Below are 144,179 nucleotides of genomic sequence, written 5' to 3' on the forward strand. Positions count from 1 at the left end.
ATGCAAGCTAGAACATTCAAACACTCAGATCACTACAACCAGGCTATTAGATTAAGGAAGCTAAAGGTGAAAATCAATCCTAAATCACGTTAAGAAAACTTTCTCTGCTTGAGGCAGGCATGAACAAACTATGTATTTTACATTTCCAAAAATTACAAGTCTAACAACTGCTGCTTGCTACTGCTCAGCAATGGATTAGAAACTCCAAAATTCAGAAGGGTTTGTTCCCTGCTCACAGAGCTCTGTATTTCTCCTAAGGACATCACAAGGCTGGATATGCAGGGGCATGAGACCAACAAGTGTGGATTAATGGTATCATCGTAAAGCCACAGATTCTGGTGAAACTCTCACGCTCTGCCCAGGCTGTCCTATGTCACTTATTCCTTAGTCATCACAACTGAGTCAGTTACCCTGCTTTAATTTCATTATATATACATGAAGTGCTCAAAGGAAGTAAGGCAGTGGTGCTAATATTGTCAAGGCAATTAGAACAATGTAGTCAGCAAATGCATTTACTAGAGGGACAATCACACTCCATATTTTTGGTATCTAACTTAAAAGATTGAATTAGCAGCCTAGTCTTCATATAGGCTACATATAGGACATTCAGGGATGCTCCCAAAGGATATTACAGAATCACAGAATGGGTAAGGTTGGAAGAGACCTCTGGAGATCTTCTAGTCCAACCCCCTGCTCAAGCAGGGTCACCTAGAGCATGTTAGACAGGGTTGCATCCAGGCGGGTTTTGCATATCCTTCCTCCTTATTGTGGAGACTCCACAACCTCTCTGGGCAACCTGTTCCAGTACTCTGTCACTCTCACAGTCAAGAAATTTCTCCTCATATTCAGGAGGAACTTCCTGTGTTTCGGTTCATGCCTGCTGCCTCTTGTCCGGTCGCACAGCTCTACTGAAAAGAGTTTGGCCCCATCCCCTTGACCCCCTCCCTTCAGATATTCTTCTAAGATTCAGCTCATACTGCAGAGAGCTCAGACTGCTCACTTGGGCATCTCTTTAAATTCAGAATCCACCTCCATGTTTACTGCTCACAAACCATTGACTGGAAACACTTTATAGGCAAATACGCAAAATGAGGAACAGGAATCAGGAGGCAGATCTAATCTAGTATTTTGATCTAGCAATCTGAAAGTAAAATGCTCTTTATACCACTACTAAATCTTCATGTCAGAGTTTCCCAAAAAAGTTCCTAAATGAATATTCTGAACCCCCTAAAAATATTGTTTACTCACTCCTGTAAATTTAATGATGCAAATCCTCAACAAGTGCAAATTGACATAAGCTTCACAGGAGCTCAAAATTATAAACTGATTCACACCAGTTAAAGAATATAACCATTCTTGAACTTTACTAGTGAAAATATATTTCATTTGAAATTTAAATCTGCCTACTTTGGAGAAAACTCCTAGGATTATGTTCTTATAAAGAAGCTACTTCTTTTAGCACTGTCACAGCAAATCACCACTGTAGTCTTTAGTTTTTATCTGTACATTCTGAAAGGCATTCATCATATGTATCTCAGAATGAATCACTCTCTTCATAAAATGCAACAAAGTTATTCAAACAGAAAAAACATTAACCCTAAACCATGGAATGAAACAAGAAAAATAGAAATCTTAAGTTTCTTATTATAAAGGTTCAGCAATTTGTTTATGTCTCACATTAATCATTTGAGCTACTTTGGGGAAAAAAGTCCCCTAAATCAAGTCCTATTCGGGTGTTGGAAAGAATGCTGTCAATACTTAGAGGAAGCAGCAAGCAAGGATTCCTGGGTTCTCGCCTTCACTGAAATGGTGAAATATAGTTACACAATTTATTCAGGCCTCAATTTCCTTAGGTAAAATAGGTACTTTACAGTGTATCATGAGGCTTCATTAATCATATGCTATAGAAAATAGAGCTAATAAGGACCTAAGGGAATCACAAAGGGATTTCCTTATTTAGAGGAAAAAATGGTCATATTAAACTCTGATTCTGGGAGAAAATATGCAAGAAAAATGTGGTTTGCTTTCAATATAATATAGAGCAAGGAGGAAAGCATATTTTTAATTCTCTTTGTTTATTTACCAAAAAAAAAAATCTTTTTTTGATCCCATGTGGCAAATTATAGTACAGGAACCAAGGTGCAAATGTATTTTGTCACCCATTTAACTGGTCAGTAGAGTATCATTTATGCTCTCCAAAATGCTGCAGTGCTTATAGAGAGTGGACAGCTTTGAAATTTGTCAGTCATCAGTTTTCTCTTATCTCTTCATCAGTGACCTGAGAAACACAATGAACTCTCACTGGAAGAATTACAAAAATCCACTCCTTTCACCAAAGGCACCTTAAAGATAATACATACATGCACACACACTCACACACACACATGAGGGGAAAAGAGATATTAAATGTTAAGGTACTGATACTTACTATGTAAGATTTAATTAAATCGTGCTACAAAGTGAGTGCAAACAACTGGAGAAAAGAGTTGTAATTCTAAGTTAGATTGCAAAGGAGAGAATGTTTATGAGAAGAAATGATCGAATGAAGCAATAAAGAGAAAATTCAGGCAATAACTAGAGGCTGTGTAGCTGGACACATTTAAAGCAAAAATAAAGTCATTCTCAATATGAACATAAAAGTGGGAGTGGAGGGTGTGAGAGTCCATTGCAGCAAATTTCCAATATAAATTGTGTAATAAAAACAAAGCATCTGGATTTTACAGTGCAAACATCAAACTGTAAAGGTCTGACTAGGGCTATCCTGGATCTGAACACCAGCTTGCTCTTTCAAGAGCCCTCTGCCTATGTGATACTTATAAAGTACAATGAACATTACTTAAAGATACATGATCACAAATGAGGAATAACTCAGATAAATATAGCCCTAAATAAGTCATCTCAGGTTTTATACAAATGGCCCAACAAATATTAGGGCACATTTCCAAAAGTTGCAGTTCATTGTTGGTGGACACTAGGGTCAAATGAAAAAGTCACTACTTCCAGTAATTCTAACTCTAACTGCCCCAGCCAGGTTACCTTTACATCTGTTTGAAAAATTGTTGCTAATTTTGGAGCTTTTGTTGGTTTGGTGCATCAAGCTTTCTGAACCCTTTGTGTGAGTATTTACTTATTGAAAAGGCAGCACAGGAATTCTGATCAGAGACATAAATCACACAGTAAGCTTCTATTCCAGTAGTAAATAGCTGAAACTTTTTAAAGACAGTTTCCAAGTGATAGGATTGCAGATACGAATTTGACTTCTGCTTCCACACAATATTTGTGAGAAACAAGGAACTAATAGAAAAATACCTCCTGCTAAAATTGGAGTATTAATGGAATATGAATTCTCAGATGGTAGGAACAAATGAAAGAGTCACAGCAAACAGCAGAAAGATTTGCCTCCTTCCTGCTCAGTCAACATGGGAGCTTCTCAGAATTCCCACCACTCATTCCATCTTCCTTGACCTTCTCTGTCACTAGCTTTCTCCTTAAGCATTTTCTTGCTTTATTTTGTCTCCTTAAGACATGGTAACATACACACTTCCATTTTTCCTCCTCCTTTCATTTAGAAAAAATGTTATGTTAATTTCAGGGAGGATCCTGCCTCACACTAAAACACCCAAGAAGCTCAAATCACCTCAAAATTTTATTATTGAGGAATCTGCTATTGTCTATAAGCCTCTTTGCTGTCACACAATAGTTCCTGACTAGAAATATAATTAAGACAGAAAATTCTTACTACAGAATGAGCATGCAGCAAAACTAATCATTCTTTGGAAAAATGAGGCTAAGGGATGTGGTAAACTATCTATAGCCTGAATAGTTAAATCTAGGTCAAAGGTATAACTATATCTTAGCCACAACTTGCAATTCTAATTCAAGAATTAATAGGCATAATTCTACTGCCTATGCTATCCAGGAGGTAAGGTTAGGTGGCCACAATAGTCTCTTCCAGATTTAAAATGTAAAAGTTCCTGATCAAGCTCCCCATCATATTAGACAAATAGCCTATGACAAATAAAACTAGCATTCTGTGTAACAATACCTTCTTCTGCTCTTTGTTACAATGTCTTCTGCTTTTAACATGTTACACCATCATATTCTTTTGAATTGCAGCCTGTTGCATGCTGTATGTGGCATCATGATTCTGATCTACAGCCCACCAAGGTGAGTGTAAACCACTCAGGAAATCATGTGTCTACAACTTTACTGATACCATGGGAACCAGTACTTCAACTTTCTTATATATAGTCTTTATAAGAACCTTCTGAAGTCTATACATTGTTGTTTGTGCGTATGTGTATATACATATGTATATATATTCTAAATAAATTTCTACATCTGTGCTTTCCTACGCCAATGTTAAGATTGTCTAGCTGTCCATGAAGTGTATCAAATAGCAAGAGAATTGCCCCTCCACCCTTCCCTGACGAACCTTAAATTACACATATGCATTCAAATGGCAGAATGAACAGAAGGGAGCAGGTCCATCTCCACTGCTATGGTGGTGAACCAAATATCAGAAATTCATCTTCTACTAAATGCTTCTCCTTCCTCCAGTAGCCATAATTCTTTGAGCATTTTGGTGATTGGATATTCAGCCTCTTACATACACTGGCACTGGAACAGCAGAGGAGATGTTGTGTCACAGGGGCATGGACTAATAGTTCAGAGGGACAGCAGAACAAGCAAAGCTGATTTCTTCAGCTTCACTACCAGTTTCATTACCAAATTCAGCCTATCACGCAAAAAAAAAAAAAAAAAAAAAAAGAAAAAAGAAAAAAGAAGAGAGAGAGAGAGAGAGAGAGAGAGAGAGAGAGAGAGAAGAGAGAGAAAGAAAGGAAGAGGTGGCCATGGCATATCCCTTAGTGGGCTGCCAAAATGGGAGGGCATCATGGTGCTCTCGATCAAAATTCCTACAGACTAGCTGAAGGGCCACTGCAGAGATCCTTGCAGATGGATTGTTTTCAAGGCTGCTTCTGCTGCAGGAGGACAAGAGCATCTAGGTGAAGGATGCTGAAGCATTCATGAAGGAATATTGTAGATAAGGATAAGACGAATATGCCTATGAATCCATTTGTTACATGTTTATTTCCAGTTTAGCACCTGGCTGTCTGAACTTTATTATCAATTTTTCTGTTATTAAGTCTATCCAGTTTTATGATGGGATTAGGTACACAGAATTAAGCTGACCTTAAAGATACCAATGGCAAACAAAGCAGTATATACAAAGAGGTGTAAGGAATCAGCACCATGAACCACACAATGTATGTTTGATTATTGTGCTATTAAACTAAACTACTAAACTATTAAACTATAAACTTTCATGCTCTCTGAAACCTACACTGCCAGGCCTCAATGACTTCCTTTTGTATGAGAAAATTCCCAATCCTGTCTAGTAAAAGTCAAGTAATATAGCCATCTGGTTTGTTGATCTTATTGTCAGGGGATCCTGATCTTAAGGATTCCAGAGAACTAGATCCATGTTACGATTCTTCATGCACCAAAAGCAAGCAGTATGTTTTTTGCCCTGCTGGACTATTGTAACAGGATTTTTGAGTGTTACATTATCGACATATCATAAACTACTCAGTGCTACCTAGGGCAGAAATGTATTGGAGAGAGAGATGATCTTTGCTGCTAGAAATTTCTACTTTGAGGCATATTTGATTATTCTAGAGTTAATCATGAAAAAGGGGGTGAATCAGAAATACTTCCTTACATCTTTTTTTTTCCTCCCATCAGCAGTCAATTCAGGATCATCGGGTGCTCAGATAAGCAGAAACCACATCAAGAAAAGCCAAGTTAAAAAAAAAATGTGTAAAATTTTCACTGTAGCTGTCAGCCTGCAGCTATTATAAATGAGCAATTTATAAGTGTGTAATTTACAGATTGTGTATGGAAGCGCATTTAATGCTGATGTAAAGACAGCTTGGATGTGTAATGAGGTTTTTATAGCATATTGTGCTAAGTTTAATGCAAGCTTGTAGGTATCACTTCCTCAGCAATCACTAAGTGTAGGTTGAGGATGTTTTCTTTCTTTTTATTGTAAGTCTGAAAAATGTGCATTTAAATAGGGCCTTACGTAAATTTACATAATTATTTCAAATCTGTCAATGTCTATTCTTCGGACATGATCATTGTGTAATGCATGGAGACTACATTAGTTATGAGAGTTTTTTTAAGCTGTCACAATGCTACCAAGATGAGAAAAGTAATCCTGTGGTTAATGCACGGCTGGATTCTTCAGGAAAATGATGAGAGCCATTCTAGGGAGAAAGGTCTGCTTACCATAAAATATATTTTCAGTACTTTTCTTCCTTTTTTAAAAAAAACACATTTGTATGAAAACAGGGTCCTCAGCTAAAGGAGACCTTTCTTTCTGCTTTTGCTATTCCTTTTCCCCTTCCTCTCTCGTTCTCTTCCTCCCCCGCCTCAGTATTTTAAAATTCTCTTCTAAAATTCTGACTAGGGTCCAAATCCTGTCAACACTTACACACATTTTTAATCTTTCAGACAGACCCATTGATTTCAGTAAGGCAACTCTGTAGTACAGTACAGCACATGCATAAGTAGTTGCAAGACTAGGGCCTAGATGATCATTTCCAGATGACTGTGTGCTGTAAATAAAGTGGTAGAACCAGCACTCCTGGAAGAATGAAATTTTAGGGAACTGAATTCAGCCCAAGGTTGTTTCGCTCTACATATTCTTTGCCTGGAAGACCTAGAGTGGTAGACAACCTTTGCCAGTGGGTCACAGAAAAAAGGTATGGCATGCTCATAAAGTCTCAGAGGGACGAGAGTCTGAGAGGGATGAGACTAGCAGTCTCACCTGCTGCCTCTAAAGGAATTTCTTCCTCAGGATGTTGCTAACCAAAATGGCAGAGAGATGACGACTTATGTTTCTGTGATATGAACTGTAACTCCTGTCCCTGCATCCAGAGACCAAATTTTGCTACGATGTGCTTCTTGGCCTTGAAGACCAGGGTAGCTGCTGGAGCAAAACCAGCATTTTTTTAGATTTGTGGGGGTTTTTTAGATTTGTGTTATTCTCTGGTACGGTGAGGATGAGAGAACACACTAGAAAAGATGACAAGGTACATTACAGAATGTAAATCTATTTTCTCTTCATTCAGAAGTGATTTTTGCTGATGGTTCTGTAGGAAACCAGATGAGCTTCCTATTTGCTCTGAATGAGCAAATGAGGAGAGATAGCTGGATGTTGTGACATGAGTTTGACCAAAATTCTATAAATAGAATGGCTGACAGGAATATGCAGTCCCATGTGCCCATGCATTTTACCTTTATAGCTGAAGGTCCTAGTATACTAGCAGCAGACGTCTATCTGGTGCGGTCACAGTTAGTAGTGTTTCCCAGGTTACCAAAGCAAACAGAAATTTATGGAAAAACAAAGGAAGAGAGATCAGGCTTACTTCACTGGCAGGAAAAGATGAAATATGAAGAAGAGATAGTTGTGATCCTCAGAGTGTTAGTTCTCATTTGGGATTTTATCACCAGAAGAGGTAGTCCTTTTTGCCCTTAGAACAAATATACAAAAACTTCTGAGTCAGATTTTGTATAGAGTCCTGGAGAGAATCACATGAAACTTTGTATTTTTATTTCAGTGCAGTGCATATGAAGCTCCAGTTCACCTCCTGAGTTCTTGTTTATCATTCAGTGTTAAAGAAAACTGAAAACCTTAGAGTAAAATTTAACATAAACCTCCGACGTTCATATATTTCAAGGTTTGGGTGGTGTTTTTTACATACAATTTCCAGCTACATTCATAAGTCAGGCCATCCTTACCTCACTAAACTTTTCCAAAAGTTCTCTAAATATCAGTGAGTCTTTAAATAAAGAAGCACCTATGGTTCAAGTTTTCCATGAAATATGCAACCAGGTGAATTGTCTTTGTGTTACTTGGGCATTTGCTAGGAATCCGTCATGCATCTCTTCCTGCAGGCACACGCCTTCCTAATTCCATTGCGGTTTGCACCATTCCAGGTAAGTTCAGTATTAATTGTAGTTTATCTTACAAAAAATTAGACATTGTTGTCTTGTTTCATGTCTCGGTTCATAACTGGCAGGTAACATACAGTCTGCTGTCATACACAGTTGCTGACCTTTGGAAACAGAATGTGCAAAAACAAGAGGAACCTGACAAATAAAGAAACGCACAAGTATGAAAAAGAATAGAATTTGATTGGATACTAAAACTAAGTAAACATGACAAGTAATTTATCAAAAGCATAAATATAGGCAATGCCCACATTTCTTTTTCTTCTAGAATGATATATTTTACCGGAGGGATATTTTAGATTTTTCACTTTGTGCCAAGGTAAGTTTAATACCTCTCTAATCTACAACATATGGGTCTTATGACATTACACATTATTTGCATCACCAATAAAACAGCTCATTAATCAAACATGCCACTATAACCTCCAGCAGTATAAACTGCAAAATGTGCTTTTTAAATATTTTTAAGTGGAATTATTTTCTTGAAATACTCCCTTTTGGTACAATAACCATCTGTTAATTTTAACACTGGTCAAGCATACCAATTATATTATCATAAGTCTAGGTTATATCAAACTCTTCATTGAAAGAAAGAAAACTCAGTGCATATATTTCTTTACAAATTCTCTGATATGTTTTTATTTATTGTTTCATTAGAGTAACTGTGCAAGTTCAGAATAGGTTGTAGTGAAGTAACCAATATTTATTCTCTATGTAATCACACACTACTTTAATAAGGCTAGGTCAGTTTTTAGCAGGGTCTCTTAGAAATGTAAATCAAATTTGTATATAAATAGATCATTTTCTCTATAAAATCTCATACATTATAATGAAATATATATGGGAAATAGGAAAATATATGCACTGCCTAGAGCTCTTAGTTCAGCTTTCAGCTCATAACATCTAGAGGATTGGAAAACAGGCACAAAATACTTCAGATACAGAATTTATCAGCATTTTAGCACAAAGAAAATTGATATTTAAATAAGCATTTTGCATACATTTGCATTAATCTGTCTGGCAAATGTCAATGCCTAAAAGAACATGTGTTTTGTTCATCTCCATTCAGAAAATAAAACCTATCTCTTTGTCTACCAGATTTTATCTCCACTACTCAAAGAGGGCCTAAATCAAATATCACTTAAGCACAGTATTGGCTTTGAGTGCATTTTTAAGTCCTATTTGAGTACATTTTTTAAGTCCTATTTAAAACAAGGTGAAAGTGAAGGTATGAATAAGCATTTTCTAACTGCTTCCAGTCTGCCAAATCAAGGATATAGTTATCTTCATGACAGCTCTCAGTTATCAGTCATAAAGGAAAGTTATCAGTTTAAAAGAACATGGTTAAGAAGTATGGGAGGAAAGGGTTAAGAGTAAGTCTGTGGATAGCCATTACCATTGAAGATTCTGTTCCAGATTTTCATTTTCATAGATCACACAGTCTCTCTGTTTTAGTCGCTTTTCCGTAGAAGGACAGCAATACCTTTCCACATAGGGTGATGTGAGCCTTAAACTTTCACGAGGCACTTTCAGAACCTACAGTGAAAGGAACTACAAAAACTACTAAATGTTACTGCTATTTACTAGAAATCACCTCCCATTAAACTCCCTCATACACTCCATTAAAAATATTATTTTGAAAACAAAATCTGTCCTCAGTAAGCAAGGCCAAACTATTTTCAGCTGAAATGAGAACTGACCTTAACTCTCCTTCACTACTCAAAGGGACTTCTACAATTCCAGGAAAAGTTCAAGAAATTATTTTTGTAAATTTAAGATGAGCCACATGTAACCAAACTGAGGACTTATTCTGAAAATGCTTACATATATGCTCAGATTTAGGAGCAGTCCAATGAAGCTGCTTGCATATACACATTTAGGTAGGCACATAGGCGTTTGCAGACTCAGAGTCTAAGAAATTCCTTTTTTCCCCGCTTTTCTGAACCATTGCTCCAAACCTACTAGTAACAGCAAACTCCAACTGTCTTTAAAGTAAACAACTCATTCCCAGTACTGTTCTTAATTATGTTCCTACTGAAAAATACTTCAAAACTCCCTATATAATTTCTCCATTTAATTTCATAAATATTCAACAAAAATATATTTTGCCAAACATCAGAAGAGGTATCCTGGGTCAGCCAAGAGAAGATATAAAAGTCTTAAAAGGTATAAAATTTACACTAAGTGTCTGCCTAATGTAAATTTTCATTAGATGTCATGCTATCCAATTATTGTGAAATTATAAAAATATAACCAAAGAGGGCTATATGTTTTTTACCTCAGGGTTGTGATGGCATACACAAACTGTTGGAGTAATATTATCACCAGAAATCCTTGATAGAAAGTAGTCTTTTTTAATACAGTTTAGTGCAGTCGACTATCCGTATTTTATAAATATAATGCAGAGTATCATATAAGAGTCACTATATCATATAACTGCTCATGCAAACCAGTACAATACCTGTAATGGCCATTCATGAATTTGGAATGTTTTGCTATTTCCTCCCCTTCTCAAGTATCCAGGATTGTGCACATTTCTTTTCAAATGCTGTATTTAGCTGTACAGATCTTTTTCTCCACTGCTGTCGATCAAGTTACCATTGGGGTGAAAGTTCATTACTGGTCACTCTGCATAGCAGGAAAGCAGAAACTGCAGACAACACTTGCCATCAGCAAGAGGTAGAGTTGAGCTGCCTTCTTGAAAAATGCTTCTTAAAACCTAAATAAGGCAAAAGAGAACAAGCAGAGGAACCAGTCTGTGATAGCCTGGATTTAGAGAGAAAGTGTGGAGGCCAGCAATCTCAACATTTACCAATTCTATGATTCTATGATTTTAATGATGTTTCTTAATAACAATAAACATATAATAAAATCCCCATTGTACAGAAAAAAGCTTAAATATTTCCCACAAAAGCTGATGGTGCTTTCTGATAAAATTAGATGCATTTTTCCCATTAGAAAATGCCAGTCCATCAACAAATTCCAGAAATATATCAGTTTTCATGAACTTCAAAAAAAACACATGGAAGGTTATAGTGAGTCAAGGCAAGGTAAAGGCTGCCAGCAACTCTATTTTCTCATTGCAAAAATGAATTATGTCATTTCTGTTTTTTCCAAAATAAATATATTTCTTTAAATTTCTTTTTTTTTCCTGGTCCCCTATAGTCAGGGGTGCATATTCAGTAAGAGCTTGATTCCCCTGACCTTCAAGTGGCTGCTTCATGGCAAGGGCCAGCAAGCCAAGCTTCTGTGAGGGGTAAGAGAAAAAGCATGATTTTAATCATCTGAACTATACAGTTCAGCCTAAAGAATGTTTTGCAATAGGGACCTGTCTTGTTCTTTTTTGAGCAATTTCTGATTCTCTGTTGATGTGACTTCCTGTGCTCTGACTGCTACAGATCTCAGCAGGTGATACTTGGGCTTTGCTGAAAGGCCTCTGGGGTCTACTGATGTTGCTTCAAAGGCGCATGAATTATGTGGTGGTACATGGCTGGTTCAGATCTTTATCTGTTAGGGTTCCCAACGGCTACTTCCAGTGCACCTCTGAACCTTGTCTATTGTTCAAAGTATCCAAATGAGAAGTTTAGTTTTGAGTGCCAGCTTAAGATTCAGTCATTTAAGTCTATTCAGTCATTCTATCCTGCCTCTTCATTTTCTGCTTTCTAGCCCTCTTTTTTTTAAAATCACTTCAGTGGTGATACTGTCTAAGTGCACTTTGACATAGTTAGTAACAGTCTGTCCATAGTCTCTCCCTGTTTGGACTGAGGACACCTGTGGTTTTTCCCAAGACTCAGTCAGTGAAATATCTTAAATTCAGATATTACGTTAGATGAGAGAGAAAAAGAATCTCTAGACAGATCTCTTTCTCAATTTGTTGCACCACAACCTATTGCTTTCTTCACATCATCCTAGTATTTCTCAGGTTTAAGAAATATACCTTTTTTTTCCTTTTTCCCTATCATCTGTTATGTTTTCAGAGCTGCTTTTAAAAACTTCTCATGCACAGCAGCAAACTTCTCATGCGTAGTGTTGCAAATTACAAGCAGATAATAAAAACAAACAAACAAACAAGCCCTACTATCAACTGTACTGCCATCTTGCCAAGGTTTCCAGGCCCACGTGTGGAATTATTTCCCCATAATTTCACAAAACTGTAAAAAAGATATCTATAATTGGCTTTGTGAAACTATATTTGATCTACCCTTCTCACATTAAGATCAATCATATCTAAGCCAGCCTTCACCTTTTCCTTAGCTTCCTTAAATTCCAATTATATCTATTTCATGTCACTTGAAAAACATGCTGATAAGAAAGTGCTTATTCACTTGTTAGGCTTTTTCCCCTCCTCTTTGTCTCTCTTATTCTTAAAGAAAACTCACAGCTCTTAGCCCTAACGGCAAGGATATGAATTGAGTTCTAGTAAGTCTTAGTCAGCTGCAGTAAATTAAGTTCTTCTATCACACTGTGGATGCCTGGTTAAAGAGAGTTGAAAAAGCAGTTAAGAAACTGTACTTTCTTGAAGACAAAAGAAAGTTAGTGCCCTGGAAAACATACTGCTTGGCTGAAAAACTTCATTTTTTTGATGGTGGTAATTTTGGGGAAGAATAGAAGGGGAGTTTAGTAATATATTCCATGGATTCCCTTCAGCCTCCGAGATATTATTGCTCTTTGCCCACTGCCTTTTCCCTGTACTCTGCTGTGATAAGCTGTCCTGAAACCAAGCAATCTCTTCTCTCCGCTTCATCAAAATTCCCTTCTGCTTTTGACATCATGCTGTTTAACATTAGTTCTTTGATTTTGGCCTTTACTATTTGTCTTCATCATATATTTTTAATTTGTTCAAAATGTTTGTTCTATAAGAGGGGTGGATCCCACTTATATAAAAGATACATCTGCTCTTTCTCCTACCCATTCTGCCACTCTCATTGCCCTTCCATCTAGTGGCAATAGCTGTTAGGGAAGCTTTCTGATGGAAGAGAAACCCATTACGTACGGTCTGAAGATACACTGTTATGTACATTTGCTAAATGAAGTAGCTTCACAGCATGCAAAGCTGCTCGTGAATCTCAGGCCAGCTCTACTGTCCAGTGTAAAGAGAGCATTTCTTCCTCAGCACTTGGCATTTCAGAGAAAAAGAAAAGTAAGATTTTTTTTTTTTCTGCTGACATACTCTCTCCGTGCAACTGCCTCAACCCAAAACCCTGCTTAACTCAGGTTTCTTCTTAGCTAATACTGGAAAAGAGGTAAAAATGGCAGACTTACGAGAGGCAAATCTGATACAGCCCTAGAAAGCAAGCAAGGGAGCTAATCACTAAAAAGAAAGAGAGAAAGAAAGAAGAAAAGCCTAAGAAACTTCATTGCCGTCACTAGACAATACAAGTTTGGTGAGCAGCTGGCTGTAGCTCTGCTCTGTGCCAAAACACACACATTTTTCTCCTTGTTTGTTAGCTCTGCCTGTATTTTCAGTGCCAATTCAGGACCCATTAAGGCCATATATTTTCACAACGATGATTTTACAATCAAATATACAATGCATGAATTCATGGTGGCCAAACACAAATGCACTCTCAAAATGCTAACGCTTGGGGAAATAGTCCAGAGGGGATTTTTTTTCTGTAATATTTATTATAGCAATACCATAGATTCTGTTAGCAAAGCCACTGCTGTGTCAGCATGTTCTGGAAAAAATAATAAAAGCAACTATAAATAAAATACATAAATTTAATTAAAGATTAAATCTTTAGGCAGAAACCTTTCCTTAAAAAGAGACTATAAATATTTTTGTTGTTTTATCTTTGTGATGTATCTTAGTTTTTTCCTCCAATTTATGTTATTAATCCTTCTGCATAATTACAATCACAGCAATTATTCAAAAGATAAAGGACGAGTTTACAAAAATCACTGGATACAATGCTATTCATCTAGTAAGTAGTCCAATCTTTGTTATAATAACTCTACAAAAAAAATTACAGTGGTAGTCAGATCAAAAAAAATGAATTTCTCCTATATTTTTGGTTGTTGCTTTGCAAGAGAGATTTTTCCATTTTTTTTGAAATTAAGATTATTTGTCATTCTTGACATATAAAAAGGGAAAAAAAATAATAAACAAGAGAAAAACATTTCAACATACATTATTGTTTTAATATAACTGGTTATAATTTTGAAATGTTCCTCATTTCTCTGGGCTGCCTGAACTGTAGCCTTGTTTACGCATCAATTCATGTTCTGAGACTATTCCTTTCTTGCCTTTGGGTTCCCATGAAAGGCCTGTATTTATGCTTATGTCAGAAAGGTGTTAATATATATGATCAAATCTACAGGTTGTCCCTACAGATATCCTTAGATTCCCATGTAGAGCTTTCGAATACATGCCTGACAACTTCTAGGATATTGTTTCCCAAATTTAAAAGAAGCTTACTTTTTAAAAGACAGCTTGCACTATAAGCAGCTGGACAGAAGGATTTTGGGGTTGTCTGAACTGCAGATTTTAGGAATCCTAGCTGACTAAATATTAGGTGTCTTGCCTAAGGCAGGTGGCATGTGTGTTGCCCTCCAGAGATCGCTCTCTTTTTAAGCATTGAAGGCTGCAGAGAATACAGAGGCCTATGAGGAAGGTAGGTGCTAACTCTTCAGTGCTTTGAAGAGCCATTTTCTGCAGCGCTGAAACAAAGAGAGTGACACCACTGAATAAGGGACAGGACTAGTAGAAAATGATGCCTCAGTCAGGCTTGGTGGGGCTTTGAGAGGGCGAGGAGTTAGGAGCTGAGAGAGTAACCTTAATGTTCAGTCAGAAAAAGGAGAAAAGAAAAGGAGTGGTCTATATTTAGACCCCAGTGTCAAAAGAGCAGGCAAGAGCAGCCTGGGAAGTAGTACATTACATATATTTGTGTCATGAGCCCAATGATAGATGGTGACATTACCATAGGCAATCCAATGTCACATGAGCTCTCCACCACTCTGGAGCCCGAGATTACCAGCTGAACAGTAGAAGGCATTCAGTGGTCTGATTTCAAGGCCTGATATCCATGCAGAACTTCATGAATCGCTTAGCATTCTCAAAGAAGCATTTACAAATGTCCCAGAAATTCAGGAAAGCATGGACCAGTTGAGGCTAGTCAGTAGGCAGGCACCAACAGCAGCAAGTAAGCTGCTTCGTTGCTTGTCTTGAGGTAGATGATGAAGATAATGTAAAAGTGCTGTGAAGTTCTCTTGTTACCTATTTCTCTCCACTTGTACTGATGGCCAATGCCCAGGACAACTGTGTTTCAGAGACTGGCACTTGCAATAAAGCCTTGTTGCTATGTCTGAGTCTGTGATTCAAACATGCCAGAGTGAGTCAAGAGACTCGGGTGAAAATAAGAGTTTGATTGACAACAAGGGCAAGAATTTTACTTATGAGAAGCAGGAGCCATCTTGTACCGAGGCCTGGGCAAGAGTTAGTGAGTATATACAGGTGGGAAGATGACAAAAGAAATCATATGGGAAAAATCTCACATGTGTGAAAGACAGGCCATTGATGTGTAGGGCCCTTTTAAAACTTAACAGATAGAAACAACAAATATGTAAGACAAATGCACTGACAGGCACCTGTTTGCACAGAATAGCCTAAAATGCCTTAAAAAGGAGATGAATCCCAGCTCTGAAACTTGGTGGTCTGTATCCCAATCTTATTACTGTGAATAAAGACCAGTTAGCTCCTGAAAGGCCTATCTGGTTAAGAGTTTTGTGGTTTGTATAGCAGAAATAAACGTAGGACCTTGATGTAAGAGAGAGCTTATCATTTTATTAATGGGGTTATAAAACAATAAAATCAGTAATGTGTTAATATGTTAGTTTGACGCATATACAGACAAGGTAATAAATATGTTGAAGTATCTAATGTCCTTAAAAGATAATAGTACAATCATATTTTTGACACCATACATTTTAGGACACAAGGTCAAGTTTTTATGTTAACTCATGATGCAAATATTGAAGTAAAATTTACCACCTGACAGATAAAATAAGGTATTCTAAACTTATTATGCACCGCATGACCTTATATAGCTCAGAAGTGAGTAATGGCTGTGGGTGGCCTTAGGAGCTAATACCACATGTTTGCAGGAGAGGGGAGGAGCTGAGAGCAGTTTACTCAATATAAATCTTCCAATATATATGATTCCCCTAGCTCCTGCTCAGTTAGAGAGACTTTACATATGATAAGAAATTGGAAAGTTCAAATACTTACTTGATTTTCTCAACAGAGTGGGAAACTTTCATCTTGTTTCTTTCTCTTGTCCATATATGGAATATTTCCTATAATGACTTTAGTAAGTTTAATAACTTTCATTTGAGTGTTTTGAGAGGCAAATCTAGTAAAGGCATATAGGTATTTAATGAATGTGTTTCTAATTTGTTTGGTTGTTTTCCACCTAGCATTCAGTTGATTCTGTTCTCATTTGGTCAAGTATCATTAATGTTAAGACAAGGTTCACCTTACGGCAAGAAATGTGAGACCAGGAACCACGACAAGAAGGTACCCTGCAGTGTACATCTGCATGCTAGTCACTGCTCTACAGCCTTAGCATTAGCTGCATCTGAGTTTCTCTGAAATTAGTTAGCTCTGGTATTGGCAGCAGTTTACCAGCAGTAGCACAGAGCTCAGGACTAGCAAACAGCCTGCTCATTTGCCTGGCAGGGAAGTTATTCAGGTAAAAGCCAGCCTGCTTCCAGCTTGCTGTGCTGGAACTAGTTAGCTAAATCTAATCACTGCAGCTGCACTATACCAAAGTTATTAGGCAATGTGCATTAGGCACAAGCGTTAGGCTTGTACTTTTAGAAGAAGGTCCTGTGATCTTTTAAGAAATACCCAGTTTGTCTTCATTCTGTGAAGAAATTCAGCTGGAAAAAAAAATCTTTTGCTCTTAGCCTGCTGTTTTAGGGAGGTGTTGGGGGAATATCTCATGTCAAAGGTGGCAGCAGAAAAAGCCACAGAAGATAGCCTTTACTCAGTCTGTTAAACCCTCCTTTCAGAGCATTCTCCCACACTACACTCTCCTCTCCCCAGCCCTGGCAATTCTTTGTGCTATTCCCCATGACTGCCTCTGAAAACACATTCCCCTTCCTACAGTGATCAGCCCTCCATGCAGAATCACGCAGCAGGGAGCATTAAACAAGTCACAAACGTGGGCAGGTCTTTCTGACTGTCGCCTAGAGGAAGTAGCATTAGTTTTACCAATAGTTAGTTGAGTATATTTACTGTCACTTTAATGTACAAAAACACTGTCTTTCCCAAGAACAGTGTCTAGAGCAGTGACCCGTCTCGCACTTTGCCAGACAAAAGCTTGACCTATCACTCTTCTTCCTATGCTACTCAGAGCCGTAAATACTTTCTTTGTCTCTCTCAACAGAACAACAACACATCCTTTCCTCTGGCCACACTTCATGGAGAAACAGCACGTGTCATCACATCTGGTACAGCACCTGAGCTAGTAAGCGTGGTGTGAAAGTATCATTCACATACGATACTGGGGACAAACTGACACCACACTGCTGCATACTGTCCACCTGGAGAACTGTCTGAGCACTTGCAGCAATAGGACCTGAGGTGCTATAGGGACTGTTAGTATCATACACCTAAAGAGGTTAGCTACTCCACAGCTGGGCTGCCCCTGAACCAGAGATTTAAGAACTATAGGCCTTACATACCTAAATTCCTTCCAGTAACTGTATAAGATGCCTAGACCTGGGCTATAAAACAGAAAACTCCCTTAGCTCTTTTAGATAACTTCATAACTAGTGCAGTGGGTTTTTTAGTTTGTATTCTGAGATAGCTAAAAGTCAGATGTTGCACTATTCACCATAGATCATAGAAGAATACGGCAAGATAGGATCTCAAAAGATTAACTATTCTCCTACCCTCAGAAGGATCTAGTATACTTGCAGCATTACTGACAGATGTTTACCTAATCAATTCAAGAAAGCCCCCAAGGATGTGAGTGTCACATTTTTAGGCACTCTATCTCAGGGCTTCAGTATTCTTACCATTAATCTTTCTTCTTACATAATATCTAACCTGGATTGTTCTTGGTGCAGTTCAGTTCTTGTCCCACTTATACAGAAAAAATGGCTTTTCTTCATTAGCTAAACCAAGAAAATATCATATGAGCTTGTGAAAAGCAGCTTTTACTTTGTTAATTGGATCTTTGAAAAAAAAAAAAAGAATACTTTTGGCAGCATGTACCTAGGTTTTTAAGTTCTCTGAAATCTTTATAAAGAAATGTGTTTTCAATCCTTTCACCACCACCCCCAGAAAAATCCCAAACCTATGATCTGTTCTGCAGAAGCTGAACAGTGTACAGTCTCCACATGCGCAAGTATTTGCCTACTCCTCTCCAGCCCTTATATGTTAGCAAAGCACAGACTGAAATGTTTTTCATATTTACAGTCATAGCCTTAAAAAAAAAAAAAAAAAAAAAAAAAGCCATCGTTCCTTTTATAGTAACAAAACAGAAATGCAAGTGCTTCACATTCTTGTTTCTAGTCTAATGAGCACCTGAAAAATGTACATGTCGGTGACTGGGGGAAGGAGCAAATACCTAGTCGAAACAAGGACAGTATTTCTAAATTGTATGTTGATAATCATATACTGCAAAAGAATCAGTTTTCTATTACATGCAAGGACATATTAAAGGAATTCAGTTTTCACAATGTCCATTAGAGTTACAGAACATCACCTTTACTGCTCTACTATGATCAAATGGTATGGATCAAAGAAGCATTATTTTATCAGACATGAGACAGATTACATTCAATGCAATTAAATATTCACCTTTCCCTTCACCCTCACCATTAATATAACTCTCTGCCTTGCTTAAATGGCAAAGCTATAAATGTGCAATGATAGACTAATCAAGAAAAGGCTGCATCTATCAAAGAAATAGCAGAGATCGATAGCACAGAAGAGGAGCTTCCTGGGAATTCTACAGTGGGTGCAGGAAACAGGTATCTGCAAGTATTACAATATACTCATGTCTGTTCTGTGACAAATTGTTTCATCACTGCTGAAGTGTTCATTTTATTGCTTTGCCTCCTATTGCTAAAACACAAACATTTCCCAGGAGACTTTGTACGTGTTCCACTTATATCATTTGGTTTTGTATCTAGTTGAAAGTATGGTTCCCACTGACTTTTCTTTTCCTCCTGAAGTCATTTAAGTTTTCCAAAATGAGTAATACAATATCTCTTCTGCGAGTCTTTAACCTGAAAGTCATTGGCAGTAATCAAATTCACTGGGGTACCTTGGCTATTAATTGCTTAGGTAGGAAAAAGTACAACACGATAGAGCTCAGAAAGAAAGCCAAGTAGTTGTCACTTGTATCATTCCTAAAACAAAAAAGACAGCTTGAAGACTGAAGCAATGGGAAGCTGTTAAAGGATTGACTTTGCACTTCTTGTGCAGTCAAAGTGAGCAGTATTAGTGAGAGTAACTGGGCTGGATTAGTTTTTAATATTTTTGAATGAATAATAATAAAGAATACTCTCTATTTTGTCTCTCCACATTTGGAAAAGCCTCACAAATTTTGCAGGCAGGTGAGCTGGTAAAACTTAATCTCTGATTGGAGGTTTTAATTTTTAAAGGATTTAGCTCAATCTTGAATTTTTAAGATTTACCTTAACTGAAAATTTTAAAGAAATATTGTTTTCATCCAAAATATAGAACTTTTTCATTTAAAGCAATACCAGAACAAGAGGGTTGGACATTTCTAGAGCTTACTTTTTTGGGCTAGGACAGTAAATTCATGGAAACATGACTTCCTTAAGAGCAGTTGCCGTAGAGCTAATTGACATTTTCCAAAAATAAAACACTTGCTGTTAGCAATATTCCAGATGTTCAAAAAGCACACAACCAACCCTAGAATTCTGCTCCCCACTCCAAAAGAAACCCACAAATGAAATAGTGTGGGGAAAAATAATACTTTAATATGACTAACTGAAAACAAGAGAAGAGATTAGAACTAAAACTGAAGGTTAGCCTGTTGAGCAGGAATTAGGTTGGCTGTTAAATGCACAAGGCAGGCATTGCTTGTGTTTTTTAATTTTATACCATTACGCCGCTATTCAAAGGCTGTTCTTTTAAAACATTCATGTAATGCTTCCAGGTACATAAGAACAGTTTTGAAAAGGCTCCTTACCGCTGAACTACAGTAACAGTGAGAAAATCTAAGTGAAATTCTTTAAAAAAATGACAACCACAAGAGAGTAGTAAATATGCTTATACCTAAATGACTGCCATTAATTTTAATGAGATTTTCTCATGTGGAGCATTTACAGGATTCAGTCCAAGAGCTAAAGTGCAGCACACACCACTACTAGTAATAATATTAAATTTGCTCTCTAATGTTGTTGTACTGTAAAGTAATTACATATGCATTTGATGTGGAAGTGATAGCTCTGGAGCTTACTTCATTACTCTATCCAAAGTTTATCCAAGTCTAGCTGGCCCACTGGGCAAGTGCTTCCAGGATTTTGGAGACTTTTGATTCCTCTGTGTGAATGATCCATTTACAGTTTGGTGATCTTGGGTGAGCCTGAAAGTTTTACTTCCAGATCACTCCAGTCACATTCTTTGTCATCCTCTGATTCTTTTTCCTACAAACCAATATAATTTCATACAGCTTCAAACAAATTGCTAGAGGAAAAGGAATGATGAAAGAGAAATACTAAGTTGTTCTAAGAAAAAGTTGGAAGAGTAATGGATTGTTCCATTGATACTTTGAAATACAGTAAACCACTAAAAGTAAGATATTAGCTCTCTGCTGTTGTCTTCTGACCCTTCAGGTAAAATAGTACCTAACTGAAAACCAGACAAAGATCCAGGTCTCCTTGTGTCTGGGACAAAATGGCTTCAAGGCTCTATTTCGGCAAAAAGATAGTGTGTTAACACCCAGGCCTGAATACACACTTAAAGGGCAAAGCCAGAACTAAATCCTATTGTCAGAAGTGGTCTGAGTGGTTAAGGACCTTGTCCTTAACCTAAAGGCCCAGAAGCATGATTTTGAATTTATCCAGGCTTTCTGATGAGTAACATTTCTGACTCTTCCATGCACTCTCTCTTTGTCTCAGCAGTGTGACCAAAGGAGCATTTTATGAGAAGTTGCAAGCTATAGAAGAACTCTTGACAGAGTGACAAAACAGATCAAGAAACAGGTAGCTAGTGAGTTAAATAGGAAGTGGATGGTGCAAATTTTGGCAGATTGAGGAACACAGTTCTATTAATGCCTATCTTTCTTTTTCTATTAGAGACAGAGTGAGCTGGTGTAAATGACCACTTCCAAAAACTTAGCTTTACAGTCAAGACTTTACAGAAGGTTATGCTGGATATTAGAAATAGAAAAAATATATTCCTGTATGTTTAATGAATATTGGGTTTTAATATCATTTGACCTGTGATGTCTGTTCACTATCATGAAGGATTAAAGAGGTAGTTATCTTTTTCACTGCAGTGTCTTCAAATGTTTGAGCAGACTGAATTCACCTCTTCACTTGGTTGTACTTTCATAGCCTTTCCCATCCACTTGTCAGCACTCTAAAAGGTCCCTAGCAGATGGGCCAATGAGAACACAATCAAATTGTCTGGAGGGGGGATTAAAAACAAAAGAAATGAACCAAATAAAAGACCCTTCCATCATGCAATTGTGATTTAAATTTGTATTTATCCAAATATTTCCTTTGGTAAGGCTTTTTACAGTCCCCTGTGCAAGCAGCAATCAGCTGTTAACAGGAGATAAATTAAAGAATGGAAAATTGTAACACACATCCCACCTGTATATTGGTTTTAACATGAACATCAATCATTTTCTAAGGTAATTAGTATTGTGTTGGCCTTCAGGGACCAAGTGAACGAAAAGGGTAAGATTTAATGATCTATACAACATACATAAACACATGCACATCCACACACATGCATGCACCCACAGCAAAGAGTTCTTTCACTTCTAACAAGCTTACTGAAAAAACTCCCAGTGAATGTCACAACTCTCTTGAGACAGATTTAAAAATAAAGAGCCATATACTGATCACATTTATACAGAGGCAAACCCAGAATAACACTACTAATGTCCACACCATTTCTCAGAGTTCAGAGAAGTAAATGAAATCTGAATCGGGCTGAAAGTCCTTGCCAAGTTCTCAGGCAACAATACTTTCTTGATTAAGCAACAGCCTATGAAGAACAAGGAGCTATTGTCCAAGCAGCTGGCAGCAGACTGATTAATAATAACACTAGTGGACATCTGAGACATGCTAAAAGTTATTGAATTCATTACGCTAAATCCTGTTGCAACCTGCAATCACCAGGAGTCTTGCCACTGATCACTATTTTGGCCAGCCTGTCATTATTTCCCATATATAATAGGCAATAAAGCAACAGCACTGAAAAAACATTGAAAACCAAATTTGACAGTACCTTAGGATATATGCAAGTTGTGAAACCATTTCACTCTAAAAGCTGAGGACAAACAGCAACTCTACTAAATATCAGAGTGAAAAAGACTCATGTCACATACCCAGTGTTCATCAGATACTCTTAATCCCAATAAGCTATTAGCTAATATAATAATACAGTCATGACCGATGGGTTGTGTCTTTAGAAACTCTTTTTTTTCTCTGTTTTCAACACACAAAGCCAGATGAACAACTCTATGATCCTGCAGTTACATTAGCAAGTTTTAATATCCTTTACAAATCTATGCACAAGGGCAAAATAAAGTAACTTTTACTATTGCAGGGGCATTACTTAGTGGCATGTAAAGGACTAAGAGGCTGTAAACTAAAAATGTCTAAAAAGGCCTACAGTTTTAATTTCTATCGTTTCCCCTTTTGCTTTTCTTTTTGATATCATTCTAACTGAAGTCACAGATGATTCCAGACACCATAACAGAAACAGAAGACAGGATCCCACCATCCATCTGCTCTCCAAACCACATCTCATCTCCCTGGACAAGTATCAGCTGCATTATCTCTGCTCAGAGCACGTGTACAACTTTTATGTTGTACCAGAAAGAGGACAGACTATACATGCAGTGCTGTTTAGAAAATTAGACACTGTTATATCTTACCTTACTACAGATCCTAATCACAAGTGAACATAGGGAGAACATAAAAATACCTTTAAATGTCTTCTTTGTTGTGAATTACAAGAGGATTTCACATTCATGCTCTGAGCTGCTCTCTCCCATCTCAGCAGTGTTCAGCTGTAATGTTTCCCAGAAAGTGGTACAAATTATGCATAATTAGCTCAATTGCAGAGTTGGAAAAACTAAGGTACACAGAGAGGAAGTGATTTGCTGGCTGTCATTCAGTTGCAAGTCTGAGGTTAGACACAGGGCAGCTAAAGCCATCATGCTTATTATTGCTATGGCATTGTCACTCAGCATGTGCCCCGTGCTAATTCAGAAAATGAAAGATTAACCTGGCCATTGAGTAACTTGCATACAGCATACCCAGCACACACAGCTGCGGAGGAAAACAGGCTGTGTTTAAGACAATAAGCCTGGAGGCAAAATCCAGAGAAGAGGAATTTCTTGCTGTACTGACAGTGCTGTAGCCTGAAAACAATGAAAACTTATCCTTCAGCTATTGCTCTAGGATGATACAGACTGGACATCAGAAACCAAGAAAGAGAGACTTTCAACTGTTGTCCCCTAAATGCTCTATTCATGGAAAGGTATCATGGAAAGGAAACAGCTTGCCCAATTCATAAAGCAAAGAGTTGGTACTGTAGCCTGAACGGATCCTGCAGCTCCATAATAAATTCAGACACTTGTAGGGTTACCAGAGCTTGGTCTCAATGACCCAGCTTAGGTGCAGGAAATGGCAACCCCATTCTCCTGGCAGCCTGTCTAGACTAACAGACAGGCTAACAAACCTATGAATAAAACTCTGCTGAAGTAATTAAATTGTATCCAATACCAAAACACATTGCTTAGGGATAGCTCGGTTATCTCCATGCTGCTGACACTAGAAGAAAAATAAACAGTAGAAAGAAAATGAGTTTGGAGGGGAGTGACAAAAACTATCCCATTTGCTTGAAGCATACATAAAAGCAGCTCTGGAAACAAGCTTCTTGCAGGCTAGTAGTCCTTACATTGATTTCTTTAGTGTTCAGTGTGGGAATAAGCAAATAGAATAGAGGGAGACAAGGACACAGGGCTTGGGAGGTGTGTGTTGGGTGAGCAAGGAGCATAGGAACCAGAGAGAGACAGGAGGAGAAAAGGAAAAGATGGTCTGACTAGGACCCCAGGCATGCATCAGCATCAGCTGACTGACCATATCAAGACAAGAAGCTGGTATAGAGGCATGAAACTGCACAAGGAGCTGGAAGCCTGGGACTGAGAAAGGCCACCAAAGAGGCTAGCCAGAGGAGAGAGAGCAACTGGATGAAGAGGTAGAAAAAGAGGGAAAGGGTAAGCAAGAGCCTAGATATAAAAACAGAGGAGAGAGAATGAGAGTTATGATCACATATATTGCTGTTTTTCTGATATTTCCTCACATGGCAGCCAACAGCTTTGTAACTTATGCTTCCTTTTAACCCCCTTGGAGGTCTAGCAAGAAAGAAATTCTGCACAAATGAGGTCAGCCTTCCTCTTCTTCCAAGGCTCAGTGTGTTACTAATTTATTCTTTCCCCTGTGTTCTGGATGACCCAGAAGAAATTAGACCTATTAAAGAACAGAGAACAGTGTCCAGCCTTTGCTGTTTGGCTCAATCAGCTTGCCAAGATATTGATGATAAACACAGAGATTCTAAAGACATCACACACACAAGTATATTTATTCATAAGTATTATTTTTCACTTAAAAGTCAGGCACAGGTGATAAGTAGTCTGGTGGAGGATTTTTGTTTGTATTCTTCTCTTTCACTTTTATGTTCCTGTTCATGAAGAAATCTTTGGAAAACAACAATTTATTCAGAGCCTGTCACACAGCTGACAGTCTGCTGCTGCTATCAGGAGATACATCTTATTTCTGTCAAGCTAGTTTGACAGACACTTGTAAGGTTTCTCTTCTTTATGTCTCAGCTCCAGGAGACATCCTCACAGAAACAGAGCATTCTATTTATTCCACTCGTGGATAACAGATTATTATTATTTGTTTCTTATCCCAAACCATCAATACTCAGTAGCCTGTCCTGAGCTGCAACATGTACAATTCTTTCTCCTGTTTGCTAGATGAGCTTTGTCTTGTTATTAACTTCATTTTCCTTCAGATAAAGCTGACTGGTGAGGCTCTTTGGGACATTGCTGTCAAAATGATTTTTCAATAGAAAACACAGTTTCTACAAAATTGAAATTTTCTGCTGGTAAATAGAATGACATTTCCCAGCACTCAGCCTGCCTTGAGGGTCAGGGTACCTCATGGGATATGTTGCTCCACAAATGCATATCCCTCTCCTAGCCCAAGGACTAGCCATCACCGTGTGGTGCCCTGTGATAGGAGATATATGATGGAAATGGCAAGAAGCCATATAGAAAAAGAACCCAAAAAGGACCAAGAGTATGCAGATTGTATTTCCACAGGACTCTGCTGCATCCTCTGAATGGGCAGCTTGAGATGAAGTGTTCTTAAAAATGGTATTCTAGCACTTTTCTTACAGATGTTTTTGGAAGGATTCAGAGGAAGCTGTGACCTGATTTCAAGCAATTTGACCATATTTACACAGTGGCAATATTGTGCCACTGAGCCCTGATACAGCCAAGGTACGATAGTTCAGACTGTGCACCATACCAGCACGATCATATGGTTTAAATCAATGTGACTTTATGCCTCTCCCACATATCCTTTGTGAAGAAAAAACATTCACTAGTTATATTTTTTAACCTGTTTCCTTATTAAGCCAAATTCTGAAAGACAAATTTTTCTGCAAGGCAGAAATTATAACTTTTCATGTCTGACTTAAGTCAAAATGGTATGATGGGCTTGATGGTCTCAGCCTCTACGACCCTGTAAGATCCTGCCCTATCTTCTTTCTCTGCACTTCAGAGAGTCAATGCTCTTTTATAATTACGTCATTCATGTCATTCATTTCCCCAGGTTTAACAGTACCCAAGCCGTGCACATTCAGTCCACGCACACTGAGAGGCAGACAACAGCCCATCTACAAAGCCCAGCCAAGTCCCATGAGAATGGCTCAGTGAGCATGTTACATTGTCCACAGCAGAGAAATAATCAGAGGAGATCATCTTATTTATTCCTTTCTCCTTATTTAGACTGTGAGCCTTTCAGACCGGGGAGCTATTCTGTTCATGTTGTATAAGTACGAAGCGTATTCAAGTCACTTTCTCTGTGCATTACACCAGTCTATTCCTCCTCTAAGCCTTCATCCCTAGAGGAGGTCCTGTCAAGCTCAGGGACAAAACACTGCATCAAGGAAGTTTGGACAACTGCTTCTCTTTTCTTTTCCTGGGCTGCCACTGTATCAAACTCACAGGCACATTTTAAATAAATGATCAAAAAAAATTGCAGTTTCATTTCAAAAGGACTAAAAAAAGAGATTAAGTGGCCTCAGGACTTTGTGCTTTGGTATCACATGGAAGCTTAGCTGATGGGATTCTTGAGGGTATCTTCTAAGCCTGAGACACCAGAATATTCTCCTGACACATTTTGAGGAAAGTAAAAGAGAAGAAAAACATGTCTGGAACTGTGTGGCAGAATTATAGATCAAAACAGCTCCCTCTGTGTTAAAGTGTCCTCATCTTGATTCTTCTCATGGCATGGCTACACTCCCAGCCAGTCACATGTAATTTCTTTTTTTTAGAAAGTCTATGGCACAGGCAACACAATCATAGCTTCACCAAAGGCATATTTCTTGAGGAGGCCAACTGACAGTACAGCTGTCCCTATGTTCTACCTCTCTACACACACTTGCACTCCCAGCAGATCACAACATGCTGTGAATGCATGCACTATTGTGCCCAGCTTAGGCAAATCTTAACAACTAACCTGATTACCTGAAGCCATAGAGTTAACACTAAGTAAAAAGTTATCCAAATCCACAATAACTCGATTGTAATTGTTGCTGAATCTACATTTCCCAAATTGGAGGACTTGCAGGGATGGAAAATATTAGAAAGGTCTGGATTTAACATTGTGGTGCATCCCATTGCTCCCTAGGAGATTTTCAACTGGAGTTGTCACAAATATCAGTTAAATGCTTTAGCACACTAGTTTATTATTGACATGATGCCTTGGTTACAATATTCCCTCAGATAGCCATTTTCATTAGTAGAACCATTCTGACATTCTTTGATGTAACTCCCAAACACAGTTATCTTTTAATTCAGTAATTTACTAAGCAACATACCTCTTCTATGAAAGATGGGAAGGAAGACAAAGAAAATCCATCTCTCCTGCTTCAATCACAGAATCACAGAATCGGTAAGCTTGGAAGGGACCTCTGGAGATCATATAGTCCAACCCCTCTGCTCAAGCAGGGTCACCTAGAGCATGTTAGACAGGATTGCATCCAGGCGGGCTTTGAGTATCTCCAGAGAAGGAGACTCCATAACCTCTCTGGGCAACCTGTTCCAGTGCTCTGTCACTCTCACAGTGAAGAAATTCCTCTTCATAATCAGGTGGAACTTCCTGTGGTTCAATTTTTGCCCATTTCCTCTGGTTCTGTTGCATGGTACTACTGAAAAGAGTTTAGCCCCATCCTCTTGACACCCTCCCTTCAGGTACTTAAACACATCGATAAGATCCCCTCCCAGTCTTCTCTTCTCCAGGCTAAACAGGCCCAGCTCTCCCAGCCTTCTTGCATGAGACACATGCTCCAGCCCTCTGATCATCTTCGTAGCCCTACGCTGGACTCTCTCCAGTAGCTCCATGTCTCTCTTATACTGGGGAGCCCAGAACTGGACACAGTACTCCAGATGAGGCCTCAGCAGGGCTGAGTAGAGGGGCAGGATCACCTCCCTCGACCTGCTGGCAACACTCTTCCTAATGCACCCCAGGACAACATTGGCCTCCTTGGCCACAAGGGCACATTACTGGCTCATAGTCAACTTGTTGTCCACCAGCATTCCGAGGTCCTTCTCTGCAGACTTGCTTTCCAACAGGTCAGCCTCCAGCCTGTACTGGTGCCTAGTTATTTCTCCCTAGGTGCAGCACCCTGCACTTGCCCTTGTTGAACTTCAGGAGGTTCCTCTCTGCCCAGCTCTCCAGCATGTCCACATCTCTCTGAATGGCAGCACAGCCCTCAGGTGTGTCAGCCACTCCTCCCACCTTGGTATCATCCACAAACTTGCTGAGGAGGCACTCCGTCCCCTCATCCACGTCACTGATGAAGAAGCTGGACAAGACTAGCCTCAGTACTGAGCCCTGGGGAACTCCACTAGCCACAGGTCTCCAAATGGAGACTGCACCACTGATGACAACCCTCTGAGCTCTGCCTTTCAGCCAGTTCTCAAGCCACCTCACTGTCCACTCATCTAACCCACACTTCCTGAGCTTCTCTAGGAGGATGTTGTGGGAGACAGTGTCCAAAGCCTTGCTGAAGTCAAGGTACACAACATCCACTGCTCTCCCCTCATCCACCCAGCCAGCCACGCCATCCTAGAAGGCTATCAGGTTGGTTAAGCATGATTTCCCCTTGGTGAATCCATGCTGGCTACTCCTGATCACCTTCTTTTCCTCCATATGCTTGGAGATGACATCCAGAATGAGCTGTTCCATCACCTTTCCAGGGATGGAGGTGAGGCTGAGCGGCCTATAGTTGCCTGGGTCCTCCTTCTCGCCCTTCTTTGAAGACAGGAGTGACACTGGCTTTCTTCCAGTCCTCAGGCACCTCTCCAGTTCTCCAGGACCTTTCAAAGATGACAGGGAGTAGCCCAGCAACAACATCCACTGGCTCCCTCAGTCATTTCATGTTATCCATGGATATACACCTTGCTTGGAAATTTTCTGCATAGTATAGGAGGTGGACTTGTCTCCACAAACTGTGGGCTGGTAGGACTCCCCCAGGCTTACTGGTTTTATTAGTAGCATGAGCTTTGTGTAACCCTGAGAAGATGCCTTCTAGCTTCACTCATTTTCTTGCATTGTCACATCCTCTGCATGGAACAGGGCAGCACTCCAAATAGAGGTGAATTTTTCAGAAGCTGAACTGATTCAAATCCTTATTTTCCTTTCTGCAGTCCAATTCCTACAGTTTTTTAAATACAAACAGATGGAAGAGACATAACAAGATGTCTGTACCTTCTAAATAAGAAAAGAAATAGACCTTTGTGTTTATAAAGGAAACGGATCATGTCAAGAAGGCCACACCACTGTGTTGTAATTCACTGTATGACAGAGGTTCAGATCCCCTCACAAGTTCTTTGCACACCCACAGCATCTTCTGATCACTCCTAATTCCTTGTGTTTTACTCACTGAGAGGGCCCATGTCAGTGAAGAGCAATCATTCCTGATAACACTTGGAAAGTCTAAGTTTACCGCTCATCTTCACCCATATGAAATGCACCGTCCTTGAAGGTGAAGGGCTTTTGCTTACAACAAACTGGCCATTACAATTGGCAATAGAATTAGGTCCTAAATCTGGAATTCAGCCAATCAACACACATATTAGCTGTCTAGGAATATCCAAAGGGGCAGAAGCAAAAAAATTGCCATTTTGGAATTGTAATGAAAACTATCATGCACATGGAGATCAGATTTACTGGAGAAAAGGGAAAGAGAGAGATAGAGGGACCTTATACATATAATGCAGCTATCACGTTCATATCACAGCTGCAGCTGGCATTTGAACACATGCATAAACACTTCCTTGTACTAAACAAGGCAAAACAATGAGATGTTCATTTAAGTCTCTGAATGCCTAGTAGAAGGTTTCTTCCAGGATCTGCAATGTGTTGTAAATGGAGGTTTACACCAAATATCACTAGGAGCTTCCAGATATCCTCGCTGTCACATAATGATAACAGTGAACTGCATTAAACTACAAGTATTTGTCAGACTGGTTCTCAGAGCACGAGTTTATCCCACCATGAAATAAGGAAGAAAGAAGTGAAGCAGTTGGTGTAAGAGTGTAAGAGTTGTCTGTGCAGCATAAGCTAGAAGTAAAAAGCAGAGAGAAATATTTCCATCTCCTTCAGAACTTGACACATATAATGGAGTGTTTTGATGCAGCTCTGTATGTGCAGCTGTGTTCAATAGAGTGCAGTTCAATCATCAAGGTGGGAACTGCTACAGTTCCTCTCTCAACTTGAGTGGCTGGCATGTGAAGATCTTAAATGTCAGAGGAAAACCAGAAGTCATTGAAAATGAGCAAAAATTTCATAACTTGAATTACACCTTACCCAGTAAAGCTTTGTATGAATTAGGTGTTTCTGATTTAAAAAATTTCCCCAAAGCAATCTAACAATCATCACCTAAAATGTAACTAACCACATCCCCTAGGTCTTGACAGAGTTGGATAACATGGTAGTATAAACACAGACATGTGAGGAACTGGGTGGACAGTAGGACTCCTACCAGAATTATTACTACCACGGTAGAGACATAAGCATTAACCCTTAACAGAAATGGTTTGTGTAGACAGAGTTCAGCATCCAATTCAAACTAAGTCCACTGATGTGATCATAGAAGTCAGCTCTATAGATTTACATTTTAACAACACCCACAATATTTTCTGACCTACCATGCTTGGTGCATCTGTATAAGGTTTGGACTCATTGTTTCAGGCACTTTCAGCTTTGGAAGTTCAGAAAATGGTGACTAAACTTGGCTGGCAGTAATGTATGATCAAAGCAAGTCCACAAACACAGACAAAACTATTCCATGTACTATTCAGGATAGACACTGCTAATCCAAGAGGCCTTCTACTGCTGCTGCTAACAGAGGTGGGTTTTTTTTGTTTTTGTTTTTTTTTTAAAAAAACATGACGTTGAAATAGCTTATCAAAAGAGTGCATCTCCATTACTTGGTTATGTTAAATCAAGATTGCCTATATTAAAGAGGAGGGGGGAAAAAAGCATAGTTTAACTGCAAGTATCAGTCTTAAAATAGAAATTAAAGGCTAACTTGATGGCCTGCTGTAGGTCAGACTAAAGAATAATAATGGTCTCTTATGGCCTTAAAAATCTATTAATTTCTAATATAAAATGAATTTAAATCAAATTCCATCTTGTCTCTTTTATGATGCTGCATTAAGATGAATTATCAGGATCTGTTATGCAAAATCTTTCAACAAAATCTTACAGAATAATTCTTGAAGAGGATGATATGTCCCTAGATAGGCCTAGAAATGCCCACAGTTTTTAAAATTTTATTCACCTTATAAAATATTTCTCTCTCCCAACTTAAGCCTCAATATTCATAACTCAGTACTCTTAATATTAAACTATATACATCAAAGAGTAAATGAAAAAATAAGCTGCTAGGTGAAATTTCCCAGACCACAGCTCCTACCAGATGTTTGTAGCTTACTGGCCTATGTATATTACTTGTTCTTACTTGATGATATCATAAGCAGAGAAGTGGCACTTCCTTGAGCCTGAAGCCATGCAAATCTCACACACTGTCTGTGGATTTGCTAAATGAAACAAGATTTCCCAAACCTCTTGTGTATGCTAGCATGCTTCTTAAGTTAATACACTGGGTTACATCCTGTTACAGGACAGAATAAGCCCAAAGAGTTTGCATGAATAAACAGTTTGCACAGGACACTGGAAATTTCTATTAGTGTCTTGCCCTCTTCCCCACCCATCTCTGTCTATGCACAGTTGCATCATATTTCAGTTTTTTGCACTACCCATCCTGTCATCGGTTTTCCCTGCTATCTGTAACTCTGTTTGCTCCTCTGTTCAGGACAGCCAACCCATGTTGAAATAGGAAACCAATAAATTCTAAGTTCCTCTCAGACCTTCAAACCCACAGTCCTTAGATGAATTCTAAATTGTTTGACTGGTGAATGAACAAAATCCTTTATTGCATGCACAGTCCTTCTGGAAACAATGCTTCATCTAATCAGCTTTTTAGCAACTTCTGTAGTAGCCCCAATGACAGCTATAATGAGAGGCACTGTGTAGTGAAAGAGTATTAACAGTATTTCACATTTATATTTTCTGCTGCACCAGAGAATTTTTTAATCTAATTTCAGTTCTCATTACATAAGGTCTGATCAAAAGTAGCAAGCCTAAAAAGAAAGTGATCTCATTTAATTGTAGTGCTTGGTTACACTTCATTTTTAAAGGTTGCTTTCACTTTATTTTATATAACTGGTGCTTTTTATGACAAATAGTAAGAGAGGTTCATTTAAAATCATACTCAGCAACTTGGTATGCCTCACTACCAGAAAGTACAAACAGTGAAGGAATTATGGGCTTCATTTATCTTTCGCTTTCTATTAGCAGCATGTAACGTTAAGAAACTCACTTATTTTGAGTGTTATTGGCTCAGCTTCCTGTGGAGTTGGCATATGCTACATTGCAGTGACTGATCATTGTGCACCACTGCAGTGCTATGACAAGAGGATGAATAGTGGATGAAGAAGCATCTCTGGGAAAGGAAGGCCAAAATATGTCCAGTTTAAGACTAATTACAACAGGGGTAACCAATAAAGTCTTGTGAAATATGGAACAAAAGTGTAACAACAAACAGTCTGTTGCAAATCATACAGAATTGTTTTTAAAAATATATATATAAACCTCACAACATCCTTATAAAGAAAATAAAATAATCTTCATTTTACGAACAATTTAATACATAGTAAGCATCTCAAAGTAACTCATCTAAGCTCACTTAGCAAGTCAATAGCAGAGTCAGGAGTACAATGCTGTAATTCTTCTACACCTGGTGCTCATGTCACTGGGACACTGGCCTAAGACAATATGAAGGCTACAACAGCAGATAGGGGTTATGCCATCCCATTACTTCTGCTCGCAAGCAGGGTTTAGAGCAGCCTGCTGTGTGTATTACATTGCAAGAGTTGGTTCACCGTCACCCCCTGCTCCACAGCTAATACAGAGGTCATGGCCACTTATTTTCTCCCTTCTCATTCTCCTGCAGTTATGGTAGTTATCTATCTTTGGATGATTAAATATGCTATACCTTTGAAAAGGCAGAAAATCTGTATCTTCTTTTGCACTGGGAGGACATTGTGCAGTGAAGCAATGAAGGCAGGGTTTTTTTGCATACTCCTTTATGAACACAACCATTCTACAAGTTACACAGCCGAACAAAGTCATTCAGCATTCCTATCTCATAAGGCAGAGTCATGTGAAAAGAGGAGTTAGTAAAAGAAGTTGATTTACTGGTGGAAGGGGAGAAAACAGGCAACGGATTAAAAACCTGCATCCAACTCTTCATGAGAAATGAGATGTAAAAATGAGTCACAATGGTAACTAAGCAGATGGATTTTTATCTTCATAGAAACATAATTATTTCCTCAGGTGAATGGCTTTACTAGTTGATCAACACTGGCACGTTGACTTCAATAGTAGCCATTATTGAGTACTCTTAAAAAAAAAAAAAAAAAAAAAAAAAAACATACAATATACATGGCCATTAAGAAATTCTCATTGGCATTGGAAGATAATTCATATTTTTGAGTTAGGGGAAGGCACGTGGTCTTGAAATTTTGCTTTGAAAACATGACCCTCAAGCCACAGCTAATTTGAAGCTCATGTTCTAGTGAAAGCCATGAGCAGGCTCAGAATTGGATGCAAACAGGAGATGTGGATGGGAAAAAAGCCTCAACCTAAGCAGAACAGACTCTGAGAAAATCACTAGGAATATTGATCCAAAAGTAGGAATCTGAAGGAAGAAATTTATCCATTTATCCCATGTACCCACATACAGCAGTGGAATCTTCCAGAAGGACTGTCTGAAAGAAAGACACTTGTCAGCTTCACTTTTTCCTCTTGCCACCATACATGAGAGAAATATAAATTCAGGCTGTGGGCAAGGCAGGCCAGGAAACTGAACACGTTTTGATAAAAAATACAGTATCAGAACTGGGGAACTCTTCTCAAAAGCTCATCTCAGCACCTCACTCTCAGAAACAGACTGATCCAGCTAGACACATCTCTAAGATTTTTCAAGAGTTGGGATGTGGACTCAAATACTGTTGCATGGTTCATTTTGTTGCCTAAGTAGAGCAAGGAGTAATTCCAGTCATTTTCTGTTTCTTCACATTGCAGAACAATTCAGTAACAATTTATTTTCACCAATTTTACTCTCTTAATGATGTTTACCCTGTGACTGCATCCCTGGGCCAAACCCATCACTTCTCACCTTTATTAAAGGTGGAGTGCCACAGAGGTAATGTTTCATCGTGACATCTTGTGTAATTTAACTATTTTCTTCTGTTTGTGTACACAGAAAGAGTCAGGTTTTGAAGCTGTTAAATTGGATTTTAAATACTTTGACAGACATTACATTTTAAATGGGATTAACCTCTCCTTTCAGCCTCCAAAGTCTGAACAAATTATTAAATATATCCTACAATGATGTAGACAACAAACTGTTAGAATTCACCAGGTGAAAACTACAGTGCCATAGCCTTAAGCAACGCGCAGCTACACAGGGAAGAGAGAAGAAAAATGGCATGTATAATTATGAGTCATTTTAATACACTCAGCCAGGAACAGAATTACTATGCACCATTAAGAAGATGCAGAGGCATGTGGCAGTAAGATCTGGTGCACCAGATAACATATAGGGAAGAAAGAGCAGAACCCCCCGAGGGAAGAAATCATCCACCTCTCCCTTAAGCTTGTGTCAGACTCCTGGACAGTCCGCTGGGAAATTTATCTTTCCTACTCATCGATTTTTTCTCTCTTGAGATAGCAGAAAGAAACTCTGCAGAGGCAGCTTATATTTAAGATTGATCAGAAAACAATATTTCTTTTCCATCAAACAGTCAAGGTTTTGAAAGGAGTTTTCATTGCATGGGAGAAACTGTGCATTTTCAACTATTTTGGATGGGGCTTTTTGGGGGGAGGTGGGAAGAATGAGTTCTTCCCCAGAACATCTAACAGTTTGAGGGCCAAGTCGCTGCATGGATTTGTGAGAACTCCAGATTTTAGGTCAACGTCCTAAACACCGAGCTATTGGCTGTACTGACAAGCCAGTGGCTTGCTCTTCCAGTGGGGTCTGACCCAAATTCCACTTCATGAATTTCCCTGTAAAGAATTTAGTCAAAAATAGTGTATTTCTACAAAAGTTTTCAATTTTAAAACTGAGTTATCGAACCAAAAATATTTTATTGAAAGTGTTCTGCTCAGTCTTCCCATGGCCCCCAAATCTCTTCACTCTCAACAGCCACAAGATAAACCTGCAGGTCTCGTCCCTCCCTCACTAGCATCCATGTCTCCGTCATGGCTGTTTCTGGATTAATCAGGACAAGGCAAGGGAAAAGTATTTCTTTGAAATGGGTTGAAATCTCTTCATAAATAAACAAATAAGCAGAGCAAACCTTAAGACATGCGAATCGAGACCGGCACAGGGCTGCAGCTGGTACCAGCCCCGGCCAGCGCTCACCCCTCCGCCCCCACGGGCGCTGCTGCGGCCTGATGCGGCTGCCATGGCCGCCCCCCCCCCAACACACACACACACACACACACACACACACGCGCGCGCGCCTCTCACCCCACCGGCAGGGCTCCATGTTTATCACCATTTTGAAAACGCAAAACCAGCAGGCGGAAAAGCCAGCACGTCCGAAATAGTCACACAACACGAGGCGAGGCCTACCGTCTCCTCGCCAGCTTCGCGAGCGGCTGGACGTCCTCGGTACCAGCAGGGCACCGGGCGGTCTCGGCAGTGAGGCCGCCGGCACCACGGGGCCTCACCGCTGGCCGCCGCGGAAGACCTCGAGGTTTCTGAGCCTGTGGACGTGACTGCTGCCTCCACCATGAGCATGGGCACTCGGGGATGGGTTTCTTATCCATTTCTAGTGCCCTTGCCACACAGAGATTAAAATAACTTATTACTGGTGCAAGCCAATGCAGTTACTCCACAAGCTCAAAGCCATGGTAATTAAAACACACCTATCATCTACAGTGACACAGTTACAGCGGTTTTATATAAAACAGGCAATATCAAGTATTAACTGCTCAATAAAGGTAGAGTAAAATGAAAACAATTATTTCTGTTTCAGGAACTTCTCATCAGAAATTCATCTGGTGATGCTCACGTGCCCATTGGCAAGCAACCACCTGATCGGAGTTTGATTGATATGAACGTCTGAAAAAGACAAATTCTTGACTTCAAGATTCATTTAATTGCAAACCTGAATTTTGTTTCATGTTCAAGCTTTGCAGTAGTGTCTGCTGTGAAGAATGCAGCATTAACTTTTAAAATACTAGGCTTTGAAAATATCTAACAGTTGAGATAGACAGGGATGAAAGCAGATTTCATTCTGATGAAAGAAGTTCAGGTCATCTAATTGGAAAAATGAAATAATATAATGTAGATGACCAGCTATCCAATGTTAAAATTCAGTTCCAGTACAAGAATAAAAACTCTCACTAAACAATCACAAGTTGTCCATAAGTAGAATTTGTTTACACAAAAGATTTGTTTAACAAATTCCAAGTAGGCAAATTTATTTAAAACAGTCAGTCCCCTAGAAAAAAAATTGCAACTGGAAAAAGGTCTTAATTTGCAGATTAGATTGTTCATTATGAATTGTTTCTGCAGATGAAATTCCCATTTTGAATAACCAATTTGATTCTTTCTCACTCTCTCATGTTCTCTTTTGTTCTCTAAAGTTTTCTTCCTTTCCATACAGGAAAATATATAAAGTCAAGACTGTTTATTACCTGACATGTACCAATTTGAAAATAAAACAAAAGAATGTATTTTTAAAACAATAAATTTCCAGTATGTTTACCCCTCGCATAAACAAACAGAGCTGGAGTTTGCAAGAAATATTAAAGTTAATTTAAATTGCAAATCTGACCTTATTAAAATGGCTTTTCAGAGAGCTATAAACAAACAGTATGTGAGCTGGTAATGTAGCCAAAACAACAGAACACATTCTCAACTAGCACTATAATTAAAGTAAAAAAATATTGTTTTCACAGTTGTGAAAATCTCAGAAGGGGAGGAGGAGCAGGGGAAAATGTTTTAAGGAATTATCAAGTTTAGGGGCAAAAGTAGTCCATTTGGATGGCCCCTTTAAGAATTCTTGGGACAACTACTCTTTCTAAGTCAAAATAAATTCAGATGAACAGCTTGAAAATGTTATTACGCACTTTCTAATTTAATGTGCTTTGAATACTTTTCTCTTACAGCTACTACATTGCCTCTTAATGTCTGAAGCACAACCATTAAGATTTACTGCCTTTTCTGTGAGAATAAAAATGGAACAATTAAGACTGTGCTTGTATCTGCAATGGATGTGGAGAGCTAATAAATTTCAGAATTAAAAGCAAAACAGATAAGCTGGCTTCTTGGTTTATGGAAAATCCATACCTGAAGGTCTGCATGCAGACCAATATACCTTAAGCCAGCGTATTGTTAGCAAGCAAATTATTTCCTTTTGCTTAGAAAAATAATACAGGCTGCAGCAGACCAGGCAAATTAGCTGGAGCAGAGATGAAACTCAATGGAATACTTTTCCCCCTGAGCCTTATGCAATTATGGCTCTTTGGTACAGCACACAAGAGTCTCAGTGACTGCAAGGCAGTTTCAGCTCTGTGTTTTAAAGGAACTTCAATCAAATAAAAATACAGACAATTCCAGACATAGGCACAAATACAAATACACCTGCGTTCAGAGAATACCTACAACTGTATTGATGAGAGTTCATTCCCATTTGGATTCAGTGCATCCAAAAGGAAAACGGCAAAGAACTGTTCTACTAGCAGAAAAGGAAGAAACTGAATATCAGAACAGACAGTGACCCTTTAATGCTAATTTAGGCAGAGATTCCAGAAAGTAGAGATTCCTTTTATTTAAATATCTAACATGGGGGCAGATGATATTTTCTAATACCGCATGGGATTGCCAAATGCTTTCCTGCTTAAGTGGGGCACACACTAGTGAACGGCGGTATATAGAGACAGGACCCAGCTTCTGATATGCTCACCTGAGCAGGTTCAGGGAGGGAAAAAGCTGCACTCTGAAAAGTGTCACAAACTTTGGCCTGTCCCTGCTGAGGCTTTCTTTTGAGAAGATAGTCTGCCTTGGTGTTAGAAAACCTCCGTAATCTCTCCAATAAGCAGAGACACATTTCTTCAATCTCTAGAGCTGTGCCTAGAAAGCACCACCTAGCCTCAGATACAAGCACCTTCAGTCCTCCTCGCTGTAGCAAATGCCGCATGGCAGTTTCTCGCAGCATAGTCTCTTCTGTTGGTGTGGTGCCCCTTGCACATAAGTAAGGCACCAATGGCCAGCCCTGGGCTTCCGAGTCTGTTTGTGAATATTGAGAGAAGGAACTCTCATTAGATTTCTCACCCTTTCATTGCCTCTACTGAAAATATCTGTATTCTCTTGTTTTGCAACAGTTTAATGCTTTCCACTTCAACAAGAACTAAATGCAGATGCAAATTAGGAAGAGATAAATGGAAAAAGATAAACATACTAGCACAAAATCTTGAAAAGCGGTCAGGCCTGGCATGGATTCTGGATTAGGTTCATGGCAGGTCTATTGGTACAGAAACGAATCCCCAAAATTACTTTCTCTGATGTGCTGCAGGAGTCTAAACAACAGTAACCAAAGTTGTTTGTGTGAATCATTCTTTTTACTGGTTACTTATCTTGGCTGAACACATCTGGGCCTTCTGGGAAGGCAAAAGTTCTAGAAGCTATAGGGTTATAAAGACATTTTATATAACTAAGGACATTTCTTCTCCTAGCATCTTTATAGACTTATCACGCTATCATCCACATGCAAAATCTAGATGTATATGCTTATATGCATGTTGACTGTGTATTTTCTTTCAGTAGTACCTATATACAAAACTTTAATCTTTTTGACGTAAGACTGGAGCCTGACCTCTTATCTTGCAGATCCAGCTGAATTTTGAGCTGCAGGGCACAGAACTGGAGCAAATACTGGCCTGCTGTTCCTCTGACCTGCTTTTCAGGCCCCTTCATCTAGTCTCTCTTCCACCTTGCTCATAACAGCACTACAAACTGCTAGCCTAAAAACTACTATCTCTTCAGCTGCACTGAGTTTTTGGTTACTTCTGGCATAAAAACTACAGGGATCATCTGTATAATTAGATCAAACAAAGTTACTGAGTACTAACAGTGAATTCAATAATTTGAGCGCCTACCACATTACAAAGGAACTAAAACTCCTGTCTAGCTCCTTCTGCTATAATGTCTGGCCGATATTCAGCCCCATCTGGAAAAGAGCCTTCAGTTCCTGCTGGCATCTGGACAAGAACAGCCCCCTTTTTAGATCAAGCATAGAGCAAAGGAAATGATAATTTAGAACAGACCCCCTCCTTCCTCAGCCTTTTGGCAAAGAAAAGGAGAGAGCAGCAGACATACACCCTGCTGCCAGACATGCAGGAACATGAGCCCTGTGGGGTAGATCTAGGGAACAAGATCAAGAGGAAACATAATGGGAGTCAAAGCCACAGCCAAGTGAGCACTATCTGCATCTGTATCATTATTGTGAGAGAAATGCAGCATAAGAGAGTACGCTCTGTACTATGGCAGATGGAATGATTATTATGGAAGCCTCTGCATTTTGGAGGATGACATTACTAAGAAGAGAAGCCATGTTACATCTTTGGCCCACTCTCCATCATACATTTTTTTGCCATGTGTATTTCAAGATGGCTGTGAAGTAGCACAAGCAAGAGAATTAAATAGACACCCAAGATTAATTCTGCCTTTTTAAACTGATTACTGGAGAAAAAAAAGATTCAAAGCTCAGACTTCAGACATGGCACATATTACTACATTAATTAACACTTACTATTCACTCTCTCACACCAAGGCTCTTAGGGACGGCACTGATACCAGAATTATCCAGACAGCATTGATTACAAGTCCTAGAAACCGCATGAAGTAGAGAAGTACCTTATTGTCAGTAATATTCACCTTCTTTATTTATGACAAATTGTATAACTGATTGAGTCTGAGGGGAAAGATCATCTTATTATCTGCAAACATCTGAATTCTGGCTGAGCTTCCTGATGAAGTTGATCTCCTTCTAGGCTTGGCGTTTTGCACAAGGGAAAAACTGAAGATAACACATTCCTGGGCCAGTAAATTTTATTGACTATTTCCACCTGTCAGTATGAAAAACAGTCACAAAGCAACAAAAGATTTTCTTTTCATGGTTGTCTCGCAGCTTAAAAATTACTGTTCCTTCCAAGCATGATATCCAACATATTAAAAACTAGGCTAAAGCTTCCTTCAGCCAGAGATAATGTTTATATTACTAATTGTCAGGGCAGATAGATGAACTTTTTTCTGACTCATTACAGATCGTGGAAAGTGGATACACACTTCATGGTTTAGATCATGTGAATTAACCTTAATGATGGGTTTCAATGAGGTCATGAAGGAGGAAAGAGCTTCCGGTGCTGCACATTATATGAAGATGGTGAAGTCAGGCACTCCATGGGAAGAGACTCCTGAACTGTGATTTCATCTGTAGGCTTAGCTAGGCTCTTTCCTATATCAGTCTCTTATCTAGTTCCCAGATCGAAGGTCCTTCCCAAGCCTGCCCCGGCTTTCCTGTGAGGTTCTTTGTCCAGGCTATAGTGCAGGATATTCCTGGAGTGCTTGCACCAGATTTTTGCTCCACCTCCATTTAAAGCAGAGAGCTGCCCCCACAGCACTGGAGAGTCACACAGAGCTCACAAGCAAAATCATGATTTATCTCTAACTGCAGCGCATTTTACAAGGACAGCAAATGGTGACTAATTATTCACATGAGAGAAATGCAAAGCAATGGAGCATGATCAGAGAGATGGGATCTTTGGACATTCTAGGGTTTCTGGGTTTTTTTGGAACAGGAAAAGCTACACCCTTGACAGAAGGCCTTCCCATATCAAATACCAAGTCCAGACCCCTAAATCAAGAGCAAAAGTGGAGATTTTTTAACAAAAATGTTAGAAGACATTTTCATTAACATAGAAAAACAATCCTCCTTCAACTCCTTCAAGCCTATTCTCAGAAATATTTGGTTTGAAGAAGTTATGACCAGGACAGTGATTTTTTGGCTGAGTAAAATTTAGTAAAAATAAAACTGAGCGAATACAGAGTTTCATAATTGTACTGCTGCAGTGGTCTGAAAAGAACTCTCTCAACCCCTCTTTCCAAGCTTTGTTTGTATTTGCAGAGATCAAGAGGATTCAGGGAAATGCTTTTTCCTTCCCACTGCTTCACTTTTCTCTTTAAAGTGAATTACATTCTTTATTCCTATGAAGTTGCTAATCATCTACCACGGCACTGGATTATTATTCTCCCACCTTCTTCATAATGCTCTTACACCAGTTCTAACTAAATTGTTTGAGACAAGAAGTGAAAGGAAAGCCCAAAATTATCCATTCAAAATAAATTCTGAAAATATATTGCCTTGTTGCATGGCACACTTCACAAAGGACACTGAAAACCAATTTCAAGTACAGGCCAAAAAAAAAAAAAATCTATAGCACAGGAGTAAAATGCAAAGATCCATTATCCTACCAGGAGATTATATACAAGACATGGCAAAAATGACCTGAAAAAATAAGTTCACAAGCAGCCACATATGAAACATACTGACCATTTCTCTGTTACTGAATTAGATAATGGTCAGACCAGTCACACATAAAGGGGGCAGCACAAGTTTTAGATCCATTTGTTTCACATCTCAGGATTTGTTTGAATTCATTAGTTATTATCTAGCAAACAGAAGGCAATAGTTAAAGGCTAAAGAATAATATTCATCTAATCCATAACTCATTCAAGTGAAAATATCAGGAGGGAAAAAAATGTACCTTAGCTATGAAAAGTAGTATCTTCCCTTCCCCCCCACCAGAAGTGAATAATACATATGTGCTGTATAGCAAGCAACATGTCACACAGGTTGTTATGGAAACATACTGTCATTTTCATTTGGGTAGAATACGGAAGGGACCATTTATAAAAAGCAACAACAATCATATCCTCCATACATCTCAAGAGCTGAATCAACGGGGAATGTGTGTGAGCCTCCCCTGTCACACACACAAACAAGCCTTTGACACTAGAGAAAGGATCCTCACTTGTAAAAGGGAAAACAGAAGCACAGACTGGTAGAGAGACTTACTGTTACCTGATTTCCCCAAATAACAGGGAGCAAGAAGTTCTTATGCACTGCCACTATTGAAGGAAAATGTAAAAGTTCAAAGATGGTTTGGGGTAAGAGAAGAGCTAGAGGAGTGATGGAGATTAACTCAGAAAGTACTAAATACACAGCAAATAGAGTTACAGCTTGATTAAAAAAGCAATAGCTCAGGTTCTGAAATAAACTCAAGCTGCCAAATGCTCATTTTGTAAAGAAAAACTGATTCAGTTAGTAGCCTCGGGTGACTGGATAGTTCAGAGAGGAGTAAGACACCAGGACAGAATGACCTGGAGGGCTAATGAGGAATGGGCCTGCAGAGTCAGCTGAGGTCTTGGTGATGAACAAGAAGGCAAGTAGGATATGATATTTCTCTTCATTAGTAAAGGTTATTACTAAGCACTTTTTTAATAGCGTGAGGGTTAACAAGTAAAGATTTTACATTTCTGGGTAGAGAACCAGGCAGAAAAGCTTCCTTTGGTAGAACCAGCAGGACTTTTAGGCAGCAAGAGCTAAACTTCTGACAAGCCCATCAGGCAAATATTTGAAAGAGTAATGATGAAATAAATGTGGGCATTTTATAGCCTCAATTAATGAGCAGACTTCAGCACCTACAGCTCTAAAGTAATTGAAGGGCAGAGCATTACCTAATCTATTTCTCCACAGCTTAGGTGTTTCATCCTCAAGGCTCAGTTCAAGCTCCTTCACTCACTTATTCCACCAGTGATTTGCCAGTGGTGTCTCCTCCTCTGATAGGGTGGTGAATTCTGCCTTCTGTAAAGAGCAAGGCTATTAATTAGAACAACTCCATATTCCTGGGATTTGCTTCTGCTCTTCATTCTGATGAGCAAACACCAGGTGTCGTTGCTTTTTTCTCTCTCTTCTTTGGTGATATTAAACAACTACACTGCTTTAGAAGACCTATCAAAAGTAAAAAATTGTTTTCATGCAGGTTTTGCAATAGTCCTTTTTATATGCAAATAGATAAGTAAGTAGACTAGGTAAGTTAGAAAAATAGAGGACTAGATGATCTCCAGAGGTCCCTTCCAACCTTACCAATTCTATGATTCTATGAAAGATCAAGACATCAATCTGATGCAATATAATTGCTACAGTTTGACATGGTCTGACTGAGGCACTGCTCACCCCCATAGCTCTCCCTCAAGTCTGCTCAAGTTGAGGATGCACAATCTCTCTTTCTGATAAATTCCAGAAGTAGCTCACAGATCAAATTTGACATAATTTTCCAAATCACATTAGCATCACACAGCACAATAGCACCTGCTGGTTGCTTAGTTCATGTGTAAGTGAAGTCAGTAATGCTGTTCAGAAAGTTTCCTGGTAGTCAGACCCCTGAAAATGACAACTCTTCACTAGCAAACCAATTCTTACCTCTATAGTTGGGATTGTGTGAGCCATTCTCATCACTTCTGTAGCTCTCCAAGAAAGTCTCCAGCCAGATCAGGAAAACTATCCTGCCATTCCCAGCATTGATAGAGCTGGAAAAGAAACAGAGAGGAAACTCTTTTTTTCTCAGTAAAAACCATACAGGTTGTCTTTGCCCTTGACAAAGACATTACAAAAAAAAAAAAAAAAAAAAAAAAAAAAAAAAAAAAAAAAAAAAAAAAAAAGAAGAAGAAGAAAAGAGAGAGAGAGAGAGAAGAAATCTAATTTTATTTCTTGTGCAGGTCACCCTTACAGTCCTGGCTAAGTGATATACACAGTGATGTCAGTGACCCTCTTACAAGATGATTATCTGCTGAGCTGCTTCAAACAAGTTGTGCCTATGTATAACTAGATCCACAGGCATGTTTACAACTCTAAGCTCACTGCAAAGGCCTAATGGCTTTAGATGAAGGAAGAAAGAAATACATTATTTCTGGGATTTATGTCTACAGGAGGGGAATGGTATAAGAAATTGTATGGTAAACAGGATAGAAGTAAAATACTAATCCTCTTTTATTTCTTTTCTCTATTACAGGTATAGAAGGTCCTCCAGGCAGCAGAAGTGCTTACTTGGGCTAGGCAAGCAATGAGGCTAAATGCTGTTCATGTACCCAGGCAGGGAGCCAGGGCAGTTATACAAGCAACTTGAGGCACTGACTAATAGAGCTACTATTCTGGGCTCGAAAGACATAGTCCTCTTCTGCAGAAACTTCATTTGCTCCTACGGCAGCAGCTGCATCAGCAATGGGATAACAGGGCTGCAGAAGGGGACATTTTTTTCCCTCTCCTCTCTGAGTCACCTGGACTGCCATGAAGAGCGAGTGAGATATTGTTTCATCCTGGAGCAGATGGGTTGTTTCTATAGTTAAGAATGGAGCATCACAAAGCACAAAATAGTGCATATAATCCCAGCACCCTTTACAAAACAATGCCCGTGCACTACACCCATTCCTGAAAAACAGCTACACCACATTGGGACAGTGCTGCAGAGGCAGATGGCATAACATTTTCTAAGAGTAAACAAGAACTGCACTGGCCAGTGCAGACAAGTGGAGTGCAGTGCATATTATTAGAGGCTAGACAAGCTTTGGGGGGCTCACAGTCTTAGTCTTGCAAAGCATGACACTGGCAGATTAAGTTCTATAAATAATCAGGTTTTGACTCATACCACCTCCAAAAGACAGCTCTTCAGGAGCCACTGTGTACCCCCAAATCATTTTGTAGCTTTGGCTCATGTTTGGGCCAGTGAGAGGAGTGACAGTGCACTGCAATAGCCAGCACAGCAGCCTACAATATCCTGGGTTTCTCTCAAAAGTTTCCTGTCCAAGTTCTGGCCAGCATGCAGCTGGCACAGGTTATGCAGTTGGATAAGATGAGGGTGGCAGAGCTTTAAGGCTCTGGGCATGTGCTGAGATAACCATTGATTTGGTTCCATCCTCAGCTGAATCCATCTGCATTCTCATGATGAACAGTAACTGCACTGTTCCATACAGGAAAAGTCTTACTATTATTGACTAGGGAAAATTACTTTCTGGTGAGCACTTACATCATTATTTGGGCAGGATTTTTGGATTAATCTAGAGGCCCAGAGAATCCAGCCACCTTCACTGAGCAAAGCACGCTGCCTTAAAAAATTTTTCACAGAAAAGATAAGACAAAGAACAGAGAGAGGAATTAAAATCACATTTGGAAAACTGAGACAAAAAAGATTTACCAGCTGGACTACTTTTCCACACAGAAATAGGACTTCCACACAGGAAATCCATGATCTAGTCCAACTAGATCAGGCCTTGAGACCTGTAAGTCTTATAGCTAAAACACAAGATGCTTCTTCCTTTCTAAACCCACTCCAGATAAAAGTTTTTAGCTTGAATTTGAGCCTTTCATTTCATTTTACTTTCAGTGCTAAAAGTAATACTGATTATCACAAGAGGATGAGAATATTTTTTGCTTCTCTGAGGTACCATGACAGTTAATTAATATTGGTATAAGTTTGTAAGGAGCTACAGAAATGGAAGGCACTATAGAAGTTCAAAGCAATATTATTATATGGCTCAGAAAATGATACAATATGCTGACAAAAATTATGCAGTATAGAGCTTAATAAACTTACAGCCAGTATAATAAAAGTTCCGTCAGCAGTAAACTCATTTCCTAGTTGATGGCAGACCTGTGTTGCCAAAAATTATCACCACTTTGCATATTCTGTAGCACTCCACCTTCATCTTCAGTAAAATGATACCCAAAAGATACCGACAGCCCTTTCATTTACTAGTAATGAAAAATATAAATAATCAACCTTAAGTTCTTGGGTTTAGTGCTAAACTGACACAGAAAAAAAAGTAATGACTTTATGCATACTCAGGGGGGAGCACACATTGCTGTGAATGTGCTTGCATGCACGTGAGTAAGCCACCAAGCTGTGTACTTACCTGTATCTAAAATCTTATTAGGTAACCTTTATTCCTCTTTGTGGTTCTCCTCCTTGCTGTCCCAGATGTTACTTATAACATTATGCCTTGTTACAGAATCATCTGGACAATCTGCTCTTATGTGCCTATCTAGCTGGTAGAGCAACCATTAAAATTCCAGAAATCTTAAAAATAGTACAGAATGACAATAAAGAATTAGTAGATATTTGTTCACTTCTAGCATAATATCAACCTTCCTTGTTACTTTAGCAAGTAATCATGAGTGATGTATTTGCACACACAAGTAATTATGGAAAACATGCTGCCACAATTACCAAGGTCTGGATCTGTCCATGGGACCATTTTGAAAAGCTTTTGATTTACTTCTTGCTAGACATAAATGATTTAGTTGTCTATTATCTGATTAAAAATAACATCTTGTCCACTCAGTTGTCAATACATGTTCTAAAAGCAGAACAGAGTTAGGGAATAATTTGTAAATAACACACAGAGTAAAAACTGTTCACATAAATAGATCAATGGACAAATTCATAGAGAAAAGAGGACCTATTGACAGACTGCTTAAAAGCAATTAAATTCATTAAATAAGTATTACCAATTTACAGCTTTAACCACCAAACTACTGCAGATGCTGGATTTCAAAAGACATGCCTCAGTAGCGTAGTACAACATATCTGAAGCATTTGCATGCCCATGAATCACCAGTTTGAATCCAGGTATCAACACAACTTTTCAGCCCTTTATGGTAGTTAGACTACATTTCAGAGTGTCTATTGAAGGCAGATAGGACTTAGAAAGAAATCTCGCCTGCCTGGATATTAACAATTGCATAGTAGCTTTTCAGTAAAAGAGTTAGTCAACAGTGTCCGTGGCAAAACTTCTTGAACTCTGCACTAGGATGCTGTGCATGACTCATCTCTCTCTCTCTCTCTCTGTTCATTGCAAAGCAACGGGCAGTGGATGCTTGTTTTGCCCACACCACATATTTCTGTTTCTACACAGTCCCTTCCTTTGTGATGTTTTGTTCTGAAAGTTTAGTGCAGACAAGCAGTCTACAGGTTCTCCTTCTCTTTCCTTTTGATTAGATGTTTTCATCCTTGAAAGGAAAAGGTATTTATTACGAAGCACAACAGTCTGCAAAGCTGTGATGCTTCAAAGCAAAAGGGACTATGCACCTGGTATTTATAGAAAACACAATAGCTAATATCACTAACTCAGAGAAAGTATTCGTCTTTCCTCAATGAACTAAAAGGCAATGAGCCAAATTCAGCTGAACTCTGAAATACAGCCCACAGCCAATATGAAGGACATATAGAAGTTACAGGAGTCTGGGGAGGTCAGGGAGAGAGAGAAGCCCCTGAGACATATCTGAGACTGGGGTAGTCATCTATTTTCTACAAATAATATTTATTTCAAAGACTAGTGAGCCTGTATGTCTTCAGAGAGATCACAGTAGGGCCTGGCAATAGAAGGCATGTTGCATTCATGGGTGGAACATCTGGATTTAAGACAAAGAGAGCTGCTGTCTGCACCATTTCATTCAAGCAGAGTGCAGTGGATGGTGCTGACCCTTAACTAGTTGAGGTAGAGTGACACAGCAGGCCTGGTCAAACACTGTTGGGAGGGAATGAAATTTATTACAAGATATAGGAACTGAAGCCATAGCCAATGCTATAAACATAAATATTTACCTGAATCCTACCAAAGGTTACTGATGCTTAAGCATCATCTTGATGAGATTCTTTTATTTGCATGTTTTAAAGGCGCACTCACAATTTGGAACTGATTTAGAAGAAAAATTATTCTGTGAAATACACAAAAAGTGTAAGATCAGACCGTTTCCTTCTTTGCACTAAACATTTGCTTATAGATCCTTAATAACAACAACACAGCTGAGCAAGTCATTCTTCAAAAGAAATGGCCAAGACAGTATCTTCTTTAACACTGATATCTCAGGAGAAATCCAGATCTATTTTACTATGAGAAATACTGAAATTCTTTTGATTTATTTACAGTGCTTTTTTCTGTGTTAATGTCTTCTAAGGATATGATGACCAACTGCCACAAGGCCTTCTCAGGAATGTACCATAGACCTAATAAAAACATAAATAATTTGACATTTCTTTGACATTTTTGACTTCCTAGAGGCTATGTTATATGAAAGACAAGCCTCTAGAATTTTAAACAGGCTTGCCTTGCATAGTGGAAAGGCAAAAGACAGGAGCACTTTGTGTTGCCATAGTCAGAGATCCAAAGAGAATACAAGAAGCTGAAAACAGGAAGACAGCACATAGGCATTGAGCATGCTTGGAAGTTAGAGATAATATAGGCATCAATTTAATCTCAAGATGTAAATCAGTTTGGAATGCCGAAAACTCATCAGTTAAATCTAATTTGTTACAGTGAGCTACAAACTTTAATTAACATTCATAGAATATAAAGGATTCTAGAAGTTAGGGCTGAGCACACTTTAAGAGGCTATCTCATGATGCTGGGCCTTTGTTTAGATTTCCTCCTTGTCCACTACAGTGGAATATGGATCCAGCTAGAATAATTCCACACAGAGCTTGGAAAAAAAGACACGCTAACAGATCTATCTCTTTTCCTTTATGAAAATATTTGTAACCAGACTGGATAAACATAAAACAAATTTTGCCATTATTCAGGTATTTTATCTTTCTACAATAGGTTTCAGATGTAGTTTATAAAGATATTCCATATGAATGAGAAAGGAAGTACCAAGGAGAATTTCATGAAACAAAAATATTGTAACAGAACGATTGAGGTTGGAAGGCAACTCTGGAGATTATCTAGTCCAACCCCCCTGCTCAAGCATGTTGCACAGGATTGTGTCCAGGTGGGTTTTGAATATCTCCAGAGAAGGAGACTCCACAACTTCTCTTCGAAATCTGTTCCAGTGCTCTGTATAACTCTCACTGTAAAGAAGTTCTTCCTTTTATTCAGGTGGAACTTCCTGTGGTTTCGTTTGTGCCTGCTGCTTCTTGTCCTGTCGCACAGGACAACTGAAAAGAGTCCAGCCCCATCGGCTTGACTCTCCCCCTTAAGCTGTTTGTAGACATTGATAAGATCCCCTCCCAGTCTACTCTTCTCCAGGCTAAACAGGCCCAGCTCTCCCAGCCTTCCTGCATGAGACACATGCTCCAGCCCTCTGATCATCTTCGTAGCCCTATGCTGGACTCTCTCCAGTAGCTCCATGTCTCTCTTGTACTTGAGAGCCCAGGAGCTGGACACAGTACTCCAGATGAAGCCTCAGCAGGGCTGAGTAGAGGGGCAGGATCACCTCCCTCGACCTGCTGGCAACACTCTTCCTAATGCACCCCAGGACAACATTGGCCTTGGCCACAAGGGCACATTACTGGCTCATAGTCAACTTGTCATCAACCAGGATTCCGAGGTCCTTCTCTGCAGACTTGCTTTCCAACAGGTCAGCCTCCAGCCTGTACTGGTGCCTAGTTATTTCTCCCTAGGTGCAGCACCCTGCACTTGCCCTTGTTGAACCTCAGGAGGTTCCTCTCTGCCCAGCTCTCCAGCATGTCCACATCTCTCTGAATGGCAGCACAGCCCTCAGGTGTGTCAGCCACTCCTCCCACCTTGGTATCATCCACAAACTTGCTGAGGAGGCACTCCGTCCCCTCATCCACGTCACTGATAAAGAAGCTGGACAAGACTAGCCTCAGTACTGAGCCCTGGGGAACTCCACTAGCCACAGGTCTCCAAATGGAGACTGCACCACTGATGACAACCCTCTGAGCTCTGCCTTTCAGCCAGTTCTCAAGCCACCTCACTGTCCACTCATCTAACCCACACTTCCTGAGCTTCTCTAGGAGGATGTTGTGGGAGACAGTGTCCAAAGCCTTGCTGAAGTCAAGGTACACAACATCCACTGCTCTCCCCTCATCCACCCACACCATCCTAGAAGGCTATCAGGTTGGTTAAGCATGATTTCCCCTTGGTGAATCCATGCTGGCTACTCCTGATCACCTTCTTTTCCTCCATATGCTTGGAGATGACATCCAGAATGAGCTGTTCCATCACCTTTCCAGGGATGGAGGTGAGGCTGAGCGGCCTATAGTTGCCTGGGTCCTCCTTGTCGCCCTTCTTTGAAGACAGGAGTGACACTGGCTTTCTTCCAGTCCTCAGGCACCTCTCCAGTTCTCCAGGACCTTTCAAAGATGACAGGGAGTAGCCCAGCAACAACATCCACTGGCTCCCTCAGTCATTTGCAAGACTGTAACTGTAAATAGTTCGTATGTCTGTGTGTACATAGCATGAAAAAAGCAGAATGTAAAAACAATGGAATTGCTCAAACTCCAGTTTAGCTATCATGTTTGCAGAGATTGATTTCTTGTTTTTAAATGGGGTCTTCTCTATTCTGGAGCCATCTTAAATGTCATCAAATTCACAAGCTAAATTATTAAGTTGCAAGCTAAGAACATATATATGTTTTTACAATGGCTTAGCTAAAATAGAATAACATACCTCATAGCAATTGTAAACCACCATAAGATGAGTTTTAATACAGAGAGAACCCCTGTGTACCCAAAAAGAGCAAATAACCTCAAAGTTAGGGAAAACAGGACAGTCAGTTACATTTCCAGGACTAAATCAGAGAGAACAACGATCTGAATCTTTTTCTTCCAAATACAGAACCACCAACCTGGCTGTCGGGCTATGTGTTGTTCTGAATTCTCAAAGCGCTTTCATTTGTCTGAAAAATCCTGATCTGCTGTAGAATGATAATATATCTTTTCAAATCTGTATTAGGAAGGGCTGTCTAGATCTACTAAGAGCTGTGAAATATGCATAGGAATTTCATCAAGCTTGAAGTCATTTCTTTTGGTGGTTTTGGTTGAATCTAAGAGAGGGAGACATACCAGAGGCATCAAACTGATATAAAAAAGGACCACAGTGAAAGACTCTTCTTCTGAAGCTGTTATGGCCCTCAAGCAACAAATTCAGGTAAGAGATTAGACTTGTTATCTCACTTCTGCACATTTCTTTGTGAACATAATGGAGCTAGCATTGCCTCTCAATCTAAACTCCCCTAGAGGTAAAATCCTGACCTCTATGTAATCTATGAAGGCTCAGGAACAGAGGTCAGTGAAGCTATAATTTCACTGCAAATGACAAATATCTTCTCATAACCATGAACAAAAAAGGTCTCTCTTCTGTAGTCACAGGAGACATCACTGTGTTGGTCTCCTCTCCCACTCCAACCACAGGCGCAGACAGTAGATATCCTGTGTTATGGTCAAGACAATGCTGCAACAATGAGGTGGCTTTGTCGTTGCCCATTGATACTTCTAAAAAAAGCAGAGAAAGAACTAATTTTGAAGACGTGCATGAGCATGTCACATTGCTAGCTCTTTGATATGGCAGCAGGTACCTCTTAAACATCATATTTTATTTGTGAGAGGCTGATTCTTTGGCTTCCTCAGGCCCCATGTTTTCAGAGAGCTGACTGTCCAGGGAGGAGCTAAGAAGAAATCAAAACTATGTTGTCATTGTTCTCCTCGAATGGAATTTTGCCCCAGAATTTTCCAAAGTTAACTTTTTTCCCCTACCAAATAATTTTCCCTTCCTCACAGGGTAGAAATTCCATTTCTAGAAAATAGCTATAAAAGGATGAGTAAGTGAAACACAAAAGAGACTTTTTCATTCCTTAGGACCACCCAAACAAAATAAAACATTTAGACATGCTTTTCACAACAGAGGAATACCTCTGATATCTTGGCCACAATTCTGTGCTTCTAATAGAAGCAAGTCACTGTGTCCAGAGCTAAACTTGAGCCATTTTAGGTTGCATAGCTTCTTTTATTTCTCAGTTGTATCGCCAAGCTTTAGCATTCTAGTTCTCCAGGGTAAATTCCATTGCTCGATGCTGAATTCATACAATGCTATCATTTCCAGGGGAAAAATCATTTTAAAAGACAAGAGCTATATTTCTTGTATTTTCTGTATTTTCTGTCTGAGTAATAATTGTATTTTTGCATTTGTGGTAGCATTTTTATCAATGGATTCCAAAGGTACAAAAATAGGGTAATGTGACTGACACCATTTTACAGACAAGGAATCTCAGGTACAAAAGAAACTCACATCGGTGGCAGAAAACTCTACAAATCTTGACTCCAGTACAGGAGTCTAGACTGGAAAACTCTTCAGTAATTCACAAACATTTCATTTTCAGTTATATGAGAGCTTCTTTTCCCCAGTATTTAAAAGCTACTAGTGGGCGGACAATATTTCTGTGTTGAGCCTATGACTGCAGGATTATCTACAGAAAATGGAGAGCTAAAAGAACCAGCAGATTAAGGTGGTGGCATTCTGTCTTCTCAGTCTGAAGGTGAAATCCTACCTCCTAAACTTCCTCAGTCATCTGAGTAGCCTTCTCGCCTTTGTGACAAGTGAGTTATAGGGACAAACTGCACAAATGAAGCCGTTAACCAGAAACTTGTCCTGATCTGATCTGCAGTGCTGACTGCCCATAACTCCAGTCAAAGGTGGCACAAGCTCCATATCTTCATTACCTCTAGAAGCTAGGTCCATTCCCTCATTTAAATCATCTTATAACTTAATGGAGGCTTGCTCCTTGGCCAGCTATTCTCAGATTGCCTACCTCATTCTCTGTTTTTTAAAGACTGGTATGAGCCTGCTATTTGATGTAGCATTTTCCATATTAAAGCTCTCAAGAGAAGACTGCGCTCTGCTGAGTGTTATGTATGGCTCTCTGAGGCATCAGATTATAGCTCAGTTCTGTTACTACTGCTCCTTGTTATTAACTTTACAGCTCTGTGTTATGTATTGTGCCATGTAACAGCCCAAGCACCCACCAGTAGCAGAGCACTGGGGCCAAACAAGTGTTTTGTCATTAAGAACAGGGAAGCCAGAAACATAAATGCTTGCCAGCAACCACAGATTTACAATAGCAGCTCATCTAGGCTCTTCCTTCTCTCTCAGGAGCTACAAGTTCTTTCTTAAGTAAATTCACTCACTAAATAATCCACAAAGAGCATTTCAAAATGACTCAAAACATTACTAACACACTGCCAAGCTGCATCCTTGTGCTGACTACACAGAACAGTCATCAGGAACAACATCCTGGTGTTATCTTGCTTGCTGAGACAGGGCCATATAAGTCACCTGCTCCAGAGATACTTGTAAATAACTACTATCTTCTGCAGGCCGTAAGATATCTTAAGATCTCTCCTGCACTTTCCTGTATTCTTCACTTACCCAAGTGCTTTCTTTGGCAAGCAATTTGCCTTCAAATTAGTGTAAGAAAAAAGGAAAACCTATCAAGGTTTAATTTTCATATTTCAGTCCCTTACAGCCCCATGAAAATAGCTCTTTCTCACTTTTGCACTGGAAACTGAAATTATACCAAGGAAAGTCAAATGAAAACCTGAAATGTTTCTGAAAATCACATTCTGTCAAAACAAACTGTAAGAAAAATAGCCATAACCCAGACAGTACACAGTATCTAAGGAACTGTAAAGCTAGACAATAACACTCAGTGGAATTTCACCAAGAAAATACATAAAAAATAGACAGACAATATTAAGGTTATAAACCAATAAGCCAAATTTCTGTAGTTCTTCAAAAAAGACTATCACTTTCATTAGACAGAGGGGCATGACACTCCCATGGAAAACATTATCTTCCTCCTCCACAGAAACTCCTATGAAATTCTAGTCATAAGAGCCACTTAAGACAAATAAGCACCGAGTTTCCTGCCTTATCCTTTCTCACCACCACACAAATGATGTATCCACTCTTTAGAAAAAGAAAACCCAGTGGATGCCTTACATAAGAACATGATTATGGAAGAACAGTCCCCACTTCAGTTTCACAGATCCTCTGGGTATTGCTGTAATCTCCAACAAAAATCGGAAATGTTTCTCACTTTGCCTTCCAGGGAACGAGGCAAAAAATTAATGTTTCCATGTCAGAACCTTATATCTGTGTTTTGAATTCCTCAGAATGCTTCTGCTTCCCAGTCCCTACATGTGCATCTCTGGATATGTCCTTTCTGGGGCAATGCAAAGGGTGCGGAAAGACTGTGAATCTGTAACTAAGGATCCCCTTGAAAGAGGGACTACTGAAGAGATTGAGTTGGCATGGCCCACTCTCACACCCACTGCTGAGCTGTCTGACATTGGTGGCCTGTGAGGGACAGGGAAGGACATCACCTCAGGAAGCGTGGAGCTTAATTCAGAATGAAAGTAAATAGATGGCTATTAACCTAGGGCACATAAAGCTTTTGAAATCTGGCATGAGGGCGTGAATTGCTTTCCTGGTGATCAGAGAGGATGCTCATTTACCTCTCCCTGTATTTCTCATTATGCTGTTCTGAGACACTTGATAATGTCAGACCCAGCCTCCCTTTCAGATTCCACACTGTTGACCCCTTTGATTTTACCTGAAGCTTCTCACCACCCCAAACTCAGCCAGCTCCAGTTTCCGTCACGCTCTCTTTGTATTCTCCCTTCACACATGCTTGCAAGGCTTCTGCCTTTCCTTGTCTCTGGACCTCTTTGAACAGAGAAATACCTTGTTCAAGGATAAACTGAGCAGTTTCTCTACCAGTGCAAACACACTTCCTTTTTCTCTCACAGTGGCTCTGTCCCTTGTAGCTTTCCCAAATTATTGATCTGCTATTTTAAAATTGAACTAGGAGATAGGAGCCCCAGCTGTACACTGTAAAAAGCTCTTGTGTGTTGTTCACGTTCGTTGTTACCCCCTCTAGGGTTTAGTTCTGTAGTCACCTCTGTGTACATATACAGCTAGGGTCTCAGCACTGTAAATAAGGCTGTGTGCAGCTATAGGTGTGTACATGTGCCTGGGGATACCTTCCAGTATCAGAGCTGTGTCATGTAAAAGGCTTTTAGGATATGGATTGTAGCAGCTCAGGTATGGGTTAAGTGCAAACTTACTGTGTACCAAAAATAATCATTGTAGAATCTTTCTTAACTTGGACACACAAGTTAAAGGTTGCTGAGACTCACACAAAAGCTATGCTACAGGCAACAATAGGACATTTTGGGTGTTTTCTTGTTTTAATGACTTTGATCCAGATGAACCACTACAGGTAATAGATGCTTTACAAAGCATTTGGTTTTTATAGCTTAATCTGCTTAGAGCAGATGCAAAATTATTAAAAGGTGAATTAGTATTCCTTGTAAGGAAAGTCATGGGTTTTGTGCACAGAAGGCTGTTCGGAGTCTCAGCCTTCTCTCTCTTCTCAAATAAAGCTCCCTTCGTTCCTTATTTTCATGGCACAGGGCGGCTGGCCTCAGACCTAGCAAGACGAACTGTTTCTTAGTAATACTTACATTGCCCTCTAGTGACTCTGGCATAAAACACAAGTTCCTCTTCCTTTGCGAACTTGTCACAAAAGATAAAAAGTCCTAAGGTTCATGTCAAGCCTCTATTTTTCATTTGGAAACCAATCTTTGTGATACCACTATAGATTTTTCTGAGTACAGATCAGACTTGCTGTAATGAGGTTTTTTTTGTAGCCCGAAGTATGAGCTAGCCCTCTCAACTGCCTAAGCTGAGTGGTGTTTTCAAATATTGTGTCAGTCACACTCAATGAACTGAAATAGCATTTCTGTTTATCTGGTTTTGGTTAGGCCTGAGACACTTTTCACAGAGGATTAGGTCTCAAGGGGGAAAGGAGAAGTTACAGTTAGGCAATAATGTGAACAGTGTTCATTAACTTCAGGAACATGACTTTGAGAAAAGGAGACCACAGATATGAACAGGTGGACTGGGTCTTCAGTTTTCCTGACAAATCATTCTGTACATTGCTCTTTTGCTAGGTGAGAATCACATCTGTTCTCTCTGTGAAATGAGGGGAAAGAGTCTGAAGATGAGCAATTTTGAGGGTGTATTACAGATTCAGGTTTTTTATAGAGGTTTTAACACCATCCCTCCTACCTTGTTAAATCATGATAGGTTGGAAAAGGCCTTGCTATAGAAAGGCTTTGCTATAGAAATGCGTAGGAGATTGATGTAAAGCCTTACAGTGTATTCCTGGAGTTGTATCAGTCCGTTTATACCTATCTCCTCCAGTCTACCTGGTTCCACAAGAAGAACACTGCCCTGGAGCACAGCATGCTTACCTTCCTTCTCTGGAAGATATCCTTGAGGGCAGTGGCAGCTGCTGGTGATGTGCAGATGTTTCAGCTGAGATTCTATCACTTTTGCCCATTTCTTCTGTTGTGGGACTGTTGGACACAGGAACTACAGGACACCAATATACAGATGGTGCATGGAAGTCAGGGAGTACCCTTTTAAATACTCCAAAAAGTCTATGAAGAGATCCATATCCATAGCATGATTGCCATTAAAAGTAGAGAATGATCAGAGTCCTAAACACTGTAGATCCCTGCCATGAAGAAGTAACAAGGCACCATCTTCAGTGAGGGATTCAAACGGAAATTATGTCACTACTCCATGTGACCTCACTATCACTAACATGAAGCAGACAACAGCTTGCTCTCAGAGATAGGTTTGCCCTGTTATTTCCCTGTTTACACTTCTGACAGGAGGAGATGCTGCTCTTATAATCCAGGGCTTTTCCCTGGTAATATATTTAGTCTTTATAGGAAAGAAATTAAGCAGTATCTGTCTTTCAGTTCTATCAAGCAAGAGTGCTTCGTGCCACTACATCCCTGTATTGTAGTGGCACATAGTTCCACATGAGGAAATTGTGGCATGGAGAAAATGCAGAATATCACATTAGGAATAAATTGTCATAGAGTAACATCTAAGACTTGCTGTTTAAATCTTCAGATTCCCCATATTAATACTGGATTGTATAAGCACATAAAACAGAGTTTTCTATCCTCTAAGTGACATGCTCGAAATTTCTATCCCATACTCATTTAAAGCTCTAATAAGATTGGCGAATTTAAACATTAAAACAATTCACTACTATCTAGGAATGCATAATTATTGAAAAACAAAACAGTAGATATTGAAAAGTAAATACAGCTTCACAGACAAAATACAGGATATTTTGCTCTTAAAACACTACCTCCAACTAAATAGAGAATCCCCAAATCCTCAGAAACATAGGGCATAGAACACACAGTATACTGCAGTAGAGGGCACTGTTAATATTTACCTGTTAGCTCCTTGCAGGATTAAAGAACTAGGATGTGGTCCATAATCTTTTGAAGTAAGTAGACACAACAACAGAAACACATTCCAGTTAGACAATGGAAGACTAAGGCTTCACAGGACAGGAAAATCATCATTATCACTTTTATGATCAGCATATTACTTTACTTTCAGAAGCCAGCAACATTTTCAAAGAAGCTGCCTTTTGAAATGACATAGTGTGGATGAGTACCCCCAAGCAGAAGTCTTCTAAAGGATCTGCAGATGCTGTATACTCATGAGGGAGGCTGGTAAGCACAGAATTGCTGTAATCAGGCTTTGATGTGATAAAAGCAAGCCAGCACCTTTTCTGCATCAGGTTGCCTGGAGATAGAGGGGGGGGAAGAGGAGAGAAAAATAAAGAAAGGGAAATACAAGCATTTTGGTGGAAAAAAGGAGGAAGAATAACCAGAAATATGGCCCAAAAGGAAAATTACTATTAACACTATTAATGCTGATTGTATTTAAAAAGTGCTCAAGAACCAGGCTGACTTCTAGGAGGCTGAGTTTCATGCAGAAGGGAAAGACAGAAAGACAGCCAGAAAGACAGACCGAAGAAAAGCATCCACCATTCCCATTTCTCCATGTAAGAAGGAGAAAAGACAGATAAGCAACTTAAATAAATCCTTAATATCAGCAGACAGGACACTATTCTTGCTGCCACTCTATATGGTATGGAGTGAGGGGAGGGAAAGGAGGGAAATACAGATAAGGTTTCTGATGTTTTGATAGTTAGAACACCAAAATAACGTTTATTTGCCTACAGGGTCCTGCTAGCCCATCCTTGCAGTACCTAGTTTACATACATTCTTTTTATCACAAAAATCAGGTTACAGTGAAAACCTGTTCTGTACACTATGTGGGAAAATGCGATGAAGTAGAAAGTACAAAAAAAAAAAAAAAAACACACACACCCATAGGTCTAACACAGAGCCCAAAAGATTGAAATGTTCAAAAGACAATGATTATTGCATTTTTCCTGACTCAGTTAAATGGGTGACAGACCACTCAGAAGGTGCAAGTGGGGAAAGAGAAAGGAACCAAGAGATGTAACAAATACAGCTACATTTATAGGGGAAATTCTTGTTGTCAACATCTACTAGAACTATCAATAAAAGGAAATGATTTAAATCTAGCAACGCCACTTCAAACAAGTATCTGCCATGCATTCAGTAGTACCCTACTATCGATTCCTATTGGCTTGGGAAGTTGGATTTCACAGCTGACATGATATCCCTGTGAAAGCAGTCATCACTTGTCAAGGCATTTTGTCTTTTGAAGTAGTCAGTCGGATGCTTCATGAAGGGCTCAAGCCACATCAACAGGTAAAATATTAGTTAGCACTCTGGATATAGGACACAAATTTTGAAGTATTATCACTTATTGTGAATTGGGGAAAAAAAATTGAAATACCACCCTCCAACTGTTAAATAGATGAGAAAAAGAAAGCAATGATTGTTTTAAATCAATAGCAGAACAGGCACCTACAAAGGAGAAGTGGAAGCTCTCCCATCATTTTGCCTCAGCTCTCAACTAAGAAAAGGCCAGAAAAGGTACAACAGGGAATAATTTTCATTTGACAAGGAGATAGGCTGAATGCATCAACAAGATCTTCCCACCTCCTCCCCCTGCTCAGTTGAGTGAATCCCATATAATGCTTGCAAAAAGCATTTTAGGATAAACTATCAACTGAAAGACAAGCAAAAAATCAAGTTAAACCCTTAAGCAGCAATCTCAGACTGAATAGGAAATAGGCAGCTTATGCCAGAGACATTGTTCATCCCAAAGCAGCTTTATAGATCTCTGTGCTGAGACATTAGTGTGCACCTCAGCTCAGCACAAAACTTGTCTGATCTCTTGCCAGTGAGCACTACCATTTATTGCTCCCACTACAACAGCAATCACGTTAGAATTGAATATGGACATCCTTAATAGGATTTGCTGTTTGTCATTGCTGCATGCTCTTAAAAATGACTTAAATAACTCTGTACAATCAAGCTATGAGGCTACAGAGCCTCTCCTGTGAGATCTCAGAATGGCTGATGTACATTAAGCCTCCCAAAACCCCCAGAAAAAGGCTAGTGGCAGAAAGAACTTTTTTCCTTTTGTTACTGCTTTACTTGCGCAGAACATACCTTCTGCACACAGAAGTGATACCAATGCACACATTACGGGCCTGCCTTCTAGCTGCATAACCTGGTGCTGTGGTTTTTAATCTTTTCTGACCATAGATCAAGTGCTCTTACTACCAAAAAACAGCATGAGGATTTATGTTCTTGGAAAAAGACTGTTTTATAAGTAGCTAAACTATTGCCTTTTTTTTTAAGCAATAATTAAGTCTTAATTTTTCTATAGGCATTTCAATTAAAATATTGTTAATGAAAAAACAGCAAGGAAGATGACTGTACTTCCTGGCAGGAATTTGACAGAGGAATTCAAGTTGAACCTAGAATTTGCTTTGCTTTGCTTTTCCCCATATTCTTTGGGGACACAAGAGGGTAGAGTTTGGTTTTCCTTAAAGGTCCTTTTGGTGATGATAGTTTCTGTCTTAGACTATCAAGGGCTCCCAGACCAAAGCTGAGCAGTATCAGTCTAGTGCATTGGGTTGCATTTTCTCTTGCAAACCCTTGAGTTTGTACTACACTGATCCATCCTCTACTACAGTCCTGCATCTTGAGGGGCATCCATGAACACATTAAAACAGGAATAACTATGTTCCTGCTACAAGTAAAGTTTTTAACTCTGCACAGGCACACTTAATGCCAATGGAAAATGCATTTTCTAAGAAGTCATCACTTACTACACTTTACTAAACATTTTTAGGGTACTTTTGTCCCACTTTCCAGATATATGTCTAGATTTTAAGCTTTGTTTTGGAGTCTACAGTAGTAGATGCAAAGTCATTTGGGGCCTGCCGATAAAACTGATCTCTGGAATCTGTATCTGTCTCTAACCTTATCCACTTATAACTCCTCTGAGGAAAAAATTCTGTCAGTGTTGCATTATTCACTGTGAAAACCACAGAGAAGTATCTTGGCACATAATGAAGGCTTGGCAACATATATTTGCCTTTGCTCAATTATTTCTAGGGTTTAAAAAGTTCTGTGAATAAGACCTTTATTGTTTCACTGACAACTAAGCATAGGCTCATTAATAAATGGAAGGAACACTTAGTGCCACGAAGAACATGCCGATACTAATTTTTCATGCGTTATCAATATGGGCAGGATAACTACAAAAGCTTTCCGTACACAAAAGCCATATAAAATGTACCTAAGATAGCTTTGTTAAGGAATGAGATAAGCATTTGTATTTTATTCCTCTATTTCAGCAAGCTCTGACATTAATTGCAACATATTTCTTCAAGTGCCCACGTATAATGTGCTCAAAACCTTCAAACAGCTACCTGATGGTTCTGTTGCAAACAAATCTAGCAAGTATTTTAATATTAGATTTTAGAACTTTTTATTTTGCCCAAAACATGTGTTAGACTTTTATGAATTCAGTAGTTATGAAGGGGATAGCCTTTAGATGGAAGATTAATAGCCATTGTTTAACTACAGAACAAGTAGAGAAGCAAAGAGAACTTTTGAAAAACACATCCATGCACATATTCCTCAATCCATACCTGGAGACCACCTAAAAATGAGAGTGAGGATAATTAAGTCTCCAAGTCCAAGTTCCTCTTTGACTGCTCTGCTGAAATTGTCAGCTTCAGCAGTAGTTTTGCACTATGCACAACACTCCAGAAAATGGACCCCTGACAAAAATTTCTGTCAGGTCAGTGAAAAATGATCACACGAAAATGTAATCATCCAGTTTTCTAAACATTTGATTCAATAGGGAAAGAGCAAGAGGAGAAAGACGGTAAGAAGCAGTTCAAAAAAAAAAAAAAAAAAAAAAAAAAAAAGGTAGATTCACAGAAAAGTAACGCACATTGCATTACGATTTACCTCAGTTAGAACAAACCAACTAGAAAGGACCCAAATATGCCTGTCCTCTAATAAGTCAATCAAACTGAAGTTTTATCTTATTGTCTTAACCAGTTTTTCCATCATCTATCAATTTGCAGTTTATTTTTAAGAGAGACACTGTTAACTGAGTAGATTGCAAGCTAAAATAGGTTGCACTCATTTATTACAGCAGTTCTCTTAGAAAGAAAAGGAGTTTTGAAAGAGTGCAATTGTAAAAGCTTACATATAGCCAAATGCCTGGGGGAGAGGATAAATAAGCAGGAGAAGGGACACAAAACAATGCTCAGGACAACTGACAAAAATATTTAAATATCAGATTTTATTTCATAATAAACTTTTGGTTCTCCCCCTGCTCCAAACTAAATCCTGAACTAGAAATTTACACTGAATAGAGGGAAGCTGCAAAAAAGAACAATCATACGTAGCTTATTAAAAGCAGTAATCTCCTATAATTTTAAAGCAAAGAGGTCCCAGTGTTTTGCATGAATTTTGAGGGGAAAAAAATAAAAAAAAAATCTTCATAATGGCTAAATACAAAGGTGGGACGGCAGAAAAAAGGCAACAGAATTGATTTTGACGTAATGTTTGTATAACTGAAGTGACAGTCTGTGATAAAATCCTGCTGCAGCACAGACTGCACACTTGTACTGATGGTAGTAAATACCCTAAAACATTGTCTTTAATAGCCAAGTAATTCATGCCTACGAGCTTGACTAGCTCAATGGAATTTCTCTTCCCCTTTTAAAGTTGAACCTTAATTAACGGCAGCATAGAGAGGAAATTTCAAGATAGATGCAAAATAAGATTCAACATAAAGAAGCCTCATCTAAATTTTAAAAATATATCCCAACAGCACTAATTGTTTCCATACCCACAGATAAAGATCTTCAGCTAATTTTTGCACGACCTTAGTAATCAGCAGTTTTGCATTACTGGCCTTTAAAAACAGTTTAATTTCGTTAACTAAGTACAAAGGACGCAAAAAGCAGCAAAGTATACATTCAGTTCTAAAAGAATTTAAAAAAAAAAATCAACAGCAGAAGCACTAACATATATGTTTTGAGGTATTTGTTAGTGAGAACTGCTTGGCTATTTGAAGTGTCAGAAAAACTCTTTCAATCTGGTTAACCTAATGTTAAGCATATTTACCAGGAATCACAACGGAAAAAAACTGTCAACTTTCTTACCAGAGAATACCAAGACCCATTTACAGAATAATTCTGCACAAACAAGGGTGTTTTTTTTTAATTATTATTACTATTTGTCCATATGGAATGATTAGTATTTATAATTAACAACATAAAATCACCCCTCAATGAAATGACTTGACAGCTTGTTATTGCCAGGCATATTACAACCTGCAAAGAGTGAAGAATTACAGACATACAAAGATGAACAACATTATATCATCATTAAATTGCTTACTCTGTTCAGAACAGTTTAATCCTCCAACTTCATAAATTAAGATTTGAAAAAAATAAAAATCAACACTTCAGTGATAAAATACATTGCATTTAGTACACAATGTAACAACAGTACAGTTAGTTGAACTAGTGCATTCAAAGGAGCTGTCCAGCTCTTTACCTTTTGAGTAACTATACCATTGTTAATCCCTTATACAAACAGAGCTTACAGCCCACAAAAGCTACCGGTCTTCCAGAAGTCTCCTACTGCACAAATTCACCCCACCTAAAAAACAGTTTATTCTGGAGAACCTTTTCTCCTATACTCATATTACTTTAACATGAGCACCTAAAATTTGATTCCTTCACATCTGGAGTTCCCATCTAGATGTCCTCTCTGAAGCTAAACTAGTAATCAACAGACCTGTATCCATACTTCAACTATCAGGATGAAACTGAAGTAAAAATTTGGCTTTCATTTCTCATTCAGTTAAATAGGTAGCTGCTTAAGTATTTGGAAGTTTTTAATAAGAGTTTTAAAATTTAGTGTTTTAGACTATTGTTCAAGGTTGCCTCCATGTATGAAGCTTTATGTAACAATTTGTAACCAGTAAATAGTGGTAGCAGTACAATTGTTACTGGTGAGGGGAAAAAAGTCATTCTCTTTATCTGTTAGAGATGAAATTTTCAGATCTTTTCTCCAAAAGCTAGTTTGGAAAATAATTTTTATAATAATTTTCCAGTAATAATTCTGATTATATTAAATCTATCCTCGATGATCCCTTCAGAGACTTGAGCTAATGCTTACTGGAATCAGCCTTCAAAATAATGAGAATCAGAACAATACTCAATATAATGAAAGTATACTGAAAATCTATTTCTCAAGATAAGGTATTCCCTGCTACTGATAGCTGCATACATAGTCTGGAACTACTTGCTGGTCAGTTAAACAGGAGTTGAATGTGAAAAGTTAGTGGATGCAGAAGGCAGGTTTTGTCATGGCAAAAACCTCCACCTCATTCAAACTGACCAACAGAAGAACAACAAAATTCAGAGTCAACTGAATTTGGTAAAGGGGTGATGAATATCCCTTTTAGGACCTCATTATATTTTCAAGGTATTTTTTCTTAAAAAAAAAACACTTGGTAAAATAACTTGGAAAAACAATGAAGTGAGCCATAGCAAAATAGAATCCCTCCCTCCCCCTTCCCCTAGGATTTGAAATTCCCTCTGAGCTTTACCTGAATAGGCTTAGGAAAAGTTTGAATATAAATAGGTTGCAAGTTCTTAAGGACAAAGACTTTTTTTAAAATCTTGTTGTCCTAGGTATAAAAGGAAACAATATTCATAGCCCCTCCACACTGTGTTAATACAATCAACCAAATTATATGATTACATGCAGTTGTGCTTCAACTATTTTTCACTCTAAGCCTCAGCTCCATCATAGGTGAAAGATGGTCACCAGAGCTTTTAGGAATAAAAGGCTAGTTTTATATTTATGTTAGATCACATGTGAAAGTGTTCTGCTTGTCAGCATCCATGAGTTGATGACACAAATGGTTTATCCTTTACATTGTGCAAAGAAAAACACAAGGAGTAAACTGCAAGTTAAAAGTTTAACTCATTTCAAACTCTTCATTGAAGAAGAGGTAGCTTAAAATTAAGGCACATCCTGCATTGCCTTATCAGCCATAAAATACACTTCCATTCCACTGAAAATATAATCTACTATAAGGCTGGCAATGAGATTTGGAAGAAGTAATCAAGTGCACTTGAAGTACCATATTGCCTAGTCTCCGACTATAGTAGAAAAACAGACAAAACCCTAGGTACATTGTGTAAAGGCAATTTGAGAACCACAGCCTACAACTATATGGGGCCACTGGCTCATTAGGCTTATCAGCATTTAATTCTGTAAGAGTGAAAGGAACGGACACAATCATGTAAAGTGTTAAAACTACAGCTTTAAAGTGCTTCTAAAGCTATCTTAAAAGTGAGCCAGGAAGTTAAGATCTTGGTATTTGAATAGATTTAAATCTATTAGTTTGTCTCCACCATTACCTTAAACTAAGATTTTCCCCTAACATTTGAAGGGTAAAAATCCCATAACAACTAGAGGATAAAGTTACAGTCAGGTTGCTACCTACTCAAGTAAACCTCTAACAAATAGTAAGGACAGATTTCGTATTCTCTGCCAACAGGTCAATCTCAATATAGTATTAAATTGTCCTCAAAGTTTGAACTGGCTCTGACCCAAAGTAATAAGAGAACAGGGTTCTCCAACACAAAAGCCACCTCAGCTGGCTTCAACATGAAAGTTGTCAAACTGCGCAAACTCGAAGGAGTGTGTTCCAATAGCAGCCCAGCCATTACTTGGTTCAGTGATGGTGACATTCTCCCAGAGTGGATAACCATTTAATAGCCCCGAAGCAGAAGTGCCCTGTTTAAAGAAAGGAAAGTAAGTTAGCTTGCTAAATTCAGGGACTAAATATGTTGGCATTGAGCCATCTCACATGGGAGACAAGATGATTAAATTCAGAAAGATGTTAAATGAACTTTCAATTATACTTCATATATTTTCCATGCAAAGATGCCTCTAAATATCCAGTGCCTATCAGCTCTGTGAAATAGAACTAATGCATTTACAGTGAATATATAAAAGGCTTATTTTCACCTAATTTAACAGCTTTGTAAATTCATTGAAGAATCTAAGGTAAATTGGATTTTCCTTTTGCATCTGTGTCAAGCTTCCTCAAACAGGCCAGTTGTCTTCAAGAGAGCAGCAAAGCTAGAGTCTTTTCTGGCGTATGATACATCTGGCATTTATTCTGCAGATTTAGGCAAAAGTCAAAGGACAAGAGATGCATTTTAGTTACTAACCTGAGAGGCGGAAGAGGGGACAGCAGAACTTCCAAACATAACATTGCCATTAATATTAAAAACAGTTTCAGTAAAGGCTACTTAATTTATCTTGCTAGTGTTTTCCACTAAACAGTAGTGGAAAAAAAATTACTCCAATTTACCTGCATTTCTTTATCTGAAAGACAATTATGAACATAAAAGCAAAGAATGTATTTCAAGAAACAATTATTTCCTCCTGTCAGTGTGAAAACTCTTCAGAGGGCTCTGCATTTCTGTCCTTGCATCAGAGACGTGCTTAGCACAAAACACTTCAATAGCACATAGAAGTCTGTAGCATAATCATTTAAAAACAATCACCATGGCTTTGTGTTTTGAACAATTTACATTCACTTTCAGCACCTCATTCAGACTGGCAAGCATCTCAGCCCATTTTACAGATAGTAATCAGAGTCATACATATAAGTGGGGGGGTGGGGGGTGGAGAACAAACTATAGTACTTATATTCTGGTGTACGCCCAAATAGGAATGTCTCTTTGTCTCCCAATGGGAGAGTACAAAACGTAAAAGTAAGCTTCTGAACACTCGCTTAACATTTTAGCATGGGAGAGAGACTTGGTGAATAGTTTTAAAGAGAGTTTGCTTCAGTCCTAGAACTCCTCAACTAGGATTCAAGCTCTCCTATACTTCAGCCCACATGCAGTTGCAAAAGTTACATTCCACAAGGGGATCCTACAGAGATACTTGAAGCCATTTCTGGTTTAGTTACATGCATCAATTCCCCAGTCAGCTAACTGCATGAGTGTACTAAAAGAGTTTGGGACCACTGCATTTACCAATTAACTAGGACAAACAGAAAAAAAAAAAAAAAAGGACAGGTTCCTCATCAGTTATGGCTCATTTCCACAATAGTATGTTTTGAGCTTTGTACAGGAAAGAAGAATGGCAGCTCCTCTCAGTTCTTCAGTCCTTAAGTTTACAAGGCTTTAGCATGCAAAAAAGAATGGATGGGAGTGACATTCCTAGAACTGGCTACTGCAATAGTTCCCTAACAGTCTTCAGAATGGAAAAAAAATCAAGTCACAATCTTTTCATAAGGCTAAGCAAGAGATTCAAAACTATCATGCATATTCGCAGCTTTCAACTCAACTCTGTAGTTTTTTTCTACACTCTCTCCAGTTTCTCAAGATCTCTATGATAAATTACAGCCAGCAAAGCTTTGTAAGATATTCTAATATTAGTTTTAAATAACAAATAGAAATATCTGTGATTTAGATAGAATCATAGAATCAGTAAGGTTGGAAGGGACCTCTGGAGATCATCTAGTCCAACCTCCCTGCTCAGCAGGGTCACCCAGAGCATGTTAGACAGGGTTGCATCCAGGTGGGCTTTCAATATCTCCTGACAAGGAGACTCCACAACCTCTCTGAGCAACCTGTTCCAGTGCTCTGTCACTCTCTCAGTGAAGAAATTCCCCCTCCCGATCAGGCAGAACTTTCTGTGCTTCAATTGCAAACAGATAGTCAACAGTATGCCAGAGTTTTATCTAATTTGTCCAGGACAGGAAGCGTCACAACTGGTCCTTTATGTTTTTGCCTGTGTCTCCTTACCTGGATGTTGAGAGTAAGTGTGTGCCATGCATTGGCCCGGACACCAGAGAGTCCTTTCATTAGTATTTCTTCTCCAGCTGCAAAACATGCTCAGGTTAGCAAAGCGTTACTTCACACCTTTGCTATAAGGCTGATAGCTTAATACCAAGCCAGTAAGAGGAAACTAAGACATGATTTTCAAAGGTGTTCAGAACCAACAGCTTATGGATTTCAACTGCCGCATGAAGGGCTTAACACACAAACCTAAACCCTGCACAATCAATGTCATTCTCCTGTTTTTTTCAGGACTGTTTTACCACTGAAATCTGTAAGGGTCAAAAAGCTTCTGGGGTCTAAAATAAGGATTCCCTATATTAGGAATATAGGTCCATAAAGTTTGACAGTAGCTATTGCTCTGCTTGTTCCACAAGTCTCCTTGCTTATGTATTAGTTCCATTTAAAATAAGTTTTGCTTTCTGGAGTTTGAGATGCCACATCAACATATTGCTTAGTTCTAGTCAAAATTTAACCTAAGCAAAAACAAACAAACAAAAACACATTAAAAAAGTGTGACTGACACCTGGATGGAAGACATGAAAAAAATTAAGTACAACAAGTAGCATCTTCAATTATTCAATAGTGGGCCTGAATATTAAATTAACTTGCCGCTAGAACTATCTTCTAGAAAAATACAAAGATTGCTGAAAAGTTGTGGAGAAAAAAATTATCATACTGCAAAACCAGCATCCTAGTCTGAAATAATGAGCTGGTTAATCAAACTCCCCTCATTTCAACTAGGAAAATTACTCTTGACAGCCTGAGAAACTAATTGGGTGATGTTGCCATGTCCTATTAAAAATAAATACTAGAGTCCATCCTTAATGTAAGTATAGTTTTATAAAGTTGAAACTTAAATTGTTGTGGAGTTAGATTATTGTGAATTTTCCTAGGGTCCAAGAGTATGTTAAGAAGAGATAATGTGAAGCCTTTTCTATGCCATCTATTCACTGTAAAGAAAGAAGGAAGGGGATGGGGGTGGGGAGAGAGAAATAAGGAACAATAGTTATCAAGTAGAAGAGAAGAATACTTTTAAAGTCCAGTAGTGTAGTGTGAAATTGGTTGTTAAATTGCATTTAAGTCATTAAATTGCATTTAAGTTATCAGGAATCACTGAAAATTATAATTTATACACATGAAGCAACAGGAAATATGTTTTTAGCAGTTTTTTCAAAGTTAAAAAAAACCAAGAAAAAAATTTATAGCCATTGCTCAAGTATATTAAAACATCAGTCTTTCATATGTCTGTCAAGTGCTGTACAGGTGAACATAGGAGTTCTAGCATTACAAGTAGAACATGCTCTGACTCCACTGAGCTAGACTGACAGAGTATAATGAATAACTTGTAGAAACAGTAAGCCACTCATCATCTGAAATAAATGCATGGATATTGATTTACATTGCTAAATGAGACGGGCCACTGCTTTTAAAGACAGATTTTCTTTTTAGGTGCAGTGTAAGAATCAAACATTTCTCAAATTACCACCACTGTATCAGAATATTTACAAAAAGCAAAATAAATTATCTGAACTACTGTTAAATAGGTTTTGTCAACACCAAAAAGATCCAGAAAGCTGCAACTGATTAGTGTACCAGCCAGTTGCCTTCAAATGTGCCATGTGCATACAGAATATGACCCTCATTAAAGGGCAACAGGTTGAATTCACAGTGATGGCAGTTGAACTATGAAATCTGCATTTTTTTAAAAAAATCTTCAGGTTTCTAGAAGGCTTTCAAGGCAAAAAATCCATATGTTAGCATGCATTTTAGCAAACAGTTGCTCACCGAGGTCACCAGTGACTCTGTAAGTGCCATCTGCAAATACCCAGAAGAAAACTCCTTTGGTACTTCGAACATATATCCCACCATTGTCAACTCTTCCTGCAACAAACACGCCTCCATCAGGTGATTTTTCTATGTAGATGTCACAAGTGACGGTAAAGTTTTCCCTGTAAGCAAAGTGTAGGTGTTTTAATAAACAAAGAATGGATTTTGAGCAGGTAGTAGGTAGAATACTCTTTTCTATACAGTATACCAACCTTCTTGAGGAAAGGTTTAGCCACCCTAATTGTTACCAACAGCTTGAGACGTACAGATCCATTCTCAGTTATTACTATACCTGGAAATCCACAGATATATCTTCTAAAGAATTCTCCAACTCAGAGATCAACAAAAACATAAGCACCTTGGCAGCAAGTTAGTCTGTTACACAAAGGTTTGGACCTCCACAAAAAAAAAAAAACATTCAGGTCTGCAAAATGAGTTAGAAACTACTTCTTTAGACAACTAAATTAAATCCAAGATTTTAGGCCACAGCTGCTAAAATCTGATTTTCATTTCTCTAGGGTTTTTAATACAGGTCAAATCTTAAGCAATTCAGATCCTTCGCCCAAATAAATTATTGAACAGTATTAAACAAATTGACAAGTAGTTAAACTAAGTTAAAGTCATTTGATTTTACTGTGCAACAGCAATACATGAGCACAACTGTAAAGCACCAAGTTGTGCACAAAATGATAACTGAAGAGGAAGATAAAAAAAAATATATCACCAAGCAAAGGGATCTCAGAACAATCAAATGGCATCTAGAAAATTTGCATCGTTTTTCTTTTCCTTGAAGTACAGATCCCTTACAATAAAAAAGTATTCATTTATCTTATTAATGTACAAACTAAAGGAAAAAAAAAATCCCAAGTCTGAAGTGACTTGCAATAAAATGGTGTTAACACAGATACAATCTATCTACAGATTCAGGTCAACCATGAGAGCAAAACATTAACAAATGCAGGAGAAAAAGTGCAGAGCTTTCACAACACAAGACTAAAATCCAAACCAAAGAGAATTAAATAATCCTGAACTTAAGTCATGGTAAATTGCTATTAATGACTTAAGTCACAATCCTCACCCTATAAATAAATCCAGTGAAAGATTAGTTCAACAGTGCAATAGAACACAATAAAACTGGAAAATATCAACCCAGATCAAGAAGAGCCTTAACCTGGGATGAAGCAAACATATCAAAGGGTATAGAATTGAAGATTGCAGTTAGGAAAAGTTACAGGTGTATAACATCTATATAGGAGTACATAGATGTAACTGAAACAACCAGCTGAAGATTCAAAAAAAGCTTTGTTATGAGCACAGGATGAAAGCTCAGAAGGAAAGGAAAATGAAATAATAGGAACTCTGGGGCATTTCAGTGCAAGAGTCTAAGAACATAGACTACAAAGAGTTTTAGGGATCATTGAATGTGATCTACTCACAAAGGGGAAGTTGATTAAGGAAGAATATAAGACTGACTAACAGAACTGTAGAAGAAAACATCAGCTAACTGAAAAACAACTTCCAACTAGAAGATGGTGGCATACGTCCAGGCTTCAGGGCAAAATGATCATTTGGTCAGGCCTGAAAATAGATAGGTGAAGCTTGCTCTGAAGAAATGTTTGGGGGATTAATGATCTAGTCAGAATGAAAAAAAAATGGACAGAATGGTTATGTGAGAGTATCAAAAGAATTTAGGCTAGACTTTTACAAATCAAAGAAATAAAGCCTTAAAGTTTACCATTATTTACTACTATTAAACCTAAATATTTAACAGGCTCTTTACCATTTTAATACTAGTAAAATTATGCTGGAATGTGCTATTTGATCCCAAATTACCACCATCAGAGCTCCAAGAAAGAATTAGTCATTACACCTGACCAGTAAAGCTCAGTTACATTTACACAGAAATAAAACTGTTCTCTGTAGTAGGTTAATCAAATCCACACAGTTCCAGGGATTGCTCAGAAGATGGCAGTCTACAACAAATATAACTGAATTAACTCCTACATTATTTCATTGATACAAGATTGATCAAATCACTAACAAATCAAGCTTTACATGGACAAGCAAGATCAATTTAAAGTAATTTAAACTGAAGCAATCTTTTGTCCCATTTAAAAAAACACACTAAAACTCAGTGCACACTTCAAATCATGATTCTACTCCAGTTACTACTTTGACTTGGTCTTTCTAATAAGCCGCCCTGTATACACCATTCTCAGACAGCTTGAACAAATAATGTCCAGCAGGATATGAGAAAAAAATTTCCAATAGGAAAACACTGCAGCACAGGAAAAGGTTACCAAGAGACATGGTAGAATCTCCATCTTTAGAGGTGTTGAAGGTTCATCTAGACAAAGACACAGTTGATATGATCCAATTGCACTGGCAACAGCCCTCTCTCAAGTTGGGCTTGATGACTGAAGGAGACTTCCAGAGGTCATCACTTACGTGTCTACAGATGGTTTGAATGCATAAACCATCTGTTCAAGAGAGATGAGGCTGGCGACAGATGAACCAACTATAACCCAGACGAGTAAGGAAGACATCTTCCTAGATATCACCAAAAAATAGTGTTTACATACCACTTAAAATTTCCTATGATACTGATGGTTTGGTCTGCATCAGAAGACCAAGTGATGGGTCGCTGAACCACCACCTGACGGAGGGTGAACACATGATCTCCTGGATCAGAAGTGTTTATGAAGTACTCAAATACCCCTGTCTGATCTGCAAAATTTGGAGCTTCACTGAAAGGTGGATTACCTGTTTAGAGAACAAAATACATATTAACATCAAAACAATATTTTTCTTTAGGCTACTTTTGCTTTCAAAGAGTTCCTCTGAAGATATTCTCCACACCCCTGACTCTGTCAAAGCACAGACTCCAAAACTGATCTAAGCTTGGGGATTGGAAGGTTTTGTTGGGTTTGGGATTTTTCTTTTTGTTTTGTTTAAGCAGGTCCCAGTTTTTACATCAAAAAAAAAAATCTTCCCTTTCTTACTTCCAAAAAAATACAGTTATGAGCTGTATCATTTATATCAAGAATTTTAAAACTGCTGGTGGCCACCCAGTTAAAACACAGTATTAAATACGCCTTCTTGCAAGTGAAGTATGCAGGCGTAAGCAGTCAGAGAAGCAGGTATAAATAAGCAAAAATAAAATACATAGGCAGATTACTTTACATCTCATAAGCACACATAGATGACTCAAATACAACAATTGTTACAGTCTTTCTATCTGGTGACTATATCTGTGTGTAAATTAAGTAAATTAAGTTTCTAGACCAGAAAATTCAGACTTACGAATATCAAAATCATCTTTGTAATTAGAAGGAAAAGGCTGAGATGGTGGAGGGTCTGGACAAATACATTTTTGCCCTGTCTTGAGCGTGGTTAAAGTGTAGACTTCATCCACATTTAGATCTAAAGAAAAACTTCCCTTCCAGACCTGGAATTAAAGAAAGCCCAAGTTAGAGGGAGGAAAAAAAAAAAAAAAAAAAAAAAAAAAAAAAAAAAGCACAAACAAACCCAAACACTACTAAATAACAACATATCCAAGTTTGAGTTAGGAGAGATCCTTTTAAGTCCTAATTTAAGGTAAAAATCCTATCTTCTTGCCTCAGTGTTTAATTCTTTCAAGCTATATTCAAAACTATTCCCCCAGCCTCTTTTTCCACATAAGCTTGCATACGGCCAGTAAAGTTATAATCAAATAGGGCAAATGAGACAAGCTTTAATTATGCAGTTAAAGCGTGAAAGACTAGGAGTTCTTGCAAAAGAAGAGGAAATACTTGAAATTACAGACAGACTTCTAGGAATACTCATTTATGGGCAGGGTTTAAGTAAAGTCACATGCAAGACAGAACATTCCTTGCTTTTAAAAAGGGCCATTTTATCAAAGTCATTAGTGAATAATTTGAAAAAGTGCATTTTCATCAAGTTTGAGAGGAAATCTGTATTCTCACTACTTTGGGGTGGCACAGATATAATTTCAGAGGTTCTTTACTCCAGAATATTTTTTTCTAAATGCATCCAGAGAACATGCAGGTCCCAAAAGGTTTGGGAAAGAACATATGCAGAGAGGCTAGAAGGCTGGAAGGTTAATCAGGCCTCCAGGCCAGAAAAATACTATGATTATGATCTTGCAAATCCTCCTGTAGCATGAACTCCAATGCTAATTCAGACTAAAACTAACACCTAGCAGGTGAGTGTAAATAAGGTTAAACTTGACAAATAATACTTGGGTCTATCATACATTTTATTATATTGCTAATGCACAGGCTGAGAATACAATAAGGTGGGGCAGGAAATGAGAAAAGATCATACTAACACATTTGAACCAAATAATTACTCTCAAACCACATACCTGTTAAAAAGCAGTGATGCATCAGCACTGCACAATTAACATCACCAGCATTTATGGATAGCATGAATACACACAGAACACCATGAAGTTTCCCTCTGAAGGCACACTCAGATAGGCCCAATACAAGTCACTTTTGATTATTCTGCTATAAGGAATACTACTTTTTACTCTGTAATCCTATATTCTAAATTAAAGAAAAAATAACTCTTCTACTATCAATTCTTAAAAGCAAAATTACCATAGAGTATTAAAATGGATGGTTTACCTTTATAGGATGGACTTGCTGGAAAAAAGTAGAGTGTGCAGATTCAAAACCAAGCCTAGAATGCCACACTTGAAGGGTCTTCACCATATACTGCAATAAAACATTTAAAAAGTATTAAGTCCTTTAATATTTGCCTTTAGAAATATCCATCCCTTAAGGGTGTCTACCTTTTGATAGATCTACTGATCTCACGAGAAGCCACCACTCCATTTCAGCCAGCCATTACATACAGATTAACTTTTTGCAGATGATGTATAAGTCTTTGTCCCAACATGCAATAATACCGCTTATGAAGATGGAACACAATGCAATCAAACACCTTTACTTTTTCTATTAATCAATGACAGCATCCCCTTGATGCAAACCCTCAGCCTACTAGCAACCAGGCTGAGACAGTCTCATGCTAATTTTGCTTTAATGAGACAACAAATTTAGTTCTAGGTTCTTTGATGTTCATTTTTGAACAGCCTATGTTGCCTATAGATCTCCAAATTCCTGTGATACCACAGCATATCAACTACACTGGTTACTGATTTTAATCATACACAATCCCTGATATTTTTTTAATTATCCAGAAGAACGGTGAACAAGGTCATCTAAAGTTTGATTTGGATAAACCGTTTGATCCTTCTCCCAAACTTATCACTCAGATACTTTTCCCAAGCAAACCATTTTATCACTTCAGTGTGCTGTTCAAAATATCTCCTCCTAATGAAGGAAAACTTATGTCACTAGAAATCAGACTCCAAATATTTAAACACTTTCAGCTTCTGAGCAGCAATTACCCAAAACAGCTACTAACAAAACATACTCAAGTATATGCTATCAGAGCATTGTTCACAATTCAGAGAGCAATTCAGTTTAGTGAGACAACGAAACCCAGGAAATTCTCAGAATCTCTCTCTGAGGAATGGAACAATATAACTTATTATGTACAAACAATTGCAGCTACTCCCCTGGAAAGGAGCTGATGGCAACTAGTAAAGTCATGGCCATGCTAGCCTGTCAAACTACGTTAGCATGTCAGAACAACCAGCCTTGAAATAAATCCCAAAGGAAAAACAAATCCACATGCATCTCTATTCTAGGGAATATTTTTCCTCTGCACACAGATGATTAAAGTGTAAAATAATACTTCTAAAAATTCAGTTATAATATTACGTCTCATGGTAAAAGCAAAAGTAGAATGCTTTAAACTTGCCAGAAATATAACAGCCTATAGATAGTCACTCACTTTATGCTAGTGATCAGATATATTCAATATCTACTTACAAAAGACCCTGTGAGGTAGAAAGTTGCTCTCTGAGGTGACACATTGAAATGAGGCAGTGGAGGCCTGATACACTGAGAGTGATTACGACTCTGGAAGAAAAAACAAAGTAACAGAATAAATATACATTTCATTTCTGGAATTCATCAGATACTAATGCTGACAAATATATATGTATATATATATATGTATATATGTATATCATACAGCATAAATGTAAGTAAAAAAAAAAGCAAGATAGGATCAGTTTTCAACCGTCTATTTCACTGCTATCTTAATGAGAGTTACCATTCCACTAATTTAATAATTTTATTTGGGATGTTGTTTAAAACAGAATATGATTTAATTCCCTACTGAAAAGTCATGAAAGTAGGGCTAATTTGTGGTAAAAAGATGACATATACAGTGACCACCAGGAACATTTTGATAGCTGCCTATTCAAAGTTTAGATTGAAAAAAAGGACATCTAGTGGTCTCACTAACAAAACTACGAATATCATAGAACATAGTCACATGTATTGAACCATGTAAATCCAAGAAGTTATTCATAACAAAACCTTCCTTTATCTTTTCTAGTTTGTTGGAGTTGCTGAAGCACATTACCATAGTTTCAATGATAATCGTAAGGTTTCCCAGGCCATCGGTCAGAGCTACAAAGCTGCCACCTCCTTCTAAGTGTCCATCCACTTGTAAGTACGACCAGCCTGGTTGAGTAAATTGGGTTGTGTGTGCTGAAATAAAAAAAATAAATAAAAATAAAAATAAAAATAAAACAGAATGGTTGAGGTTGGAAGGGACCTCTGGAGATCATCTAGTTCCCCCCCAACCGCCACTCAACTAGGGTCACCTAGAGCATGTTAGGCAGGGTTGCATCTAGGCAGGTTTTGAATATCTCCAGAGAAGGAGACTCCACAACCTCTCTGGGCAACCTGTTCCAGTGCTCTGTTACCCTCACAGTGAAGAAATTCCTCCTCATATTCAGGCAGAACTGCCTGCGTTACCCAAGTGTTGATTAAAAGACAACTACCATTTATAGTCTAAACTAAAGTTCTCTCTCACACACGCACGCCAACTTTTAACTTTGGGAAGAAAGTAATGAAATTTCCAAAACAAATTCCACCTGTACAAGAAGAAGGATTACAGAATTATATTTAGGCAGAATTAAAAATATCAGCTCAGTGGCAGACAAGGCAGTTAAAAAATGTTAGCGAGTACTTAGATGTGAACAAAAAAGTTATTATGCTATTGTATAAATCAAATACATAGCTGCAATATGAGTATTTATCAGTTTGTCTCTCATGCACACTCCTCCATTTTTACAAAGAAAACAGTTGAGCTACAGGAAGTATAGAAGGGCATCTACATGAGGAATAATTAAATGGGGTAGAGTTTTCAGCATGTTAAGAGGTAGTAGCAAACAGGGATATCACATAGATCAAGAAATTCTGAGCAACATGGAAGCACGAACTCTTCAGTCTCTCTACTGAAAAGTATGGCTTTTTTTTTTTTCCCTTCTCCTGTCTTAATATATATGTTTTTACATAGGCATGTAACTAACATACAAATAAAATTTATGACATTTGCCTTGATTCTTCTTGATAGCATTGCTTATGCCACTTGCCCTACTGAACTGTGGCATAGAGAAAGTTTACAGAAGGACTACAAAATTACCACTGAAGGCAAATGATCATAGATACTGTGTAGAACTATTCCTCTTCCCTCAGGTACTAGAAAATGCTGGCTTATACAGGCAGCCTCAGAAGAACACAGAAGTGCTTTGTTCTAGTTTCCTCAAATGGAGGAATACCAAATGTCTAACTTAGCGAAGGGAAAAAAAAAAAGAAAAAACATAATCAGGCAAAGCACGCTAACCTTTGGTGGCATTTCAGATCAAAATGCTTTAATAGTGACAGCTATAAAAAGGCAGCAGTGAGTTCATTTGTGCACACATCCCAAGGTCAAATATTTAGATTTCTCCTGCTACTGACCTTCCTCCTTTCCATTAAAGCGAGCAATATTTTTCATAAAACAGTTGCATAGAGCTACTTTAGTTTGGTACAAAAATTAATGCACATTAAAAAGCATTAAATAAAGGGCTTAGATGATACAGTTATGCTCTGTTTTAGGTCACTTAAGCAATATATATTTGCAAACTTTTTACCTGTAATCCAGATAGGTGCTTCTACTCTGTAGTGGCCACTCCATGGTTCTTGGGCTGTCATCAGTCCACATCGACCAAAGGGCAACTCTTCATAATAACTAGCCACTAAATTCCATGCAATGGTTCTGTAAGAAAAATAGGGTTTTTTGCTTCATTCATGTGGGTAGTATTAGATTAATTTGGTACAAAGATTTACATCTCTTCTCGCTTCTCCACCTCTTTCTTTCACCAAGGATTTCAAATTAAAAAATTTCTATAAGTTCCAGAAAGCAAAAACTGCAGTAAAACTATTTTCTCTAGCATAGATTGAAAAGTAGTTTAGGGCAAAAATCTTTCCCATTACAGGACAAAACCACAGGAGGGGAAAACGAAGCAAGATAAACTTGCAGCATTGGGAACTGCTTACAAAACTGATATTCTCTCTGTGCGTCACTGTAGCAAGCTACTAACATTAGGACATTAAAGGAAATTTGCACTGAGGGTTACATTTTCTTCATCAGATCTTTTTTTTTTTTTTTTTGAAACAGTAAAAAGTATAATCCTTCCTTTACACACATACATTAAGAAGAGCTAACAACTTCAGCTGGCCAGCTTCTAGCAATTGCTATCATTTTACAAAACTGCCAGTACAGTAACAAGTTAATTATTTTGGGTGTTTTGATTTGGTCTTTGAAAAAAAATGGTAGTTAGGACTTGAAACGAGATCTGTGCATCGATAAATTTGCAAATACAGCTTAACAAAGTAGTTAATAAAGCTGCTATATTATTCTCCTGTTGTGAACTGATGAATACAAAGGTCCATTTTCTAAAGTCATTGCCATAGGCATATCACATTTTACATGGATTTCAGAAAGGATCCAGAAACTTCCCCCCCCCCCCCCAAAAAAAAAAAAAAAAAAAAAAAAACACACATAGCTCTGAGATATAAACTTGACAAATTGCTCACATTAAAATTCATTAAAGGTCCAGCCTCACAGGGAAGGAATGAAGGGAACTCAGACTCAGGAGAAGTGAATTTAGCAGAAAGATAAGCCTTCTTTTATCAGCCAAAGCACGTTTTCAGTATAGACGCTAAAATAACTTCATTGGATATCTGGATTTGAAACTATTCTACAATAATTTATAAATTACATAGGTCTGGCTGTTGAACTATTTAATGGGGTTTATTTAATGGGGTTCATATAATTACAAAAGGCTTGTAAAAATGAAACAAAAAAGGAAGACTTTAAACAAGACATTTAAGCATACGAGAGCCAAAAGAAATATATGACTGGTTAGGAATTTAACTAGGAAATATTTATGTTAGAAAGTGTCAGCATTCAAAAGGAGAGACAGGACTCATAGACACCAGTTGATTTCAGTAAATATCATTTTACTGGTATCTATATGTTGTGCTCTGTTTCAAGCATTTCAGAGAATGATATTTCTCTTCATAGTTCCAAAATGAAATTACGTATAGTATAAAACTTTGAAATTATTTTGCTTATATCCTGATGCTTACATTTTCTTTAATCAGACTTTTTAAAATTAGCAGTTGTTTCACTAGAATACAATAGAAAACATACTTCATTTCCAAAATGGCAAGTTATGTAATTTCCCAATAAATAGAACAGCTTTCTTAAAGATTTCAATTTGGCAAGAAAATGTTCAAGAGAAAAAAAAAATCACCAAAAAATTATAGTAGAGTTCAGACTGGATCCTCAGAAGTTGTGTGGGGAAAAAAAAAAGTAGATGACATTCTTATCTACTACTTTTAACTGAAAACAATAAATTGACAAAGACTAAGAATCACATACATAGATTACCTTTAAAGTTATTTTACTCCAGTGTTTTTCATATTTTAGTTTTCTTCTTACAAGTGTTTTCTTTTTAATAAATATCATCAGATTCTTAAAGACAACTGCACTCAGTTGCATAAGCCAATGGAAACCTGGGGAACAGTAACTCAAGAACACACTAAAACTTGCGGGATTTCTTTCTCCAAAGAGCAAAGGCCACTGGGCTTGATACCTTACTACATTTCCAATCAGACTGATGGGTGAGACAGCTTCACTTTATCTTTTCTCTTACCATAGCAGATGTATGCATGGTATATTACTTTAGATAACTCCTGCGAAAAAAGATGTGAAAGCAAGCAACAGCACACAACACTTACGAGGTCATGTTTCCATTCACGTAGTTTTGGTTCAGGATCCGAGCCCAACAGCCTGCACCTATTTCATCATTGAAAGTACTATAATCTTCTGAAGACCACAGTTTCTTCTGAGTTAATATGGCATTTGGCACTGTTTTTGTTCCAGGATAGTGAGCCCTGTTCAATATTTTTTGAAAGAAAGAGCACTTATCACAAAAGAAAAAAAATCAAAGCCTAAAGTGCAAACAGCAAACTGACTCCCCTCCTCCAATCCAAAAATGAAAAATAAACTATTGCTGTGAAATAATAGCAATGGAATCAAAGAAATTAGTAACAGAGAGATCTATAATGTGTAACTTCTCATTTGTACCAGTACAAGATTATTCCTCCTAATGCATGCCAGTGCACAAGTAAACCTAGCTTTAAATACACCATGCAGGTCCCACGGCTTTCTAAGGCAAAGCTTCATCCTGAAATTTAGCTCAAATACTTTCATAACTTTGTGTCAAAGAAAATCATGCTATACTTTTCACTAAACAAATCTGAAAATAATTATAAATCAACAGAAAGATATAGTATGAGGTATTCTTCTAAAACTTTAACTGCATGAATGCCCTAGGCATCATCTAAACTTGTACACCTTTTTAATAAACTGATTTTTCAAACAAGGCAAGCTAGTTGGACTAAATAAAAGTTTAAAAGGAGTAATAAACCAAAAATAAGTGAGAAAGAAATAAAGGCTCATTTTCTTTGCAAGACTTAAGTGGGATCAGTAGTCTTCATTTGAAGAATCTGCATTCTCATACCAGCTACAGCACCAATGCACTGTGCCAAACTAGCTTGAATAAAATAAAATCTCTCAAATAATTTGCAGAGAACAGGGTCATGATTTTCCCGTCAGATAACACACCTGAGGAACACACTGTTAAGGCGAAATACATACAATAAAATCAAAACCATCAGCACAGGAAATGAAAGCATAAAAGTTTCTTTTACTATTAGCCTGAAATTTGACAAGTTTATGAATTTGTGAGCCAAGGACACAAGGAATACCAGTTTTTCTAGGTTAAAGGTTCGTTTTGACCCTCAAATTGGACCTTGAGCCATCTTCCAGTTTTGTAGCCCTTCACACATAACTTTACTAGTGATAGCTAACAGATTTTAGAGAATTAAAGTACATTCCTTCTTTCTGCTGTTCATATTATTGTATATTTTGCCTTCTGTTTAGAAATGCAAGTACTACCTCAGTATCAAGTAAAGTCTTTGGTAATAGCATGAAAAGTGTAGTCTACAAAGACAAAGCAGAGAAGGAATAGATCTGTACTGCTACACTCCGTATCCCAGGGAGCTCTTTTTAACTATCAAGAATCAGCATCCCTGCTAAATACAAATTATGTTTAAAAAATATTTTTATATACACACACATATATAAATAAAACAACAACAGCAATAATAATAGTAATAATAAGGGGGGAATATTTATAAAAAGTGTAGAGAGCTCAGGTCTCCTACACAAAGATGAATGTTTCCCTTGTTTGTATAAAACAGATCAGAAAAATAATTCAACATCAAAGATACTAAAGCTCTGAGTGCTTTAGAATTGGGAAAAAATAGGGGTGATAGAAAGGATTAAAGTTGCAATAACAAAGAGGTTCTAGAGGCAGATAGACTCTTTCAGTATATCTTCATTTGCAGCTTTGTTCCACTTAAAAGCCCACAGACTTAACACATTCTCCTTTTGTCCCATTGGTTTGCAACCAAAAAAACCAGCTTCACCTCCAATTAAGAAATGGATAATTTCTCTCTTAGATGCAATTTAAGATATTGTTAATTAATGTGATTTACATCATACTTGCTTTTCACTCAGACACCTCTTTCAACCAGGGTTTTATTTTCATTAATAACTAAATTAGTCCTAAAAAAGTAGCGCATGTATAATGAGTTCAGAACTCTTAATCCATATGAAAACTAACTTTTTAAAAGCACAATGAATATTTTAAGAAAGTTCTAATATCAGTGTAGATTTTATGCTTCAAAAACACCTACTTAAATGCACTAAATAAACACTTGCTATCAGATTAAGGTGTACAGCTTTAAACGGAATATGCCTTTGGTTTATTGAATTCAACGTAATTCATATTTAAGGAAAACATTAGATCATACTACAGTCCTCTTACAGACTTCACATGCTACTCCACAGCCTCAACAATTAGCCAATGAGGTAAGCAACAGAGGAAAGGATATTAGTTGTGTCAGGAAAACAGTAAGTTCTGCTCCTTCAACAGGGAAAGAAACTTTAAGCTAGATCTGCAACAGAGTAAAGTCAAGAGAACTCTAAAACTGTACGACGTGACAATAGCTACATAGAAGTCACTGTCATCAAGTCACTCTCAGGAAATAAATGGTCCACTATCACTTGGAGGGGCTTGAGTATCCCAATTAATGTTTTGGGGGGAGGGGAGCAGGGGGTAATCTTAAACACCTATGCTTCTTGCTTGCTGCCTGGGAAGATGAACTGGAAAAGAAAGTTTATACATCATCCTTAGAGAAGTGATATTTTAACAGCAGTAGTGGGATTTTGGATTCTCTTCTCAAAAGAGCAGCGAACCACACATGCTATAACTGAAGACTATTTCCAAGAGGGAGGAAAGTGATACGTATCACAAAAATTAAAAAAAGTTACTTTTCTCTACCAAGTGCCAGTGTAATGAGAAGAATGGTATGAACACGATTACAACAAACATGATGTATAACTATAAACCTCAGGTTTAGTGCCAGAGAATTTACCAACAGCTATTAACATGAATGTTTGGGTTTTTAAGATCGCTGTCATTTACAAAAAAAAAAAAAAAAAAAAAAAAAAAAAAAAAAGTATTTTTCATTGATCTCTCCTTGTTTTAGTCTCTCTGGCACTTTGGCCCTGGAGTCAGCAGACGGACTGCATGGGGAAGAGAGACATTTTGAATGTTGTATTCTAATAAATACACATTAAAGCCATTTTTTGTTTTCCACTTTAACAGGTCTTAGCGTATTTCATCACCAGAGCTCCAGTTACAGTACTAACAAAATATTTATAAGATATTAACAATTATCAGATTGGTTTTTTTTGTACAGCTCCACAGCCTCCTACAGTTTCCATGTTAAAAAAGAATTCTACAGTTCTCTCTGTAGTGCAAAAGTTTTGTAATTGATAGTTACACTAGATAAAATTAACGTTACTTTGCTACTATATCTAACTTTTCTGCTTTTGAATTGTGAATGCTGCTTGGCACGATTACCTTCGGCGTCCCAGTTAGGATAAGCTAGTTAAAATAAATCCTTTGTACAATTTCTCTTTTGATGATAGCAATGGATCAAAGGGGAAAGGGGGAAAAATCAGAACAGAAAAAGCAGGGTTTTCACTATTTTTCCCTCATGCACCATGACAAGGTTACAGAAATAAAGATTAGCATATAGAATACCATCATGGCAATGAAGCTTCATGGAAGAGCACAACATACAAAAAACTCAAAGCCTAGTTCTCAACATTTCTCAAAAATTGAATTTTTCAAATGACATGACCATCTTTCCTATGTATCATTCTTTATAGGCACACAGACATAGTAGGAACTTGCAAAAGTTTGAAATCACACTGCTACAGGCAGCACAATGCCATCAAACAACCATTTCACAGTATCATCTTTTTCTTGGGTTGTTCACTCAGACATAATTTAGCTCTGACAAATTTCTCCAGAAGTTCTGGTTTTCTGTGACACTTGCATTCAGCTAATTTTTTCTTTAGAACAGATCAAGTTAAGAATGTTGATGCTTCTATCACAAAGCCTGAGGTGTCACCTAATGGCATTCTGCATTTTATTAGGTGAAAATTAAAGTTGTTGCTATTACTCCTAATGTCACTATCACTCTCTAAGCACTTCCTATTTTCTTTCAATTAGCAACAGGAAGAAGAAAAAAAGACTTTTGTTTTTTTGTTTCTTCAAATAGCTAGAGTAAGAGTAATTTGGTCTCTATCTGTATAACAGGCAAAACTGAACTAACTGGTTTACCCTGTGTTACAAGTAAGCAGTACATCTAAAGTAAAAAGTAACTATGGAATTTGAAAGCCCATCCCTGGAAAATAATGTTTTTAAGAGCTACACTATCATTTAAATGTATTCAGAATAAGAGCAATACTTGTTTATACTTCATTGTATTTCATTTCACAGGCAAAATTGTTGAAGCCACAATAGCTCTGAAAAGCTTTTTGCAAATACTTTATAAAGGGCTTTGGTGACCAGGGTCATTCTCATGTGCATAAATATCTATTAATATTTTTACAGCATCTTTCCAGAGCACTCATTTCCAGCCATTGCAATGTCTTGCCAATGAAGCCTAGATGCAAACAGCGCAAAAGAGAACAAAAATAGACAAAAAAAAAAAAAAGCACCAGCTTTAATTTCCCATCCATCCTCTGATGAGAGGCTTCAGAGATCACAAGGAAATCAAGTCCAAATCTGATTTTATGTACAGTCATGTAAAATCTTGGCTAAATCATTTCCACAGTTAATATATATATATATATCTATCATGAGCTATCATGAGAGATGAGCACGACTGAATGTCCAGATGCCAGCTGTCTATCCACTACTGAGTGTCTCAAGTCCCTGTTAAGGCCGAATCACAGTACGTACTTTAGAACTTGCACTTCATGCACAGAGTTATGTAACTATAGCTCAGTGAGATGGCATGAACCAGTCCAGCTTCAGGAACCTACAGATCGCACACTTGTGGCTGCCAAGAATTAGAAAGGAAGCATGCTCACTGCCATGGGATCATGACAACAGCTCCCCAGTTTGCAGACATCACGGTCAATGCAAATTCTAATCGCTTTCATCTGTTGAACTACGTATGATCCGAGTCTCCACTTGCAAGAAAGTATTAGGATACTTTGTCTTCAGAACATTTTCCAGGGACAAAACGGCAGGCGGGAGTTGTTTTGGTTTTATGTTTTTGGGGGGTGGAATGGGTTGCGCATCTTATATGTGAGGTCCTTGAAGTTAAAAAATGGATTTTGGGAGGGGAAAACTTTGTTTATATACCTACTATGGGTCAGATATGTAAAAATAAATAGGAAAAGACAACTCAGGTTGAAGCAGAAACTGTAACATTTGAAAAATCTGATTGTGTCAGGGAAGTTTAAAGATCCTAATAATTTAGAGCCATTGTGAAAAAAAATTAATCGGTAAGTCTTATTCACATTTCTATTCAGCAGACAAATCAATGTTCAACCTCAAATTTAGTCTACTACTTTGCAAATTACTATTATATGATGAAACCGAGAAATAGAAAAACAAGTCAGCTTGTTACATACTACCATCCAAGCACATCTCTCCCATCACAACAAAAATAGGAACTAAGAATTGACATTAATTTAGCTTAAAAAGTCATAGTCTCGATTCATTTCTGGATCATGCAATTTGTTATTACAGATCGATGGAAGTTAGTAACACAAGGCTGTACATAAAGCTGTAAAGTTAAAGCACATTTTGCATACCAAATAAGAACCAAAGCAACCCTGAAAATAAACGAGGGTGTCCAAAAAATTTTAAGTTCATCAAAAGTGCAACCACAGCCAACAGGATTCTTCCTCATAATGGGGAACATGTGATTAAAGGGTCCAACTTGCCACTAGGACAAAAATCTATGTGATTTAACATGGGTTAGTTAGAAAGACTATAGCATGAGACTTGCAGATAAAATACGGAGAGGTAAAGTTTTGGCTTTTCTATTTGTAAATAAGCAAATAGAAACAAACTGAGAACAAACCACCAAGAAAGAAAAAAAAAAAGGAGAACCCCATACCCAATCACATCGACCACTCCGTGGAGCTCAGAGTCAAGCAGCAAGACAAAGGAAATGGGTTCCCACAGTCTATCGCTGGCTATGATCCTCACCTGCTGCAGACCATGCTTATCCAATGTGTATCTTAACAGCTTTAAAAGAAGAGAGGAAAGAACAAAGACGAGAGAAATAAAGTTTTTCAAAATTTTTCAAATATTTATTATTGGGGAAGGCAGTATCTGCTCCAACACTAACTGAACATATTTTGGCTCCCCCCCTCCCACACACCCCGTCCCTCAACTCTAGCAAAAACTGTTACACCAAACAAAATATAACAAACAGACTGCCAAGCCCAAAGGCCCTTCCAGAAAGGACAAGTTATTCATTTACCATGGCAAATCCCAAAGCACATAGCAGAAGGAAAAATGAAAAATATTTGCTTCTTGTTTTCCTGCATACACAAAACTACAGATAAGGTTAAATAAAGGCAAAGCATATCCCATATCATGCAAGACAGTCTATTTGTAGATCAGCCATTTTAGATGTTACAAAGCTGAGAGTTAAGCTACAAGCAAGGACAACTAAATATTAACTGTGTAGTCTTTGTAAAAAAGAAACAAACATTAAGAATATGAGATGATTTCACCTATTCCCCCAACTAATTGATTATGTCAGTTTAACAATGAAGCAATACAAACGAGACCAGTTCCTCCTAAATGCAATCAAAGGAAAAAAGGAAAATTCAGACACATATATTCACATCTTATTACTCAACTACATTTTTATTCCAAATTTCAAAATTGCAATTAGTGTACATTTCCCAAGAGACACTTGGAGGTCTTGAGAATCACTGAGACAAATCTAGTGTCACAGAGGAGTGAGCCTAAAGGAGGCAGTTTCTTGAAATCCAGAAGCCCACACAGAACAGAAGAGCAAACTCCTAAACAGTTCGCTGTACTTCTGTACTCATAATTCAGATAACTTCAAATGCCCAAATGCCTTCAAATATTCTGTATATTTCTATAATATATAATCTTCTCCAACAGGGAACGCTAACTACAGAAAACAGTACTTTAAGATCTTTTTCACAGATTAGAATCTGAACTAGTTTGTGTTGTTGGGCAGATGTAGTCTGAAATGTCAATGTTTCCTTCCTATAGCCTTAGCAGCTTCATCTGAACACAACTTTAATACAACATTTGCACTGTATTTTCCTGTTCATTTTACATTAGAATAAGGCAGTATTTGGTTCACAAATTTAACATACAGACCAAGGCTAAAGTATTTAGTGTCGGAGGAGGTTTCTGATAACTAGAAAATGAGCAATTGTCATGCAATGTCTTCAAGGAGAGAGAATCTGTGACACTGTAGGCCAGTCAACTTTCCCAGGGACTAAGGTTAGATTATAGAGCTAATTTTCCTAGAAACCATTTCCAAGCACATGAAGGATGACAGAATAACTTGGAACAATCGCATGGATTTACCAAGGGCAAATCATGCCTGATGAACCTTACTGCTTTCTATGACAAGAAACGGACAGGTCAGCTACTTTATAGATGGATGCCAAAGTGATCATTTCAATTATCTAGATAATTGCTGAATAAAACAATATAAACTTAATCTCAAGATTCCATTAAAGATAAAAACTGCAAAAAATGTCACCAAGAGCGTTCAACTTGCAAGAAGATTACAGAAGAGTCAATGTACAAACAAGAATTTCAAAGAACAAGAATTTCTTTCAGACTATTTAGATAAATGGGTCAAAGTCGCAGATTTAGCAGGCAACTAGATAAAGATACCTAAGAGACACAGAGATGCAGTGTACTTTTTAGAAAGCTGCTAAACTTGAGCAACGAAGGACATATGCACAGCCACTATTATCTTTTTCTAGGTCAACATGAACTCAGTGTTGCAACTGGTGCCTTAAAGTCAGCACTGGCTAAAATGTGTTGTTTTCATTTTGCTGTCTGTGTGTGCTAACCCAAATTTCTTAACAGATAGCAAAGCTACTGCACAGGAAATATTCTTCTCACTATAGACTTTCATGACTGGAGAAGGGGAAGCAACACCCACACATGCACTTCATTATTGACACTGCAGTCACGAGGCCTGCAGCTTAACTAGACTACATCTGGTATCTCCACAGGTCCCTATAATAAATGAATGCAAGGAAGAAAAAATAAAAGATCTGCTAGAGTTACTCAAGGATCCTGGATGATAATAGCTATCCCCTTCAGGAAAACTGTAAAGAAAAATGTTAGCTGATATTTATAGCATTCAAGTCTTTTTTTTTTTTTTTTAATAAACCCATCCACTCCCTTTTAATGCTATTCAGGTAACAACATTTGTTACTGACTGCTGCTGTGAGGCAGTACGGAAGAACACATTCAACATTCCACATGTTAAAGCAGTCCAATAAACAGACTTGTTAAGAACTTGCATAGTGTTACTTGACACTGAAGAAACAAATTTACTAGAACTCCCACCTTTTTCAAGAACAAATGAAACCCCAAAAAATTAAACTTAGAATCTGACAAGTGGAAAAAAACCTCTAAGTTCATTTCTAAAAATAACCGCCAACATCTTGCAAAGATAAGTATTATATACCCATAATGGCCTTTCTCAAGATAAATAACGAATGCCTGATAAATACTTCTTTATCACATTAGTCAAATCCCAAAAGACATTTAAAACCTATTATAACTAAAATAAGGATTTTGATTTGAAGATTTGAAGACTGCCAACTAAATATACAGCAACCTTCTCATTTTTATTAGCAATAATCTGCTGCAGGCATTGGGAATTAAAATACACACACACACACCCCTTATACAAGACAATGTTAAAGTAGGCAGGACTGAGCTTATCACTTTTAAGCAAATCTCAGAACAAGAATGCTCCTCAGTGCGTATATACATTCACTACTTTCATTCTGCAAGTTCGTTAGTATGGAAAGCATAACTAAAACAGTTCCTGCAAATTGCTGAGGTACAAGTCTTGCCTACCCTAGGCAAGTTATAAATACAACGATGTATAAACAAAAAAGTTTCTTATGAAATTAATTACTGCATATTGGCATTATATTTAATATTTTTCGGGCAATCACTTTCAGGTAATTACATTTATAACCTCAATGCACAAGAAAGCTGTTTCTTTATAAGTCCTCTTAACTGACTCACAATGACTTTTGCACCATGCACTCATTTTAACAATTACAAGCATAAAACACACCCTTACATCTAAATGAGGATAAATGGCACACCCAGGGTCACAAATATATTCTTATCACAGTAAGATTAAGCAAACAGATGTATGAACAACAGCAAAAATAACAAAAGTGAAAAAATGTATACATGTATAGTTCATTTCCATTGTGAATATGCAATAGTTACTTTTAAAAATGCTTTCATAGTTTTGCGAAAGCAGAGGTAAGCAAGAAAGCAAGAGCAGCAAAATGAGTATCAAGCCAGCTGACAAAAGAAAGGTAGTAAGAAAGTGTATTATGGAACAAAAGCACAAACAATCATCTTGTCATTTGCCAGAACTGCAACTCTTAGCCACTGAAACTGAGAAGCAAGCTGCACTGCTTAAACACCAAATTTGGATGCACATTTTTACTTCTATTTCACAGTCTCTGTGTGTGCTTTTAACGCTATCAGTTATCAGATACAAGCAATAAATGGAAACTCCTAGCTTTACAACATGACCACAAACAAAGGATAAGTAACAGGGAACTCTGCAAGTGTGGAAAGTCCCAGGTGAAAGTCCAAGTTCATCTGAAACTAAAACTGATTTCTGATCAAGAATTCGGTTCTAAGGGTTTTCAGAGCTTTAAGATGCACATAGGGATCTGCTAAAAGTCTCCTATAATTTGCTAGTATTAAGAAAGGAACTGGCTTTTAGGGTTCTTAACTGAAGACTTGAAAGAAATGATGGAAGACTGCTAAGATCACCTTGTACATGCACTGAACTGAAAGAAGAGAGGAAAATAGGAGAGAGTCGGTCACCACTGTAACATGATGATCACAAAACTGAATTGGTAGAAAATATGAAATAAGAATATAGGGCTTCTAAAAACGGATATGAGGACTTGTTTACAAAAATGAAGCAAGAAGACGTGGGTCACATTCCTCCCCTCTTCTCCCACACTTACCCGACTACCTGAACAGCATCATTAAGATAGGGATCAACTATCATCTCCTTTGAAATGTTCCAGTCTCCATCCGCAGCGATGATGCCAATGTTCCTTAGACCCAGTCTGTCCAAAGACTGTCGAAGTACCTTAGCAACAGACAATACCACTTAAACTACAGCCATCGTCAATGAGGTAACATAAAAATACAAGATCGAAAACAATTTAAGAACTGTAGGAGGAGTCACTGGGAGCATTTGTCTTCAGAGCAAAATGGATAAGAAAAATTCCCATTTTTCAAGGAAAGCCATAACAACAACTAATAGAGTTATTAACCTAAGTATTATTTTTAACATGGCAGGGTTATCTACAACACTTAGATAATCCAAGTGATTAGGCAGCTTTTTCTTTAGTGTAGTGGTTATTTCTGACACCACATATTTATACACAAACATTGCATTCAGTCACTCTCAACATACTGACTCCATCCTTCGGAAATAAGTAATGGATTTATCTCAAAGTCAATCACATTAAGTTAACCTAATAATGATACTAACTGGAGTGTGGAGGTAGACATACCTTCACAAGTGATCAGAAGTGAAAATTAACTCTGGTCCCCTCAAAAGCATATGAGAAAACAGTCCTCCAACAATGTGAAGGAGAATAGGGAGTATATCTATTTTGACATGTACTCAAACAGAAACACAAAGCAAAGTCCAAGCATTGGTTGCCATAAGCACCAAGATCCAAAGAACATGAAGCAAAAAAAGTAACAATGAAATTCTGTATAACTGCTTGCAGTCTTTGATTGATGATAAAAGTTTACTAGAAGAAAAATTCATAATGGTAAAAACATTTACAGTAAGATTCCGGTAATTCCAAGCTTCCTAGCATGAAGCTGCTTGTAAGGTAATAATAAAGGTAATAATAAAATAAAAAATTTCAGAAGCTGTTGATAAATTTTGAGAAAAGAGGTTTCTCCACCCCCAGTAATAGATATAAGCAACTATATGATCTCATATTTCCTGGGAGTCCTAGTGGACAAGTTGATCATGAGCCAGCAATGTGCCCTTGTGGCCAGGAAGGCCAATGGTGTCCTGGGGTGCATTAGGAAGAGTGTTGCCAGCAGGTCCAGGGAAGTGATCCTGCCCCTCTACTCAGCCCTGGGGAGGCCTCATCTCGAGTCCTGTGTCCAGTTCTGGGCTCCTCAGTACAAGAGAGACATGGAGCTACTGGAGAGAGTCCAGCATAGGGCTACGAAGATGATCAGAGGGCTGGAACATCTCCCCTGTGAGGAACAGCTGCGAGAGCTGGGCACATCTAGCCTGAAGAGCAAACTGAGAGGGGATCTTACCAATGTCTACAACCACCTTAAGGGTGTTAAGAGTCAAGGGGATGGGGCCGGACTGTTTTCAGTGCCATGCAACAGGACAAGAGACAATGGGCACAAACCGAACCACAGGAACTTCTGCCTGAATATGAGGAAGAGACTTCTTTACTGTGAGAGTGACAGAGCAATGGAACAGGTTGCCCAGAGAGGTTGTGGAGTCTCCTTCTTTGGAAATATTCAAACCCTGCCTGGATGCAATCCTGTGCAACATGTTCCGGGTGACCCTGCTTGAACAAGGGGGTTGGACTAGATGATCTCCAGAGTTGCCTTCCAACCTCAACCATTCTGTGATTAAGTACATTTTTTTCATAACTGTAGAAGCCACAGTGATGCTAGATGGATATTGCAAATCTGTATCAATTTAACCTTTACACTACCCCCAAACTCCCTCTCTCAAACCTAGCACACATTAAAGAACAAATACATTACAGATGTTTTAACTATTCTGATTTTCTCTTATTTAACTTTCAGTGTATTAAGTCTAAGTTCTTTAGTTATCAGAAGAGATCAGAGGCAAACATATTTAACATTTTAGAACTCCAGTTTATTTTGCCATCATAAAACATTGCAAAGAGATAGATCTCAATGTCTAGTCCCAAAATTTATCATATATCTTTTCTTAAATTTAAGTGCTGATTTCCTGTTTCTAGCCCCAAATGATAAGATACTAGATTTTAAATACCTGACTGACAGACAGAACTTTGGCAGTTCATTGATAGCCTTCAAAGGAAGGGAAAAAATAATCTATACATGAGTTTGATTTGATTGAGAAAAGAGATCAGAGAAAATGCACAGATGGACAAGCCACACTTATGAAAAGAAAGTTTTTTAGACGCAAAGTTAACTAACTAAATCCCTACAGAGCCAATGTTTTTGAAACTATTTCCCACACTATTTTCATAGCTAAAGCCCAGACTGAATACTGTACTTTACAGTGTACCACAAGTAGGAAAACTGTTAGACAAGTGACAGTGATCAATCCACTGGGAAAAAAAAAAAAAAAAAAAAAAAAGAATGATTTCTATGGTAAGATTCAAAAAGTATTGTCACAGATATGATATATACCATTCTTCTTAAAGACTTCATGACAGAAAGTACAACCCTTAAATTTGCATAATCTCCCAAGCAAGGAAGAATTTGACAAGTTACAACAATAGCCTGAGGTTATTTATTCATAAGTAATTTTGACCTAATACAACAGAAATGCTCCAATAGATGTAGCTCACCTCTATGTAAACTACGCAAAAGCTCTGCTTCAGGTCTGCTGAAATGGTTGAGGATTCTGTTAGTTCACTAAGGGAAAATAGCACTATAGTGCTCAGGAGGAGGGTAAACTGCAGTAGGTTATATAAACTGTGCAGCATACAGAATACACCAGGTAATCACGAAGGATTCCTTAACCAGTCAAGACCTCAGCAGAACCTTGTACTAGTTTTTGAGCAGCATATTTCTAGAATGATTTGGATTCTTTGCAACTGTTCCACATAAGAGATAAAAGTTAATAAAATATGACCTACAAAGAAAGGATGTCAAGATCAGTACTGTTTAAGAATAGTGGATTGAGAGAAGATATGACAACAACATTCAAACACCTGAGTGATCATAGAAAGGAGGAGATAGTTAGTTCTCTGAAGCACCCAGGATCAGGAAAAAAATAAATATCCAGAGCCCATATAGCAAGACTAGGTTAGACATCAGAAAAACTACCTAACTTTAGAGACAGTTCAGCAGAACAAACTTTAACTAGAAGTTGTAGAACTTCTGTGTAAAAAAAATAAGTATCAAGGACACAGAGCTGAAGACACTCAATGCACTCTGTAACCACGTATGCAGAAGGATTCTCATGCCTCCCTGCCCCATATTCATGTTTATATAAAAATATTCCTTGAATTTTAGGGTTAGTTTAAGATGATAGTATTGAAAAATATAACTGGGAGACTAAAATCTGAAAGAGGAATATATAAGCAACAAAATCATCATTTCTTTTACATTTTTTTCTACTTAATAAGAAACATTACTAGAACCTCAGTGGATGAAGTAACCAAACTAGCTGTTCTTAAAAGTAAAAGTTTAGTAAGATAACCAAGAACTCCAGCTAATCTATATCATTTATTCATCAGACATTACAAGCAATAACAGTATATACTTAAATAAGCCTTTTCTAAGATAGCTGATTACAAATAGAGCTATCATGCTTCGAAACTAGATGCCATGCCACACTGCAGAGAGCAAGAGAAACATACATTAAATACAAAGCCATATACTAGCCATATGTCCAAAAGCATTTATTGGGGAGAAGGGTGACACTCTTCAGAGAATACTTTGACGATTTTAGGATCAATTTTTAAACTAAAATTTTAGCTTTAAAAGCTAAAAGCTTAGTCCCAATTCAGCAGTATTTGAAAAGCTAACCAGTAGAATGTTACGTCTCCACAAACTGTTCTCCACATTCATTGACCCCACATCAGGTGGGTGCCAAGGTAAAGAGATGAGAAGGCCTCCAAGTGGCATTCTATGGGACTGAGCTGCAAAGTAGAGTATTTCTATTTCTAAAAAGATGCACAGAAAGCCAAAAAAAAAATTTCTTAAGAGGTCAATTAGTGATACAGTGAACTCTCTCTCTTCAACAACTCCTTTTACAAAGTGTTCAAGTTTCATAGGCTTTCCAAGCAATATAACATGTAATCAGTGAAAAAATAAAACTCACAGCTCAAAAACAAAAGTATATACTTATCTTCCATTTTACTTGCATTCTTACTCCAGGCAGAAACAAGTGCTTCCAGTTGTTTTTTAGGTATGTTATAAAGGCAAAAACAAGTAACAAGGGATTTGTACTTGAAGTCCCCCCCACAATTCCTCTTCTGCCTGTCATCATAACTTACCTACAATTAGGATTACCCCTTAGGAAACTATTAGTATCCTCAGTGATTTCTCCATTAACCTATAGCCTGATCAATGAACTTTTTTAAAAAAAAAAAAAAAAAAAAAAAAAAAAAAAAAAAAAAGTAGGATGTAGGAACCCTGAAACCCACATTGCCTGAGCTGAAAGAAAAAAAAAACAAAAAGAAGTCACACAAGAGAACTTACGGGTTTTGAGGTTTTTTTAATAATGAAATAGCACTGAGAATACTCTTGTTAGCTTAAAAAGAAGTTAGGCAATAGTTAGTGGAAAATGCACACTGAAATGGCATATTTTAAGATTTTAGGCATACCCATTGAACTAGTTTGACAGAGATTAAGTAAATTCACCAGCAAAATCTCAACATCTACACATACAGTTTTATTACTGGATATGTCCAAAGAAACAGACCTTGACACAGGTGCCAAGATTCCTTGTTATCTCACACTTAAATATATTTGTATTTTATTATGATAGATTTTGTAAGTCACTCAAGAGCTTTAGCACTGAACTTCTGTTGACCAAGTCCAAAAGAAACTAATGGTTTAATAGGCTAAGGAAGTGAGAGTCTAGAAAATAACTTCTATTAAAGTCACTGTAAAATGAAGTGCAGTTAATAGAACTTGATCAAAGAACAGATGAGCCTTAGAAACTAATTTACTATATTGGGAGTGGACCTAGTAAATTAGTTTAATATACATGGCCAATAACATTTCTTAACAAAAAACTCCCACAAAAATGGAGACAAGGTTTCTCTTGGTACCAAGTACACTGCCAATATTAAGTTTTCTGCCACTGGTTCCTGACCTCCCTCAAAGTGCTGCACAAACAATAGGAAGCAGTTCTACAGGTATTCATCTACCTACTAGGAATAAAAAAAAATAAATAAAAATAAAAATAAAAATAAAAGAATCCTTAGAAGACAGCATTCTCAGTTTTCACAAGTGGGCAGAATTTTATACATGCAAGCCTCACGAAAGATACTTAAATTTTTTGGTCTTATTGGAGGGTCATGTTTAAATGTTATACATCATTTCCTGTACTGTTCTACTAAAATTAATTATAGAACAAAATAAGCATGAAAGTTGCCAAGTGATGTAGCTAACATCATTCACTGTACACAACAAATGTTTTTCTGATAGAAATTAATCGACTAACTATAAGTAGACAGGATGCAGTTCCTGCAGAGTTCTACAAAAAAGATTCAGTAGTCATTCCATGTGTTTAATTTAACTTTGATTTGCTTTGAGAAGAGGTAATGTTTTTGCATCTTAACCTCCAAGCAGCAGGAAAGGAACTGAACATACTTAAGATTCCATTTCAATATCCTTATCCAGAACACAAATGAGCCAGGCCGGAGGGGGAGAAGAGGGTGGCAGGGAGAGATGGCAGGAGGAAGAGGGGGACAGTCAGGGGGACAAGCAGAGAGTGAGGGGTTAGCAGTATCTCAAAATTCAATATACAAAATACTGTGCTCTTTAAGTCTTTTAGAACAGCAGGTATGTTGATTTGTTGATTTCTGCAGAGTTAAAGCACATGACGCATTGAAAAGGTAATCAAACAATGTAAGAACCTTGAGTTTTACAGCAATAAGGTAAGGGTATTTTATCGAGTGGAACTTTAAGCAGTTCTAGATCTTAAGCTTACTTCATAACAGGCTCTAAGTCAAAGACAAATTTGAATGAACTTAGTGGCATCAACAGGAGTTTTCATTAGATAGGAAGGCTCCATACCTACTTAGCATACACTGGCAGTTTAACAAAAAAGGTCTCAGACACACATGCAACGTAAAGATCTGATCCTGTTAGCACTACACAGATGTAACTATTCCAAAGAAGTTCAGTAAGCAAAGTACTTGGAGTAATCTATTAAGATGCCTACTCCAGGCAAATTCAGATATGTTAATTGTTTATATATGGTAACAACAACAAGCTTCAGAAATACATTTATTTTACAGAGATATGGAAAAAAAATACATACCTTGATATATTTGCTACTAAATGCTCTTTCATTCCATATCTATAAAGCAAAAGTAAAAACCTATTTAGAAAAACAGAATGTGTACATACACAATGAAAAATTTTATCCTCAAGATTATACAATCACTGATGAATCCCACTTTTTCAGCGTGCTAGAGGAGAATGCTCCAGTCAATTCTTATTAGCTCTTCAGGGAAAAAATTCTACATGAAAGTACAAAGCAGCTGCTTGTTTAACTGACTCTCAGGTCCACTGTCTGCCTTTTTGCTTGAAAGAACTGTAATGCTGTGAGAGCTCTACAGTAACAGCAGTGCTGTACACTGTAGTGTAGCAACTGTTAGCGACCACTAGGAAACACATCATGGCCCAAGAAGCTGTCCTACAGAATGGGCCCTGTTGCCATGAACTGATAAAGGAGAGCTAGAATGAGGTACGTGTTGAATGATTTCCTACTGTTTCAGCAGATCATTCAATAGCACTGTTTTAGGTTTTTTTCTAACCCACATAGGGCCATATTCTTATTCAAACATAATGGAGAGTTTCTGGATAACATAAGTAAACAGACACACAAAATAGTTTCCAATATCTGGTGCCCTAGATTATTCATCTTTTACAAAGTGACAGAGTGACTGCTTAAGGTAAACATATATCAAAATTGAGGAGCTGCAGTGCTGATTTTCTGCTTACCAAATATCCTGGCCAGTAACTGTAAAGTCAGAAACCTCTTTCCTTTTTCCTCTGACCCACAGTATGAGCATAATGGCTCATGTTCACCAGCAAACGCAGAAATCACTGCCCTGTAGATGTACAGCTCCAGACCCTTGGACAGTTTCTTACAAGGGGGAGATGTCGACATCTGATGTTGAGCCCACTGAACAACGCAGTGCCTCTCAAATACACCTAGAGTTCAGTGTTTCTCGTTGGCTAGTTCTAGGCAATTTCTCTCAATGTGCATCTTCTGTCTAAAGAAAACCACACTTTTTCTGAACTCCACTAATTTATGTTAGAGGCCTGTTTCTTCGTAGGATGAAAGCACCAAAAGGATATTTCTACATCTTTCCACAAGTGCTAATATGATTGGCTCAGTTCTGAAAAAAGTTATGTATTGGAAGGCTTAGTTCACCATATAACTGATGATATATATTTTATAGCACATACTGCAAGTCAAAACAGCAGTAAAGGCTACAGTATAGAATCAAAATACTGTTGAAAATGTTTTGACAGCTTGAGCCTTCGCAGGCTTCACCGTTTTTCTGTATTTCACGTTACACCCACACACAAGGAAAAAAAAATCATATAATATGCACTGTTAGCACATCGCCCTTGAAAATGGAACTTCGCCTTTCTTAGAAGTATAGAATTAAAAAGGCCAAACTCTGTGTCAAGTAACAACATAGAAGCCAGACATTTTTAAATAATTAGTGTGCAGAACTTTCCATACCTTTTACTGTAAGAGCATAGAAACAAGAAAATTTGAAAGAGCACCCCTACCCCCAAATTAATTGTATTTCAGGAGCATCACTGTGTTATTCAGAATGCAAGACTGACACAGATCAAATACATCTGCAATATCCAGGGAAAAACATTCCAGAAGAGAGAGACATCAGATATACCCTCCTGCATTAGAGTATATGGGTTTACTTGAGGGACAGGAACCATAGCTTCACTCTGGATGTTCACCTTTCCTGTCCTTTACACAATTCTCTTACATCTAAACAATCAATAGCCTGAAGTCAGTGATTCAGTAAGCACAGAACTTATTTTAGAGGAATCTTATCCACACAGATTTTCTTAATTTGAGAAAAGAAAAATTTGAATCTCTGTCAAATAATCAACTCAAAAAATGTTTTTCCAGATTCTCTCTCCCTCTCACCTCCAGGTTAGGGCAGTTCTCTCAGACATTCCCTCACTACTTGCATACACTGCACTGTAACATCATACAGTAGTTACATTTTATTGCAATTCATACCCCTTATCTGCTATAAATAATGCAGTTAAAAATGGAATAAGATGTATGGGGTTGCCCTTCAGCAAAACATTGGCCATATTTTACACCAAGAAATCATTAGCTGATCTTTAGAATTCTCAAGTTTTCAGGCAATTTTATTCTAGATTTGGGAAGGCAGCAATCTTGCAATTTTACACTGTTTCCACGTTAACAGTTAGTACTGTAGAAACATTTTAAACTAAAAACACACACACAAAAATAAACAACCCTGCAATTACATAATTTCTTTCCCTCCTTTTCTCTCCCCTCATTCCCACCCCACCATAATCCAGAGAGAGACACAAGACCAAGAACTTGGGAACAAAGATTAAAAGAAAGAAAAAAAAAAAAAAAAACCACACAGGCAATTTTGCACCACTGACCCCAATATAATCAATGTCCAAATCGTGATACTGTTTAGCTCCTAATATCCAGGAAACAATATAGTAAACTGTGACATCTGGGTAATCATAAGGCCAATTCTCACCCTTCCCTATCCATGCAGGAAATGTCCAAGGTAATCCTGAAAAGACAGAAGAAGCAAATTAATAAGGTAACTAAGGAGATGTTCTATATTACTCAGTAAACTTAAATAACTAGTTGGCTTGTTCTGCCAGAAAAAAAAAAAAAAAAAAAAAAAAAAAAAAAAAAAAGGCAAGGCAGATACATACACACTTCAAGGTCACATACTTACAGGGAATACAATAAAACATATCTTACTTAACCAGAGAACATACTGTAATATCAACTACCATTTTTTTAAAAAAAAACTAAACCCATTACTACTAGAGAACAATTCACTACGTACAATCTTTCTGTTGCACAATATTACCTCTAACAGGTCTAACATTCTGAAGGTTTTAGGGTAACAGTTTACAAGTTTCAAACAAGAGATCAATGCTGAACACCAAACATTGTTAATGTTCTGCATATGACTTTCAAAAGAAGTGACGATCTGATCAAGACAGAGGGAAAAAGATTTGGATCACAAAAAAGCATTTCTGAGTCTCAGCAGTTTACTGGATATTGCACTGAATAAGAAAAATTAATCAATCTGTATTTTAATCTTATGCTATTTCAGCTGATTCTCTGTAAGACACTATAGGTTAATTCAAAGACAAACTCTCCTTCCTTTGTCGGGAGTTTTGTTTGGAGAAAGAAAGAGGTTATTAATAGTCATAATCTCAAATGGTAAGCTCACTGCTTGCCACAGTACTTGTCTAAAAGAACCCAACTGGCAAATGCTGCATCAAGTCATGCCTTGTAGCTGGATAAAGCAGACCCTGATACCTAGAAAGGATGGGATTAGATAATCCAGAAGCCAGAGCACAATAGCCAGTACGAATGAAACCTTCGTCTTTAGTTATTTGTACATACTTCTAGTATCTTCCTATGTTTTTGCTCATCTCATCTGTTCAGAGAAAAAAAGCATGATTGCTCTTTATCTGAGAAGAGCTCTTTTCAAACATTGCTGACTCTGAACTGTTAAGCAATAATAGACTAAAACGAACAACACATGATTTAAATAACCGTTGAAACTCAAATAGCACGTATGGTTATAGAGAAAGGAAGTCTTGTTTGGGGATAGAGAGAGATGGCTATGCTTGCAAAAGTAGCAAATTGGCATATGTGGATGAATCACATGATCAAAGAATGTCACAAGGAAAAAGCACACACACTGACAACCTTCCAAACTCCTGAAAATATGCTCTTAAGAGTTTTAAAATAACTAGGATAATATTTCACTACTTAGACATACACATTTGTTATAAACTTTCACTTGGACACCCTGTAGTAAAAGCATAACAGATCATCAAGTTAACAATATGGAAACCAGAAGACAGTTGCAAGGCACATTTATTTCCTGTCTAGTTGCTAAATGACACAAGGAAAATTAGTATTAAAGTAGATTAAGATAAAAATAGATTAATTTAGACAGAAGGGCACAATCAAATGACGCAGTACTTTTTTTTTTAATTATATTACATACGAAGGCACTCTGCCCTATAGATTGCTGAAGCAAGGCTTTCTATCACTTGCTCATTAAGATTATAGTAGGTTCTGCAACCACTATTAACACATACAAAAGGGAAGCAGTTGTGTATTACATTAAGGCATTATCAATAGCATAGAACACTTAAAATTCATGGTAAACTTCATTGTCTTAAAAGTTAAGGCACAAAGGCAAGTATCTTAAAATGTCAGGTCCATCAGCTAATTTTAGAATTTGTCAGGGAAGACTGAAGATTTTAGCATATAGAAAAGCTCAGCATTTCACTTGTCACAAGTAGTTCAAAGGAAACAAAGTACACATAAGAAAAAAAAATGCTCAAATCACCAATGAGAAGTGCTGACATTTGTGTCTCAGATTCATTAGAATTGATATCTATCATGACTGGTGAGAAAGATTTCACTTCCTTTTTCAGAAGGTACATACATTCCATCTGACATCTCACTGTAAATCAACTGAGTTATATTCAGGCTCACTATTGAAACACTTTCCGCAGTTAGAGGAAAAAAAAAAAAATCTCCCCTTCTTTCACATGAAATACATTTTGAAAAATAGTTCAGGTAAAATCATGTTCCTGATTTCAGGAAGGGGAGGGGAGAGTTATAAATCCTTTCCTATAAATTTACAGGAAAGATAACTGTCAATCACACATGCATCAAATTCACTTATACGTTTTTATTTTTCTGTCCCTCCCCACTTCCAAAACTTCTTCTTTTTTTAAACTTTATTTACAATCAGAAATTCAACTTTTGTGACAGATCATTTACATTCATTGTTTTATTTGGATGATAAAACTCTAAGCATTAATGTCACTTAATGCAAGTAAACAACTAGAGTCTTGCAGGATATTACGCTACTCTAACAGAATAGAACACAATATCTTTAAATGAAACATGAAAACAAGCTGACTAAATACTGTAGATGCTACTTTTTCTACTGCAACATAGAAAAAACCTGTCCATTAACAGTAATATGACAATTAAGAGTCAGGTATGTAACTGATTAAATAAACTAAAAAATAGAAAGCTATTCAAAGCAATTTACCCATCAGTTTAATTTGGGGGTTCCTCTTTTTGGCCTCTTTCATCAGCCACCACTCATAGCCCCGGAAGTAGTTCTCATCATTTTCATAGTGCATGTGGGAGGGCTCAGTGCCATCTAGAAAGCAAAAAGGCAGGCAGCTCACAATTAGCTTCTGTGTCATAAGCTACTACACATTAGTGTTTTCTGTGTTGCTCACTGTTATAGCATGCAAGCACATAACTCTAGTATGGTTCACACATTCTTTGGTATGTAATTGAAAGCAAAATGAGTAGAGGGAACAGACAAGACTTGCTATCCTTCATTCTTGAAGATTTAGATGAAGTACAGCACAAATTTAATATCTTTTTAATTATGCCCTCTTTTTGCATCAGACTATCTATTGCACATTTCTATTCCTAATTATGACAATGTTGAATATATATTCATGCTTATCTTCATCTGAAGAACCACTATGAAAGCTGCAGCATTAGGATCAGAAGGAAGAAAAAAAAAAGTCATAGTAAGTATAAGCAGCAGATTATATCTAAACTAGAAAGAAACAGATGAAAATAGTTTAGTTTGTTCCGTCTGGGGGAGGCAAGCCTGAAGGAGAAAAGACAGAACTTTCTTCAAATTTTCTCATGATAAGAAAGTATACTTTTATAGCTAATGACCTAGTTTATCATTTCTGTGGTGTTCTGTGACTGCAGGAAGTTTTTAGATTTGAAGGCTGTGCAATGAGTTCATTCAGGAAGAGGTAAATAAACTAGAAAGGTACATTAAGTGTTGTGTGACTTATGTATAGTGACTTCCTATGCAACTGCAGCAATTACTCACACTAAACTATGTGCCTAATTATTACAGAGATCAACCCTAACCAGAATTTGCACTTTTATGAAGACTGCTGAAACAGCACATGTCATTACAGAAAATACGATTTTTTTTTTTTATCTTACCAATGCTTGATTATTTGGAATCTCTATTTGTCAAAGACATCAAACCACCACTAAGTTCCAAATCTAGACTGCTAATCACAAAAATTCTGAGATAAGAATAACAGCTGGAGTTAAGAATAGTAAGACAGATGCTTCTTGTTCGCCTTACAAAAGCTGGAAAAATTACAACAAATATATAACATTTCCCTTTGCCAGCAGCAAGGGAGTTTGACAACAAGGTCTGTGCATGTGTAAATAAGATTTTGTTTTCCCCTGGCCAGAATTTGTTGACTGAACACTAAGTTCTTAAACAGTACAATACTTTTCATTATGTAAATTTTCTTAAATAAATCAAAAAATGAAAAACAACATGTAACCAGACAAACACAGACAGTACAAAAATAAAATGCCCTAAAAAAAGATGCCGTATTTTCTATTTATTAACCAAGTCTGCTTTAAGTTGATTCTCTACCAAAGAGATTTTGGAGGGAGAGAAAGGGAGGAAGCATAAACAGTAGTCTAGTTACTGCTTCTCAGCTTTCCATCACAAGTAGACAAGCCATTACTAAACACGTATCACTCACAGCTTCCCCTATATGTAAATATAGCAAATTAGGTAAATTAAAGCAATGCATTTGCGTTCTAAAGTGGAGCCAGCAAAAATAAGTAGTGCATACTGTCAGTCAACACCACAATGTAGTGGCTCATCAAATCAAAGAAATGTGATTGCCTCTGATCAGCTGGTTTTACCTTTATGTTTTTAAGGCATGAACTACCTTACCCTATGCAAGTATTACAGTTTGTATTGCAAAACTACTGGTGCTTGAGAAATGCTCAGCAGTTATGAATGCTGTTAGAGCTTCCCTGATCTTAGGAAATCTGAGGGAATAGCTCATTTTGGTCTAGAGTGCAACCTGTTAACCATATTATAGAAAGAATATTCTCCTGAGTGTTAATGTAAATTTCTTTTCTATAAATAGTCAACATTATTATTGACATTTTTGTACAGCTCCAAAAATGCTACAGAGCATATCTCTACGCTTCCACTAAAGTGAAACATGCAGGACCAGGAGGTTAAAGTAAAGGCGCTGCTTACTGCATCACTGAAATGAGAAATTAAACTTCCCTCCCACAGAATCCATACCTGTTGATTGTCCATCACCTCCAATCTCTACTTTCAGGATATGTAAAGCAGCACCAAAATTTGGCTGAGGAAAAAAAGCCACACAACTACAATAAGTGTAGGATACTGAGGATGCCATGAATTCAACATTGTTACTTTTTAACATATTCATAATGGTACAACTACAGTATATGAAATTCCTCTCCCAAAGGAAATTGAGCAAAAGTGAATAAAACAATTTGTATTTAGTCAATTTTTCTGGCTAATGTACAGTCAATTGCACTTGCCCCACCTGTGTAGACTTTAGCTTGATTAAGCTAAAGAAAACATTATATGGTCTAATTTAAGATCTCTTCAAAGTGATCATGTCCCCAGAACGTTCTTCTGGCCATCAGTGGTTTAAGAGTTGCTCAAGATGTAATTTACAGCTAATCATTATGTCCTCCTATATCAGCCTCCTCCATGGAATTATCCAATTCCAGGTATAATTTCACCATCAAAAAAAAAAAAAAAAAAAAAAAAAAAAGATTTATGATGCAAAAACTCACTTTGTAAAATCAAAATAAATATTATTAATATACCTGCTGCATAGATGATTCTTTGGTTGGCCTACAGAGTTTTGGTATTTTTTAAATAAGAAACAAGTATTCCCTATTTGCTATCTCTCTTCATGCATTTTTTGATTTTATATTTCTAATATGTTCCCTCTTCCATCTCCATCAGGAAAGCTGAAGATTAAAAAAATCAAGAAGGAGAATGAGACAAGGCTTCCTCCCAGGTATCTCATCATAGTTTAAGATGTTTGGGTGAAAGAATATGTCTAAAAACTCCCATGATTTCTCAGCTAGATCTTATTTGACCAAATGCCTGCTGATTCCTTCAGAAAACCCAGATTTGTAACATATGACTTCAGTCTCCTAAAAAACATTTATTGTTCCCCAGTCATATGTAACATCTTACACCATCCTTTACAACCAACTCTTTAAACTGCACAATAAATTACTTCCCTCCAGCCTCTGGATTACAGCTACTTAGTAATTACAGATTCCCTCTGGATTACAGCTATTTAAAAACAACATGACATCCTCTTTCAGAGGATTAATTCATAGTGTCAAAAGCAAGACAAGTTATTACTGTCCAGTGCAATAATCTTACCCTATATTAAGTTGGGCAACTTTGCAAGTAAAGGAGCTTACAAACCAACAGAGTTCATGCAAAACCCTGCACTTATGCTTGGTATCAATTTGGAAAAGATACCCTATTGAAATGAGGCCAACATGCAGTAGTTTTCACATTATACAAGTCTCTCTGTACTCGAGAAAAAAAAAAGAAAAAAAAAAGAAAAAAAAAAGGATTGTCTCAAAGACCCACTTCACACAACTGTTATGACCTGCAAAACCCCACATTTTAACCACAGAAAGAATTCAATCCTAGCTGATAAACCCCAGATGGATAATCAACATATGTTGAAAGCAGGAATAAGAGGAATCTTAGTATTAATTTGAAGAAGAATGCTTGATTATCCAAAACAACAGCAAAATCATTAACGTTCTGATAAAAATTACTTCTGCACAATTAAGTTTTACCATAACTCTCATCAGATATTTAACGTTGGCAGCTGTCAAATTCTGAAAGAAGGCTCCTCTCTTTGCCTTCAGAGTTAACATACTAGGCCACCAACTACTCTTGCTGCTCTTATACAGCAGTTCACATAGCAGGATCAAAACTCTGCAAAGAGTTAGGAAGCTTGTTCTTCTGCAAGAGGAATAAAAGAAAGGTTGAAATATTTACCCTACAAGAATGTATGCATGTTAATGCAACAATGTAAGAAATTGTGACTGAAAAGATGTAACATGTATGAGACTTACCTTTCATAACTAAGTGACCTTTACAAAATGAAAAAGTGAATTACTGACCAGACTAGGGTTTGCAGTAATAGATCTATCTACTAAACATTCCACTTCTCAGCTAAAAAGCCACTCTACAACTTGCAGTCACTAACGCAGCTTATTTCTTTTGCTAGTTTTTCCATAATGTTCAAGTGTCAAGTCAAAATTGACATTAAGTCTATGCTTTCCAAAATAGAGTTTGTCTCATTTCATTCTCTAGAATATTCTAAATGAGTATACTAAAGGAGTTCCAACAGTAAACAATAAGAAATCCTGTATGAAACTAGAGACTATTGTAGCAGTAAAACAAACATTACCTTGAACAGATAATCTAAAATTTGAGAGCGATAAGGTTCTTGGTAATTCACCAGGAGTCTAGATGTGGCCTAAAATGAAAAGGAGAAAACATGAAAATACAAACACTTAACTTCAAAAACCTACGTTGTAAGTAAATTACAGGTTGTCAGTCTAGGCAATCTCACATAGCCAGTAAACCTACAGAAAAAAATCCCAGCATCAGGAATTCTGCTAAAACTCTGCTCCAGTTTCTCAATTTTACATTTCTGCCTTCGTAGATTGTAAATGGCTTGTACTCCAATTACCCTCAATTTGCTTCAAAGAAAAGAGTCCAGAGAAACATAGAAATGAAGGAAAGAATGAGATCTCACAGACTTATGGCAAGCAAAAGCAATTCCCTCCCAGCATGATTACTCCCACTTTACTTGAAGCTCTCTGCCCACCAGAGAGGCACACCAGCAGGAGGATGAGGAAAGCAACTCAACACACCTCCAAGACAGGGCAAGAACTCCGTGGCGCTGGTGACTCTTACTGCTGGAGGGCAGAAGAGTCTAGAACAGGGCTGTTACCTCTTCCAGCATTTTAGAAGTGAGACAGACAAATGGTTAGGAGGAACCTAAAACCCACCCCGGCTTAGCTCTTTCACAGCCACACCAAGGCTGCACCTCGCCCTCAGCAGCCAAAGCAGCAGAGAAGAAACTGCCACCACAGAGCCAGACTCGGTGCGCACAAAGCAGGGCCTTGTCCCAGCTCCCCTGGCAGCCAGACCATGCCCCACTCAGAGCCCCCCCTCTCGCCTCCCCCCGACCCCCGTCAGGGGCTCCCCTCGGCTGCCGCGCCGAGCGAGCTGGCTGCGCCCCACCCCCGCAGAAGCCGCCCGTGCCCGGCGGCGCCGCTCACCCCGCCGCCGCTGACAGCTCCGATCCCGTCAAACCGCCTGCCCAGCCCGCGGGCGTCGTCCAGCACGTAATCGGCCGAGAAGCGCGGGGCGGCAGCGACCGCGGGGGGCCCCGGGCCCCAGCTGGAGCCGAGCAGGAGCCAGCCCCACAGCAGAGCCGCGGGGCACTGAGAGAGACCCGCGCAAGCCATCCGCTCCGCTCCGCACCACCCCAGCCCTGCAGCGAGCCGCCACTACTCTCCTCCGTGGGTCACGTCACCGCCCAGCACGGCCGTCACCTGGGCGGGGCGGGGCGCGAGAGCCCTGCGCCGCCATTTTTCCAAAGGGAAAGGCGAATTGAAACCCGGCCTCGGGTTGAAGTTGGAGGCTGCCATTTTGAGAAAGGGCAAGGGAAGCGCGCTGCCATGCTGGAATTGGGCAGTGGATAGAGAGTGAAGCCATTCAGAATCCATCTTAGGTTTGGGTTAAGGGGGGCGGCGGTGCTTCCAGACGTGCGGTGCGGCCGCTTTTTTTTTTTTTTTTTTTTTTTTTTAACACGTTAGGGCTGGATGGGATTTGTCTGTGAACAGGCAGCAAAGTTGCATTTAGCGCAGAATAAGCGGTCTGCTTGTAAAACCCAGATTATTTCCTTTCTTCAGGGCCTTCTGGCAAGGCACATATGCTTTCCCAGGAGCAGAATGCTGTTTTCCAGTAAACCCCTCGTTTCCACACCACTACCAGCTCCCACACACCCACCACATCTGACTGTTTTTGTCTGCCAGTCAGCTCTTAGCCCCTGTTGGCTCTGCCTCCAAATCCCCCATGTCATAGGCAACACTGGGAACTTCCTAGGAGAAAACTTAACATGCTGCCGGAAAGACCTTTGGTCTTTGCACAGGAGCAGGCAGTGTTGCAGGGAGCAGTTGGGAGGCATGCCCAGTTGAGGGCAATCCCAGGGCCTTCCCTGGAAATACCAGTTAGCCCAGTTAACGCTTGGGTCCACAGCTGCGTCAGCAGGATCCCACAGAGGGATCCTGGAATGGGATTTGGGCTTGCACCACTAATGAGGTGGAAAAACCATTTCTGTTTTACAACATTCATGCCATGTGCTGCCGTGCGACTGGATAAAAATACATTAACAGGTTCCCCTGAGGACAACCAGGGTTTTCACCTAGCATACAGCTCAAGAAAGCCACTCTGCTCAGAAGAAATCTGGAGATTGGTGATCAGGACGATTACCCTATAAAAATCTCAGAAGCAGAACTTCCAACCATTGGCCTCATCACTTTACAGAAGCAGATGCTGATGTGCTTAAGGAGAAATGAGACATGAGGATATGCAGTGCCTGACATCACGCAGCCCGTGTTTCAGAGTTACAGAAAAGCCCAGGTTTTGCATATTTCTTTCCGTAAAGAATGTTGTTAACCCAACCGCTGCCTCTCTTGACCATGTCATTAAGGAATCTAAGTGTCTCAGCAATGACATTTCCTGACCGATGTTTCCTGTTTATTTCCTTTTTAAAAACAATTACAAACACTCATAAAACAATTTGCATTTTACAGCAATATCAGGGAATAACTAATGAATGTGCTCAGACCCAAACAAGCTACACGATGTCATTAGTACACGTAGAAGGACAGAGTGGCTTCCTCAAGGCTGCACTGAGTCAGTGGCAAAGAGAGAATTATGCTTATGGCTGCTAATCCATGTTTGTTCCACCGGACTCTACAGCTTTGCACACACTTGGAATTTATGCACAGGAAATACTGCCATGATGACAGATAAACTAGTTAATTTTGATGATTTCTTAAATTAACAGATCAACATATTCCCAATAGAAAGCTTCAGCTGTGGAATTCATGCTCTTATTCACTCATAGGTGTTTGAGAGTCAGCTTTCAAAACTCATATTTCCATCCTAAGATGTGCCAAATAGCACCCTCCCCCCCAGTTGGTGCAGAATAACACTCTTAGAATCTGTTTCTGTGGAGGAAAAAGGTTATCATGGGACTATGAGAACTTTTATTCTGGGTTGGAAATCTCAGCCTTGCTTTTTATCTGCAAATTGCGTATGTTTCTGTAACGTGATCTGGATCTTTGTAAACCCAAATATTACCAATAAAAATACTAAGAACTTAAACTGTTCATCACTTCTTCTGTAGATAAGATAGTTTTCCATTGTTAATGCTTTTCTATTTCAATTGTTCTTTCTCTTGCTACTCTAATCTCACACAAAACTAAAACGCTGTTGCTCTGAGAGGAATGATTTGAGATACTGGGTGTATCTAGATCTCCCCTAAAATATGCTGCTTTTATCAGAAATAAAATTATTCCATAATTATGCAGTCAAGAGTTCTTTTTTTGCACATAGCTTTACTTCCAGGAATGTAAAAAGTGCAATCTGTCCCCTGTAGCATTTTTTGATCCTTCAGACCCGTCATCAATGGTTACAGAGTAGAACTATGGAAATGTGTCAACTAGATTGCTCTATTTCTAATAAGGATAAAAATTACTTCTTCCTCACTGCAGTGTAGGAACCCCGAACAGAAAAGCAGAACTAGCCCACTAGACATTGTTCTTGGTAGATACTACGTCAGGAAAAAGCAGATGGGAAGTGATAAAAAGGGTCTTTGTTTAAGAATTTTTCTGTTAGTGAAAATACATATTTGACTGAAATTTATTTTAGAAATTGATCTAACCTGTCTCCCATCCAAGTTGCTAAAAACCTCTCTTTCACCAGGCTAGTGGGGGTTATGATACCTGTTTAGAAATGACCTCAAATGTAGAGTGATTTGATGATTTTAGGTCATAGACTGACCCAAGTTTCTATTAGTAGAAAAACTATGGCTGAAAAGGTCATGCTGTGGCTGGAAAGAAAAAGAATCAAATCTGTGCGTCTGATGATTAAATATTAAAGAGCCTTGTGTTATTCTCAGAGAAATCTGTTTATTCAATTTAAAGGCTTTTAAATTTGCCCATCTGTTTCATTTCTCCTTAGCATCTGAATCATCAAATAGGCCAGTGTTTGCGTTACCCAATACATATATATATGAAGTGAAATTGTGCCCAGTTTCTTAGAAGCAGAAGTGAATCATTCCAAACACACACAGAATTTATGAGAAAATCAGACCACATACTAAATTATTCTGATCACCGAGAGAAAAGAGAATCTATGCTGATGTAAGAATTGTTCACTGGTCTAATTGAATAGAATTATCTGTTAAAAGAATTACTCCTGTGAAAGTATCATCTAGGCCTAGATTCAGTTTATATAAGAATATATAAGCATGAAAACTGTTGAAGTGCATAAAATTCTGTTATCCTTAATTAACTAAAACTATTCACAAGCTTGCTCCTAACTAGCAGAAAAAGACACTAAAAATAATTAATTCTTTTTGGATAAACTCCACTCCTAAAGTCATTATGATGTATTTTTAATGAATTCCTGAGTGGATTCTTATTTGATTCTGGGGTGGATTTGTTGTGATACGCAACTTGTAAATCGTTCAGTTGAAAGCAAATATAAATAAAGAAGTATTTTCTTTCTGTGGAGCTGTTTTTCTGTAGGCTGCATTAAGTCCTAGGTAAGAGGTTTGCAGTATACTCTATTCCTATAATTAGGCATTGTTTTCAGAACAGCTTTTATAGACTTACCAAAAATAGTCCTAGAAGCTTGGTGCCATCATTTATTCACTTATGTTGCCCTTTTTCTCATGGGTAAGCCAAGATTGAAAAGATATAAAAGGCAAAAAAAAAAAAAAAAAAAAAAAAAACTTAAAAGACATGAAAGCTGTTGCCTCATTGGTGTATCCAAGTGCAGTTTCCTGTTGCTTTATTTGATGAAGCAGTTTCTCTTCTCAGAACCAGACACGGGGTACATTGCTGATGGTATCACAGTGAAACCGCTACGCTGGAGCACATGGCCACCTAGGTAAGTGTACAAGTCAGCAGATACACATCTTACGTTCTGATACAGGTTACAAGCTGGCTCTCCCTTAATGTGATGCTGACATCATACAACAAAACTGAGGGACATGAAGAGCACTGGAAGAGCTTGCTTTGAGAAAGGGAATATTTCCCCTATCCCCAGCACAAGCGAAATATGAGGCAAAACCATGAATAACTTAAAGACTTGCCAGCTTGATTTATTGCTCTAATGGTATTGCCATGATGAAGGTATCTATTGCTCAGAAGGAGAGGCAGAGAAGGAGGGAGAAGAAAAATATTTGGGGGTGAGTTTTTCTGAACTGTACAATCCTTACTACAAAATTTTCTCAGCATAAGCCTCAGAGGATTCAGCAGCTCTTCTGTTAATATTCTTTAATATTTGTATTGTGTTAACAAGGTACTCAGCACTATCTATACCAAAATAAACTTAACATAAAAATTAGCTGCACTAAAAATAGCATCTTTTAGAATTCCAAAAGTATTTGGTATAGCTTTTTTTCTGTATGCATAAAATAATACTCACCTATGTGGTATACATCCTAAAAAACATGTTTTTTTTTCCTATTTGTGTTTAAGTCAGTTCACGTTAACAGATTTTTTATGCTCTATACGATAATCCATTATGTGTGATTGATTTAGACTTGCTTCTGCCTCTTGACTATCAGAGAGAACTGTGGGTGAAAGTTAGCATTGCTTGAGGGAAAATGCTGTTCATTTTAAGCAAAAAATGGGACATAGCCCATCTTACTGAAAGATATATTTCAACTTTCCCAAACTATGAAGGCTTTCAGAATTAAGTTTTGAGATCTACACATTAAAGAAAAGATCCAGCTATGGTAGGTACTTGTACTTGTGGAAATAAGCTTGGTTCCATAACTTAGTGTAAGAACATAAATCAATCCACTGTTGAAATTGGTTTAAGAGAAAACAGAAATCAAGAAAACCATCTGTCCTTCAATCTTGTGGCTGTTCTACAATTGCACCATTATAGTAGCTACTAGTTCACAGAACTTTTTTTTCCCCCTGAATCTTATCTACAAAGCAAAGTGCTTGCAGAAGTTTACCACATTATAATGAATATTGCTTACAGCAACTCACCCCTCGTAAAAATTTGAATTTGAAATAAAGGACATATAGTGACATTTATTAGTAGCATATGTTTTGAAGATTATTAAACTGGTCATTACTGGCTAACACGAGGCTTCTCTTAATTAACAACTAAATCTTTCTGTTAATAACACAAAATCTTTGGAGTCTTATCTATCTTTCCTGATTACCTAGGCTATAGAATTCTTTTATCTAAAAAGATAAAAGAGGACTCTTCCATTCTTCTCTTAGAAAGTCAAGTATGGATAAGATTATGGAATACTCATTTTGTGTTTGTGTTTATGAAAGGATAATTTTATGCCAGTTGGGTTACTTGCAAAATGTCGTAAGTGGAGAGACTATATTAAGTTCTCTTTGAATCTAATGTAGATACTGAAAGAATGCATTAATGCAGGCATTATCTGTAGTGAATATTTTTCTCCAAAAACATTCACAGGGTTTGTTTATGGGCTTGTTTGCATACATTCCTTGAAGCATAATGTTTGCTAGTCCATTTCTCTAATTGTTTTCTCCGACTGCTAGTTGTATTTTATTTTTCTACAGTTCTCATACAGTAAATTTTCTGTAGCAAAATAACAAAGGGACTGGCACAATGCTAATCATTGCATAGTCTGACTAGCAGAAAGAATTAACTGAAAAAAGTGAACTGAAAAAAAAAAATCCTGAATATTTTTGCATTGGAAAATGCATCTGATTCAAAAACAAATCTACAAGGTAAGGTTGAAGGCCGCTGAGTTACAGTGAGTTTGAAATATGAACATTGAGCCAGTTGATTCTATCTTGAAACATAAATTCCTTGAAAGGTTTTTAGAGAAATTTTAACGACCAATGGGGAAAAATAACAAATGTTGTTTTAGACAGGGTATCTATAAAACAATAACATCGTCCTGGGCAAAATTAGATAGGTACACTCAATAGCTGAGAGAAAACCTATAAATGTTTCACATCATTCAGGTAAGACAAATCATTTTGCATAACATAGTCCAAATTATCAGAAAAAAAAGCTAAGCAAGAAGTAGCAGCTTGGTAGAGACAGCTTTCCTTGCAATATGGTCCCAAACAATTGCAATGAAATAGGTTGCTATCAGGAGCAAAACAGCTCTTTCTGCTTTTACGTTTCTGTGCAATAAGCTGCAACATCCTATGATATACTACATTTGTTGTGTCTTTGGCACATGTCAGTATAGGTCATCAGTACATGCCAGAATGACACACTTGTTACTGTTCTCATTGAAAGCATGTCCTCATATAAATAGAATCGGTGTGTCATGAGAGCCAGGACATGGATTCCCCGGCGAATTTAGACTGCCTCCCAGGCCAATCATTTTCCTTTGTTCATAGAAATTATTGATGATGCTATTGAAAAAAAAGAAAACCATGGGGTACAGTGATTTGTGAACCCGAAAGAGAGAAGCAATTGCTGAGGTGTGGAATTCCACCTCGTCCCAGCTCTCTTCTTGAATCCCAGTTTTAGTGCCCCAAACTGCCATTATCCATTATACAGTGATATCTTAAAATGTTAGTTCTTTGAGGCAGATTTCAGAAGAGCAAAACAAGATATCAGCCCAAAGAACATGAAGTCTAGTTCAGACAAATGCAATATACAGATTTGGGCTCAGTGAGATCAGTAGAGGAAAACCTGTAGAAATAGCGTGTTAAAAGAGAAAGCTGGAATAAAAGAAGGTGGTGGGTATGAACAAATCAGCTTCTTGATCAGCTAAGAAAGAGCTGATAAAGCTAACTATGGGAGGAGCTGTGTTGTGTTATGTGGAGACAAGTCGGGAGCCTGTAAGCATAATGAGGCTGTAATATAACAAGTCAGTTAACAATAGAGAAAGAGTTTGTGAGAGAGGAAGAAGGAATTCCAATTTCTCAATCATGTGACTAGTATAAACACTGGCCTATGCGCTCCCTGCATTACAGACCTGCTTCTTAAATGGCACAGTTCCCTGTTAGACACGAATAGACCCGTCATAGAAAAAAGGATGCTAAAATGTCTTTGGATAAGAGGTACATATTTTACCTTTCACTCTTCTGGTCTGTCTGCATGGGCTTGAATCACCTGTGGTCAGAAGTGGGCCAGCAAAACCCTGAAATCCAATTTCTAAAGCTGTATTTTTAATTTGATCCTCTTCTGTTTGAATGTGATACCTATCTGTACTGACAAGCCTACAGTGTCCTATTTACCATGTGGTTTTAATATACCACACCAAAAAGCAGGTATCTGATACTTGTTTTAAATACAGACACTCTGGGTTTTTCTAATTAGTCATCATCTACGTAAATGAGTAAAACTGCTCATTGGACCAAATTGACAAGTCCTTCCCAAGAATTTTCATTTTCTTCCAAGCCTGTGAGCAAATTTAGCTCTACCTGTGAAAAGTTAGTCAACATGGTCAGATAAAGCAGTGGCTAGTAACATGCTTTCCAGCTATTTCTGCCATTGCTCCTTTTTCTTTCTGAACAGTAGTGAAAGTTCCATTACATAAAAAAAATCTGTGCAATAACCTCTCAACACAGGCAATAAACCTTCTCAGGTTTCTCTGACAAACCTACAAACCTCCACACATACACATCAAACCCATAAAGGGCAGGATGAGTTTGCCGACCACATAGGAAAACCCCTGCACCCTAACTTATCTTCAGTTAGAGATGTTCGCCACGTGGAAACAATTCTGGACAGTGCTATCCTGAAACCTACTCATTCTGCAGCATGTTCACCTCCTCTGCTGACCGTCTAGGCACAAACCACAGATGAGTCACAGGCACATCCAGGGAAGAAATCTCTGAAGCAGTTAGTATATTTGGCTGTAGAATGGAACCACAGTAGATACTCACCATTCTAACAGTTCAACCTTTAAGGAAGAGAACTGCTGAATATCAGAGCTGAGATATAATCTGTGAGTACAAGTGTTCTCACAGGTAAGGCTTTATGCCCTTTCCTACTTAGTCAGCTCCTAAGTGCTTTTCAAACCCGTGAACACAATTTCTCCAGTCCCACGGCTTTGCTCAGGGCTGTCATTTTACTTGTATTTTCACATTGAAGCTGTTGGTACCTACAGCTCTGATAGTGCCTAAGATATGCTTAATTGATGATGGTTTTACATTCAGGGTGCTGATGCTAGTTTTACAAACTCACGCGAGGCGACTGCAATTCTTAGAGGAAAGAAGAAAAAATGAAATGCTGTACTAATAGAGAATCTGCATCTCACATGAGTCTAAGTGACACCCGAATAGAGTGCATGGATAAACCCAGTAGCCTGCCAGATTTCACATGACAGTTCCAGGGAAAGGCAATCCCTTTGCTGGAATAGTGAAGTTGAGAGCAAGATCATTGGGGCTTGCATAGAAAGGAGGGGAGGGGAAGTAGGCAAAGTGTGAGGATGTGACAAAATAAGAGAGTAATTAACATTAAGGACATATACCAGCCACACATTCTGCTCTTCTGAGAAATCCCAAGATCTGGAGATGCCTGAATTCCTGTCTTTCTATCCTTCTCTTTCCCGTGACTCAGAAAAGAGGAGGGTTTTGGGGAGAATAAATCTGCCAGGTTGGCATGGCCAAAACCCTTTTCTTCTCCCCTCCATTATCTGTGGTGTACTTTCTGATCCCTTTTGACTTTCCCACAAGACCTGGAATTGTAAGTCCTTACCCTTCTCGAGCAGTCTCAGGTGCATGTATGAGATAAATTTGCATCTGACTAACATTATCCTCCTCAGAGATTTGGATTCTTCTTCCTCTGCATGTGTCCCTCCAGAATTGTTAATAATATTGTTGTTATAGCTGACTTTTTTTTCTTTTTCATAACAGAAAGATGTTACAGTCCAATAGATGGAATCTCACCAGCCAGGTCCTGAAGAACTAGCAGGTGATGACCTATCAGACTGCAGAGGGTTTTTTATCTCATCCAGGCTGGAATTAGCCCAAAGATATTACTGAGGGTGGACAATGAACAACACCACTAGATGCCATGATGATCACGCCCTGGATAAATATTTGTTTCCATTTGTGTACAGTATTGTGATGGTGATCAGCATTCCCATCAACTGCATATTCCTCTATGCATCTTGCATTCAGATGAGGAAAAAGAATGAGCTAGCGGTCTACCTCTTCAGCTTGTCCCTGGCTGACCTCTTGTACTCTCTGATTCTGCCTCTGTGGATTGATTATGCGTGGCATGGAGATAACTGGAGGCTCTCTGCCTTACTTTGTCAGATATCTGCATTCCTTATGTACATGAATTTCTACACTAGCACTGCATGCCTCGCTTGCATCTCTATCAACAGGTACCTGGCATTAGTTCACCCTTTGAAGCTCCAGCATTTGCGCACAAGAAGATTTTCCTTGATTGTCAGCATAGCTGTTTGGCTTTTGGAAATCATCTTGAATTCAGTCATCTTGATGAACAAAGAAACATTCAATGATCCTTGCAATTCCACTAATCACACATTATGTTATGATAAATACCCCCTGGAATGGTGGCAGGCACAGCTAAACGTATTCAGGATATGCTCGGGTTACCTGATCCCTCTGATAATCATTGTGTTCTGCTATTATAGAATCTATCAAGTGGTAAGGTATAATCAAGCCACAGTAGATGAAGAAAAAAAGAAAATCAGAAAACTAATACTGAACATCACAGTTACTTTCATTGTTTGCTTCACTCCTTATCATGTTGTATTACTTATTCGCAGCATCAAAGAACCTTACACCACCAACCCACAGTTTGTCCAGTTGATGTATAAGATTTACAGAATCACACAGGCCTTAACAAGTTTGAATTGCATTGCTGATCCTATTCTTTACTGTTTTGTGAGTGAAACTGCAAGAACAGACATTCTGAATTTGCTGAAATGTCGCCTGTATTTACGAAAGCGTGAGGGAAACCAAGCAAATGCTCTGTCTAATTCTGCTATAAAGAGCAGTGCACTGATCACTTGCAGAACTTCCTGTGAGACTCTCTCAAAAACATCTGAGAGAGATAATAGTCCAAGAAACATTTGATAATATAAAGCCTGTACCTAAGAAATACCCCCCAAATTAGACACTAGTCTAAGGAAAATTAGTGGTGTTGGGCAGTAAAGAGCAGCCTTTTATTGGAGGGTTTCACATACGACTGGCACATGAAGTGCATGATCTGAAAGATGAAAGGGAGGATAGACTACTGGGTTCTCTGGAGCTAATAATGACTTATTATAGGGTCAGCGAAATCAATGGAGCATCAGAACATATCTTTAAATCAGATGGTACATAAATCAATGTCAATAAACAAAGTCACAGTCAAGAAACATGAACATGACACATTGACAAAATTACTAAGGAGCCTCCATAGAATGGCCTTCTGTCTCAGCTTGCTAGCTACCCTGCATGTACCCCACAGGTATATACTCGCATGTATGCTGAGCATACATATACTCAGCAGGAAAAAGGCTGGAGTCCTCTTCAGGCAGCCTTTGGTGGACTTCTCTTTTAAATCAGTACTGTGATAGAAATTAATAAAGCACACATGCACACACACACACACACCCCGCACACGTGCGCACACGCACACAGAAATCAATCACATGATTGACAAAGGAGCAGCTAGAGAAAGTATAGTAAATCTTTTAATTTGATGATGCAATTTACGCTGCTCTGATGGTTTCTGTGTTTCAGAAATAAGTCAGGTCTTCCTGCTGCATACCACTGACATCAGCCACTTCTTAAAGTAGTCTACATCATGTAGACAGGTACTTACCTGCTCATAAGCTTTTCAGCTTTTGTATTCTTCGGAAAATGTATGTTCTAGTGAATGACCCTATGTCATGTGATTTCATTACAATATGAATGTTGGGTTTCAGATAGTTGAAGATTCATTACATAGCGTACGCATAGAGGACCAAACTCCAGCCACTGATGGCTTATATGAGATGGATTTTTTTCCTGGCACGTACAGGAGAAAAGGGAAGGATTGAAAGGTTAGGTTTCACATCTCCACAACATAAAAGACCAGTCTTCAGTCTTGCCTATTATGGCTGAAATCTGGAGCGTGGTTATATTTGCAGAGTCAACAGAGCAAGAAGTTTATATCAATTTACTTAACTGTGAATGGATGCTTCAGTTAGTTTCTAGGGCTCTCAGTCTGCCAGGTTAAAGAAAAATATACAAGCAAACAATAAGAGTGGCAGCAAAAGAACCTACACTTTTAGAAAGATTGAAGTTAGCACAACTCAAAAGTACAGACATTAATCAGGGGTCTGGTCCTGCACAGGCCCCTGCAATTGCTTTATAATTCACTATTGAGTGGTGGGCACTTGTCCCTGAAGCTCATGAAAAGGCAGTTAAAGACACTGTGGAAACTTTTTTTTTTTTTTTTCTCTGATACACAGTGGTCACAAGCAATATGGAAATTCTTATGAAAAGATGTGTGTGCATATAAATTTTAAGTTTTTCCATCATAAAAAGCCACATTCACTGATTTCACAAGTTCCTGGTTGTGTCTATTTATACTTTCAACTCATTTCACATTCTGAGAGGAGAACTTATGAGGAGAGGCTGAGGGAACTGGGCTTCAGGGGGTCCTGATGGCAGCCTTACAACACCCTACAAGAGACTACTGAGAAGATGGAGCCAGGCTCTGTACAGAACTGCATAGTGTGAGGACCAGAAACAATGCACGTAAATTAAAAAAAAGAAAGATTTGGACTAGATATAAGGAGAAACTTTTTCACCATAAGAACTGCCAAGCATTGGTGAAGGCTGCACAGTGACATTGTGCATTCTCCATCCCTGGAGGCTTTCAAGACTCGACTGGGTAATGCCCTGAGCAACCCAATCTGACCTCATAGCTAACCTTGCTTTGAGCGTGGGGTTGGGCTAGAGACCAGGTCCCTTGCAACCTGAAATATCTTACAATCCTGTGAATTTCATAAACATGTTTGTCACTACTTTGGCAGACACATTCTCTAAAGAATATGTTCCCTTCCCTTCTTTGCTTCCATTTATCTGTTTGCTGGATTTTGTTTTGTTTTAATGTGCATTTTCCTGTAATTTCTTCTTATATGTTATGAAATTAACAGTATGCAAGTAGCAGTGCAAGTCACTCCACCACAGATGTGGCCCTGTGCTGACCTAAGAACATAATGTGTTTTGCAACAGAATGTGAAATTTTACTGCAGCACTGTAATAAAAGAGGAACCAATCTTTTCTTGTAACTTCATTGTACTCTGTGTCAGAGACTGCTGTTTCACCTCAAAGATTAACTTCTAGGACGCACAAGGTAATGCAAACTGCTACTCTTTCTGAAGACATTTGTGAGTCACCATCAGCAAAAGAACAGTTCCACCTGCAACACACCAACATCTAACCTCTTCCCAGTGCATATTGGGGTGGGTTTATAAGAACAGAAACAACAGTGCAGTAATCAGAGAGTTGCAAAGAGATGCCAAGTGGCAGCACAGGCACTGGTGAAGCTACAATCCCACAGCACCTGAGCAAGTTGAGTATATCAGGTCTGGCGATGGTAACCAGGGTCAGCCAACAGTCCCTTGATCACTGGACAAATCCATAGTGTCAAAGCAAGTCTGAGGTCAAGCCAGGATGTCAAGCCAGCAAGGCAAGATCAGGATCAGCAAAGTAGAAGGCCAAGTACAGAGTTGCTGAAACGAAGCTCAGGCAAGGACAAAGGGCACATGTGTGAGCTTAAAAGCAGGTCTTGTGCTAATGAGGTGAGCACACCAACAAGAATCCTCCTGGCTCTTTAATAGTGGTCTGGCTCCTGGTCACATGGAGTGCCTGTTACTGTTGGGCTCCAACACAGGCAGCCAAACCCTGAGGTGCCAGGGGAAGAGACTGTGGAGGCTGTGGATAAACTCAAGGCCATGGCATTGTGCCAAGAGCTTCATTTCCGTAAAATTTACCTCCGAAAATTTTTATAAGTTTTCCACCATTGCTTATGAAGGCCCTAACTTGGACCAGCTTATGTTGTGTATAGACATATCAGTTCCTATATTAACTCCCTGTATTGCTTCTCAATCCACTTCAAAATAAAGGGGGACAATGACAATACCAGGCAAATAAGCTAGGCTTCACTGGTGCAGATCATTATTCTTTTCTGATGCAACTTCCACATTGGCTTTGTTTTTTTCCTGTCAGTGGCGTTAGTCCTGAGTCATGTGGTCAAAGACTAGCAAAGACTCTTGCCTATCCATTTTTATTTTGAGTCTTTAACACCTCTAGCTGTAGAGCAGCTGAGAGAGATGAAGGGAAGTGTGAACTTGGCTTACAAGATTAAAATATTCCACTTCCTGTTTCCACTGCATTACTAATGTGATTCTGATTACTTAGTGATGATCTTCAGCAGTTGTCACTCTTCATTTTATGCCAGTAAATTGAACAGTGTTATGCCACAGCTTAACCATGTGTCACTTTTCATATTACTTCCCAGTGTAACTGGTGTCATGTCTTGTCTCACTCCCCATTTTCTAAGAGGGTAAAGCAGCAGCTCATTCATGGGCACCTCTGCTGAGCGCTGCTCAGACCCACAAGGACAGCAAGGACAGCAGGGAAAGGCTGCGAAGCCCTTGGGCTAATCTGAAAGATTCCTTTGTTTTTCTTTTATTGCTGTACCACAAGGGCTGCATTTACTGAGAGATCACTAGCCTAAGCTGTCACAGGGAGTTTTTGACTGCTCAACTATGAACTAAGAGCGACAAAGCTAATATCCTGTAATAACCTAGAAAGACGTTAGCTCTGTTGTGGACTGGGGCTTCAGGAAAAAAAAACAATAAAGAAAAGATTGTATCAGCTCAGGTGTTAAAAACCCAATGGAGGTAAACCAACATTACAAAGCTATCTACAAGACACGGCCAACCATGTCTCACAAGAGCTGAGGTAGTTCTCAAGAGCTGGTACTTTAAATGTAGTATTTTGAAAAATATTATTGCTATAGCAACTACTTGACTAAAAACTCAGTAGCAGAGACAAAAGATTCTTTTCTTTCTCTGTTGTTTCCTTTTTTGCTTTTCTTAGTATTTTTCTAGTAAAGTAAAATCTGTTCAGGATAAAACATTCAGATGGTGGCAGACTGTGTAAAAGCAACTTCAGCTAGATACTATAGTAGTGTCCAATCACGTATAAATATATGTATAAACATCACATTTACTTTTATTTTCATTAAATATGAAACTGAAAAATATAGTTCAGAAATGCAGCTCATGCCTTATCACTGTTTTTGTTATGGCTCTTTAGATCACCTTCTTGTGGCACATTGCCCTTCAGATGAGATACTGAATTTTGTTTATTACAAGCAATGACTTTCATGAAGTTTTTCCAAGAGCTGGTGGTAGTATCTTCAAATCGGTGCTTGAGTAACTCTGTCCTTACCCTCTTTGGTAATTTAATCCTTAAAAGCTTCTTCCCTTTTAACAACTAATTTACAAAGAAATGGCTCTTTTTCCTACCCTGCGTGAAAAAAATCACACCTAGGTGCAGTCTTGTTTCAAATTTCCAGCACTATAGCACAGAGCCCAATGGTATCTAGATCCCAGCTCTGTCTCAGGGATACATTCACCTGATGGAAAAATTGTGCCCTCAGTTTACTTCTTCTGATAGAGTAATGGGTACCTCTGTAAATACCATGGCAAGTAGTAAAGCCGGAAAGCCACGGTCTAAAGTAGAGGTCTGCACCTAGTCTTCTCTTACCCTCAAATTCAATTACAAGTGGCACTGCCAGATTGAGACACTGTAAGGAACATACGGTTCATCCTGTAAAGCCGGTCTGGGCAGAATCACCTTAGCTCACATCCTTAGAAAGGAGGTGAAGGGGTGATAACAAGGCAAGGCTATTGGAGTGTCTCTTCTGAGGAAGTTGCAAGATTAGCAGGTCCACTTCAGCAGACACAAAGGAAGAAGGCTGGGATGCAAAAGACAGGGGAAAAGTGTCTTACCCCCTCATATTCCCTTGAACAGACTGTGAGTGGATGAAACAGATGGAAAAAATCAACCAAATCAGTAGAGCATATACATGGGCGTCACCCTCCTGACTCTGCAGCTCATGCAGTCCCTTGCAGGCCATCTTTCCTCCATCTATCCAGACACACAACAGACAATAATGAAGTGTGACAAGGTGCAACCAAAGGCCTCAGGACACATCTCTTTTCCACTATTGCTGCCTGTTTAGTAACTTTTCCTCTCCTTACTCCAATACCTCAGCTTCCCTACAGGTTAGTCAGATTCTCAAGCTCTCACGAAGTGGGCTGGCTTATGGCAACCTGTTTTCTGAGGTATCTTTTCATCTTAGGCAACCCAAGGACTCCTGAATGAGGTAAAAAGCCCTACTTCTTAGAGAACAAGAATTCTAACAGAATATCTATGAAGCAATTTCTAAGATTAATCTTACACTCAGAACAAGAGAGAATAAACATGGTTTTATCCATCTTTTCCTTGCTTTTGCTCATGAAGTGCAGCACCATAAATAACTTTCTACTCTGCCTCAGAATGCAGTGCAGCACATGAATGCAGAGAAGATCAAACCAAGGAGCCCTGCTGAAACATTCATGTTAACTCCATGCAGGCAGAAGTGAGCTCTCCATCCCGGTCTGCAGAGAGTGTGCACACCTGCCTGGCTGACAACTCAAGCAGTAAACTTGCACACAGGTTCTGCATAGCACAAGCAAGTTGAGAGAAAGCGTCATATGAAGATATGGTACAGAAGAGCAATTCTGCATTTTCTATCCCTTACATTTTTATTTCTTCTCATGCATTTGTTGCATAATTAGTGCCAGAAATCTGTGATAGACCATATGCAGTTTTCTGGACCTCAATTTTGACATGACTTCTAATCTTCCTGCCTATCTACATGGCTGTTGATGCATGATAGTGGTGTCCCAACCCAGTCCATATGTTGCTATGGGAACATATAGTACAACAAAAGTAGTAAAATACTGCAGTGTATTCCTAAGCCATTCCTGGTGACTCAGTATTTAAGGCTGAAATTTGCAGCTGCTGTAACTCCCTGTGTTCTGTATGAGTAACACATTTCATTACTAGATTCACACTTTGAGAATGATTTAGTTTTGTTTAACGCCAGAGATAAATTTAAGCATGTAGCAGTTTAAAGTTAGTTCCCTCAGGAAAGGGAAAATTCAGTCCTAAAGGTTTTTTATGGATCTCTACTACACCAGTAGATTCAAAATTTTACTTTAGATAAGCCTGAGATAAACAGTTTCAAAAAGATGTAGAAATATTTATCTGCAATGACCATCTTTCTGGGCTCCCCAGTACAAGAGAGACATGGAGCTACTGGAGAGAGTCCAGCACAGAGCTACAAAGATGGTAAGAGGGCTGGAGCATCTCCCTTGTAAGGCAAGACTGTGAGAGCTGGGCCCGTTTAGCCTGGAGAAGAGAAGACTGAGGGGGGATCATATCAATGTCTACAAATACCTTAAGGGTGTCAAGGGGATGGGGCCAGACTCTTTTCAGTGGTGCCATGCAACAGGACAGGAGGCAACAGGCACAAACTGAAGTACAGGAAGTTCCGCATGAATATAAGGAAAAACTTCTTGACTACAAAGGTGACAGAGCACTGGAACAGGTTGCCCAGAGAGGTTGTGGAGTCTTCTTCTCTGGAGATATTCAAAACCTACCTGGATGCAACCCTGTCTAACATGTTCTAGGTGACCCTGCTTGAGCAGGGGGGTTGGACTAGATGATCTCCAGAGGTCCCTTCCAACCTCAACCTTTCTGTGATTCTGTGATTGTAACTCTATCTTGACCAAGACAAGTAAGGAGAGATAACAATGTGAAAATAAAAAAAAAGAAGGAAAAGAATTCTGACTGTCTCACTGTTATTTATATTCATAATTTCATTTGAAAGTCACAGATCCTGTATTTGGAGATTTCCAGGTATTTTCCCTCTCCCTTTGTGTGTGTGTGTGTGTGTGTGTGTGCGCGCGTGTGTGTGTGTTTATCAATGCACAAAGAATCTTGAGAATGTGAATATTAAATGCTTAAATGTAGAAGGGGAAAAAAGATCCCAAAATAAGTTATGTTTTAATGTCATTATTTTTAATAAAATCTCAACACTATGATGAACCTGATTTTTAAAGCTTTTAAAGCAGCTACTTTTTATAAAGTCTGAGCTAGATTTGTGGTTGCAGGAGAAGTTAGTAGTAATCTCTGCTTGGATAAAGATTATCTTCTGGAGAATGCCGGCTTTCCTATCATCACTGCAAATTCATTTTTGCTTAAATGCTTAATTTATTCATGCAAAGCATTATGTAGCACTTTCACTCAGAAATGTAGCAAAATATTACATAAAGACAGTAGTCCTTTTGATTGTACTTGCAACAAAGATTGAAATGAGTGAGCTGAGACACTATCCACACTAGGTGGCGATTTTGGTCTGTTTAGCCAGAATTTATAGAAGGTGTGATCAGAAAAGCACGAAGATTTTGTCTTAAAGATGTGGTTTTTTATGCAGAATAAAAGAGAGCTGGCCACTGTGCCCCGAGTTTCACTGAAGATGGGAGGAATTATCATGATGCTTTCAGACTCTGTCTTGAGTTGCTGCAAGTTGTAAGCTGATCGTCAGACCTGGGGACTGAAAGAAAAGAAAAATCAAAACACCGAACACTGATGGTCACAAGTTTTCTTCCAGCCTAGAGTTATTAACAGCTGGTTTATACTTACTTTACTTTGAAACATTTTTAAAAATCATACCTTCCTCCTTCCCTCATATTTATTCATCCTGCAATGGGTCAGCTCCTCTCCTCAGGCATTGATAGTGGATGAGTTTCCAAGTTTACAGCTCTCTTACTATCACTTTCAAAGTACATTAGGATATGTTTTGTATTGCTGAATGACCGCCTCCCCCAAGCAAATTCATGTTTTACCCATTTTACCCATTCTTCTTTCTTTGCACACACATTTTCCAGAAATACAGTGAACCACTTTCATTTCTGTCTTTCAACAGACTTTTCAATAGCTCTATTGGTGTTAAGCCATTCCATCACTTAGCTCTGCAATATCTAGCTTCTTATCTTGACCAATACTGGTTATTCCCAGTTTTCCCCTAGGAGCTCACATCAAAATAAACCTTTTTTTGGGTGCTTTATACTCACCACACCTGCTTCCCAGGAGGACTAAGCTTACTCCTTTTATTACCTGCATTACCAGTTCAATTACAGTTTTGTCAATGGTAATACTTTCTTCTCCTCACTATAACACTAATTACAATATTTCTTTATCCTTTGCCATGTTATTGGTATTCTTATTATATTAAGACCATGCAGACCAATTACACAAGCCTCTTCCATTAGTTCAATGGCAACTATGAATCTCCTCAACCTTAAAAGTCAAAAGATTCATCAATTAGCTAAGATTTTAAACACTTTTGGTCTTCATTACAAAGTGATTTGTGAGTTTCAGGAAGCAGTATGGAATGAATTACATTATCAGCATTTGTTTGCTTTGATCCTTTGTGCTCTGTTTTTATTCTAGGCTATATTATACATATAAAAAAAAATGTTTCAATAATATGATTCTCTGAGATGTATCCAAGTAAAATAAGAAATTAAACTAACAAAACTTGGGCTGAATGATAATATACTTTCTCTTTTTACCATCAGGATCTATCTGGCTACTAAAATGCAGATGACACCCTATAATATACCATCATATGTATTTAATTCTTTAACAATAACAAAAAATGATAATTCATACTAGTCCATCCAATATCTTTTTCCTTTTCCTTCTGCTTCCATTTCACTAAACCTTGACATCCATTCCCTTCTTTTCCTTTATACTCTCTACTTAAATGTTTATCTCTAATCTAAGCAATTGCAGAATAAAGGGAAGTGTCATATTATTAAAAAAAAAGCCTCACTTGGCATTAGTATTTCAGTGCATTCACCACAATGAACTCTGCAAGCAGAATTCAAGTGAATTTTGTGAGAATTTGAATGAACACCAAAGTAGACCACTACTAACTTTAGAGGCCTGCAATATCAAGATAAACTGCCGTTATGTAACCTAGGTTCCTTTCTAATGCAACCAATAGATGACTTTCTGTTTTTTAATCCCTTTTTAAGTTCCCTGTTATTTGAGTTATTTTAGCCTTTGTTACTTATTTCTCTGAAGAGCTTCTTACAACTAAGTCATTGAGAAAATGCGGTTTTAACGTAAAAAGTTATTCAATAAAATAAAATTTACATCTTTACCATGGAATATTATCATACAAATCTAAATTCAGGCTGAATTTCAGGAAGTGACAACAGCCAAATAATTCAGCTTTGCTCACAAAAGTACAAGGTTTCAAACGTAACGTTAACTTGATCTGAATGGTTTCTGAAAAACCTGTGAGAGCAGACATTCAAAGCCTGTTGAGGTGTGATTTCTCAGTGCAGCAGAAGTAATTAGGCCAACCAAAAGAAGCTGTTGTGTGTTACAGTTACAGTTTCAGACTGTCTTTAGATGTTAAATTAAATTTCTCTTTTAAATCTTGACATGGTGCGTAGTGAAATCAGTACTTGCTAATATGAAGAATAAAAATAAAATCTTCCTTCTGTCTTTCTAGCATTTCTCCTAATAGATCTTCGTTCTTTCTTTTTCTGTCAGGATCCTCTCGCATTTGGGATATCACTAGGTCCTGAAACCAATTTCACCTACATCTCCTTTTTTTTTTGGAAGCACCTTTTCAAAAGATCAGTTGGTTCATCTCTCAATTTAGGTAGTTGCAGTTTGTACCAGTTTGTTTACAAGGGTTCCTGTGTGGTCCTGTGCTTCCTCAATGACCCACTACTTCTCCTGCCATGGCAGATTAGACTGCCGCAATTCATCCCCCAAATGATCTCATCTTTTAGCTTCCAGGCACAGTGAGGTTTCACATCCCTAAAATATTAACTAAGAACTTCTGAGCTTCAATATGAATACTGGAAAATCCACTTCAGCACAGCTAGACTTCTTCCAAGGAGGGAACACAAGAACAAGATGTGACCCTCTTTCTTCAGCCATTACAAGACATCAGATTTCTTCCTCCTCACTCTTTCCTAAGCACCAACTAACAGCATACCTGAAACTGATTTTTTTTTTACATGGACTTTTGCAAATCCATACCCTTCCCCAAAACATGGCCAGAGCACTTCACAGTTCTGGTCAGCTTGGTTATTCTCCATGTACTCACAGTCACCACTGTGACACTGTGACTGTGTCACCAGCTGTGCTGCTGGTGACATTCCACCACAGTGCCAGCACCCAGCATGTGCCTACAAGGGCAACACAACCTCATTGGTGTTACTGTGGTTGGCCGTGGTTCACTGAGGAGCATGGCAGAATACCCTTTTACCAGCCTTCAGATCAGAATCATGGTGCTGAAGTTTGTGATCCACTCAGTTCCAGACACTTGTCCCTGGAGGACATGTGCAGGACTGAGTATTTTTTAAGACACAGAGATCTGGAGGCCATCATGGGCCATGAGTGCATGTCCTTTACATACAGGTGGCCCCTCCAGTTCCCTCCATGCACGGAAGCCTCACAATTGTCTCTGTGATAGTGTAATGTTCTGAATGATAGAACAGTCTTAAATTTGTGTGAGGTCTCTGACTTCCAAATGAAAGACAGATTCCATGTGGAATGGTTTACAAAAATTCAAAGAGAAGATCATTTGTAATGGTTTAAAGTTCCTTGTGATATGTTGTCTATGCCTACATTGATTCCCACTTCTGTAGCTATTTAAGAACTATTGGATTTTTTTACGTATTTTCTTTTGGGGGGATATGCAAAAGAAAATATTTTTAAGAAAAAGTAATAAATAACTAAATTATTAATTCAGGTCAGCTACAGCCAAAAAAATTTAAAAGGAGTATTTGCAAAAGCAGTACTCTTTCATTCTGGCATTTTCTAAGACAAGTATCCCAGATTGTTTGAAACAAAGTTCTCTTTATAAAATTTGTTAGTATTTTGGAGATTTGAATATTTTAAAACTCAAAGCCACAATTAAATGTTCCAATTTGAATCAAAGACATTAAGATCAAATGTTTTGCATTTCTGTTTAAGAAGAAAAAAGATTAATACATTGATTTTGTGGTCTGCCAGGACACTCGCCAAAAGATCTAAATCTGCTTTTTTATTTAAATGAAAATAAGAATCTTCGGCATAAATAGAAGATATTTTATAGGAATTTGTTACTAAAAATCCAACCATCTGGTATTATCCTGTGCAACAGCCAGGCAGAGTCTGACCACACTGATAAAAACATTCCTTCTGTATTTTCTCATCATGTAATTTCTAATCATGTAATCATGTAATTAAGTGGGTTCTAAAATTTCCCTGTCAAGCTACTCCAATCTATGTCCAGTGAGGATCTACATGTTCAATATGTGGCTTGACTGCCCATCTCTGTTTTGTACTGCATTAATCCTGTACCAGTGCACTGCATAGCTCTGTTTCGTGTCACTGAGCACGCTCTCCCAAGAGGCGTCGGAATTCTCCACCATTATCACTCATTTAGCCTGAGAACTCTAATCTACTTCATGATCTGATTTTCCTTTTCCATAAAAATAATGACAGCCTAAAGCCTCAAACAGAAAAAATAAAATGCTTTTTGTTATGGGGTGGGGAGAAGGGATGGAAGGGCGTTCAACTGTATTTTCAAGATGTATCAGGCAATGATTGTTTCCAAAGATGGTAAAATTTTGTGTGATCAGAAAAAGGCCATTCTACATAATCAGCAAGCCCAGAAGGTAGTACCTCTTAACAGTCTGTGCTAAATCTAAAAAACTATAGAAAATTTGGTCCAGTCACCCGTACTGTGCAAGTGCAGTTAACATACCTTTGAATATTTTACAGGAACTTCCATTTATTGAGTAGTTTTTTATGCAACATTATGAAAAGCATGAAGTTTAATTGTTTAATTTCTAGTCTGAATAGTTCACAAACTCCTACAGGAAAATTTCAATATGAATGTACTTCAATATACTTGATATGAAACAAGATTTATAAAATGACTGTATTTTAATCTTTTCAAAATGAAGGCAACACTGTATAGGGACATTTGACAACAACACTCTTCTGTTTTGACATAATTATTCCACTAGATTATTCCAATATTACTTATTTTCAAATATCTCCTTCAGGGGCCATACTATTCTGAAATAAAAACAAATTTATTTCAGGATAAAGCTTATTCTTGGATAGAATTATTATTCTGCGACTGGGGACGGGAACCATATTTTATTTATTTATTCATTTCTTTTAAGCAGAACATTCACAAGATCCTAAGTCATTACTCCAGGCATCAGTTTCATAATAGACAAGACTCAGGTGTCAAATATCGATCTTTTGCAGTCCAGCAGAGCTATTCCTTGCTTTTCTGTTGATGAGCTGAGACTGTGGCCCTCTGTTTCCACTTAGTTGAAATTCAGAGATGCTGTAGACGAATAATCTGCACAAGAAATGCCCTCAGACAAGTCAGCTCAATAATCAATTGCTAGAAATTGGGCTTTCAATTGACTATATTATGCAGTCAGGAGCAGATCTTTTTAAAGTCTTTTGAGTATGTTAAGGCTCAAGAAAAGAGTTTCAGACTGTGGCAAACTGGTATGAATCCCCTTAGGACAGGGAATTTTACACCCGTTGCAAATAATAAAATCTCCTGTGGTTGCTTTGAGGAGCTTTGGCCCTTTACCTCAGCTTGTTTCAGGCTTTTATTTCAGGAAAGCTGCAGACTAGTAAATGCTAGGTGTCGCTCAGCCCTCGGCTTGGTGCAAACTTACTGGAAAATTGTCATTTGCGGGCTCAGAGGGCCAGCAGGACAGATCCTTAACCTTTCAGCACCCTACTGCTCTCCCACATACTGCTTCAGCTCTTTGGTAGCTCACTGCTAGTTCATTTTGCTTTCATTTGGAAGAGATAATGAGAAGGATCTTGCTGAGCAATTACATCATATTAATAATTATATGGGAATAAACACAGTATGAATAACTGCAGGGTGCTGTGTCAGGCAGGAATAACTGCCTATTTAAAACAGGATAGTTTTTCCTCTGTGCAATGAAAGGCAGAAAATAAAGAATTGCCAAAGAGAATAAGATGGCCTTGTGTTGGCAAAAAGAAAGAAATTGATAATAAAAAATTGTCTTTGTCCTGCACAGCATACTGAAATTGCTGCAATTTTCTTGGGCTAAGAATCTTCCCCTACTAATGTTGAAACTGAGGAGAGAGACATAAAGTATAGTTCACATGCATTTTGTGTAATTTGTAAAAGAGATGTCTAACCCAGTCCCAGAACGGTCTCTTTTTTCCTTCTTTTGTTATCATCAGAGGCTCCTCTAATAACTGAGGACAGGAGTCACCAGGTTAGCATGGGCATCTATTTACTGAAAATGAAGAACTGCCCAGTTTCCTAGCCTGGTCTTTCCATATCTGACTGTTATTCTCCATTTTCTCTGTTACTGCTTATGGCAGGTTCTGACAGCAATGAATTTGAGTGTCCATATATGAAAATTTAGAGTCAATGGGGCTATACCATTTTCTCCAGTGATAAAATTTCCAACTACCAAATTTTGGACCAGATTTTCTAAACAAGTCCACTAACATAGGAACAACAAATTCCACAGTGGAACAGAGGTACTTGGCTGGCACTTCTGGAAACATAAAAATGCCCTGCCTTTCACAAAGCTATAGTTGAGATGCTTCCTATTTCAAAGAGGACTTTATATGCCTATGCTTCCACCAAAAAAGTATGAGAAATATCCTTTGAATCATTCTAGCATCAAGTTAGCTTACATAAAAGCACCAAGAGATGCTGCAAGAAATCTTCTTCTGCCTCTATGTGTTTTCTTAGCTTAGCTACCACTCTAGGACCTTGCCAAAGTTTGAAGACTATGAAAAAATAAACCAGGCATGAGACTGGGAAGGATCTGTGTCTTATTATAGGTTTTAAGTCAAGTCTGACCCCTATTCTGCCTGAGATGGAGAGCGGTGTATGAAGTTCAAGTTTCTGTTTAGACAATGGCACCTAGGAGTGCCATAATCCCAGACACTGAGAATTCTAGGATGACTATGGTGTAAATCAAGTGAGTAAATACTTTTGTGAATATTCTGCTTTTCAAGGTTCCATGTCTAAATGCCAACAAGAATATGTCCCCTTAGTGCTTCACTTCATAAGGAGCAGGACTACTGGCAACAGTCTATATGGGAACCAGACCTTATCCAGGTAGCTATCATTTTATGCACAGAAACTGACTTTCTGCATTTCTGCAGAAATCTTTGTCTTCAGGTATTTCATGCTAACTTTGCATTGGCTTACTTTACTTTCCTGTGGCCTTCTGCCTTTTCTTGTGTGACCACAACCAAGCATTGTGCTTTCATTCTGAAAGGTTTATTTTATACCCTTCTTGATTCCCTTTCATTAAGATGCTTTCTTCAATATTTTTCCATTTCTTTACAACTCAGAATACTTCCTGTTATTAACTATATTATTTATTTGTGCAAGATTGTCCTGTTGAAGTCCTGCAATTTCAACTAGGTATCTGAGGCCAAGCTATGTTCTGCCTTCTTCATGCATCATCGGCATTATTGACAATAAAAGGTGCCATATAGAAAAGATTTCAGCATTTATAGTCATGTGATTCCACTCTCCTGAGCACAAAATCAGTAAATGTTAATGAGTGTTAATGATCTTTGCTCTCTTCTAAAATTCTCCAGAGAGCATCTAAAAGACTGACCTCTCCTTTGATGCAGCCCACTCACTATAGCTTTTTTTTTTTACTTCAGGTAAGAAACAAATCGTGATAAACTACAACTCTTCTACACAAAGTTTTGTGGGTTCTGCAAGAGCAACTAAAGTAGATGTCTAAAGGCAGAAGGATACACACATGGCTTTTCTAAGTAAATTGGCACTAATTCCTAACACGTAATTGACAAATAACTGCATCTCAGCTTTACCAAACCACATTCAGCCCTGGCTTTCATCTGTACAATCTCAGTACGGTCAGTGAATTGCCTGAATGTAGACAAAAACAAATTTGACCTCTGACCTAAGGTTTCTATTTCATAAAGTGGATAAATGATTTAATTTACTTTATCAGGGGAGAGCACTTTAAATAGTTTTCCTTTCAAGTGCACTGATCTATTTGTAACATAACCTAACAAAAAAAAATCAGAAATAATGGGAAAAGATAACCTTGTAAAGCTCTACAAAGAGACACAGCTACGTTCTGAACCACATGCACCACAGGCACAACTTGTTCACTGCTGCAATGATTCATATCTTCTGGTACATCAAGAGGAAAAAAGGTGTGTGGCGGGAGGAAGTTGTCAAGATATAGTCAGTGACTTTTTATTCATCTTTAGTCTGCAGAAGAAAATATGTGTAACACTTCCCTGACCACTAACATGGCAAAATAGCAGCATTTTGTACATGTATACGTTTCTGAATGACTGTGCACATCACACTCAATTATTAGCCAAATAGCACATCTCACATACAGCCTACTGAGGAGCATTTTCAATTCCCATTGACCCTAAAAGGATGGGAAAACTCAGTTCCGCTTAGCATCTGTCCAACTGTCTTGTTTGGGCTTTGTCAACTCATCCATCCAATAAAGAGTAAAGATTTTGTTTTTAAGAGGCAGCACTAACAATATGCTTACAATCTCAGATTAATTCTGTTATCCTTGAATAAACAGTAAATACTGCATAGCAGGCTGGTTTGCATACAGAAGGGTTCTGATATAGAGTAGTTCATATATAGGAGATAGTAAAACTCCTGTACTGGAGGATACAGTATACAGATAACAAATTCCAGCTCATTGCTTTGTAATCTTTTGAAAATGCAAGCTGAATTATGTTTGGCCTTTCAGAGAGGAATAAGCCTGCAATTAACTCTCTAAGTGTCTAAGGATCCCAGCTTTTGGTGGTCTTGCTAAAGGTTATAGATAATGAGCTGCACTGCAGAGAGGCCCTCTCGTGTCATTAGCCTTAACCCTAGGAAATTAGGAAATTTCAGCCTAGATCTCTAGCCTGGCATTGACAAATCTTGTCTTTCTCTCTTATTTCTCACTGTTTGGAAAAAAAAATGGGGCTTTCTCTGCCATCCTGCTGAGCAACAGATGAGCCCCAAGCATGCATGCATCACACTGGAGAGTCGTCTTAGTACTCTCTTCCCTCACTGCCTCTTTTACTTCTTCGTTCCATTTTTTTTCAGGTTTTCCAAGATGATATGATGTTCAGGCTTACTGATGGAAAACAAATGTTTTAATTTATTAAACAAGAGGACTCTTCAAGACCTTTGGAAAAATATGAAATATGATCTATGATTGTGCATAGATAAACCACATCCTGGTTTATGCAGAAAGACTTTATGTTTGTACTAAATAGATTACAGCATAGAGATCTGACCCTGTAAAGTATCATCTTCACCTGTAACTCGAACTGGGCTCCATGTGTGGCACTTATTAGTCAGGATATGATGTTTTAGTACGTCAATGGCAATAATTTTGGTATATGATTAGACTACAAAAGCTTTATATTCCAGTCCTTTGCCTCTTTAATAGAGATCCAACAGATTCAGGCAGTGAGAAGAAAAGTTTGGAGTTGTGAAATTACACAAGCAGTGTGCGTGTGTTGGAGCTGGACAAGAAGCTGAATAAGGTATTCCAGTTTTTGGCATCAGTCTTGTCTGGAAATGTAGCACAGGGTGATGAATCAGCAGGAACACTAAAAAACATGTGCATCATCTACATACAGGATTGCTGAGATTGCTGAGATCTGGTGGAAGTTTAGTGTGGGGCTTCAATTCCTTTCAAGCAAACATATTTCAAAACATAATAGCTTTTTAAGATTAAAAAAGTGGTTTTTTGCAGGACAAAACAGAGACAAGAACACAAGCACCAAAAATGTGCCCACACGAGGAACAAAAGATCTTTCTTAACTCATATTAACTAATGCTTAAAACCTGTCATAAGACAAAATACAAGCAATGGTTATGAAATATTGGTTATGAAATGGTTATGAAAATCTGCTTGTTACTATTTGTCTTTTTTAGTGTTTAAGTTTGTTTGTTCTTCAAACAGTTCTACCAGCAATAGCAACTCCAAACTTAGATACAGAATTAAAAAGAGTAAGAGAGCAAGCATAAATGAAGCTACCAAGTAATTAGGTTTTGTGCAGCCAAAAGATGATGATTTTGCATATAGTATATAATGCCCTAGTCTGTGTTATTGTGAATGCCAAACATTCAGATAGATTCAGAGGAAAGTATCCAAATTCATGAAAGAAAAAAAAATATTGAGGATTATTACAGATAGAAATCCATTCTTGGTCAAAAATCACTAAACCACGTGCTGTTGAAAACTGCAAGAATATTTGAGACAGATAACAGTGTAAATTCACTGTTGCATAATATTCCCCAGGCATCTATTTTTTCTACTGTCTGAGAATCTGTAAGGAGCTAGGTGGACTTTTGGTCTGACCCAACAGAGGTGTGTTTTTTTTTTTTTTTTTTTTTTTTTTTCCCCTTTATCATAGAATGGTAAGGTTGGAAGGGACCTCCGGAGATCATCTAGTCCAATCCTCAGCATAGCCCCGTACAGGAATTGATCCCACAACCTTGGCATTAGCAGCACCACACTCTAACCAACCGAGCTAAGCCTGCCAGTCTGTTAAAATGCGCCCAGATCATGCATTTACATCTGTTGCTTGTACAGTCTGCCTTTAATTTTTGAACTCCCTTGACCATTTGCCATGCTTAGGTAACAATTTTTGGACAGAAGTGCCAATTCAGCTTGCATGAAGATACAAGTGTACCAGTTCCTGTATGCCTCTGCTCTCTGGTTCAGCCTTCACGCTCTCCTCCAGCATCCTTCCTGCTTCATTACGTTGCAGGACCTCATAGTACTTCACCTGCACTGACCAGCTCCCATTCCCATGCTTTTCATGGGGCTCCAGCTTCCAGAAGAGCTTCCCATCGCTCCATGGAGGCTCCTGTAGCTGCTGCCTCCCAGCCTGCTGTGCAAAGCAAAGGCCCGAAGGAGCTTGGCTGCAGTGAGGAATAATGTGTTGGCTACCACAGTTGGAGGGGATCCCGGCAGCCTGGCGATCCCCAGCTTTCACAAACAGCCACTTTGACTGATTGTCCTGTGAATTAGCAGAAAGGAGAACTACTGGAAATAGAGGTGGAAAAACTCTTATTGTACTCACATCAGCTCCCTTCAAAAAGAGTCTGCAACCGAGATAGGCAGGATAATACTATAGCAAGGATGGCTGGAGAGGAGGCTGGGACCAGGCCCTTGCCGTGGCTCGGAGGGGCTTAACACAGAGCTTGTGTCACCTGCCGCAGGTGGCCTTGTCATCACTGCAACTCTTTGCTGCGAGATAAGTGTCTTTAGGCAGTTGGGTTATAGGAAGTCCACGGTGTCCTAAGCACAGACCTGCTCTTCACTAGGGCCATGAGGGTCAGGCTCAGCTACGTTACTGGGTCATATTTTTTTTCCTGATGTCACAAGGAGAACTTAGGAAAATTTTAAGTGGCTACCCTTGCATTTCTGCTATCCCTTTATAGTTGCAGAGGAAAACTTTATGTGAATTGTCAGAGTTAGTGTGACATGGCAGTCAAAAAGAGCTGGCTGTGGGCTTTAGGCTATGGGTCTTTGACAGTTATAGTGACAGGGCAGTGTGGGAGGGTGGAGATGATAATTCATCTGTACTTTTGATGGGTTTAGGACATGACTTCTCTCTCAAACTCTCTTAACTAAGAATGAGATCAAACTCTTAGTAACCTCTGCTGACATTTAATAGCCAGAGTTACTAGTTGATTTCTTATCAAAAGATAAAAAGCTATTTTTCGGAAATTCATCATGGCAGTGATAGTTAAGGTAACAGAAATTTAATAAAAGCTAGAGTATCAAATGAATCCATATTTCATAAAACCTGACGTGGACCAGTCTGTGGCGATACCAATGTCAATTAATTATGCATGAGCTAAAATTCACTGGCAAAAACCCCTTTAATCCACTGGAAACATAATTAAAGAATCAATAACTTGTTTCTAACAGATAAGTATGTTACCCACAATTGGAATCTTAAAAATAAAAGTAAACATCAGCATTTCAGAAGCTGAGTTACAGTAATATTGATTACTAATGACATCATCATAAACGGTCATCTGTATTGCTCCATTAAGTCATGCATATTGGAAGCTCCCCTCAACAGGACTCTGGGCTTGGTTTAAGCATGTAAGAGGTGGTATAGAGCTGAAAATCAGTATAAACAGTGATAAAGAGGACTCCATCTTTCCTTTCTTACACAGGATTGGTCTAACCTGTTCATTAGTCTTATTTTAAAAATTCCACGTAGCAACATTTCCATCACTAAGATGGCTATTTCATAATCAGCTTTCAAAAAGTTTTCTCATATTCTCTGATACTGGTCACATTGATAAAATAATTGAATGTATCTATTTGCTTTAAAAAGTTTTCCTAATGATGTTCAAGCATTGCAATGAGGCAATAAAGGATTAGATGGATTTTACCTAATTAGAAGTTAGACATTCTGTTCTCTGAGCAGCTGACCATGGAGCTTGACAAGATATCCGTGGAAAGCTTTTCCAGTTTCCTTGGGAATCAGCACATCATTGCTTGCATGCTCTTTGAATAAAACATGCACAGGAAGCACAGTTACAGGACTTGCAGTCTATTGTGGGATGGAGATGTAGCCACCACTGCACAACTCTACCTGAGAAACTTCTGAGGGTGAGTTGTGAGGACACTTACAGGAAGCTTTGGGAAGGCTTCACAGGTGCCATTTCTGAGGGTGTTTCTTCTGCCAACATATCAGTAGTATCTGCCACTAAACTATTCTGCTTCCATCAGCTTCTGCTGACGACTTCAGATGTCAAGTCATCACATATCTGAGGCACTACAGAACTTATCCTTTGATGACAGAATACGACGGAGCAAAGAAGAAAGATGAGTTTGCCATAGCTCATCTAGTCTTTTCTGTTATAGATTCTTCTCTTTGTATGTTGGAGATGATGAAATCCTAACTTTTTTGTCTATTCTGCAGATTTGAATTTTTCTTCCTTCACTGTCTTCTCTAAGTTTCTGCCAACAGTTTTCATGAGTGTCTTGGAGCACCACCAGAAGTGCACAGAAATTTCCGGAAACAAGTTAGTTTATGTGCATACAGCCTGTTACCACTCTTATCTGAAACTTTCTTTGATTTAAATAAAGTCTTCTGAAAAAGAAATATTTGAAACTCACTAATTTCCTTAAGGCAGTACAGTAGGCAAGAGGAAAGGAGGCAATCATCCACTTATAATCCCCAGTTCAGTACCCCACATATTTGTGTGTCTTCAGATTATTCTAAATATATACTCCTTGGGTGCATTTGTGCTTCCCATAAAGCATGCAAATGACACACTCACACTATTTTTTTTTTGTAAAATTTTACATTTTTTTCATTTCCGAATGCTTGCTTTCCTTGTCATTCTTACCCACAGACTAAACCCATTCTGACATTAGCAGATAAAGTAACAAAATCAAGAATTAAAAAAAGGAAATGAAGGCTTTTTGAGTTCTATTTATATGTCTCTCTCAGAAACTTTGAAAAAAAAGACCTTCTTCCTTCCCTCTTGCAGTTCAGGAAGAGTAATTTGTGTCAGAGGTGAACCCAGGGAGGATGCATGCTCTCTCCACAATTAGTATCGACTCTATTATGGTCCGTCGCTGTAAACAATGCCAACAATGCTTATCAGCAACAAAAATAGAATTAATCAATAATAAGTCAGGTGGACAAGCAACATGTTCAGTTTCCAGGAATATAAATCTTTTGCAAGAAAACACAGTTTCAGCTTCAGACTCTGTAGCTGTAGGATACTCTGAAGTGCTGGAACCAGGTTAGTTTTTAATCCCAGAAGTGCATTTTAGCCACATTCTGAATAGCTCCCATCAAGACTATTATTATTGTTGTTGTTATTGTTATCATTCTCCTCTCCCACCCATGCAATCTTACTTCAGGAATAGGTGGTTGTATTATTTACCAAAAGACACATAGGCCTCCTAGGCATTCAAGAGGGAATGAGAAAACTATGTGTCAGAAGTTTTTGTCTGACAAGGAAGATATCAGAAGTTTCTAGTCTTGTGGGAACTAAAAGAATTTACTGGTCTGATCCTGTGCAGAGCAGCCTATTTAGCCATAGTTGTACCTGTCTCATATTAAGCCACATACAGTACTTTTCCTTAAGACAGAGGCTCATCTGCTGGGCCAGAGTCACTATGTCACGAAAAGCCCTTCTCCTATCGTACTGTCACTCTGGGATGTTGTTTTGCTCTTTTCTCATATCAGGCATCATTTCTTCTCAAGGATGAGGTGTCCTCATTCAGCTAGGGAGAGCCATGTGTGCAAATATACATGCACAAACACAGCTGCATAAGACTGATGCAAAATAGCTTTGTAGAGAATCACTCTAGCCAAGAAAACGTACCCCTGCTTTCCTTTCCTGAATTACAAGAAACCATAACAGAATAGAGTAGGTACACATGGCCACCCCTAGTTAACTTGGATTATGTCATCTTAAATGCCAACAGCACAGACTCTATTTTCTAATGAATATTAAAACATAGATTTTAATGACCATTCTTTCCAAAATATCCATTTTCTTGTGTATTCATTACTAGCAAACTGCTTCTGCCAATAGCATTTGAATTACCAGTAACTGCACAAGAGGGGGGAAAGAAAAAGGCTATGGTTATGCTGATAAATCACCACATATGGATATAAAACTACCTACAACAAAGATATAAATATGATCAAAGTTGGAATACAATGCAGTGTGCACATTGCATATGTCATGCTAATATCAAACATTATAGAATATTGATGCCATGAAGACAATACAGAACTCTGAAAATAGCTTTTTTTGTTCTGAGATAATTGGATTTGTTCTTTGCTGTCAGACGTTTATGGAAAAAATATTAATATGAGGTGCTAAACTTTGAAGTTACCTACAAGGAAGGTATTTAAGAAATCATCATCTCAATATACAATGGGAGAGCTCCATTCTCTCCAAACTGCTTTTCATTTTTCTATCAATAGTATTTGAGAATTCATCTAAGAAACTGTTTACTGTTAAAAATTATGTGTACATAGTGATCTTTAACTATAGTATGCACCAGTTCAATAAATTAATTTGTCTAAATGTAAAAATAAAATTGAGTTCCCCTTGGGTATGGCAACAATACTTGCCTTGCAGGGATTCATCTATTTGTAATAAAACTCTGTGTAAAGCTGTACATGAATATATTGTCATCCAGGGGAAGAAAATAGCAGCCCATCTATATTCTAAAAAGACTTTAACTCCCATAGCGATTGCTATCTCTCGTGAAAAAATAGCAAGGTGCATGATCAAGCCAACTGAAGACATAAATTACTAGATGAGAGGAAATCAATATTTTATTAGAAGCAAAAGGTTTGCTCTGATGAACCATGCAGACATGTGCCCTTCTGCTTATAGGTAAATCATTAGATTTCCTAAAATAGACAAGGCTACTAGACAGCTGATTTCTGCAGCTTGGGGAATGGGGATCATGAAACAGGCATAAAGAAAGAAGGTAAATAATGGGGAATCCAGCTATAAAAAAGTCTTACAGGGAAAGGAAAGGGAGTAAATTACAAAATATGACTATACACACAACATGCCATACCACAGCATCTGCCTTCTGCTTTCAGAGCTTCTCTTGAACCTTATACTCCAGTTGGCGGTGCACAGGGATATTAAATATAGCCTAATTTACAATGTTACTTTTCATTACAAGCTGGTTTGGAGTGGCTCTGAGCATCTGAAACTCCAAATACACTTAGTTTGCCAAGATCCTGAGAGGAGGTACTTGAAATCATGTTAAGTATAGCTCATCCAGAAGACTTGAAGAGCAAACTCTAACACAACATGGTGCTAATAGCACTGAGCTTGTTGAGCTCCTACTGATAGATACTTGATACCTCACAGAATTGGATTCTTACCATCTGCATTGAGGAACATACAACATGTGAGATCTTTCTCTGAATGTGTGAGAGAGAGCTATCAAACCCACAAAATACCCATGCTGAAGTCACGCATCTTAAGTGATAGAGTACCTCTGCACCCCAGCACAGGCTTCTGCAGACATCATTTGGGTTCAAATATATTTCTAATATGTTTGAAATATATTCCTCTCTTTCCTCAAGTCATCTCTTTGCAAGTAGATTTGTGAAGAAATGACTTCACAGGGCTCCAGAAGACTGTAAAGGCAACCATCCACATATTTGTACTGCCAAATGCCACTATTGCAAGAAGCTGACTGACAGAAACACACCTGATGAATTTTGACAGTTTCCTGCAGTCCAAAAGGAAGCAAAAAAAAATAGTTCTAAATGGAAAGACTCTTAAGTAGATGGAGTTACTGGAAATGTGCGCCGTTACCAGAACTGAATTTTGCCTGAAACTCCCTGCACTGAGCACCTGAGGAATATCACCATCTCAAACCAAAACTCTTCTATTAGTATAATTTGTGAATTGAACAGGAATTAGATTAAAGACATGGTTAATGATAACTGTAGTCATGAATCTTATTTATTTCTCTCTTCAATTATTTTGTCTCAGCAGTGTACAGAAGGCATAAACTAGCTCCCATCAGAGTGCAAGGAAATCTTCCTAGCGACCTTGCTGAGATTTGGACTAGATCCTATTACAAGGGAAAAGCAGTACTTTGTTATCAAAAGCAAGTTGAAATTTTAAATAGAAAATAATATTTAATCCATGTGTCATTGTTTTGGACAATGATTTGAATAGGCTTTTTTGCAAAGGATATCCCAAGTATTGCTCTGATGAATGGCTATATTGCTTTGAAAACACTGTATTACAAATACAGCTGTAACCTTCAGCATTACCAAGAGGTGCATTCCTCATGCAAATTCTGGCATTAATGTATTTATCACATTGCCATCACTTTAGAATGACTTTTTTTTTGACTAGTAGCTGTTGGCATTTGGGAGGTCCTATCAGTCCATCCAAAATAAATCTGGTTATAATCAACATTTCATACCTTAACAATTTACATAGTTTATCGCTCTGGCGTATTACTCTGAAAGTAAAATCCTGCCTTTGGCTACTGCTGCACAGCTAGATACATAGCGCTGGGAGCAGACCTGCCTTCTCAGCTGAATTATTTTGGTAATAGTTGGTGATTGTTCAGAGTGCCAGTTTACAGGCTTTTCCTTCTGGCAAGAAATCAGCCCGGGTGCTCTGGCCCACTGTATAGCAGTATGTGTGACATTAACCACTCCCAGATCCATCTGCTCAAAACCATTTTTTCCATCTGCCACAATGCTCTATGATATCCATAGGACATTGCGTCAGAATTATGAATCATTCTCTCTAGGCTTTCAAAATCCTACTGTAACAGATGGTCATAATATATATTCCGTAAAAAACATTTTGGATATAGATGGCCATTATTAGATTAATGAGTTAGCAATAATAATAATAATAATAAAAAAAAAACTAGCTGACATTACAGACCTTTCAGACAAAAGTCAGAGTCTGCATTAGTAATGCAAGACAAAGCATAGGATACCTGTGAAATAATGCATTTGCTCTTAGTTTGACTGGAAATCAATATCTGAGATATAATCTAAATCTTTGTTAGCATCGCTAACTATGTCAGGATAATTCCTAGAGAGCACAAGTCTGAAGAGCAATACTAAGCATAAATGAGTAGGATGTTCAACAGCTATGACATTTTGGCCATACACCTGTGAACACAGAGATTTTAATTTATTAGTAGTGAAGCACAGATGAGCCCACAATAGGAGGGAAGCGTATCCCTGCTGCTTATTTTGTATAATAAAATCTTATCTCTATTTCAAGTTCTAAAAGAGACAATATGTGAATTGTTTCGAGCTGTATGAACAGCATGGTGCCCATCCTTCAAGGTCTAAATAGGAGAAAGATTGCAGAGCTTCCTGAAAAGTAACCACGGCTAGAAAACCATACTGTATACTAAACTGTATCGTATAAACTATACTGAAAGGCTTCTGGAATTCGGTGTATCTGAGCAGTCAAAAAGAATGTTGAGAAGTGAACTGATCATTGTTTTAGGCATTTGCACATTTAAAAAGTATGATGTCAAGCTTCACTACCTTCCTAGCTAGAAAGTCATCACAGGACTGAGTGGCTAGAAGATTCAGTTTAGCTAGGAGAGTAGTTTGGCCAGAAGACGCAATTTGATAGTGATACCTGAAAGAAGACAAGTGTTTTTACGACAAATGTATTTAAGTTTTGGTAAGTCTCCCTAGGCAGCAGTATCAGCACTTGGAGTCTCTAAAATGAAGCAACATAGCTTTAAAAAAGACATTATATAATCTATTTTTTCCAGAATGTATTGTGGGTACAAGGCAACAAACTAGAACGTGTGTACTGGCCTTTAAGTCTGTGAAACCTTGCTGCTTATCCTGAATGCAAGCACCAATCGTCTAAAGTGGCTGCAGGAGCTAAAGCAGTCCCTTCTCTAGTGCAGCTAGCACTGGGGTGTGTTTTATCTGCTCTGTGCTACAAGAAGAGAGAGAACAAATTGTACTTTGGAGGAGTTTCATTCCCACTGCACTCTCAATTTTACAGCTACATCCACTATTGCTAGAATTCAGTAACCCAATACCAAGGCCAGAAAAAAAAAAAAACAAAGAGCACAAGGCTTGGTACATGCATGGAATAATCTGCTATTCTTATTCCTAACAGGAGATGATAACAGCAGAAAGAGAGTATTTTAAACCCTCAGGGTATTTTATGTGATTTGTATTGCAGGCTAACATCCTGGGGCTGAGCCAACTCATGACCAAAGAGCGTGGAGGTCTCTAGCCCCCTCGCTCACTCAGTTTCCACTGGTCCCACAGCAGTGGCAGCTGCTCCTTCCCCTTCCCACCTCGGGACAACCAAGATTTCTCTTGGACTATTTATTTTCACTAAATGGGGGGACCAAATTATATTCTGATATCCAGAGTACAAACCAAGAATACAGCAAATGATTTTCAGTTCTATTGAGGATGGACATTTTTTTGATGACTTTGTTGAGCTCTTCACTGGTGATAGAATTTTCCCACCAATACAGCAAAACTTTCAAAGGAACCAGTTACTGTATATTTACTTGGTGGTTTATATAATGTTTCAGTGATGAAAGTGGCAAAGCCAGGTTGTATTTCACATAAGCAAATGATTTTTGCAGAGACTTGTCCATTTAACTTCAGAGGCTATTTCACATTACCAGATCCATAACTTCATTGCCAAACATATATTGACAGCACGTCCATAAGAATCTGCATTCTTTAATGCAGAAAATCAGGACTAAAATATGCCAAGGCTGTGGTAAGGCCTGGAATCAATTAATTTATTATGCTTAATAAGTGACAGAATTTATTCCTGTACTTTTAATGCTTTTTCTCTAAATACATTTATTTTGTTTTCTGTAATTTCTTATCTACTTGCAACACCACAGTGACTAATTGAGATTTATAAGCAAATCTAGACATGAGATGAATAGAGCAGAATTAACAGGTTAGAGACAATCTTAATGCATATTTTTATAATGCAGCTTTCTAGTATTGAATGTCCATTAGACTTTGTAATTCCAGGCTACAGAAAAGTGCTTGTCATGCATTTATTTAAGATTTGTACTAATGGCCCTAAGCACTATAACATTATTAATAACAGTAATAATTAAATCCAGGAATCATTAAAGGAATCTCTTCTACAGCAGTTCGTGCTGTTCATTCCCCTCTAGAAATTTTTTCTCCCCTTACTGTGTTGCAGGGATTGCTCTGGATCTTCCCACGTTTTGCCATTGTTGCCAATTAGCAGCACTTGCTGATTAAGCAGCTCCAAGACCTGGCTTTTGGCTGACCCATCAGAGAAGGCTTGTTGTGTGGTAGCACTCTTCTCTAACGGGAGGCCTTCTTTGCTTTAAGATTGCATCTGATGGCAGATAGGCACACATAAGGTCCTACCTAGTGTAAAGATACCTCAATGGCATATAGCAACAGCTAGCAGGACAGCAGCTCTCCCGGCATTCAAAGCACTTTTTCTACGTATTCATCTGACAGGACACAGAAAGAACAAGTTGATTACTATGACTGATGTGCTTAGATTGAAAGAAATCCTCTTTTCCTTTTGTTTCCATTATATACAGTCGCCATTAGTTAAAGATATTGCACAGGTGCAGGTGCTAGGAGATAATTGATCTTCCTTGAGTTAGCTTTCAAAGTTTGCCTGGAGACAACACGATCATGATGGATTCATTTATTGAACAACTATAAGACACCTAACATGTTTAAATCAAAAAAACAAAACAAACCCCCCCCCCAAAAAAAAAAAAAAAAAAAACTCCTCAACCTGAAGATCTTCAGTCCTCATAAAAAATGCAATGATGTGTCCTTCAACAGAAATATTTTAGTCTCATACACATATGCTTACAGGCACATATTTATATAATATTCAATGCAACATCGCCATTAGTTTAAATATACTGGACATTAAAAAAGTGAAAGAATTTATTTCAGACTTGGTTTAATGAGACAAAAATCCAGATCCTGTTTATACATGCTCTGAATTTGGCTTGAATACTTCAAGATTTGGTAATAGTTATTTGTAAGGTAATAGTTTCTTGTAAGATTAATTTGAATATATCCCATTAATGGAAAAGTGTGTTCATGACTGTTATGACCTATTTTGTTTAGCTTTATAATAGGAAATAAACATAGTTGATATTAATCTTAAAATGTTCAAGAGCTGTTTTTCTACTGTGATTTGGAAGAAAGTATTGACATCAAAGTGAGATTTCTAAGTGAGTTGAGGATGAAGCTACCCTGGCAACATGTGTAATAATCAGCTGCAGCTCCAAGACCAGTCTCATAACAAATATTTCAAAATACATAAGAAAAAAAGGGGACTTCAGCCTAATAACAAATTGTGTTACCATCTCCATACATCCATGCTGACAGATGTATAAGCTATATTCCTTTTTTTATTTTTTTTTTTATTTTTGCCTTACAGACTCCAAAGTGGATGCATCAGAATGCTTTATGAAGAGTAATTAAACTATCACTTCCATGAAGTAGAGCTTATATGCCGTAGACACACAGATGAAGATTTCAGGATTGGAAAGACTGAATACCAGCATGATCTAGGTACCTTGTTTATTACCCATGTTCAGAAATTCAGCTCATGACTCAGATCTGTAGACCTGCTGGAGTGCGCTCAGGCAATAGGAAAGGATGGAGACATTTCTCCAGGCTCAGTGCTGCTATAATCTGAGCAGCGGCACAGATGCCTGCCTAAACCCTTGAAGAGGCAGTGAATTAGTGGCATGGTTATGGGTTTGTAGCAAAGTTGTAAATAAAACCAAACCCAACTATTTTGAAAAGTGAATAATTGCCAGGCTGAATTGGAAAATAGACTGTTACAATCTATTCACTTTGATGACACTTCAGTCTCCATAAGCATGACACAATGACTCTT

The 144,179-nt window shown here is 38.1% G+C and overlaps 2 protein-coding genes across 5 annotated transcripts; one reads left to right on the top strand and one right to left on the bottom strand.

Annotated features, from left to right (window-relative positions):
- Positions 1–57,464: 57,464 nt before the first annotated feature.
- GALC (galactosylceramidase) lies at positions 57,465–105,858 on the bottom strand. 4 transcript variants are annotated; one of them, XM_062577528.1, is made up of 17 exons: positions 105,632–105,858; positions 104,752–104,820; positions 102,567–102,630; positions 100,509–100,622; positions 97,837–97,976; positions 95,468–95,506; positions 85,088–85,218; positions 79,268–79,423; positions 77,113–77,237; positions 75,555–75,682; positions 74,954–75,043; positions 73,682–73,771; positions 72,354–72,498; positions 71,633–71,813; positions 69,009–69,172; positions 67,188–67,264; positions 57,465–57,664 (listed from the first exon to the last, which is right to left on the bottom strand). In XM_062577528.1, the coding sequence occupies exons 1-17, from the start codon at positions 105,818–105,820 to the stop codon at positions 57,656–57,658; spliced, it is 1,911 nt and encodes a 636-aa protein (XP_062433512.1). In that variant the 5' UTR covers positions 105,821–105,858; the 3' UTR covers positions 57,465–57,655. The 4 variants fall into 4 exon arrangements, with proteins under 4 accessions (XP_062433512.1, XP_062433509.1, XP_062433510.1 ...); XM_062577525.1 differs by lacking the exon at positions 57,465–57,664 and adding an exon at positions 62,550–65,157; XM_062577526.1 differs by lacking the exons at positions 57,465–57,664; positions 85,088–85,218 and adding exons at positions 62,550–65,157; positions 89,220–89,347.
- Positions 105,859–114,538: 8,680 nt separating this feature from the next.
- On the top strand, positions 114,539–115,685 carry GPR65 (G protein-coupled receptor 65). Its single transcript, XM_062577784.1, has one exon. The coding sequence runs from the start codon at positions 114,611–114,613 to the stop codon at positions 115,664–115,666; it is 1,056 nt and encodes a 351-aa protein (XP_062433768.1). The 5' UTR covers positions 114,539–114,610; the 3' UTR covers positions 115,667–115,685.
- The last annotated feature ends 28,494 nt before the right edge of the window (positions 115,686–144,179 follow it).

Source organism: Rhea pennata, chromosome 5 (genome assembly GCF_028389875.1).
Source record: "Rhea pennata isolate bPtePen1 chromosome 5, bPtePen1.pri, whole genome shotgun sequence".
Taxonomy (NCBI): domain Eukaryota; kingdom Metazoa; phylum Chordata; class Aves; order Rheiformes; family Rheidae; genus Rhea; species Rhea pennata.

Excerpts from the sequence above, each read along its gene's own strand:
- GALC (XM_062577525.1), bottom strand. The coding sequence starts at position 105,820 with ATGGCTTGCGCGGGTCTCTCTCAGTGCCCCGCGGCTCTGCTGTGGGGC. Across the intron at positions 79,424-85,087 it reads GGAGTGGTCGATGTGATTGG|GGCTCACTATCCTGGAACAA; the intron begins GTATGGGGTTCT and ends AATATTGAACAG. Across the intron at positions 73,772-74,953 it reads TCTACCTCACAGGGTCTTTT|TATATGGTGAAGACCCTTCA; the intron begins GTAAGTAGATAT and ends GTTTTATTGCAG.
- GPR65 (XM_062577784.1), top strand. The coding sequence starts at position 114,611 with ATGAACAACACCACTAGATGCCATGATGATCACGCCCTGGATAAATAT.